The following is a 144,179-nucleotide window of genomic DNA, read 5'->3' as shown; positions in this document are numbered from 1 at the left end:
CATTGTTTCCAGACAGTCCGTCCTTGCAAGGTACCCACAATCGTTCAGCTGGCAATTACTTCACCCCTGCGTACGTGCGAGCCCAAGGCCCCTTGTTAGCCAGTTTTAATGTCAAGTATCCCGACAGTCTTTGCAAAGTCTTTAGTACTGGAATTCTCCTTAACAATCCCTCCTTTTGGTCCTGGATCACGATCTTCTTGTTCCAGCTGACCATCAATCTTCTTCCTTCACAGTGTTGTTCTTACAACCACTGACTTATCCTGGGGAAGTCAGTCGGCTCAGGTTCGTCCTCCTTGTCCTCTTCCATAAGCGATAGTTCATCTGCCTGAATCACACTGACTGGCATTACCGGTGTCATTGCCATTTTGCAACAAGCTTTTACAATGGTTAACAAGCAGCATATAGCATAGATACATAGATACATAGAAGATAGGAGCAGGAGTAGGCCATTCGGCCCTTCGTGCCTGCTCCGCCATTCGATGAGATCATGGCTGATCCTTTAATTCAGTATCCCGTCCCCGCCTTCTCTCCGTAACCCTTAACCCCTTTTGCCCGTAGAAATATATCTAATTCCCTCTTAAATATATTTAATGAGCTGGCGTACACTGCCCTCTGTGGCAATGAGTTCCACAGGTTCACCACTCTCTGAGTGAAGAAATTCCCCCTCATCTCTGTCCTAAATGGTTTAGCCCTTATCCTTAAATTATGTCCTCTAGTTCTGTTCTCACCCGCCAAGGGAAACATTCCTTCTGCATCCAGTCTGTCTAGACCTGTCAGAATTTTATACACTTCTATGAGGTCCCCTCTCAATCTTCTAAACTCCAGTGTGTACATCCCTAAACTACATAGTCTCTCCTCATAGGTCATTCCCGCCATTCCTGGTATCAGCCTGGTGAATCGCCGCTGCACCCCCTCCATGGCAAGAACATCCTTCCTCAGATGAGGCGACCAAAACTGTACACAGTACTCGAGGTGTGGTCTCACCAGTGCCCTGTACAGCTGCAGCAAGGTATCCCTGTTCCTGTATTCTAACCCTTTTGCTATGAAGGCCAGCATACCGTTTGCCTTCTTGACCGCCTGTTGCACCTGCATGCTCGCCTTCAGTGACTGGTGTACAAGAACACCCAGGTCTCTCTGTACTTCCCCCTCTCCCAATCTATTGCCATTTAAATAATAATTTGCCCTCCCGTTCCTGCACCCAAGGTGGATAACTTCGCACTTGTCCACATTATAGTGCATCTGCCATTTATCCGCCCAATCGCCCAGTCTGTCCAAATCGCTCTGGAGCTTCCTGGTCTCTTCCTCTGAGCCCACCCCCCCTCCTAGTTTAGTGTCGTCTGCAAATTTGGAAATGCTGCATCCGACTCCCTGATCCAGGTCATTAATGTAAATTGTGAACAGCTGGGGGCCCAGGACAGATCCCTGTGGTACCCCACTTGTTACTGCCTGCCATTCAGAAAATGAGCCGTTTATTCCAACTCTCTGTTTTCTATCTGACAGCCAGTTCCCTATCCACGCCAAAACTTTCCCCTTTATCCCATGAGCCTCAATTTTCCATGCTAATCTTTTATGTGGGACCTTATCGAAGGCCTTTTGGAAGTCCAGGTACACCACATCTACTGGCTCTCCCCCATCTATTCTACCAGTTACTCCCTCAAAAAATTCCAATAGATTAGTCAAGCACGATTTACCCTTTGTAAATCCATGTTGACTCTGTCCTATCCTGTCCCCATTTGCTAAGTGCTCCGCTATTTCATCCTTAATGATGGACTCCAGCATTTTGCCCACAACTGATGTAAGGCTTACAGGTCTGTAATTACCTGCTTTTTCCCTACCCCCCTTTTTGAATAGTGGGGTAACGTTAGCTACCCTCCAATCCATCGGCACTGTTCCCGAGTCTAATGAATTCTGAAAAATCATCCTTAGTGCATCCGCTATCTCTAGGGCCACCTCCTTCAGTACCCTAGGATGCATGTTATCAGGCCCTGGGGATTTGTCCACCTTCAATCCCTTTAGCTTCCTTAACACCATATCCTTAGAGATATTGATTTGCGTCAGTTCCTCCTTTGCCAATGTCCCTATTTTTCCCAATATCCCAGGGAGGTTTTTTGTGTCTTCCTTCGTAAAGACTGACCCAAAGTATGCATTTAGTTGATCTGCCATTTCCTTATTTCCCATTATATATTCCCCCGTATCTGACTGCAATGGACCAACTTTGGTTTTCACCAGTCTTTTCCTTTTGATATATTTATAAAAGCTTTTGGAGTTAGTTTTTATATTTTCCGCCAGCTTGTTTTCGTAAGCTATTTTGCCCCTCTTGATCATGCCCTTTGCCCTCCTTTGCTCTATCTTAAACTGTTCCCAATCTTCCGCTCTGGCGCTTTTTTTGGCTATTTTATACGCCCTATCTTTGGATTTTATGCTGTCTCTAATTTCCCCTGTTATCCACGGTTGAGTCACCTTTTTAGATTTCCTTTTATGCCAGATTGGTATAAACAATTTTTGCAATTTTGTCATTCTATCTTTAAATGTTTGCCATTGTTTATCTACCTCCAGTCCTCCCAGGAACGTTGTCCAATCAGACCTACTCAGTTCCCGTCTCATGGCATCATAATTCCCCTTGTTTAAATTCAGGACCTTAGTCTCTGAGTCAATTTCTTCGCTCTCCATTTCGAGTGAGAAATCGATCATGTTATGATCGCTCTGACCCAAGGGTCCCCGTACAACAAGATTACTGATTAGTCCCTTCTCATTGCACAGTACCCAGTCCAATATAGCCTGTTCCCGAGTTGGTTCCTCGACATATTGATCCAGATAACCATCCCTTAAACACTCAAGGAATTCCTCCTCCTCATTATTTTTACTGATTAGGCTAGTCCAATCTATATGTAAGTTAAAGTCACCTATGATGACAGCTGTGCTCTTATTGCACGCTTCTCTAATTTCCCTCGTGATGCCCTCCCTAACCTCTATTTTACTATTTGGAGGCCTATATACCACTCCTATTAATGTTTTTCGCCCCTCGCTATTTCTTAGCTCCACCCATATAGATTCTGTATTAACTGAGTTAATATCCTTCTTTTCAATTGCATTTATCCCCTCTTTTACTAGCAATGCTACCCCTCCTCCCTTTCTTTTTTGTCGAATATATTGCGACTATAATTACCATTGTATGCATTATCCATGGACCCCATCCTGTTAGTCCTAGCCATTCCAACCATCCTGCTCCAGGATCAGTATGGAGTTTCTTCACTTCCTCCCTCATATGGTTTACCAAGTTTGTGATATTCTCTGAACTATCTGGGATGTAAGTACAACACTCCTGCCCTATCAGGGCACATGTACCACCCCTCTCTGCTAGCAAGTAATCCACTGCCATTCGGTTCTGTAAGGCAACGGTTCGTATCGCTGTCATCTCATCACTTATAAATGCGAATGCCTCCTCAGTGTCATTAGTTACTGACTCTAACAATGACGCCACCAGCTGGATTTCCTTTATGGCTCTGCCTACCCCATAACCAGGGAATAAAATGGCGAAATACCTCTCGGTCTCTGTAATGTCACGCTTGGCTCGGTAGTGATGGTGGTCCATTAGGGAGGACAGATGGTAAACGTATGGGAGCACATACCCCAAATAACAAGATCCGGTCCAAGACCGGGGCAGCCACGGGTAGGCTTTGTGGCCACAGATAAAGTATGTACCATTGTATGCCTTTAAATTATCTAACCCAGGGCTTGGGTTACCTGGTTCCTGCTCCCAATTGTATATGCCTGGTCCCGTTACGATAACGGACTCCGTGTACCCTGGTCGGGGGGGAATCCAAATCCTGTTCGCTTGGAACGTCCCATTCGGCCCGGCGGTACAGTTAATGATCTTAGAGCAGCTACTGTTTCCTACCGGGACACCGCCTTTCTTTATGTTGCGCGTAATACATATTCCCGTATATGGGTTTCCCATTCCACTGGTATTGGTTAATACCAGATAAGGGGGGCTTACACTGTTATTATAGGATGGATAGTAGCATCCCTCAAACTCGGTCATTTCATAACCCGCCGTCCTGAGGGCGGAACAATTCATCCCAGTAAAAGGGTTCTGGCGGATCGCACCCCTGGTGGCAGTACTGTTTCCAACTGCCTCCTCACACGGTACGTTAGTCTGGTTCTGGTGGTGCATCCATGTTAGCATTTGAGTCACATTAAAGGCCACCGGACGAAGGGGTATTCCACCCCTACTATGTATCGGGATGTGGCTACAGACCCAACAGCTGGACTGCCCCCTTTTCTTAGCATACTCATAAGACATATAAACAAAGGTATTTACGTGTAGATCACGTTTACATCGCGGCCTGCCCCGGGTTACCGTAACAATGCATATTATCACAACTAAACATATTATGGTCTTCATCTTTAATTCTAAGTAAATACTGCCTGTCTGAAGCTGGCTTATTCTTTCTCTGGCCCTTCCGATAACACTCTTGTACTAACGCGTTAAGATAAAAGCAGATAAGCACAACCGATGCAATAAGCCACAAAACAAATGCCCACACAGGCAAACAGATCAAAGTATCAGGCATTAATCAGCCGTTTTTGACCTGTAACACAAATGCAAAGGTTGTGTCATTAGTAGTTTCTACGCACACCCTTCTTGAGGTAGTTTCCCTCACATGAGGTGTAATCCTTATGCTTTAACTAAACATTAGCAATTCTCAATCTGCGTTTTACGCCCCTACAGATCGAGTCCTTAACACAATAACTTAACAACTTTAATCCTAATTTTATGCTGGTTAAATTCATTTAGTCAGTCGTTTCTTTCGTGGTTACACTTTCCCCTGTAGTCTCCTTCTCAGGGGGCTCCAGGGGTGACTTGGGCTCATATATCTCTAGCTGTGTCCAATGTTTCCACACTCCCTTTCCCCGTATGTCTAGACAGGCGCAAGTATCTTCGCTAATAATAACTTCGTAAGGCCCGTTCCATTTGGGAGCAAAGCCTGATTTGATTGGTAATACCTTTAGCATTACCCTAGTTCCCGCTGTAGGGACTTCTGGTAACGGGAAGGGGAGTTCCTTCTCGTCCTGCTCCTTCTGGTGGTACCTTACTTGCTTCCGCATTTCTTTTAATTGTTTACTCATTTCTTGGACATATCGCCATAGCTTGTCCTTTAAGGGGCCTACGTCCACCCCTCCCGTAATTATGCCTTCTGGCAATTGCATTGCTCGTCCTGTCATAAGTTCATACGGGGCAAGGCCTGTAGTGCGATTACAGGTGGCCCGTAATTTCATCAGAATGATAGGTAACACTTCCACCCATGTTTTTCCCAATTCCTGCATGGCCTTAGCCAACGCATTTTTTAATGTTCGGTTCATTCTTTCTACCATTCCCGAGCTCTGGGGATGCTGGGTATATGAAACTTTTGCTTAATTCCCATTAACTGGCACATATGTTTGACCACACCTCCTGTAAAGTGGGTCCCTTGATCGGAATCTATCTGAAGCGGCATTCCCCAACGTGGGATTACCTCTTCCGCCAAGATTCGAGCGACGGTAGTGGCAGTACAATTTCTGGTGGGGAATGCCTCCACCCATCTTGTGAACTGATCAATAATCACCAGGCAGTACGTCTTGCCCTGGGATATGGGTAAGGGCCCTGTAAAATCTATTTGCAAGTGTTCCCATGGCCCTCGAGGCCTGGGTTGGTGTCCTAGTTTAATTTTAACCGGTCTTCCTGGGTTATGCTGAGCGCACACGATGCATCATTGACAATACTTAGCAATGTCCCGTCCCATACCCTTCCACCACCACTCCTTACCTAAAGTCTGTTGCATCGCCTCCTTTCCAGAGTGGCTTAATCCATGGTGTAATTCGAGTAGGGTATTCTGTATACACTCGGGGGCCATTACCTTGTTATTTACTCGCCATACTCCGTCTGCTCTTGGTCTGGCTCCTTGTGCTTTCCATCTTTGTCTTTCACTAGGTAATATATCCTCGTGTAGCTCGGCAATACTAATTTCATTTCCTGGGCTATCTACACTGGCTACAGGTTCCTCGGGTTCCCATTCTAAGGCTAATTCCGCGGATTGTTTCGCTATCTGCTTTCCCTCCTTCCGTTCCAGGTTTGCTTCCTTTCGTTCCAAGACCAGGGCTGCCTGAGCTGCCCTGTCGGCTGCCTGGTTACCCATATAACCCTGTCAGTTGGTGAACCAGCAGTACTCCTTCTTTCTTGGTCCTCTCCTTCTTTTGCGTATCCCACCATGACCGCTGTTGGTCCAAACTTTTTGATACGTCCCACCCGTCTTTCTGCATTTTCTCAATTAGGGAACATCTATCTGTCATATAAGTATCGATAAGGGAGCCCGGGGGCCCCCGCTTCAAGTCCTTACCCGACATTATGTCCCTCGGCCACTATCTCCGGTCCCCGTAAATCTGAGAACACAAATACCTTTCTCTCGGGGTCCCGTCACATGTAATGTAAAGGTTGGTCCGGCTCCTTTACCTCTCCTCCAGTTCTCCTCCTAGGCTATACCTAGGTTCCCTCGAATCACATAAATTAATGCAGTCTCACGGTTGTTAGTATCCTAGCACCATTTTACATATGCCATCTCAACTCTCTTTTGTTCTTTTTGAATCACTCGAGCGTGTGTCCGCTTGATCAGGGCGGCCAGTCACTCGGTGACCCTGCTCGCAGCGCCAATTTGTTGTAGCTAATTTAGGGCACAGCGGGCCAGGTGGTATACGAGGTCGACACGCTACCCAACAGAAGCTTTCTGAGTTAATAAAACTCCGACTATGAGTTGAATGGCAAAGTAAAAGAATGCTTTATTGCAGAGCTCTGGGAGAAACTGCTACACACCAGTGTGTGATCACCAAGTTCCTCGTTTTACGCACATAAAGCCCCTACCTTTATACAGGGGTCAAAACAAATTACCTCATATTACTAATCACCGCGATATCCCGTGACATCTATAATGGTTACCTATTTTAAGCAAGCGATGGACCCTAGGTCTAAAACCTTTTTGGGACCTTTGACCGCAGACAGGATAAGCAGAAGTAAAACCATTGTTTCCAGACAGTCCGTCCTTGCAAGGTAACCACAATCATTCAGCTGGCAATTACCTCACCCCTGCGTACGTGCGAGCCCAAGGCCCCTTGTTAGCCAGTTTTAATGTCAAGTATCCCGACAGTCTTTGCAAAGTCCTTAGTACTGGAATTCTCCTTAACAATAGTTATATAAAAAGAAAAAGGGTGGCTAAAGTGAATGTTGGTCCCTTAGAGGATGAGACCGGGAAATTAATGGTGGGAAATATGGAGATGGCAAAAACACTGCCTGAATATTTTGTATCAGTCTTTACAGTAGAGGACACTAAGAATATCCCAACACTGGACAAACATGGGGCTATGGGGGGGAGGAGCTAAACATGATCAAAATCACTAAGGAAGTGGTACTCGGCAAAATAATGGGACTCAAGGCGGATAAATCACCTGGACCTGATGGCTTACATCCTAGGGTCTTGAGGGAAGTGGCGGTAGGGATTGTGGATGCATTGGTAATAATTTTCCAAAATTCGCTGGACTCAGCAAAGGTCCCGGCAGACTGGAAAACTGCTAATGTAACACCCTTATTTAAAAAGGGCAGGAGACAGAAGGCTGGAAACTATAGACCGGTTAGCCTAACATCTGTGGTAGGTAAAATTTTGGAGTCCATTATTAAGGAGACAGTAACAGGACATTTGGATAATCATAATTTAATAGGAGAAAGTCAACATGGTTTTATGAAGGGGAAGTCATGTTTGACAAATTTGCTGGAGTTCTTTGAGGAAGTAACATATAGGGTGGATAAAGGGGAACCAGTGGACGTAGTGTATTTAGACTTCCAAAAGGCATTTGACAAGGTGCCACACAAAAGATTATTGCTTAAGATAAAAAATCACGGGATTGGGGGTAATATTCTGGCATGGATAGAGGATTGGCTATCTAACAGAAGGCAGAGAGTTGGGATAAATGGTTCATTCTCAGACTGGCAGTCAGTAACTAGTGGTGTTCCGCAGGGGTCAGTGCTGGGTCCCCAACTCTTTACAATCTATATTAACGATTTGGAGGAGGGGACCGAGTGTAACATATCAAAGTTTGCAGATGATACTAAGATGGGAGGGAAAGTAGTGAGTGAGGAGGACATAAAAAACCTGCAAGGGGACATAGACAGGCTAAGTAAGTGGGCAGAGATTTGGCAGATGGAATACAATACTGGAAAGTGTGAGGTTATGCACTTTGGCAGGAAAAATCGTAGAGCAAGTTATTATCTTAATGGCAAGAAACTGGAAAGTACTGAAGTACAAAGGGATCTGGGGGTCCTGGTGCACAAAACTGAAAAGGTTAGTATGCAGGTGCAGCAAGTGATCAAGAAGGCCAATGGAATGTTGGCTTTCATTGCTAGGGGGTAGAATATAAAAATAGGGAGGTATTGCTTCAGTTGTACAAGGTATTGGTGAGACCGCACCTGGAATACTGCATACAGTTTTGGTGTCCATACTTAAGAAAAGACATACTTGCTCTCGAGTCAGTACAAAGAAGGTTCACTCGGTTAATCCCGGGTATGAGGGGATGGACATATGAGGAGAGGTTGAGTAGATTGGGACTCTACTCATTGGAGTTCAGAAGAATGAGAGGTGATCTTATTGAAACATATAAGATTGTGAAGGGATTGGATCGGGTGGATGCGGGGAGGATGTTCCCGATGATGGGTGAAACTAGAACTAGGGGGCATAGTCTTAGAATAAGGGGCTGCTCTTTCAAAACTGAGATGAGGAGGAACTACTTCACTCAGAGGGTGGTAGGTCCATGGAATATGCTGCCCCAAAAAGCTGTAGAAGCTACATCATTATATAAATTTAAAACAGAAATAGACAGTTTCCTAGAAGTAAAGGGAATTAAGGGTTACGGGGAGCGGGCAGGAATTTGGACATGAGTCTAGGTTCGGATCGGTCATGGCCCTGTGGGTAGTGGAGCGGGCCCAGGGGCCGTGTAGCCTGATCCTGCTCCTATTTCTTATGTTCTTACGTTCTTATGATTGGGCTTGTACTCGCTGGACTTTAGAAGAATGAGAGGGGATCTCATTGAAACTTATAAAATTCTAACAGGACTAGACAGACTAGATGCAGGAAGGATGTTCCTGATGGCGGGGGTGTCCAGATCCAGGGGTCACAGTCTAAGGATAAGGGATAAGCCATTTAGCACTGAGATGAGGAGGAATTTCTTCACCCAGAGAGTGGTGAACCTGTGGAATTCTCTGCCACACAAGGCAGTTGATGCCAATTCATTAAATACATTCAAGAAGGAGTTAGATATATTTCTTAAGTCTAAAGGGATCAAGGGATATGGGGAGAAGGCAGGGACAGGGTACTGAATTTGGATGATCAGCCATGATCTCATTAAATGGTGGAACAGGCTCGAGGGGCCGAATGGCCTACTCCTGCTCCTATCTTCTAGCGTCTGGGTAGTAGGGGTGAAAGAGGAGTTGGGGTGAGGGGGGTTGGAGAGTAGGGGTGAAAGAGGAGTTGGGGTGAGGGGGGTTGGAGAGTAGGGGTGAAAGAGGAGTTGGGGTGAGGGGAGGTTGGAGAGTAGGGGTGAAAGGTGTTGGGGTGAGGAGGGTTAGAGAGTAGGGGTGAAAGAGAAGTTGGGGTGAGGGGAGGTTGGAGAGTAAGGGTGAAAGAGGAGTTGGGGTGAGCGGGTTGGAGAGTAGGGGTGAAAGAGGAGTTGGGGTGAGGGAGGTTGGAGAGTAGGGGTGAAAGGTGTTGGGGTGAGGAGGGTTAGAGAGTAGGGGTGAAAGAGAAGTTGGGGTGAGGGGAGGTTGGAGAGTAGGGGTGAAAGAGAAGTTGGGGTGAGGGGGATGGAGAGTAGGGGTGAAAGAGAAGTTGGGGTGAGGGGAGGTTGGAGAGTAAGGGTGAAAGAGGAGTTGGGGTGAGCGGGTTGGAGAGTAGGGGTGAAAGAGGAGTTGGGGTGAGGGCGTTGGAGAGTAGGGGTGAAAGAGGAGTTGGGGTGAGGGGTGTTGGAGAGTAGGGGTGAAAGAGGAGTTGGGGTGAGGGGGTTGGAGAGTAGGGGTGAAAGAGGAGTTGAGGTGAGGGGGGTTGGAGAGTAGGGGTGAAAGAGGAGTTGAGGTGAGGGGGTTGGAGAGTAGGGGTGAAAGAGGAGTTGGGGTGAGGGGGGTTGGAGAGTAGGGGTGAAAGAGGAGTTGGGGTGAGGGGTGTTGGAGAGTAGGGGTGAAAGAGGAGTTGGGGTGAGGGGGTTGGAGAGTAGGGGTAAAAGAGGAGTTGGGGTGAGGGGGTTGGAGAGTAGGGGTGAAAGAGGAGTTGGGGTGAGGGAGTTGGAGAGTAGGGGTGAAAGAGGAGTTGGGGTGAGGGGTGTTGGAGAGTAGGGGTGAAAGAGGAGTTGGTGTGAGGGGGTTGGAGAGTAGGGGTGAAAGAGGAGTTGGGGTGAGGGGGGTTGGAGAGTAGGGGCGAAAGAGGAGTTGAGGTGAGGGGGTTGGAGAGTAGGGGTGAAAGAGGAGTTGGGGTGAGGGGGGTTGGAGAGTAGGGGTAAAAGAGGAGTTGGGGTGAGGAGGGTTGGAGAGTAGGGGTGAAAGAGGAGTTGGGGTGAGGGGGTTGAAGAGTAGGGGTGAAAGAGGAGTTGGGGTGAGGGGGTTGGAGAGTAGGGGTGAAAGAGGAGTTGGGGTGAGGGGTGTTGGAGAGTAGGGGTGAAAGAGGAGTTGGTGTGAGGGGGTTGGAGAGTAGGGGTGAAAGAGGAGTTGGGGTGAGGGGGGTTGGAGAGTAGGGGTGAAAGAGGAGTTGGGGTGAGGGGGGTTGGAGAGTAGGGGTGAAAGAGGAGTTGGGGTGAGGGGGGTTGGAGAGTAGGGGTGAAAGAGGAGTTGGGGTGAGGAGGGTTGGAGAGTAGGGGTGAAAGAGGAGTTGGGGTGAGGAGGGTTGGAGAGTAGGGGTGAAAGAGGAGTTGGGGTGAGGGGGTTGAAGAGTAGGGGTGAAAGAGGAGTTGGGGTGAGGGGGTTGAAGAGTAGGGGTGAAAGAGGAGTTGGGGTGAGGGGTGTTGGAGAGTAGGGGTGAAAGAGGAGTTGGGGTGAGGGGGGGTTGGAGATTAGGGGTGAAAGAGGAGTTGGGGTGAGGGGGGTTGGAGAGTAGGGGTGAAAGAGGAGTTGGGGTGAGGTGGTTGGAGAGTAGGGGTGAAAGAGGAGTTGGGGTGAGGGGGGTTGGAGAATGGGGGTGAAAGAGGAGTTGGGGTGAGGGGGTTTGGAGAGTAGGGGTGAAAGAGGAGTTGGGGTGAGGGGGGTTGGAGAGCAACAACAACAATTTGCATTTAGATAGCCCCTTTAACGTAGTAAAACATCCCAAGGTGCTTCACTGTAACGTTATCAAACTAAATTTGACTCTGAGCCACATGAGGAGATATTCGGGCAGATGATCAAAAGCTTGTTCAAAGAGGTAGGTTTTAAGGAATGTCTTAAAGGAGGAACGAGAGGTCGAGAGGTTTAGGGAGGGAATTCCAGAGCTTGGGGCCTCGACAGCTGAAGGCACGGCCGCCAATGGTGGAGCGATTAAAATCGGGGATGTGCAAGAGGCCAGAATTGGTGGAGTGCAGAGATCTCCGAGGTTGTGGGGCTGGAGGAGTTTACAGAGATAAGGAGAGGGGAGGCCATGGAGGATTCCTCTGGTGCTGGAATCAAGAACAAGAGGCCAGAATCTTAAAATTAGAGCTCAGCCATTCAGGTGTGAAATCAGGCAGCACTTTTTCACACACAGGGTAGTAGAAATGTGGAACTCTCTCCCCCAAAAGGCTGTGGATGCTGGGGATCGATTGGAGCTTTCAAGACTGAGATGATCGATTTCTGTGAGGTAATTGTTCCAAGGGATGTGGAATAAAGGCGGGTAAATGGAGTTAAGATACGGATCAGCCTGATCTAATTGAATGGTGGAGCAGGCTCGAGTGGCTGAATGGCCTCCTCCTGTTCCTAATGTTCCTGTGACAGACTCAGAAATGCCCCGGAGCAGTGAAATCCCACTGGGCCCCAGCACATGCTCAACGGAAAGCCCAGGTCAAGGGCAAACCCAGCGTGCCCTCTCTGAACCCGGTTTGCTGCTCCCTCTGTGCCCAGCACTACCTGCACCCCCGGCACACGGCAGTGGAATTTCAGCCTCAGTGTTACAAGTTTCATCGGTTACAGGCTGGAGAGAGGAATCATTCAATCTGTCACCGAGCCGTGTGATTGGTTCAGTCTCGACTAATATTAACTGTCAGAAATACCCAAGAAGCAGTTTTTGACTAATATCGGCTCCCACAGGGATGAGGAATTCACAGAGTTACAGAGAGTCTGCAGCACGGAAACAGGCCATTCGGCCCAACTGGTCCGTGCCGGTGTTTCTGCTCCACACGAGCCTCCTCCTGCTCCTCTTCATCCAAACCTCTCAGCAGATCCTTCTATTCCTTTCTCCCTCGTGTACTTATCGAGCTTCCCCTGAAATGTATCCGTGCTATTCACCTCAACCACTCCATGTGGTAGTGAGTCCCACATTCTCACCACTCTCTGGGTAAAGAATTCCACATTGGATTTATTGGTGACTGTCTGATATTTATGGCCCCCAGTTTTGGATTCCCCACAGGAGGAAACATTTTCTCTACGTTCACCCTATGAAACCTCTTCACAGTTTTAAAGACCTCTATCATAAGAAACATAAGAATTAGGAGCATTCAGTAAGATCATGGCTGATCATCGACCTCAACTCCACTTTCCCGCCCGCTCTCCATATCCCATGATTCCACTAGCGTCCAAAAATCTATCGATCTCAGCCTTGAATATACTCAAAGACTCAGCATTCACAGCCCTCTGGGGCAGAGAATTCCAAAGATTCACAACCCTCTGAGTGAAGAAATTCCCCCTCATCTCAGTCTTAAATGGCCGACCCCTTATCCTGAGACTCTGCTCCCCAGTTCTGGACACTCCAGCCAGGGGAAACAACCTCTCAGCTTCTACCCTGTCAATCCCCCTCAGAATCTTGAATGTTTCAATGAGATCACCTCTCATTCTTCTAAACTCCAGAGTATCGGCCCATTCTACACAATCTCTCATCACAGGACAGCCCTCTCGTCCCAGGAATCAATCTAGTGAACCTTCATTTCACCGCCTCCAAGGCAAGTATATCCTTCCTTAGATAAGGAGACCAACACTGTGCACAGTACTCCAGGTGTGGTCTCACCAAGGCCCTGTACAATTGGAGCAAGACTTCCTTACTCTTATACTCCAACCCCCTTGCAATAAAGGCCAACATGCCATTTGCCTTCCTTATTGCTTGCTGTACCTGCATGCTAGCTTTCTGTGTTTCTTGCATGAGGACACCCAAATCTCTCTGAATACCAAACATTTGAAAGTTTCTCACCATTTAAAACGTATTCTGTTTTTCTATTCTTCCTACCAAAGTGAATAACCTCACATTTCCCTACATTATACTCCATCTGCCACCTTACTGCCCACTCACTAGTCTATCTATCTCCCTTTGCAGACTCTGTGTTCTCCTCACAGCTCACTGTCCCACCTAGCTTTGTATCATCAGCAATCTTGGATACATTACACCCGGTCCCTTCATCTAGGTCATTAATATAGACTGTAAATAGCTGAGGCCCCAACACTGATCCTTGCGGCACCCCACTAGTTACAGCCTGCCAACCTGAAAAAGATCCGTTTATCCTGACTCTCTGTTTTCTGTCCGTTAACCAATCCTCTATCCAGGCTACTCAGGTCTCGAGAAAACAGCCCCAGATTGTTCAGTTTTTCCTGATCAGTATATCCCCTCAGTTCTGGCATCATCCTTGTGAATCTTTTTTGCACCCTATCCAATGCCTCTGTATCCTTTGGTAACATGGAGACTAGAATTGTGCAGTGTGCTGCAAGTGTGGTCTAACCAAGGTTCGAAACAAGTTTAACAGAACTTCTCCACTGTTCAATTCTATCCCTCTAGAAATTAACCCCAGCGCTTGGATTGTTTTTTTAACGGCCTTATTAACCTGCTCAATCAGAAATCTCAGGGTAAACGTCTCTGAAAACGGTGTGCTGCTCATCGGAAAACCCCGGGTAAGGTACACCCAGCGAGCCCACTCTGAACCCGGTTTGTTCATCGGAAAACCCCGGGTAAGGTACACCCAGCGAGCCCACTCTGAACCCGGTTTGCTGCTCATCGGAAAACCCCGGGTAAGGTACACCCAGCGAGCCCACTCTGAACCCGGTTTGCTCATCGGAAAACCCCGGGTAAGGTACACCCAGCGAGCCCACTCTGAACCCGGTTTACTGCTCATCGGAAAACCCCGGGTAAGGTACACCCAGCGAGCCCACTCTGAACCCGGTTTACTGCTCATCGGAAAACCCCGGGTAAGGTACACCCAGCGAGCCTGTGGTGCATGTGCCTTTAAGAGCAATTATGGTGTATGTGCCTTTAAGAGCCCCAGGTGTGCGTAATGCCAGTAATTGCCACTTGGGCTATATAAGCCTGTGTATTGTGTATATCCTTTAGAAACCCCCCCCCCCAGACTTGCTTAGTAAATACCTATGAACCAACTCCTGTCTTCAGTGTCTTTATCTACACACGGACACTACGGTGGCGACGAAGTGGAAATGGACTTACCTGCAATTCGGCAGCACCTCAAGGACATCGATTCCTCCAGCGTCCAGAAGACTCAAGGAAGTAAGAGAAACTGTGGTTTCACCAGCTGGCCAAGCTGGTGACAGGTACTGCGCTAATCCTTCCTGGGCGTCAGGCTGGAGCTCCAGCGGCGGGCTCTACAGCTGAGACAGGCAGCAAAATCGGAGGCAAGCAATGACGGACTGGGAGGGTGCACTCGATAGACGGCCGGTGCGGCAAGCAGGTCAGCGTTTAGACCTCCGTCGGGAACGAGTCTCCAACAGTGAATAAACGGAAACCACAGTAAAACAGTGTTGTTATCGGTAGCAGCGGCAGGAAAGCGCGGGAAGCGCCATATCGTTGCTACAGAGAGAAAAAAAAAGCGCGGGAAGCACCATATCTTTTCTGAAATGCCTAAATCTGGTAATATTGAGGCTTTTGATGGCGAAATAGAAGATTGGACCACATACGTGGAAAGAGTAGAGGTTTATTGCACTGAAAATGGAATAACAGATGAAAAAAAAGCTTCAGTACTTCTGAACTTAATGGGCGCGAAGACATACGGGCTGTTACGAAATTTAATCACTCCAGCCAAACCAAAGGACAAGACTTTTAAAGAAATTGTTGATACCCTGCAGGAGCATTTAAACCCAACACCGCTGCTGATAGCGGAACGATTCAAGTTCTTCAAGAGAAATCAACACAAGAATGAAAGTAACGCTGATTACCTAACCGAATTAAGAAAGCTATCAAAGTACTGCCAATTCGGAGCAGGACTATCGGATTATCTTCGAGACAAATTTGTTTGCGGTCTCTTAAGTGAAGGAACACAAAAAGACTGCTTTCTGAAAAAGATTTAACATTGGACAAAGCTTTCAGTATGGCTGTATCATACGAAGCAGCAGCAAAAGGAGCTGCAGAGATACAACAAGAGACACAGGACTTCGGCACCCATAAAATGACACAGGAGTTCGGAAGATGTTATCGCTGCGGCAGATCCACCCATAACCAGAGGGACTGCTGGTTCAAGGGCAAAGCATGCAGGCAATGTGGTAAGATTGGACGCATTGCACGGGTATGCCAATCTGGACAAAATAAATCCACTGACAGAAAACAAAAAATCAATAAAGAAAAGTACAGGAAGGTACAAATGATGACGGACAATAGCTCCGAAGACCAGAATAGCGATAGCGACTCCGGAAACAAGAGACTAAGCTGTCTCAAATTACATAATGTACTTGCCAAAGAGGATTACCAAACCATTTGGGTTACCCTCACAATAGCAGGGTCCCCAGTTAAAATGGAGCTAGATACAGGATCAGCTCTAACCGTAATAAATCGACGAGATTACGAGAGGCTATTTTCGCATATACCTCTAAAAGACACATCCATTATCTTAAAAACATATACGGGGCAGAAAGTCTACCCCAAAGGAAAAATAAGGGTGCCTGTGGTATACAACGGCAAAGAAATACAAAAGTTGTATTTATACATTCTACAAGATGGTGGTCCACCGTTGTTGGGACGTGAATGGATAAGGAAGATACGTTTAGACTGGCACTCCATTCAGGCACTGACAGTGACCAGTAAGGAAAAAAACAATGATGACATCATACCTGAACGATTAAAAGACATCTTGGCCAACGCCAAAGAAGTGTTTCAAGAGAAACTAGGAACCTTGAAAGGCATCACCGCCTCAATAAAAGTGGAAGATACAGCAATTCCAAATTTTTTTAAGGCAAGACCGGTGCCATACGCAATACGTCCGGCAGTCGAAGCAGAGCTGAAGAATTTGGAAAAGGCAGGCGTATTATCCAAAATAGATTGGAGCGAATGGGCAACACCCATCGTTCCAGTCATGAAAAAAACATTGAAAAATAACTCTGAGGAACAGAAAAAAATTCGCATCTGTGGGGACTTTAAGGTGACTGTAAACCCGGTCCTTCACACGGTACAGTATCCTCTTCCGAGGATAGAAGATATTTTCGCCTCACTATCCGGAGGGAAACGTTTCACAAAAATTGACTTGGCACAGGCATATCTACAGATGGAGGTTGAGGAGACCTCTAAAAAGTATCTCACAATAAACACACACAAAGGCCTGTACCAGTACAATCGACTGGTTTTTGGAATAGCATCAGCTCCAGCTATCTGGCAAAGAGCTATGGAGCAAGTCCTGCAAGGGATTCCGGGGACTCAATGCTACCTAGACGACATCCTTATAACAGGAGAAAACGACAACGAGCACCTTGCCAATTTGGAGCAGGTGCTCACTAGGCTGAAAGAACGGGGCCTACGAGCAAATCGCCCCAAGTGCGAATTTTTCCAAAATCAGATATCATATTGTGGCCACATAATTAATAAGGAAGGGTTGCATAAGTCACCTGAAAAAATTGAAGCAGTTATAAAAGCCCCAGCACCTGAAAATGTTTCACAATTAAGGTCATTCCTGGGATTAATAAATTACTATCATAAATTTTTACCGAACTTATCAACTATTCTACACCCTCTTAATGATCTTCTACAGACAGGAGTGATTTGGAAATGGAACGAAGACTGTAAACGTGCCTTCCATAAATGTAAAGACTTAAACACATCCGAGAAAATTTTGGCTCATTACAACCCATCACTACCAATCAGACTGGCATGCGATGCATCCCCTTACGGCATAGGAGCGGTATTGTCCCATAGATTCCCTGATGGCTCGGAACGGCCGATAGCTTTTGCGTCACGCTCATTGAACTCAGCTGTGCGTAACTATGCCCAGATAGACAGGGAAGCACTCAGCCTGGTATGGGGAGTGAAGAAATTCAACCATTACCTACACGGACAAAAATTTACCTTGCTGACTGACCATCAACCCCTCATCTCCATATTCAACCCTAAAAAAGGTGTCCCCATTATGACGGCACAAAGACTACAGAGGTGGTCCCTTTTTCTAGGGGCACACCAATACAACATTGAATACAAAGGGTCAAAACAGCATGGGAATGCTGACGGTTTATCACGCCTACCGTTGCCAACGATAGAAGAGGCACCTTTTAGAGATATTCCACTCTACCATAGTGGAATGTCTACCGGTGACAAATTCTGCCATTGAAAGGGAGACAAGAAATGACCCTACTCTCTCACGGGTCTACGATTTAACAGTGAAGGGATGGCCAGCACATGGCGAACCACTGTTGCCAGCATTCTTGCAAAGAAGAGAACAGCTGTCAGTGTGCCGAGGAACCTTGATGTGTGGATCCAGAGTGGTGATTCCACCCAAACTCCAGGATAAAGTGCTAAAGGAGCTTCACGAGGGGCATCTGGGTGGAGTGAAAATGAAGAACCTAGCTAGGGCATTTGTATGGTGGCCAGGTATCGATGGAGACATCGAAGACATGACCAAGAGCTGCCTAGGATGCCAGAAGGTCCAAAATGCTCTGCCACAGGCCCCTCTACATCCATGGGAGTGGCCCTCATCTCCCTGGCAAAGGGTGCACATCGACTTTGCTGGTCCATTTATGGACTCAATGTTCTTAATCGCAGTTGATGCACACTCCAAGTGGCCGGAGGTAATAAAGATGTCCTCCACCACCACGGAAAAAACCATCACAGTATTAAGGACCATATTTGCCAGGAATGGGCTGCCGGAGCAGATATGTTCTGATAATGGACCGCAATTTGTGTCCGAAGAATTCAGGAAGTTCTTAAAGAACAATGGGGTTAAGCACTACACGTCCGCCCCATACCATCCCGCCACCAATGGATTGGCTGAAAGGTTTGTCCAGACCTTCAAGAAGGCCATCAAGGCCATGGGTAATGAAGACATAAAACTTCAGCACAAGGTAGATAACTTCTTATTTGCATATAGGAATGCAACGCATATGGTTACTAACCAAACTCCCGCCATGATGTTCTACAATAGAAACCTAAGATGCCGGCTGGATTTGGTCAAGCCCAACATCCGAAGGGACGTGGAGAACCGGCAGTTTCAGGGCATGAATGAAAGGCCAACTAGGGCCTTCCAGATAGGCCAACCGGTTTTGGCCCGGGACTACCGTACCGAGAAATGGCAGCCTGGAACTATCTGCACACGATTAGGACCACTGATGTATACCGTGGACATCGGAGACAGCATAATAAGGCGCCATGCTGACCAAATCATCAAGCCATCCGAAAAGGGACAACCTAAACCACCACTCTATACATCTAACGATGAAGTAGAGATACCCATATCTACCTCCGATCCGGTGATACTGGAGCCCGATGAACCCGACACTGGCCTTCAAGCCGAATCAGCCTTGCCAGAAGAACCTACTACACCACCAGAAACTACTACACCCCCGAGGCGTTATCCGGACCGAGTCAGGAAGCCTCCTGAGAGACTAACTTATAATTAAATAATACAGCAATGTATATTATTTTGAATATAACATGTAATTAATAATTACTTAAAATAGGATGTACTAGTTAGCTAGAAGGGGAGGAATTGTGGTGTATGTGCCTTTAAGAGCCCCAGGTGTGCGTAATGCCGGTAATTGCCACTTGGGTTATATAAGCCTGTGTATTGTGTATATCATTTAGAAACCCCCCGCCCCAGACTTGCTTAGTAAATACCTATGAACCAACTCCTGTCTTCAGTGACTTTATCTACACACGGACACTACAGAGCCCACTCTGAACCCGGTTTGCTCATCGGAAAACCCCGGGTAAGGTGCACCCAGCGAGCCCAATCTGAACCCGGTTTGTTGCTCATCGGAAAACCCCGGGTAAGGTACACCCAGCGAGCCCACTCTGAACCCGGTTTACTGCTCATCGGAAAACCCCGGGTAAGGTACACCCAGCGAGCCCACTCTGAACCCGGTTTACTGCTCATCGGAAAACCCCGGGTAAGGTACACCCAGCGAGCCCACTCTGAACCCGGTTTGCTCATCGGAAAACCCCGGGTAAGGTACACCCAGCGAGCCCACTCTGAACACGGTTTGCTGCTCATCGGAAAACCTCGGGTAAGGTGCACACAGCGAGCCCACTCTGAACCCGGTTTGATGCTCATCGGAAAACCCCGGGTAAGGTACACCCAGCAAGCCCACTCTGAACACGGTTTGCTGCTCATCGGAAAACCTCGGGTAAGGTACACACAGCGAGCCCACTCTGAACCCGTTTTGCTCATCGGAAAACCCCGGGTAAGGTACACCCAGCGAGCCCACTCTGAACCCGGTTTACTGCTCATCGGAAAACCCCGGGTAAGGTACACCCAGCGAGCCCACTCTGAACCCGTTTTGCTCATCGGAAAACCCCGGGTAAGGTACACCCAGCGAGCCCACTCTGAACCCGGTTTGCTCATCGGAAAACCCCGGGTAAGGTACACCCAGCGAGCCCACTCAGAAACCGGTTTACTGCTCATTGAAAAACCCCGGGTAAAGTACACCCAGCGAGGCCACTCAGAACCCGGTTTACTGCTCATTGGAAAACCCCGGGTAAGGTGCACCCAGCGAGCCCACTCTGAACCCGGTCTGCTGCTCATCGGAAAACCCCGGGTAAGGTACACCCAGCGAGCCCACTCTGAACCCGGTCTGCTGCTCATTGGAAAACCCCGGGTAAGGTGCACCCAGCGAGCCCACTCTGAACCCGGTCTGCTGCTCATCGGAAAACCCCGGGTAAGGTACACCCAGTGTGCCCACTCTGAACCCGGTTTGCTCATCGGAAAACCCCGGGTAAGGTACACCCAGTGTGCCCACTCTGAACCCGGTTTGCTGCTCATCGGAAAACCCCGGGTAAGGTACACCCAGCGAGCCCACTCTGAACCCGGTTTACTGCTCATCGGAAAACCCCGGGTAAGGTGCACCCAGCGAGCCCACTCAGAACCCGGTTTACTGCTCATTGGAAAACCCCGGGTAAAGTACACCCAGCGAGACCACTCTGAACCTGGTTTGCTGCTCATCGGAAAACCCCGGGTAAGGTACACCCTGCGAGCCCACTCTGAACCCGGTTTGCTCATCGGAAAACCCCGGGTAAGGTGCACCCAGCGAGCCCACTCTGAACCCGGTTTGCTGCTCATCGGAAAACCCCGGGTAAGGTGCACGCAGCGAGTCCACTCTGAACCCGGTTTACTGCTCATCGGAAAACCCCGGGTAAGGTGCACCCAGCGAGCCCACTCAGAACCCGGTTTACTGCTCATTGGAAAACCCCGGGTAAGGTGCACCCAGCGAGCCCACTCTGAACCCGGTCTGCTGCTCATCGGAAAACCCCGGGTAAGGTACACCCAGCGAGCCCACTCTGAACCCGGTTTGCTCATCGGAAAACCCCGGGTAAGGTACACCCAGCGAGCCCACTCTGAACCCGGTTTACTGCTCATCGGAAAACCCCGGGTAAGGTACACCCAGCGAGCCCACTCTGAACCCGGTTTGCTGCTCATCGGAAAACCCCGGGTAAGGTACACCCAGCGAGCCCACACTGAACCCGGTTTGTTGCTCATCGGAAAACCCCGGGTAAGGTACACCCAGTGAGCCCACTCTGAACCCGGTTTACTGCTCATCGGAAAACTCCGGGTAAGGTACACCCAGTGAGCCCACTCTGAACCCGGTTTACTGCTCATCGGAAAACCCCGGGTAAGGTGCACCCAGCGAGCCCACTCTGAACCCGGTTTACTGCTCATCGGAAAACCCCGGGTAAGGTATACCCAGCGAGCTCACTCTGAACCCGGTTTGCTCATCGGAAAACCCCGGGTAAGGTACACCCAGCGAGCCCACTCTGAACCCAGTTTACTGCTCATCAGAAAACCCCGGGTAAGGTACACCCAGCGAGCCCACTCTGAACCCGGTTTGCTGCTCATCGGAAAACCCCGGGTAAGGTACACCCAGCGAGCCCACTCTGAACCCGGTTTACTGCTCATCGGAAAACCCCGGGTAAGGTACACCCAGTGAGCCCACTCTGAACCCGGTTTACTGCTCATCGGATAACCCCGGGTAAGGTACACCCAGCGAGCCCACTCTGAACCCGGTTTGCTGCTCATCGGAAAACCCCGGGTAAGGTGCACCCAGCGAGCCCACTCTGAACCCGGTTTACTGCTCATCGGAAAACCCCGGGTAAGGTACACCCAGCGAGCCCACTCTGAACCCGGTTTGCTGCTCATCGGAAAACCCCGGGTAAGGTACACCCAGCGAGCCCACTCTGAACCCGATTTGCTGCTCATCGGAAAACCCCAGGTAAGGTGCACCCAGCGAGCCCACTCTGAACCCGGTTTGCTCATCGGAAAACCCCGGGTAAGGTACACCCAGCGAGCCCACTCTGAACCCGGTTTGCTCATCGGAAAACCCCAGGTAAGGTACACCCAGCGAGCCCACTCTGAACCCGGTTTACTGCTCATCTGAAAACCCCGGGTAAGGTACACCCAGCGAGCCCACTCTGAACCCGGTTTACTGCTAATCGGAAAACCCCGGGTAAGGTACACCCAGCGAGCCCACTCTGAACCCGGTTTGCTGCTCATCGGAAAACCCCGGGTAAGGTACACCCAGCGAGCCCACTCTGAAACCGGTTTGCTGCTCATCGGAAAACCCCGGGTGAGGTGCACCCAGCGAGCCCAGTCTGAACCCGGTTTGCTGCTCATCGGAAAACCCCGGGTAAGGTACACCCAGCGAGCCCACTCTGAACCCGGTTTACTGCTCATCGGAAAACCCCGGGTAAGGTGCACCCAGCGAGCCCACTCTGAACCCAGTTTGTTGCTCATCGGAAAACCCCGGGTAAGGTACACCCAGCGAACCCACTCTGAACCCGGTTTACTGCTCATCGGAAAACCCCGGGTAAGGTACACCCAGCGAGTCCACTCTGAACCCGGTTTCCTCATCGGAAAACCCCGGGTAAGGTGCACCCAGCGAGCCCACTCTGAACCCGGTTTGCTGCTCATCGGAAAACCCCGGGTAAGGTACACCCAGCGAGCCCACTCTGAACCCGGTTTGTTCATCGGAAAACCCCGGGTAAGGTACACCCAGCGAGCCCACTCTGAACCCAGTTTACTGCTCATCGGAAAACCCCGGGTAAGGTACACCCAGCGAGCCCACTCTGAACCCGGTTTACTCCTCATCGGGAAACCCCGGGTAAGGTACACCCAGCGAGCCCACTCTGAACCCGGTTTGCTCATCGGAAAACCCTGGGTAAGGTACACCCAGCGAGCCCACTCTGAACCCGGTTTGCTGCTCATCGGAAAACCCCGGGTAAGGTACACCCAGCGAGCCCACTCTGAACCCGGTTTGCTGCTCATCGGAAAACCCCGGGTAAGGTACACCCAGCGAGCCCACTCTGAACCCGGTTTGCTCATCGGAAAACCCCGGGTAAGGTACACCCAGCGAGCCCACCCTGAACCCGGTTTACTGCTCATCGGAAAACCCCGGGTAAGGTACACCCAGCGAGCCCACTCTGAACCCGGTTTGCTGCTCATCGGAAAACCCCGGGTAAGGTGCACCCAGCGAGCCCACTCTGAACCCGGTTTGCTCATCGGAAAACCCCGGGTAAGGTACACCCAGCGAGCCCACCCTGAACCCAGTTTACTGCTCATCGGAAAACCCCGGGTAAGGTACACCCAGCGAGCCCACTCTGAACCCGGTTTGCTGCTCATCGGAAAACTCCGGGTAAGGTACACCCAGCGAGCCCACTCTGAACCCGGTTTACTCATCGGAAAACCCCGGGTATGGTACACCCAGCGAGCCCAACCTGAACCCGGTTTACTGCTCATCGGAAAACCCCGGGTAAGGTACACCCAGCGAGCCCACTCTGAACCCGGTTTGCTGCTCATCGGAAAACACCGGGTAAGGTACACCCAGCGAGCCCACTCTGAACCCGGTTTACTGCTCATCGGAAAACCTCGGGTAAGGTGCACCCAGCGAGCCCACTCTGAACCCGGTTTACTGCTCATCGGAAAACCCCGGGTAAGGTACACCCTGCGAGCCCACTCTGAACCCGGTTTACTGCTCATCGGAAAACCCCGGGTATGGTACACCCAGCGAGCCCACTCTGAACCCGGTTTGCTGCTCATCGGAAAACCCCGGGTAAGGTACACCCAGCGAGCCCACTCTGAACCCGGTTTACTGCTCATCAGAAAACCCCGGGTAAGGTACACCCAGCGAGCCCACTCTGAACCCGGTTTGCTGCTCATCGGAAAACCCCGCGTAAGGTAGACCCAGCGAGCCCACTCTGAACCCGGTTTACTGCTCATCGGAAAACCCCGGGTAAGGTACACCCAGCGAGCCCACTCTGAACCTGGTTTATTGCTCATCGGAAAACCCCGGGTAAGGTACACCCAGCGAGCCCACTCTGAACCCAGTTTGCTCATCGGAAAACCCCGGGTAAGGTACACCCAGCGAGCCCACTCTGAACCCGGTTTACTGCTCATCGGAAAACCCCGGGTAAGGTACACCCAGCGAGCCCACTCTGAACCCGGTTTGCTGCTCATCGGAAAACCCCGGGTAAGGTACACCCAGCGAGCCCACTCTGAACCCGGTTTGCTGCTCATCAGAAAACCCCAGGTAAGGTGCACCCAGCGAGCCCACTCTGAACCCGGTTTACTGCTCATCGGAAAACCCCGGGTAAGGTACACACCGCGAGCCCACTCTGAACCCGGTTTGCTCATCGGAAAACCTCGGGTAAGGTACACTCAGCGAGCCCACTCTGAACCCGGTTTACTGCTCATCGGAAAACCCCGGGTAAGGTACACCCAGCGAGCCCACTCTGAACCCGGTTTACTGCTCATCGGAAAACCCCAGGTAAGGTACACCCAGCGAGCCCACTCTGAACCCGGTTTGCTGCTCATCGGAAAACCCCGGTAAGTTACACCCAGCGAGCCCACTCTGAACCCGATTTGCTGCTCATCGGAAAACCCCGGGTAAGGTACACTCAGCGAGCCCACTCTGAACCCGGTTTACTCATCGGAAAACCCCGGGTAAGGTACACCCAGCGAGCCCACTCTGAACCCGGTTTGCTCATCGGAAAACCCCGGGTTAGGTACACCCAGCGAGCCCACTCTGAACCCGGTTTACTGCTCATCGGAAAACCCCGGGTAAGGTACACCCAGCGAGCCCACGCTGTACCCGGTTTGCTCATCGGAAAACCCCGGGTAAGGTACACCCAGCGAGCCCACTCTGAACTCGGTTTGCTGCTCATCGGAAAACCCCGGGTAAGGTACACCCAGCGAGCCCACTCTGAACCCGGTTTGCTGCTCATCGGAAAACCCCGGGTAAGGTACACCCAGCGAGCCCACTCTGCACCCGGTTTGCTGCTCATCGGAAAACCCCGGGTAAGGTACACCCAGCGAGCCCACTCTGAACCCGGTTTGCTCATCGGAAAACCCCGGGTAAGGTACACCCAGCGACCCCACTCTGAACCTGGTTTACTGCTCATCGGAAAACCCCGGGTAAGGTACACCCAGCGAGCCCACTCTGAACCCGGTTTACTGCTTATCGGAAAACCCCAGGTAAGGTACACCCAGCGAGCCCACTCTGAACCCGGTTTGCTGCTCATCGCAAAACCCCGGGTAAGGTGCACCCAGCGAGCCCACTCTGAACCCGGTTTGCTGCTCATCGGAAAACCCCGGGTAAGGTACACCCAGCGAGCCCACTCTGAACCCGGTTTGCTGCTCATCGGAAAACCCCGGGTAAGGTACACCCAGCGAGCCCACTCTGAACCCGGTTTGCTGCTCATCGGAAAACCCCGGGTAAGGTACACCCAGCGAGCCCACTCTGAACCCGGTTTGCTCATCGGAAAACCCCGGGTAAGGTACACCCAGCGAGCCCACTCTGAACCCGGTTTGCTGCTCATCGGAAAACCCCGGGTAAGGTGCACCCAGCGAGCCCACTCTGAACCCGGTTTGCTCATCAGAAAACCCCAGGTAAGGTACACCCAGCAAGCCCACTCTGAACCCGGTTTACTGCTCATCTGAAAACCCCGGGTAAGGTACACCCAGCGAGCCCACTCTGAACCCGGTTTGCTGCTCCCTCTGTGCCCAGCACTGCCTGCACCCCCGGCGCACGGCAGTGGAATTTCAAAAGGAGGAATCTGTCAGCATTTGAAAGGTATTTACAAAGAATTCAGAGAGTTCCCAGAGAGTTGGGATCTTTCTCTGTTCTCAGGGAGTTCGATATCAGCCTTTCTCCTGTGAATATTGAGCTGCCTTATAGGGCCATGATCATCTTTGAAAGAGCTGCCAATTAATCCCACTCCCCGGCCCTTTCTGCACAGCCATGCAAACTTTTCCTTTAAGTAGATCCAATTCCCTTTTGAAAATTACTGCTGAATCTGCGTCCACCCCCTTTCAGACAGTGCATTTCAGATCACCACAACTCACTGAGTGAAAAATGTCTCATCTCCCCTCTAGCTTTTTGTCCATTATTTGATGAGACGTGTTTACTTGTGAAATATATATTTTCTGAGTGGAATTAAATTTAAAACCAGGTTCTGAGGTGTGATGCTCTATTCACACATCGAAGGTGAGAGATGCTGTGGGTCACACGCTAAGTCCAGTCGCTGAAAGTGATTCACAGACTTGGTTTTGTGTTTAGTGATCCCGGGCGTGTTACCGATACCTTCCCTGGATACCAAGGCTGGGAGAGGCACTCTGGAATGTATGACGAGCTGGGACTTGTCCATGAGAGTAACCGAAGGTATGAGAACTGAAATAATCTAGAGTTAGAAAGGAGAAAAGGCCCAAAATGGAGCAGTCAGTAACAGGACATCAATTAGTCTCCTCTTACCTTGGAGAAATCAAGGACTCGACACACTGTGTGTTTGATACAAAGGTGATTTATTTGACATATCAAAATATTAAACTCCAGCCCAGTTGTAGGGGTTATTAACATCAGCAGAAACAAACCCGAACTGCCAGAATGAACATGGTTCAGTCCTGGATGTGATTAACAGCAGCAATAACAGCAGAATCCAACCCCTGCAGTCGATCATGAACTCGCTGTTGTGTCAGCAGGTTGGATGACTGAGTGAATCCCTTCCCACACACGGAGCAGGTGAATGGCCTCTCCCCAGTGTGAACTCGCTGGTGTCTCAGATGGTGAAATGATTTAATGAATCCCTTCCCACACACGGAGCAGGTGAATGGCCTCTCCCCAGTGTGACTGCGTCGATGAGTTTCCAGTTGGGACGGATAATTGAATCCCTTCCTACAGTCCCCACATTTCCACAGTTTCTCCGTTGTGCAGGTGTCCTTGTGTCTCTCCAGGTTGGACGATCGGTTAAAGCCTTGTCCACACACAGAACACGTGTACGGTTTCTCCCCGCTGTGAATGGTGTGATGTTTTTTCAGGCTGTGTAACTGGTTAAAGCTCTTTCCACAGTCAGTGCACTAGAACACTCTCACTCGGGTGTGGGTGTCTCGGTGCTTTTCCAGTCACACTGATGTTTGAAATCTTTTCCAAGATAGAACAGACAGAAATTCCTCCTTCCACATTCAAAGGTCGATGATATTCAGGTCCTGATGAATGGAATGTCTCTGTCAGATATTGGGGTGATGTTTGGTTCAAGTTTCCCGTTTGCAAATCCTCCCCTTCTAAAACTCTGTAAAAGGAGTTTACAAAAGTCATCACTGTAAGTACAGGATAGAAATTCAGAACAGACAATTCTAGTTTCTATGGAACATTCTTTCCTCTCTTGTTCCCCCAATGCTGTAAATCCCCATCCCACACACTCTCCCTCCTCCCTGTGCTGAAATCCAAACCCATCGCACCATCTCCAACATTTCTTTCCTCCACTCCCAGTTTTCCCCCTCTCTCTACTCTGGTTGGGTTCAGTTCTACACCCGCTGTGTGCAGAGTGAGAATAAAATCAATGAGTCAATGATTGTCCCTCCTGGTCACTGGGACCCTGAAGCCCCGCCCACTTTTTTTCCTGTACAAAGATGGCCGCGCATGCGCCGTGCTGGAGGTGGAACTGGTCTGTCTTTCCTCTACGAAGATGGCAGCACGTAACCCGGCCCTATCACCAAGAAAAAGCCTCGCCGCTGCCGTCCGGTGGAACACTGACCGGGCCGCTGGATCTCATTCTGGCCTGAGGCCATTCTCCAACTTTATAAACCCTGCGGCGCGGTCTACCCGCAGTTTATTAATCACCCGACCCCACTCCTGCCGACCTGCAGCTCCGCCCGGCGAACACGCAGAGCCTGTCCCGCGCCTGCACACTGGGCTTCTGACATCCTTCCCAGAAAACCTGAAAGAGGAATCTGGATTGTCCCCGTCACTCATTCTTAAAGGGACAGCATCCTGTGTCTGGGCAGCTGCCGTTAAAGGCACAGACACAGCTTCACCTTTCTCCATTATAAATAAAAACAGGAAATACTCAGCAGGTCAGGCAGCATCTATGGAGAGATGTGAGAAGTCACACAACACCAGGTTATAGTCCAACAGCTTTATTTGAAATAACAAGCTTTTGGAGCGCTGCTCCTTCATCAGGTAAAGTGAAGAGATGCATATAGGCACAGCATATATAGTCAGAGAACACTGCCAGATGATTACAGGTAATCTTTCTAACTGCCCTTTATCACACCTCGGCAGAGAGATAATCACAGAAATCAAAGGTGTGAATGGTGTCCAAACAGTCAGGTCAGTCAGACCAACACCGGCATCTCCACATCTGTGGAGAGAGAATCAGCGTTAATAGATAGATCTTCCCTAACCAACTTCTTAGGCTTTTTTGAAAGAGATGACATCCCGAATTAAATGGGGCGTATCCCAAATTAAATGGTGTAGTTTACCTGGACATCAAAAAGGCCTTTGACAAAGCATAGCATGAGAGACTTCTTTACAAACTAAGGTCCGTAGGTTTCAAGGTGAAACATGCATATTGATTAATTACTGTCGAGGTGAAGCTGGGTTGCAAAGGGAGGATACTGAGTGGGTTACCCCAGGGGTCCATGCTGGGAATCCCTCCTGGTCTTGGTCTACAAAGGTGACCTAGAATCATAATCATAATATAAAACAGTTACATTTGGAGATGACACCAAGCTAGGAAAGAATGTGAATTCAGAAGAGGCAACTAGGATCTTATAAAGGGAGCTTTCAGAGAATGACCATTGGCAGATGAAACTCAATATAGAAAAAGGCAAGATACTGCTTATTATGGAAAAATGGAAATGGGTGGGATAGAACTTGTCAAGCAGGAAGTAGAGACAAACCTTAGGGTGTTAGATGAGTCACCACTAATCATTCCTAAAAGATGTGGCCCATTAATAAACAAATGAAATAGCATGCTGGATCATATTGTCAAATCAGTTCAGTTCAAATACCTAGAGCTAATGTCGAAGCTGCCCTGGGCACATTACACTTGGTATGCTGCATATAGTCCTGGTCACCGTGATATTATGGGAGCCATCCAGGTCTTACTGGCAATCCAGAAGAAAGCAACAAGCCCTGATCCATGGTGTTAGAGGGAAGAGTTATGGGCCTAGAAATTCGGTTGTGGGTTCGCCAGGGCTTTAGCGCCGGAAATTTAGCGCCGGCGCTAAGTCCCCCTGCGCGCGCCAAAAATTCAGTAGCGCCGCGCCCAAACGGCTGCCGGCGCTACTAGAGGGTGTCAGCGCCTCGAAATGGGCGCTGAGTGCCGCATTGCGGCGCAATTCCGGCGCTGCGGCACCCGATGCGGTGCGGCAGGCTGGGGAAGTGCAGGCCTCCTCCTTCAGTTAAGGAGGAGCTGCCTGCACCCGCCCGCTGGCCGTTCAAATGTTCAGAAAAATGAGCCCGGCACCTCGGACAAGTGCCGGGCTTGCAGGCCAGACGCATCTGTTCCGCCGGGGGGGGGGTGGAGGAGTCCGGGGAGGGAGGTGCGGGCAGGCGGCTGGCGGGAAAGCGGCCAGCCGCCGCGCGACCTTAATGCGCCGGCGCTAACTCCTGCAAGACTCGGTTGCCAAAGTCTTAGTTGCAGCTGCCACGGGCGAGGCGGCCGCAACTCAATTTCGGCGCTGGGGCCCGTCACCACGGCAACCGGGACGCTGCGCACACCGATGACGTCATCGGTGCCGGCGCAGCGCAACCGGTGTAACGCCGACGGAAGGGCCCCACTGAATTTGCCAACTGGCCATAACTCCGGCGCTAGGCCCTCCAGCGCCCCAAATGGGGCGCTAAGCCTACTGAATTTCTAGGCCATGATGTACAACTTGATCAGCAAGTCCTCTTCTTCAACAAGTCTTAGAAGCAACATTAATAGAGGTATATAACATAGAAACATAGAAGATAGGAGCAGGAGTCGGCCATTTGGCACCTCGAGCCTGCTCCACCATTCAATGAGATCATGGCTGATCATCCAAACTCAGTACCCGGTCCCTGCCTTCTCCCCATATCCCTTGATTCCTTTAGCCTTAAGAAATATATCTAATTCCTTCTTGAATATATTTAATGAATTGGCCTCTACTGCCTTCTGTGGTAGAGAATTCCACAGGTTCACCACTCTCTGGGTGAAGAAATTCCTCCTCATTTCTGTCCTAAATGGCCTACCCCTTATCCTTAGACTGTGACCCTTGGTTCTGGATTCCCCTGACATCGGGAACATCCTTCCTGCATCTAGTCTGTCTAGTCCTGTTAGAATTTTATAGGTTTCAATGAGATCCCCTCTCATTCTTCTAAACTCCAGCGAGCATAAGCCCAATCAACCCAATCTCTCCTCGTACGTCATTCCTGCCATCCCAGGTATCAGTCTGGTGAATCTTCGCTGCATTCCCTCCATGGCAAGAATATCCTTCCTCAGATAAGGCGACCAAAACTGCACACAATACTGAAGGTGTGGTCTCACCAAGGCCCTGTACAACTGCAGCAAGACATCCTTGTTCATGTACTCGAACCCTCTCGCTACGAAGGCCAACATTCCATTTGCCTTCTTAACCGCCTACTGCACCTGCATGCTTACCTTCAGCGACTGGTGCACAAGGACACCCAGGTCTCGTTTCACTTCCCCTTCTCCCAATCTATTGCCCATCAGATAATAATTTGCCTTCCTGTTTTTGCCACTGAAGTGGATAACCTCGCACTTATCCAAATTATATTGCATCTGCCATGCATTTGCCCAATCACCCAACCTGTCCAAATCATACTGGAGTTTCTTGGCATCCTCCTCACAGCACACACGCCCACCCAGCTTTGTGTTGTCTGCAAACTTGGAGATATTACATCTAGTTCCCTCATCTAGATCATTAATATATATTGTGAATAGCTGGGGTCCTAGGACCGATCCCTGCGGTACCCCACTAGTCACTGCCTGCCACTCGGAAAAAGACCCGTTTATTCCAACTCTTTGCTTCCTGTCTGCCAACCAGTTCTCTATCCAAGTCAGTACCTTGCCCCCAATCCCATGTGCCTTAACATTACACACTAATCTCTTATGAGGGACCTTATTGAATGCCTTCTGAAAGTCCAAATACACCACATCCACTGGTTCTCCCTTATCTATTCTACCAGTTACATCCTCAAAAAATTCCAGTAGATTAGTCAAGCACGATTTACCTTTTGTAAATCCATGTTGACTTTGTCACTTGCCTGGATAGAGAAAGTAAATCTGGAACAATACTTTCAGATATGTCTGGGCAGCAGGACATGAGGGCACAGGGTTCATGGGTGTGAAGATCAAATTTAGGATAGATGGCAGGAAATCTTTCTTTACTCAGAGGGTGATCAACAGCTGAAATGGGTTGCCAGCAGGGTGGTTTATGCCAGGACACTGGAGTAATTAAGAAACAGATGCTGTAATGGAAAAATGGTAAGGTTGGTATTCTAGAAGGAGATTAAATGGGCTGAAGGGCCATCTTCATCCAAACCTATCCTGTGATCTTGTACAAACAAAAATTAGAATATTCCACCAGGAATTGAAAAAGATAAACTACTGTTTGCTTTAAATGCCAATAAGTCAGGCATCTTCTTAAAGCTGCTAATAGCCAATGTGTACCATCTGTCTAAATATAAGAACATTATAGCAAACGATTTTATGGTTTTCACAGGAAAAAATGGATGGATTGATGAATTCAGCCTCAAAAATTCTGGTAACATTCCCAGAATCCCATGTAGTAAAAATAGAATTTGCCTTGTTCGGTCGCCAGTAGTCAGTGGTCCTGTGGGTGTTCCCTCCTCCTTCTAGCAACATTACATTTGGTTATTAGTCTCCCACAGGGCCACGATATCTGTAGCCAAAATTCCCATGTCATCACATCATTGCCAGTCACTCTCACAGCTTGCTGTTTGAAATCATCATAACCTTGGGTTTCGTTTCCAGCCACTTTACAAGGCTGCTTATGTTGTGTCAGGGAACATGAAGGGCTGTATTTAGTGTTTTTAACTTTTGGTGTTAACATGATCATTGAACTGCTTTATGCACCTGTTCCCATTAAATAAGCAAGTGTGACATTATACACAAAATGTGGTGCAGCATCAATGATTAAATTATTTGCATTGCTTTGTGGAGGAAGGTTCCCATCCTGTCATTGTATGTCCCAAAAGTGCAGCGAGGTTATGCTAAAACTGTATACAACACTAGTTAGGACACAGCTAGAATACTGCGTGCAGTTCTGATCACCAGATTATGGGATGTGATTGCACTCGAGAGGGTACATCGGAGATTTACGAGGATGTTGCCAGGACAGGAGAATTTTAGCTTTGAGGAAAGATTGGATAAGCTGGGGATGTTTTCTTTAGAACAGAGGAGGCTGAGAGGAGATTTAATTGAGGTGTACAAAATTATGAGGGCCCTAGATACAGTGGATAGGAAGGGCGTATTCCTCTTAGCAGAGAGGTCAATAAACAGGGGGCATAGATTTAAAGTAATTGGTAGAAGGATTAGAGGGGAGGGGAGTTGAGGAGAATTTTTTTCACCCAGAGGGTGATGGGGGTCTGGAACTCACTGCCAGATTAGGCTGGGTAGCTCTTTTTCGGCCGACACAGACACAATGGGCCGAATGGCCCCCTTCTGTGCCGTAAATTTCTATGATTTCTATGATTCTATTAACGTTTCAGGTCAATTAACTTTCGTCAGAACTGCAAAAAGTTAGAGATGTAACAGGTTTTATGAAATTACAGAGACGGGGAAAGGGGGAGGGGAGGAAAGAACAAAACAGAAGGTCTGCGATAGGATGAAAGACAGGAGAGATTAAATGACAAAAGGGATGTTGGTGCAAGGCAAAAGGAGATGGTAAAGGGACAAGTGAAGAAACAAACGATGGGTCTAGAGGAGGTGTAAATGGGAATATCAGAATCATCAGCAACAACTGCCATCAGAAAAAATGGGGGCAGAGGTTATGATCTGAAATTGTTGAACTCAATGTTGAGTCTGGAAGGCTGTAGAGTGCCTAATAGAAAGATGAAGTTGAGCTTCATTGGAACAGTGTAGGAGGCAGAGGACAGAGAGTTCACCATTTTAGTGGGGTGGAGAATTAATCCTTTTCTATGTTGTGTGTTTTTTTTGGGTAAAGGTAGAGTGCCTCTGCTTGCCTGTGGGAGTGAGGTCGTTTTTTAAAGAGACAGTGTGTGGGAAGCGATTCACTCAGTCATGCACCAATGTTTGCACATTGATAGACCAGCCGGTTCACACTGGTGATAGACCTTTTAAATGTCTGGACTATGAGAAGAGCTTCAAAAGCAAAAACAATCTGCAGACACACCAAAGCACTCACACAGGGGAGAGGCCATTCACCTGCTCCGTGTGTGGGAAATAAATTACTCGTTCATCCAACCTGCTGACACACCCGCGAGTTCACATGTGATGGCAGGGGATGGCAGCTGCTGTTATTGCTGCTCTTAGTCAAATCTCGGACTGAACCGTGTTCATTCTGACAGTTGAGGTATGTTTCTGCTGATAATAATAACCCCTATAACTGGGCTGCAGCTTAATATTCTGGGTATATATCAAATTAATCAAAGGGTGAAGGGTCAGGTAAAAATTCTGCTGATTGTGTTTGCCTTCAATGGAGTTTATTTTTACTTTTTCCAAACACTTCACGTTTTAAAGGGTTTTCTTCAAATACTGACAATGACCACAATGCAGCTACTATCAGACTTACCGTTAAATGGAAAGTTTCTCCTTCTCCATGGTTTCGAACCCTGGCATAATTTTAAAGACCTCTAACAGGTCTCCTCTTAGTCTTCTCTTTACCAAAGAGAGCCTCAGCTTGCTCAATCTTGTTTGCTAGTCGCATCCTCTCTGGTGACACCTTTGTAAATCTATTCTGCACTTTCTTCAGTGCTTCAATATCCTGTTATATGGAGACCAGAACGGCCCACAGTACTTCAAGTGTGGTCTAACCAAGGTTCTATATAAATCTAACATTAACTCCCTGCATTGTTATTATATTCCTCTAGAAATGAACCACAGTATTTTCTTTCCACGCTTTATGGCTTTATCAACTTGCGTTACTACTTTTAGCAATTTATGTGTGTGTTTTTCCAGATTTCTTTGCTACTTCACTCCATTTAGTTTCTTACCTTCTTAGGAATAGGTGGCCTCCTTATTCCTCCCACCAAAATGAACCACCTCACATTTCACTATATTGAATTTCATTTCCCATTTATCTGCACAGTCTGCAAGCCTGTTTATGTATTCCTGTATTTCTGTGCAGTCAAAATTATTAGCTATATATCACTCAATTTGGCGTCATCTTCAAATTGCGACAATATACCTCCAATTTCTGAGTGCAGTTTATGGTAAACAAATATTTACAATTGGGGCTTTCCATAGTGGGGCGTTTACCCAGAATCCCCCGCGCGGCAGACTGTGCCCCATTAACGACCACAGGAGCTCAGTGCGCAGGCGCAAGACTGGGCGGTGCTCTGAGCATGCGCAGTGCCAGTGGAGGCTTTGGGCTGATGAGGAAGACATGGTTTCAGGAGGCGGTAGGAGATTGTGGGCTCGGGGTAGAATTGGACCCGCGGCTGGGCTGGAAAGCTGCATAAACACCCGGTGTAGGCCTCAGGCCCCGAATAAGAGCCCACAGGCCCCGTGTTTGCCCCGCGGTGACAGGCCCGGCCGCCCGGCTCAGCGGAGTCACTGGCCGCCATCTTGGACAGAGCGGGATCACAGCGCATGCGCGGCCATCTTGGCCAGGAACAGTGAGTGGGCGGGGCTTCAGGGTCCCAGTGACCAGCAGAGACAATCATTGACTCATTGATTTTATTCTCACTCTGCACACTGCGGGTGGAGAACTGAACCCAACCAGAGTAGAGGGAGGGGGAAATCTGGGAGTGGAGGAAAGAAATGTTGCAGATGGTGCGATGGGTTTGGATTTCAGCACAGGGAGGAGGAAGAATGTGTGGGACGGGGATTTACAGCTTTGGGGTTAAAATGTGTTATTTTGGTCATATTTCTAGATTTGCCATCTTCTGCCCACAGGTCAATCACAGTGCACTGACCGACACCTTCGCTTGTCAGAATAGGGCAGGTGGAACCGAGCCAGAGGCAGCTCTGGGACTTCATCTTCTGAGCATTGGGTTGGGAAACAAGAATTCCATTGTTTATTGGGCCCTGGCGGGCACTGCCCTCCCCCCCCACAATTTTAATATTTTGATGCATCTGTCTATTTATATACTAGGAATCTTTTAATTGCTTTCATAGCAAAATGCATTTATTATTAAACCTTCACAGAAGACAACTGTGGTAACAATTGAATAAAACTCAGAGAGCTGTCGGGATCTGGAACGCTCTATCTGGAAAGGTCATGAGCTGATTCCATCAATGATTTTAAAAGGGAGTTGGGCGGGTACTTGAGGATGAGGATCTTACAGGGTTACGGACAACAAGCAGGGATGTGGGACTAAGCACGAGTGCTCATTCTAAGAGCCAGCACAGGCACGATGGGCCAAATGGCCTCCTTCGTGCTGCACTTTTCAATGATTCTATGAAAACTAACAGAACCAAACAAAGAAATGATCTTCCTTGGTTATCGATCATTTCACTAAATTTCAACAGAGTACTCTGTACACCAATAACAATTTACATTTATATAGAGCTTTTAAAACATTTACAGTAGCGTAATAAGACAATAATCGACACATACTTTGTGGTCCAGTGCACTTACTCAAAGTTCCTTCACAACTGTAACAATTTTATTCCAGTTGCTGTGAAGGCTGTGCTCACTCTGCTCGTACACCTGGTCTCCAAAGGATGCAAAACAGGACTAATGCTGCCGAGCTCAGCTCTTTTTGATCAGAAAATATCAACTGTTTCGCCTCGCCAGGGAATGCACAAAAGAGGCAGCAGTGCTCTGGCTGCCCAGGAAAGTCCTATTTAGATTAAACTCCTCCACCCAGAGAGTGCTGAGAATGTGGAACTTGCTGCCACAGGGAGTAGTTGAGGTGAAGAGCAGGGATACAGTTAAGGGGAAGCTGGATAAACACATGGGAGAAAGGAATAGAAGGAGATGCTGATAGGGTGAGATGAAGAGAGATGGGAGGAGGCTCGTGTGGAGCATAAACACTGCATGGACCAGTTGGGCCGAATGGCCTGTTTCTGTGCTGTACAATCTATGTAATTCTATGTAATAAGAGAGGAGAGAATGTTCCATAGAAACTGGAATTATCTTCTGTATTTTTATCCTGAACTTACAGTGATGTCTTTTGTAAACTGCTTTTACAGGGAATATCACCAGCCTTTGAATGTGGAAGAAGAAATGTTTGTCCTGTGTGTGGGAAAAGATTTCAAACATCAGTGTGACTGGAAAAGCACCGAGACACACACACCCGAGTGAGAGTGTTCCAGTGCACTGACTGTGGAAAGAGCTTTAACCAGTTACACAGCCTGAAAAAACATCGCACTGTTCACAGCGGGGAAACCATACGCGTGTTCTGTGTATGGACGAGGCTTCAACCGATCGTCCAACCTGGAGAGACACAAGGACACCCGCACCACGGAGAAACCGTGGAAATGTGGGGACTGTGGGAAGGGATTCAATTACATGTCCCGGCTGGAAACTCATCGACGCAGCCACACCGGGGAGAGGCCGTTCTCCTGCTTCGAGTGTGGGAAGGGATTCACTCAATCATCCAACCTGCTGGCACACCAGCGAGTTCACACCGGGGAGAGGCCGTTCACCTGCTCCGAGTGTGGGAAGGGATTCAGTCAGTCATCCCAGCTTCTGACACACCAGCGAGTTCACACAGAGGAGAGACCGTTCAGTTGCTCTCACTGTGGGAAAAGGTTCAGGCAGTCATCTCACCTCATTGAGCACCAGTGCATTCACACTGGGGAGAGACCGTTCACCTGCCCTGTGTGTGGGAAGGGATTCACTAATTCATCCGCCCTGCTGATACATCAGCACATTCACACTGTAGAGAGGCCGGTCACCTGCTCCGTGTGTGAGAAGGGATTCACTCATTCACCCGCCCTGCTGATACACCAGCACATTCACACTGCAGAGAGGCCGTTCACCTGCTCCGTGTGTGGGAAGGGATTCACTAATTCCTCTGACCTTCTGAAACACCAGCGCATTCACACTGGGGAGAGGCCGTTCACCTGCTCCGTGTGTGGGAAAGGATTCATTCGGTCATTCCACCTGCTGACACACCAGCGCATTCACACTGGGGAGATGCCATTCACCTGCTCTGTGTGTGGGAAGGGATTCACTCAGTCATCCAACCTGCTGACACACCAGCGAGTTCACACTGGGGAGAGGCCGTTCACCTGCTCAGTGTGTGAGAAGGGATTCAATCAGTCATCCAACCTGCTGAGACATCAGCGACTTCACAAGTGACTGCAGAGGTTGGATTCTGCTGTTATTGCTGCTGTTAATCACATCCAGGACTGAATCATGTTCATTCTGACAGTCAGAACTTGTTTCTGCTGATGTTAATAACCCCTATAACTGGGCTGGAGTTTAATATTCTGGATATATAGCTGATTGACCTGTCGGGGCTGCAGTGCTCGTTCAAGAACTGCTGTCTGATCTTCCCCATAATTTCTGATGAGAGTCCCTGAATTATATTACAATAAAATTATGAATGTTTACTTCAATCGTATATTAATCTTTGATACAAAATCTACAATTCAGTGTCTGAAAGGTTCCACTGATTAACATCTCCAATTAGAAAGTGCTGATTAATCCTCGCTGACAATTCTTACTGACTTGCACATTACACACAGTGGCACCTCCATTATCCACCAGAAAGAAGGGGAATGGGAATTGGTGGAGAATCGAGAATCCCCAAATGTTGCCCCTCCCGTCTGGTACAGCAATCCCCTCGGCACGGGAATGGAGACATAGAGTCACAGAGTTATACAGCACAGAAAAAGCCCTTCGGCCTATCGTGTCCGTGCCGGCCATCAAACCCTGTCTATTCTAATCGCATTTTCCAGCACTTGGTCCGTAGCCTTGTATGCTATGGTGTTTCAAGTGCTCATCTAAATGCTTCTTGAATGTTGTGAGGGTTCCTGCCTCTACCACCCTTTCAGGCAGTGAGTTCCAGATTCCAACCACCCTCTGGGTGAAAAACTTTTTCCTCAAATCCCCTCTAAACCTCCTGCCCCTTACCTTGAAACTATGCCCCCTGGTTATTGACCCCTCTACTAAGGGGAAAAGTTCCTTTCTATCTACCCTATCTATGCACCTCATAAATTTGTACACCTCAATCAGGTGCCCTTCAGCCTTCTTTGCTCTAAGGAAAACAACCCCAGCCTGTCCAGTCTCTTCATAGCTGAAACACTCCAGCCCAGGTAACATCCTGGTGAATCTCCTCTGCAGCCGCTCCAATGCAATCACATCCTTCCTATAGTGTGGCGACCAGAACTGCACACAGTATTCCAGCTGTGGCCTAACTAGCGTTTTGTACAGCTCCATCATAACCTCCCTGCTCTTATATTCTACCACCTTATCTACCTGTCCTGCTGCCTTCAGTGATCTATGCACATGCACACCAAGGTCCCTCTGATCCCCTGTCCTTCCTAGGGTCCTACCATTCATTGTGTATTCCCTTGCCTTGTTAGTCCTCCCAAAATGCATCACCTCACACTTTTCAGGGTTAAATTCCATTTGCCACTGTTCTGCCCATCTAACCAACCCATCTATATCGTCCTGTAGCCTGAGGCTTCCCTCCTCTATTTACCATGCCACCAATTTTCGTGTCATCTGCGAACTTACTGATCATACCTCCTACATTCATATCTAAATCATTAATGTACACTACAAACAGCAAAGGTCCCAGCACTGATTCCTGCAGTACACCACTGGACACAAGCTTCCAGTCACAAAAACAACCTTCGACCATCACCCTCTGCCTCTTGCCACTAAGCCAATTTTGGATCCAATGTGCAAAATTGCCCTGGATCCCATGGGCTCTTACCTTCTTGACCAGTCTCCCACACGGGACTTTGTCAAAAGCCTTACTGAAGTCCATGTAGACTACATCAACTGCACTACCCTCATCCACACACCTAGTCACCCCCTCGAAAAATTCAATCAAATTGGTTAGACATGATCTCCCCCTGACAAAGCCATGCTGACTATTCTTGATTAATCCTTGCCTCTCCAAGTGGAGACTAATTCTGTCCCTCAGAATTATTTCCAATAATTTCCCTACCACTGATGTTAGGCTCACTGGCCTGTAATTCCCTGGTTTATCCCTACTACCCTTCTTGAATAATGGTATTACGTTAGCTGTCCTCCAGTCCTGTGGCACCTCCCCTGTGGCCAGAGGGGTTCTGAAAATTTGTGTCTGAGCCCCTGCAATCTACTCCCTTGCCTCACACAGCAGCCTAGGATACATCTCATCTGGGCCTGGGGATTTATCCACTTTTAAAACCGCTTGCCTCCTCCCTCTCAATACTAATTTGTTAAAGTATATCACAATCCCCCTGCCTGATTTCTATGCCTACATCGTCCTTCTCCATAGTGATCACAGATGCAAAATATTCATTTAAAACCTCACCCACATCTTCCGGCTCTACACACAGATTGCCACTTTGGTCCCTAATGGGTCCTACTCTTTCCCTGGTTATCCTCTTGCCCTTAATATACTTATAAAACACCTTGGGATTTTCCTTTATTTTGCCCACCAGTGTTTTTTCATGTCCCCTCTTCGCTTTCCTAATTTCTTTTTTAATTACCCCCTGCACTTTCTATACTCCTCTAGGGCTTCCACTGTTTTTAATCCTTTGTATCTGCCAAAAGCATCCCCTTTTTTCCTAATCCATTCTTGTATATCCCTTGACATCCAGGGTTCCCTGGGCTTGTTGGTCCCACCCTTGACCTTTACAGGAACATGTTGGTGTACTCTCTCTATTTCCTTTCTGAAAGACTCCCGCTGCTCTGATGTGGATTTTCCTACAAGTAGCTGATCCCAGTTCACTTTGGCTAGATCCTGCCTTATCATATTAAAATCGGCCTTTCCCCAATTTAGTACCTTTATTTCTGGTTCATCTTTGTCCTTTTCCATGACTACCTTAAATCTCACCGAATTATGGTCACTGTCACCAAAATGCTCTCCTACTGACACTTCTACCACTTGCCCGGCTACATTCCCTAGAATTAGGTCCAGTACCGCCCCCTCTCTTGTAGGACTTTCTACATGCTAGCTCAAAAAACTCTCCTGGATGCACTTTAAGAATTCCGCACCCTCTAAGTCTTTCACACTCTGACTATCGCAGTTAATATTGGGGAAGTTGAAATCCCCTACTATTATTATCCTATTATTTCTACACTTCTCTGAGATTTGCCTACATATCTGTTCCTCTATCTCCCCCTGAATGTTTGGGGGCCTATAGTACACTCCCAACAAAGTGCTTGCCCCCTTTTTTTTTAAAGTTCTACCCATATGGCCTCATTAGAGGCACCTGCTAAGATATCATCCCTCCTTACTGCAGTAATTGACTCCTTGATTAATATTGCGACACCCCCTCCTCTTTTACACCCCCTCTGTCTCGCCTGAAGATTCTATACCCTGGAATATTGAGCTGCCAGTCCTGCCCCTCCCTCAACCATGTCTCCGTGATAGCAACAATATCATACTCCCATGTGTTCATCAACACCTTCAATTCATCTGCCTTACTCGCAAGACTCCTTGCATTATAATAAATGCCATCCAGCCTTGCCCTACTCCCTTGTGCTGTTACATATTTGCTCTGCCTTCCAGGCTGACTTGCTTTTTCCTCTATATTTGGCTGTGCATCACCCCCTATTATAGCTCCAGTCTGTATCCCATCCCCCTGCCAAGTTAGTTTAAGCCACCCCCCCAACAGTTCTAGCAAACCTCCCCACAAGGATATTTGTCCCATTCTGGTTCAGATGCAACCTGTCCGACTTGTACAAGTCCCACCTTCCCCAGAAGCAGACCCAGTGATCCAGGAAACTAAAGCCCTCCCTCCTGCACCATCCCTTTAGCCATGCATTCATCTGCTCTATCCTCCTATTCCTATACTCACTAGCACGTGGCACCAGGAGTAAGCCAGAGATTACAACCTTTGAGGTCCTTTTTAATCTGCTACTTGGCTCCCTAAATTCTTGTTGCAAGACCTCATCCCTCTTTCTACCCATGTCATTGGTACCAATGTGAACCACGACCTCTGACAGTTTGCCCTCCCCCTTCAGAATGCCCTGCAGCCATTCAGTGACATCCTTGACCCTGGCACCAGGGAGGCAACATACCATCCTGGAGTCACATCTGCGACCACAGAAACATCTATCTGTTCCCCTTATGATAGAATCCCCTATCACTATTGCTCTCCCACTCTTTTTCCTCCCCTCTTGTGCAGCTGAGCCACTCGTAGTGTCACGGACTTGGCTCTTGCTGCATTCCCCTGAGAAACCATCTCCCCCATCAGTATCTGAAACGGAAAATCTGTCGGAGAGGGAGATGGACTCAGGGGACTCCTGCACTACCCTCCTAGTTCTTTTATTCTGTCTGGCGGTCCCTCATTTCCTGTCTGCCTGTGCACTCTTTACCTGCGGTGTGACCACCTCATTAAACATGCTATCCACGAAGATGTCAGCTTCATGGATGCTCCACAGTGACTCCAGCCGCAGCTCCATCTCCGAAATGCGGATTTCGAGCAGTTGTAGCTGGAGACACTTCCTGCACATGTGTTCGCCCTGGACACCGAAAGTGTCCCTGACTTCCCACATAGCACAGGAGGAGCACTCCACAGTGCTGAGCTGCCCTGCCATGTCCTACCCTTAATTTACTCCCTTTACTTCCTTTAAATTAAAGAATATTAAATACACTTGGGACCTTACTTCCCTTTAAACACTACTTACTCTAAACTAGAGGCCTTACTTTCACTTTAATGACTGGACTGTAGAAATACTCACCAGGTCCTACTTACCAATCAGCTCCTTCCCTGGTTGTGACGTCATGTTAGCAGTTTCACAGTTGTTGTTGTATGACTGCTCCCACTCTCGGACTCTTTCCTTGGTGTAAAGTAAGAACCAATTACTACAGGGTGAAAAGTTAGGGAAAACAAAGGCGAGACAAGTCCAGTTATAGTAACGGGATGAGTTAAAGGTATTTACTCAGACGGGCGGAAGGTAGGAAGTGGTGTTCCACGGGGATCGGTGCTGGGACCACTGTTGTTCACCATTTACATGAATGATTTGGACTTGGGAATCAGAAGTACAATTTCAAAATTTGCTGATGACACTAAATTGGGGGGTGTCTGAGGAAGACTGCGATAGCATCCTTGTAGAATTATTCAGTTGTGTTCAGTAAATAGCAGCATCTTTTAATTTGCTTTGACTGATCACATCACTATATAGTTATGTGAAAAACAGAAATCATTAACAGCTCCCAATTTCAGAATTGTCAGATTCAAACTCAATTTCTTCCAAGTACAATCTAACATTTCAAAAATTGTAATGGATGCAGACGAGATATTAGGACTGTTGTCTAACACAATCCAAACACAGTGACACACAGACAGATGGGCAGGTGTAGCTTCACAGCGAATCCTTTCCATGTGCAAAGTTAAAACACATGGGATTGGGGGTATGTTACTGACTTGGATAGAGAACTGGTTGGCAGACAGGAAGCAAAGAGTTGGAATAAACGGGTCTTTTTCCAAGTGGCAGGCAGTGACTAGTGGGGTACCGCAGGGATCGGTGCTAGGACCCCAGCTATTCACAATATATATAAATGATCTAGACGAGGGAACTAGATGTAATATCTCCAAGTTTGCAGACGACACAAAGCTGGGTGGGCATGTGCACTGTGAGGAGGATTCCGAGAAACTCCAGTATGATTGGACAGATGCATGGCAAATGCAGTATAATGTGGATAAATGCGAGGTTATCCACTTCAGTGGCAAAAACAGGAAGGCAGGTTATTATCTGAACGGCAATAGATTGGGAAAAGGGGAAGTCCAACGAGACAAGGGTGTCCTTGTGCACCAGTCGCTGAAGGTAAGCATGCAGGGGCAGCAGGTGGTTAAGAAGGCAAATGGTATGTTGGCCTTCATAGCGAGAGGATTCGAGTACAGGAGTAAGGATGTCTTGCTGCAGTTGTACAGGGCCTTGGTGAGACCACACCTTCAGTATTGTGTGCAGTTTTGGTCACCTTATCTGAGGAAGGATGTTCTTGCCATGGAGGGAGTGCAGCAAAGATTCACCAGACTGATACCTGGGATGGCAGGAATAACGTATGAGGAGAGATTGGGTCAATTGAGCTTATGCTCGCTGGAGTTTAGAAGAATGAGAGGGGCTCTCATTGAAGCTTATAAAATTCTAACAGGACTAGACAGACCAGATGCAGGACGGATGTTCCTGATGGCAGGGGAGTCCAGAACCAGGGGTCACAGTCTAAGGATAAGGGGTAAGCCATTTAGGACAGGGATGTGGAGGAATTTCTTCACCCAGAGAGTGGTGAACCTGTGGAATTCTCTACCACAGAAGGCAGTTGAGGCCAATTCATTAAATATATTCAAGAAGGAGTTAGATATATTTCTTAAGGCTGAAGGGATCAAGGGATATGGGGAGAAAGCAGGGGCAGGGTACTGAATTTGGATGATCAGCCATGATCTCATTAAATGGCGGAGCAGGCTCGAGGGGCCGAATGGACTACTCCTGCTCCTATCTTCTATGTTTCCTTTCAAACCTCACTAAAAAGTGGCAGACTGGCAATCCATTGTTCACTAATGGAGTTGTGATCTTTGTAAATTAAGAAAGGAAATGCATGGAAATGTGTCAAAGAGTTGATTAACAGAGTGGGGCATCATCTCCCTTTGATTTCTATTTCTGACAGCAGGCAACAGAAAAAGCTCATTACAACACGACATAAACAGACTCTTCAGGTGTGAGACATCAGACTTCAGAACAACACGTCTGCCAGCTCTGGCCACAAACCTCAGTACAGTCAACCTTTCAACAGCTGCAGCCCTGATTAAATAACTAGTAGTTTAACATGTCTAGTAGAGCTTTTGTATCAAAATAGAAGAAATGTATTTGTGACACACACACAATTAATAATTAAATCACAATGTGATTGTGAGGATCGATTATCGCCTCTTGATACCTTCCGTGCCCACCGGTCGAGGAAGGTATCAAGTGAACCGGTGGACACCGCCTGCTCCCTCTCCAGGGCCACCCAGGCAGGGACAAGACCACGGGAGAGAGGCAGGCAGCCAGAGTGACCCCCCCATGAGCCCCACCCATCCTGGGCCTACAAATTGCTGTTTTCACCAGGCCCAAGAGTAGGTCCAGGAGAAGATCCTCTGACTTACCCACCCCTCTCCACACCGGGCGGGCAAAGATTAGGAGCGTGGGGCTAAAGTGTAACCAAGAGTTGAGGAGCAGCTCCTTCAGGTAACTATACAGGGGCTGCAACCTCTCACACTGAATATATACACGGCCCATGGACTCCTCTAGGCCGCAAAAAACACATCTGGCCTTGGAGTCTGGAAAGTGTAATGATATCAGCAAATAGTGATGGTATTTGCCTGTTTGATTATCATGCCTTACCAGCATATTTGCCTGTTTGATTATTTATGCCTGACCAGCAGAGGGCATGTGAGAGAGGCAGTTGAGTTTAGTTTTGGTTTCGTTTTAGAGGGATCTCTAAGATGGTGTCTCCTGTAATGCTGTTAACTGAGTTGAACAAACTTTAGATTAAAAGACATTCTCTTTCATAAATGTCTCATCATTGAACCCACAAAGAAATCAATACATGGTGTCAGAAGTGATTGAAAGAGATGAAGAGGAAAAATCTGAAGTTAAATCAGCTCTCCACATATTAGCAAGCCAAAAGAGAACATCGTTACTTACCTTTGAAGAATAGCTAACAAAGTGAAAAAATGGTAGGTTTACACCCACCGGTGAAGCTTCAGTTGACAGGTAATGTGGCTGAAAATTGGAGAAGGTTCAAACAACGTTTGGAGTTGTATTTATCAGCAATCAGAGCTGACGAGAAAAGTGATAAAATGAAAGCGTCAGTGTTTTTACATGTCGTGGGTGATGAAGCGCTGGAGGTGTATAATAACTTCACATTCGCTGCTGATGGAGACAAAATGAAGCTGGATAAAATAATGGAACAGTTTGAGGCCTACTGCATACCTAAACATAACGTGACGTTTGAGAGGCACAGATTTTTCACATGTGTACAGAAAACGGGTGAGACTATTGATCAGTATGTGACTGAACTGAGAAACAGAAGCAAAACGTGTGAATTTGGGGGACTGACAGACTCACTGATAAAAGACAGACTGGTGTGTGGTATTCCAGATAATGGTCTAAGAGAAAGACTGCTAAGAGAGCAAAATCTAGACCTGGGAAAAGCCATAGCACTGTGTAGGGCTACAGACACTGTGAAGTCGCAGGCAAAGGAGCTGTTCAGTGACAGTAGCTGCAACGTGGATGCAGTGAGAAAGAACGGACACAAACCGTTTAACAAAAAGAGCGCCAATGTGAAAAAAGAGGCGTGGCCAGCGAACAAAAATGAAAGGGACAATCGAAAGTCATGTAGTCGATGCGGTACACAGCATACACCAAAAAAGTGTCCAGCATATGATAAAACATGCAATAGTTGCAACAAAAACAACCATTATGCCCGTTGCTGTAAGAACCAAGCGCAACAAAGCAAGGTCCATGCAGTAGATGAAAGTGAGATAGAGGAGTTCTATGTGGATGTTGTGTCTGAAAACAAAAAAGAAAAAAGAGACTGGATGTTGACACTAAAAGTGAATGACATACACATTCCATTTAAATTGGATACTGGAGCACAAGTTAATGTGATATCAGAGACTGATTTTAAGAAAATTAGACCCAGACCAAAGATACATGGAATAAAAGTGAAAGTGACAGGATACTCAGGTACTGATATACCAGTGAAAGGAAAATGCATTGTCAAAGTGACACACAAGGACAGAGAGCACACGCTAGCATTAATCATGGTGCCAAAGGATGTGCAAGCCATACTAGGTTTAATAGCCTGTGAGAGACTGAACCTGGTAAAGAGAGTCCTCGTTGTGGAAAGCAAAGGAGAGACAGTCTATGATGAACTCATGAAAGAGTACAACGACCTATTTCAGTGTCTAGGCTGCCTTCCAGGAGAACACACGATCAGAGTAGATAAAAGTATGCCAACGGTCATACATCCATGCAGAAAAGTTCCGTTTGCTCTTCAAAAGCAACTGAAGGCAGAGTTGGACAGGATGGAAAGCCTGAACGTGATTCAGAAGATAGATGAGCCAACTGAGTGGGTGAGTTCCCTCGTCGTTGTGGACAAAAAGAATGGAAAGCTCAGAATTTGCCTGGATCCAAGAGATCTAAACAGAGCAATAAAGAGAGAGCACTTCAAGCTTCCGACACGTGAGGAAATCATGTCACAGTTTGCAAATGCAAAGTATTTCAGCAAGTTAGATGCATCATCAGGATTTTGGCAGATGAAACTGGACGAAGCAAGTTCAAGACTGTGCACGTTCAACAGTCCATTTGGCAGATACAGATTCCTAAGGTTACCATTTGGCATTGCCTCAGCTCCTGAAGTGTATCACAAAACTATCCATATGATCTATGAGCACCTGGAGGGAGTTGATACATCAATGGATGACATCATAGTATGGGGAACCACGAGAACTGAGCATGACGAGAGACTGAAAAAAGTGCTGGAAGCAACAAGGAAAACAAACCTGAAGCTGAATAGAGAGAAATGCCAGCTCGGAGTGACAGAACTGACATTCGTGGGAGATATCCTTAGCGGTGAGGGCATCAGACCAGATCCCAGAAAGGTGTCCGCCATTGAGAATATGCCAAAGCCACAATGCAAAAAGGACGTGCAGAGGTTTAATGGAATGATCAATTACATGGGTAAATTCATATCCAACCTCTCAGAAAAGATGGCGCCACTGAGACGACTAACTGAAAAGAACATAGAATGGGAATGGAATCATGAGCATGAGAAGTCATGGAGCGATCTAAAGAAACTGCTCACAGAGGAACCAGTTCTGAGGTTTTATGACCCAGCGAGACCCATCAAGATATCATCAGATGCATCACAGAGTGGGCTCGGTGCCATTCTTCTGCAAAAATATGACTACTGGCAACCTATTGCATATGCATCGCGCTCAATGACAGATGCAGAGACGCGATATGCTCAAATAGAAAAGGAGCTGCTCAGCATCACATACGCCTGTGAAAGATTTCACCAGTTTGTGTCAGGACAAGCAATCAGTGTAGAGACTGACCATAAGCCCTTGATTGCATTGTTCCAAAAGCCACTAAATGGATGTCCGCTTAGAATACAAAGAATGATGATCAGGCTGCAATGCTATACACTGAATGTTGCGTACACGCCGGGTAAGCTGATGTATACAGCAGACACGTTGTCCAGAGCTGTTGACCCAAGTGAGCCTGCAAACACCAAAATGGATGAAAAAGTGAACGCCTACGTGGACATGATCACAAGTGCACTACCCATAGCAGATGCAAAAATGGAGCTCATAAAGACTGAGACAAACAAAGATGAAACAATGAGACGACTGAGGAAAAGCATCTTGGATGGATGGCCCAACATGAAGCAAGACTGCTCACCTGACATGGCAGAGTACTGGAACTGCAGGGCGGAACTATCAGTGGTCGAAGACATCATCTATAAAGGAAGTAAAATAGTTATCCCAAAGAGTCTGAGAAAAGAGATGCTAAAACGGATCCATGGAGGACATCTGGGAATCGAAAAGTGTAAGAAAAGAGCACGAGAGGTGATGTACTGGCCATGAATCAACCAAGATGTGACAAATGAGGTGTCAAACTGCACAATATGCCTGAAATATCGAGCAAGCAATCCGGTAGAACCACTAAAGCCACACCCAGCGCCAGACAGACCTTACCAGAAGGTAGGCGCTGACCTATTCGTATGTCAAGGGAAGGACTATCTTGTAGTCACAGACTATTACTCCCTGCATCCAGAGGTTTGTAGACTGTACACCACCACTGCAGATGCTGTGATAACATGTATGAAAGCCATATTCTCCAGACATGGCGTGGCAAGCGAGGTCTTCACAGACAACGGACCCCAGTTTTACAATGCAAGTTTCCGACACTTTGCCAAAGAGTGGGACTTTGTCCACACAACGTCAAGTCCTCACTTTCCACAGCCCAGTGGACTAGTGGAAAAATCGGTCCACAGAATCACAGAATCACAGAAACGCCACAGTGCAGATAGAGGCCATTTCGGCCCATTGAGCCCGCACCGACACATATCCCACCCTATCCCTGTAACCCCACGTATTTAATCCCCCTAACACTAAGGATCAATTTATCATAGCCAATCAACCTAACCCGCACATCTTTTGGACTGTGGGAGGAAACCGGAGCACCCAGAGGAAACCCGCGCAAACACGGGGAGAATGTGCAAACTCCACACAGACAGTCACCCGAGGCCGGATTCGAACCCGGGTCCCTGGTGCTGTGAGGCAACAGTGCTAACCATTATGCCACCGTGCTGATGTACAAGGCAAAAAACAGTGGAACTGACTTCTACCAGAGCATGCTTGTATACCGCACAACGCCGCTCGAGTGTGGTATGTCACCAGCCCAACTCCTTATGGGACGTCGGCTAAGGTCAAACCTACCCATCCCGGAGAACCTCCTGAAAACAAAAGAGGGGGAGAAAGTGAGGAAGTTCAAAGAACAACAGAAAGAAAAGCAAAAGTACTACTATGACAGAGGAACACAAAACCTACCTGAACTCCACACTGGTGACCAAGTAAGGTTCAAAGACAAAACAAACATATGGACTCAGAAGGGAACTGTCCTGAGTGAAGTTCAACCAAGATCATACACCATTCAGACAGATGAGGGTGCTGTTCTGCGAAGAAATCGTCGAGATCTTCTCATGGGACCAGCCACAGCAGGTCAAAAGACTGATACTGTTGAACAACCTGATCACACAGCAGGTCAAAAGACTGATACTGTTGAACAACCTGATCACGCAGCTGAGAAACCATCATCTGAGGCAACAACTCAGATTCAAGGACAATCAATCAGAAAATCCTCAAGACACGTGAAGCCTCCTGAGAGACTCATTGAGCAAGTTTAAGGACTCTTGTTATAGAAGGAAGTAATGTTATCTTATTCTTTCTTCAAGTTCTAGGTATTTACGTATTTCATGTGAACACACAAAACAAGGTTAAAAAACCTTGATAATGATAATGATAATGTGAGTTCATTAAGTGTTACAGTTAAAATGTAGAGTAATACAAAGAAAACATGTTGTTAGATAAAAGTAAACTACTTTTGTTTTAAGAAAGGGAGATGTAATGATATCAGCAAATAGTGATGGTATTTGCCTGTTTGATTATCACGCCTTACCAGCATATTTGCCTGTTTGATTATTTATGCCTGACCAGCAGAGGGCATGTGAGAGAGGTAGTTGAGTTTAGTTTTGGTTTCATTTTAGAGGGATCTCTAAGATGGTGTCTCCTGTAATGCTGTTAACTGAGTTGAACAAACTTTAGATTAAAAGACATTCTCTTTCATAAATGTCTCGTCATTGAACCCACAAAGAAATCAATACAGAAAGGAACTTAAAAACTGTTGCACACGACAGCTCCTCGTAACAGTCTCCACCCCAGATCCCCAATGGGGCAGGGAAGGACCCCCGCATAGAGAGCCCTCCATTGGGGAACCTCACCTCCGCCAGACAGCAAGATGACCTGTCAGTCTGATTGTGATTGGGCAATAAACAAATGAATCAATAAATGATACAGAAACCCGAGTCCCCGGGTCCTCAGCCCTGGTGTGAAGTACGCTGGCCACCAATTTTCCGTTACTAACTCGCACCTCAGGCCCCGCCCAGTCTGGTTTAATTACTAAATGTTTTCTAACTCGGGTTCAGGCCTGTCATTCTGAGGGAAACTTATGAGGCCTCATTTTTTAGTGTGACCTACCTGAGAGGCTTTAATAAACTGGCAATAAGATTTTTATTTTAAAAAGAGGAAAGAGGTGAAAAACACCACCAGCGATGCCTCAAAACTCGCGGACAGAGAAATCCACTTCATCAGTGCCCCTGCCACAGGACTCAATATCCACCCCCCCCCCCCACCACTGGTGCACTGTGTCTGCAGTATGTACGGTCTACAAGATGACCACAGTCAGGCCGTGTGGAGTCAAGGGCCAGGCAGCAGAATGGATGGAAAGATCGCAACAAACTTCCCTTAACTCCAACCCTCTGATTTCTGTTTTGTAGCCAGCTTTCCATCCATTCTGCTGCCTGGCCCTTCACTCCACACGGCCTGACCTTGGTCATCTTGTCGATCTTACAAACTGTTTATGGATAGCAAGCTGGTTACAAAACAGAAAACAGAGAGTAGGGGTTCGGAGTAGCTACTCAGACTGACAAAAGGTGGGAAGTGGTGTTCCACAGGGATCAGTGCTGGGATCACTGTTGTTCACCATTTACATAAACGATTTGGTCTCGGGAATCAGAGGTACAATTTCAAATTTTGTCGATAACACCAAATTGGGAGGTAGAGTTAATACTGAGGAAGACAAAATGCAAGAAGACATTAATAAATATCAGAATGGACGTGTAATTGGCAAATGAATGTCACTATAGATCAGTGTGAGGTGGTGTGTTTTGGTGGGAAGAATAAGGAGGCCACACACTACTTGGACAACAAGGGGGTGAAATTGGGTTGCTTTGTGCCTCCCGCGATATTCAGCAGGAGGTTAGCGGCTGCGGTAGCCGGTAGCGCCCCACGGCACTGCACCCCTGGCAATGACGTCATCGCCGTGCACAGCGCCCCGGCTGCAACCTTGGATTGCGACCGCTGACCTATCGCCGGACGATATGTCCGACAGGGTCAGGGGTCGTTCCTGCAGCTGTGGCAACGCCACTTAAAGGGCAGGTGTCGGGCAGCAACTTTTTATTTTGGCCGACTGCCAGCACCTGCCCCCTTCCCCTTTCTTCTTCAGGGTGCCAGCCGCGATCGCTCAGCCTGGCGCTCCTCTTGATCCGACACCCCGCTCTCCGGTGGTCCAGCAGGGCCCCAGTGTGCGCAGTGCTAGGCGCCTCCTCTTTAATCAGGGAGGGTGGCCTGCTATGACACGGTGCTATGTGCCGACGGGCGTGGCCCTGTTACACAAAGTGCCGTGAAATTCACTGGTAGCGCCTCAAGAGGGAGGGGAGCGCTTCCAGTAGCACCCCGCCTCCTGCCTGGGGCGCTACCACTGAATTTAATGCACAGGGGCGCTAACTTTTTCAGGGCGCTAAAATTAGCCCCGGCGACGTTAGCGACCCAAAGGGGGCGCCACCGAATTTCCCCCCTAAGAGTCTAAATGGGCTGGAGGAGCAGAGGGATCCGGGGATACAGATACACAAATCACTAAAAGTAACGACACAGGTTAATAAGGCCATTTAAAAAAAGCACTGGGGTACATTCCTAAAGGAGCCTTCTGTTCCGTGGCTAGGAAATCTGAACCATGGCAGAGAGCGGCTGGGACACATTTCTCACACGCCTCGAGATTAACCCACACGGAGCCTTTGCTGTCAGTGAAGAGAGACGATAGAGACCAAAGTGCCATTTGCCCCTCTCAGTGTGGCCCTGAAGGACTGTGTCCAGGCTGAAGTTCTGTTCCCGGCGTACGATCTTCCCCCAGATTGTCCTTTCTGAGCTCCAGCCAGGTGATGCTAAACACTCAGGTGGGAAAGACAAAAATCTACAACAATGTGTTTAAAACAAAGCTGGTTGATTTGACATATATCGAGGATATTAAATTCCAGCCCAGTTACAAGAGTTATCAACATCAGCAGAAACAAACCCCAACTGTCAAAATGAACATGGTTCAGTCCTGGATGTGATTAACAGCAGCAATAACAGCAGAATTCAACCCGGGCAGTCACTTGTGAACTCGCTGGTGTGTCAGCAGGTTGGATGAACGAGTGAATCATTCCCACACTCAGAGCAGGTGAACGGCCTCTCCCCACTGTGAACTCGCTGGTGTTTCAGCAGGGTGGATGACTGAGCGAATCCCTTCCCACATACGGAGCAGGTGAACGGCCTCTCCCCAGTGTGAGTACGCTGGTGGACAGTGAGTTCAGATGATTGCCTGAACCCAGTCCCGCAGTGAGAGCACCTGAACGGCCTCTCGTCAGTGTGAACACGTTGATGTTACGTCAGATCCCCAGAACTTTAATAGCACTTCCCACAGTTGGGGCATTTAAAAGGTCTCTCATCAGTGTGAACTCGCTGGTGACTCAATAGGTGAGATGAATGAGTGAATCCCTTCCCACGCTCAGAGCAGGTGAACAGCCTCTCCCCAGTGTGAACTCGCTGGTGTCTCAGCAGCGGAGATGAATTAGTGAATCCCTTCCCACACTCAGAGCAGGTGAACGGCCTCTCCCCGGTGTGACTGCGCTTGTGTGTCGATAGGCCAGAGGATTGGCTGAAGCCTTGTCCACACACAGAACACGTGTACGGTTTCTCCCCGCTGTGAACGGTGCTCTCTGCTTCCATGTTCAGAGGCCGATGATATTCAGATCCGATGAGTCGAGTGACTCTGTCAGGTCTTGACCTGATGTTTGGTTTAAGCTTACTGTCTGTAAATCCTCCCCTTCTAATACATAGAAACATAGAAACATAGAAGATAGGAGCAGGAGTAGGCCATTCGGCCCTTCGAGCCTGCTCCGCCATTCAATGTGATCATGGCTGATCATCCAAATTCAGTACCCTGTCCCTGCCTTTTCCCCATATCCCTTGATCCCTTTAGCCTCAAGAAATATATCCAACTCTTTCTTGAATATATTTAATGAACTAGCCTCCACCGCCCTCTGTGGCAGAGAATTCCACAGGTTCACCACTCTCTGGGTGAAGAAATTCCTCCTCGTTTCAGTCCTAAATGGCTTACCCCTTATCCTTAGACTATGACCCCTGGTTCTGGACTCCCCGGCCATCAGAAACATCCTTCCTGCATCTAGTCTGTCCAGACCTGACAGAATTTTATAGGTTTCGATGAGATCCCCTCTCAATCTTCTAAACTCCAGTGAGTATAAGCCCAATCGACACAATCTCTCCTCATACGTCAATCCTGCCATCCCAGGTATCAGCCTGGTGAATCTTCGCTGCACTCCTTCCATGGCAAGAACGTCCTTCCTCAGGTAAGGTGACCAAAACTGCACACAATACTCAAGGTGCGGTCTCACCAAGGCCCTGTACAACTGTAGCAAGACATCCTTGTTCCTGTACTCGAACCCTCTTGCTACGAAGGCCAACATACCATTTGTCTTCTTAACCGCCTGCTGCACCTGCATGCTTACCTTCAGCGCCTGGTGCACAAGGACACCCAGGTCTCTTTGCACTTCCCCTTCTCCCAATCTATTGCCATTCAAATAATAATCTGCCTTCCTGTTTTTGCCACCAAAGTGGATAACCTCACATTTATCCACATTATAGTGCATTTGCCATGTTTCTGCCCAATCACCCAACCGGTCCAAATCGTACTGGAGTTTCCCGACATCCTCCTCGCAGCTTACCCTCCCGCCCAGCTTTGTGTCGTCTGCAAATTTGGAGATATTACATCCAATTCCCTCGTCCAGATCATTAATATATATTGTGAACAGCTGGGGTCCTAGGACCGATCCTTGCGGTACCCAACTAGTCACTGCCTGCCACTCGGAAAATGACCCGTTTATTCCAACTCTTTGCTTTCTGTCCGCCAACCAGTTCTCTATCCAAGTCAATACCTTGCCCCCAATCCCATGTGCCTTAATTTTGCACGCTAATCTCTTCTGTGGGGCCTTATCGAAAGACTTCTGAAAGTCCAAATACACCACACCCACTGGTTCTCCCTTATCTATTTTAATTACTGTAAAATTAATATAAAACAGGGAGCGTGAGAGAGAACCCACAAGAAACTTTAAAAGGAGGGGCGAGGCGAGACCCGACCACAGTGGCTGACCTGGGATTGGAGTGAGCAGCGACACCCGACCATAGCGGACCTGCGTGAGGTACAAGCAGCGCGGCAACTTTAAAAGGAGGGGCGAGGCGAGGCCCGACCACAGCGGCTGACCTGGGAGTGGAGTGAGTAGCGACACCCGACCATAGCGGACCTGCGTGAGGTACAAGCAGTGCGGCAACTTTAAAAGGAGGGGCGAGGCGAGACCCGACCACAGCGGCTGACCTGGGACTGGAGTGAGCAGTGACGCCCGACCAGAGCGGACCTGCGTGAGGTAAAAGCAGCGCGGCAGCTTTAAAAGGAGGGGCGAGGCGAGGCCCGACCACAGCGGCTGACCTGGGATTGGAGTGAGCAGTGACGCCCGACCAGAGCGGACCTGCGTGAGGTAAAAGCAGCGCGGCAACTTTAAAAGGAGGGGCGAGGCGAGACCTGACCACAGCGGCTGACCTGGGAGTGGAGTGAGCAGCGACGCCCGACCAGAGCGGACCTGCGTTAGGTACAAGCAGCGCGGCAACTTTAAAAGGAGGGGCGAGGCGAGACCCGACCACAGCGGCTGACCTGGGACTGGAGTGAGCAGTGACGCCCGACCAGAGCGGACCTGCGTGAGGTAAAAGCAGCGCGGCAACTTTAAAAGGAGGGGCGAGGCGAGGCCCGACCACAGCGGCTGACCTGGGACTGGAGTGAGCAGCGACGCCCGACCAGAGCGGACCTGCGTTAGGTACAAGCAGCGCGGCAACTTTAAAAGGAGGGGCGAGGCGAGGCCCGACCACAGCGGCTGACCTGGGAGTGGAGTGAGCAGCGACGCCCGACCAGAGCGGACCTGCGTTAGGTACAAGCAGTGCGGCAACTTTAAAAGGAGGGGCGAGGCAAGGCCCGACCACAGCGGCTGACCTGGGAGTGGAGTGAGCAGCGACGCCCGACCAGAGCGGACCTGCGTTAGGTACAAGCAGCGTGGCAACTTTAAAAGGAGGGGCGAGGCGAGGCCCGACCACAGCGGCTGACCTGGGAGTGGAGTGAGCAGCGACGCCCGACCAGAGCGGACCTGCGTGAGGTACAAGCAGCGCGGCAACTTTAAAAGGAGGGGCGAGGCGAGGCCCGACCACAGCGGCTGACCTGGGAGTGCAGTGAGCAGCGACGCCCGACCAGAGCGGACCTGCGTGAGGTACAAGCAGCGCGGCAACTTTAAAAGGAGGGGCGAGGCGAGGCCCGACCACAGCGGCTGACCTGGGAGTGGAATGAGCAGCGACGCCCGACCAGAGCGTACCTGCGTTAGGTACAAGCAGCGCGGCAACTTTAAAAGGAGATGCGAGGCGAGGCCCGACCACAGCGGCTGACCTGGGAGTGGAATGAGCAGCGACGCCCGACCAGAGCGTACCTGCGTTAGGTACAAGCAGCACGGCAACTTTAAAAGGAGGGGTGAGGCGAGGCCCGACCAATTCAACAGCAGGGGAGAGAGGTAAAAAGTAATCAAAGTGTGACATCACCAGGAAGCAGGTAAGTGATTGGTTCGTGAGTATTTCTCTCTTTTTTTCAACTTTAACTCTGGTTTATAGTTTCTAAGGCCTCTCTAGTGTAGCAGGGACTGTTGGAAACCATTTAACTGTAGTGTAATTAGTGGGATTGATTGATTTAATTTAAATTCAATTAATTAAAGGGTAAGTCATGGCAGGACAGCTGGGCCCCGTGATCTGCTCCTCCTGAGAAATGTGGGAACTCAGGGACACTTCCTATGTCCCTGACAACTACATGTGCAGGAAGTGCATCCAGCTGCAGCTACTGACAGACCGCATTGCGGCACTGGAGCTGCGATTGAATGCATACTGGAGCGTTCACGATGCTCAGGACATCGTGAATAGCACATTTACGGAGTTGGACACACCGCAGGTAGAGATTGGACAGGAAGAAAGGGAACGGGTGACGAACAGGCAGAGTACTAGGCGCAGGCAAGTAGTGCAGGGGTCCCCTGTGGCCATCCCCCTCTCCAACAGATACACCACTTTGAGTACTGTTGGGGGGGATGGCTTATCAGAGGAAGGCAGCAGCAGCCAACTTCCTGGCATCAGGGGTGGCTCTGCTGCACAGAATGGGAGGAAAAAGAGGGGTAGAGCTACAGTAATAGGGGATTCAATTGTAAGGGGAATAGATAGGCATTTCTGCGGCCGCAAACGAGACTCCAGGATGGTGTGTTGCCTCCCTGGTGCAAGGGTCAAGGATGTCTCCGAGCGGCTGCAGAACATCTTGGAAGGGGAGGGTGAACAGCCAGTTGTCGTGGTGCATATAGGCACCAACGATATAGGTAAAAAGCGGGATGAGGTCCTAAAAGCGGAATATAGGGAGTTAGGAGATAAATTAAAAAACAGGACCTCAAAGGTAGTAATCTCAGGATTGCTACCAATGCCACGTGCTAGTCAGAGTAGAAACAGAAGGATACTTCAGATGAATACGTGGCTAGAGGAATGGTGCCAGGGGGAGGGATTCAAGTTCCTGGGATATTGGAACCGGTTCTGGGGGAGGTGGGACCAGTTCAAACCGGACGGTTTGCACCTGGGCAGGGCTGGAACCGATGTCCTAGGGGGAGTGTTTGCTAGTGCTGTGGGGGAGGGTTTAAACTAAAATGGCAGGGGGTTGGGAAACTGAGCAGGGAGACAGAGGAAAGGGAAACAAGGATAAAAGCAAAAGATAGGAAGGAGAAAAACAAAAGTGGCAGTCAGAGAAATCAACGGTTTACATCAAACATGGCCACAGTAAATAATAATTCTAATAGGTCTAAGAGCGTTAAAAAAACAAGCCTGAAGGCTTTGTGTCTTAATGCGAGGAGCATTTGTAATAAGGTGGATGAATTGGCTGCGCAAATAGAGGTAAACGAATATGATTTGGTTGGGATTACGGAAACGTGGCTCAAGGAAGGCCAGGACTGGGAACTCAACATCCAGGGGTATTCGATATTCAGGAAAGATAGGCAAAAAGGAAAGGGAGGTGGGGTAGCATTGCTGGTTAAAGAAGGGATTAACACAATTGTAATGAAGGATATTAGCTCTGATGAGGTGGAATCTGTATGGGTAGAATTGAGAAATACTAAGGGGAAAAAACGTTAGTGGGAGTGGTTTATAGACCTCCAAACAGTAAGGCAGAGGTTGGGGATGGCATTAAAAGGGAAATTAAAGAAGCGTGCAATAAGGGCACAGCAGTCATCATGGGTGACTTTAATCTATATATAGATTGGGCCAACCAAATTAGTAACAATACTGTGGAGGAGGAATTCCTGGAGTGTTTACGGGATGGTTTCCTGGACCAATAAGTCGAGGAACCAACCAGAGATCAGGCCATCTTAGACTGGGTATTATGCAACGGGAAAGGATTAATTAGCAATCTTGTTGTACGAGGCCCCTTGGGTTGGAGCGATCATAATGTGATCGAATTCTTCATTAAGATGGAGAATGAAGTAGTTGACTCGGAGACTAGGGTCCTCAATTTAAATAAAGGAAACTACGACGGCCTGAGGAGCGCGTTGGGTAGGATTGATTGGGGAATGGCACTCAAAGGGTTGACGGTGGATAGGCAATGGCAAACATTCAAAGACCGAATGGATGAACTACAGAATTTGTTCATCCCAGTTTGGCATAAAAATAAAACAAAAAAGGTGACCCAACCGTGGCTAACAAGGGAAATTAGGGATAGCATAAGGTCCAAGGAGAGGGCATATAAATTGGCCAGAAAAAGCAATAATCCTGAGGATTGGGAGCAGTTTAGGATTCAACAAAGGAGGACAAAGGGATTAATTAAGAAAGGGAAAATAGAATATGAGAGTAAGCTTCCAGGGAACATAAAAACTGACTGTAAAAGCTTTTATAGATATGCGAAGAGAAAAAGATTGGTGAAGTCAAGCGTAGGTCCCTTGCAGTCAGAATCGGCGGAATTTATAATGGGGAACAAAGAAATGGCAGACCAACTAAATACATATTTTGGTTCTGTCTTCACAAAGGAGGACACAAATAACATCCCAGAGATGCTGGGGAACATAGGGTCTGATGAAAGGGTGGAACTGAAAGAAATCAGTATTTGTAGGGAAATGGTGTTAGGAAAATTGATGGGACTGAAGGCCAATAAATCCCCAGGGCCTGATAATCTACATCCCAGGGTACTTAAGGAAGTGGCCCTAGAAGTAGTGGATGCATTGCTGGTCATCTTCCAGAACTCGATAGACTCTGGAACGGTACCCATGGATTGGCAGGTAGCTAATGTTACCCCACCATTCAAAAAAGGTGGTAGAGAAAAGGCGGGGAATTATAGACCGGTAAGCTTGACATCAGTAGTGGGGAAAATGCTAGAGTCCATTATAAAAGATGTAATAGCAGAACACTTGGAAAGCAGTGACTGGATCGGACAAAGTCAGCATGGATTTACAAAAGGTAAATCATGCTTGACTAATCTACTGGAATTTTTTGAGGATGTAACTGGTAAAATCGATAAGGGAGAACCAGTGGATGTGGTGTATTTGGACTTTCAGAAGGCTTTCGATAAGGTCCCGCATAAGAGATTAGCATGCAAAATTAAGGCACATGGAATTGGGGGCAAGGTATTGAATTGGATAGAGAACTGGTTGGCGGACAGAAGGCAAAGAGTTGGAATAAACGGGTCATTTTCCGAGTGGCAGGCAGTGACTAGTGAGGTATCGCAAGGATCGGTCCTAGGACCCCAGCTGTTCACAATATATATTAATGATCTGGACGAGGGAATTGGATGTAATATCTCCAAATTTGCAGACGACACAAAGCTGGGTGGGAGGGTATGCTGTGAGGAGGATGTCGTGAAACTCCAGTACGATTTGGACAGGTTGGGTGATTGGGCAGAAACATGGCAAATGCACTATAATGTGGATAAATGTGAGGTTATCCACTTTGGTGGCAAAAACAGGAAGGCAGATTATTATTTGAATGGCAATAGATTGGGAGAAGGGGAAGTGCAAAGAGACCTGGGTGTTCTTGTGCACCAGTCGCTGAAGGTAAGATTGCAGGTGCAGCAGGCGGTTAACAAGGCAAATGGTATGTTGGCCTTCGTAGCGAGAGGGTTCGAGTACAAGAGCAAGGATGTCTTGCTGCAGTTGTACAGGGCCTTGGTGAGACCGCACCTTGCGTATTGTGTGCAGTTTTGGTCACCTTACCTGAGGAAGGACGTTCTTGCCATGGAAGGAGTGCAGCGAAGATTCACCAGGCTGATACCTGGGATGGCAGGATTGACGTATGAGGAGAGATTGTGTCGATTGGGCTTATACTTGCTGGAGTTTAGATGATTGAGAGGGGATCTCATCGAAACCTATAAAATTCTGTCAGGCCTGGACAGACTAGATGCAGGAAGGATGTTTCTGATGGCCAGGGAGTCCAGAACCAGGGGTCATAGTCTAAGGATAAGGGGTAAGCCATTTAGGACTGAAATGAGGAGGAATTTCTTCACCCAGAGAGTGGTGAACCTGTGGAATTCTCTGCCACAGAGGGCGGTGGAGGCCAGTTCATTAAATATATTCAAGAAAGAGTTGGATATATTTCTTAAGGCTAACGGGATCAAGGGATATGGGGAGAAGACAGGGACAGGGTACTGAATTTGGATGATCAGCCATGATCTCATCGAATGGCGGAGCAGGCTCGAAGGGCCGAATGGCCTACTCCTGCTCCTATCTTCTATGTTGCTATGTTTCTATGAAAACAAAGGCAGGATGTGAAATTGAGCTCAATGAATCTGGTCATCTGTGGGGCCGGCACTGGAAAAAAGTGACCATGAAAGCTGCTGGATTATCATAGAAACCCAACTGGTTCACCAATGTCCCTCAGGGAAGGGAATCTGCCACCTGGTCTGGGCGTACACACGACTCTGGCCTCTATGGGAGGAGAGAGAGAGGAGGGGCAATGGGGAGGGGCAGGGGGCGAAGGAAAGGAACTTTATACATCTGCAACTCGACCAGAACTTTGACAGAACCTCTAAAACCCACAACATCCACCACCTAGAAGGACGAGGGCAGCTGTTACATGGGAGCACCATCATCTCCAAGTTCCCCTCCAAGTCACACACCATCCTGACTTAGACATATTCATCATTACTGGGTCAAAATCCTGGAACTCCCTACCGAACAACATTGTGGGAGTACCTTCACCACACGGACTGCAGCAGTTCAGGAAGGTGACTCACCACCCCCTTCTCAATGGGCAACTGGGGATTGGCCGTAGCTTCTCCTCCACCTCCACTCCAGCTCAAACTGAAGCAACAAAAAGACCTACACAGGCGGCCAGGGACTTACCTTCCGTCAGCCTGCAATAAAACTCTTCCCCACAGCCGCTGACTAATAGCGGCCGCAGCACTCACAATTCCCCACGCCCCAGAAACCGCTCTATCCAAAGCACTGATTTACCCGCTGAGAGTGCGCATGCTCCCTGGGGCTGTGGGCCATTCTGGGAGCCTGGCTCCTGTCCTTTTCCCGAGTCGGACTTGGTGGAACCGGCTGAAGAAACCGGGAAGCGGTGGCTCGGATGGGGGAGGCACTGCACCCTGGGTTCCCTGGTGTCGGGATTCTAGCCGTATGTCCACCGGGCCCGGCTGCTCTGATTCTGATTGAGGTTTTTGATGAGGCAACAGAGAGGGTTGATGAGGGCAATGTGGTTAACGTGGTGTACATGGATTTCCAAAAGGCGTTCGACAAGTGCCACATAAGAGGCTTGCCAGCAAAGATGAAGCCCATGGAATAAAAGGGACAGTGGCAGCATGGATATGAAATTGGCTAAGTGACAGAAAACAGAGAATAGTGGTGAACGGTTGTTTTTCGGACTGGAGGAAGGTACACTGTGGTGTTCCCCAGGGGTCGGTACTAGGACCACTGCTTTACTTGATATATATTAATGACTTAGACTTGGGTGTACAGGGCACAATTTCAAAATATGCAGATGACACAAAACTTGGAAGTATAGTGAACAGTGAGGAGAATAGTGTAAAGTCTGTGGGTTGTTTAGTTAATTAATACACAGACTACCAGAGTAACTTAAAACAGGACTTTACTATTCGAAGGTCAGGGCGAATCTGCCCAATAAATCCTGACACAACACTTATATACTGGTGTGGTCACCGTCGGTATTACAGTATACAGAAGCCAAACAAAGTAGTGCCACACCTAAAATAGTTCTCTTAAAGGTGAACGGTTACATACAATAGTTCTCTTAAAGGTAGACGGGTACATACACTATAATCCTCCCTTTTTAGCTTACAACATACTTATTCCCCATTAAACATAACATATAATCAACTTCATGTAAAACAATTCACAGATATAGTCTCTGCGGGAAACAGTTCACAGATTCAGTCTCTGCGGGAACAATTCACAGATTCAGTCTCTGGTCTTGACTCGGTCCGAACAACATCTCTGTGGTGTAGCCGGTTCACATTTCTAGCGTGACTCATCCAATAGTCTTTCCCTTGGCTTAACAGCTTGAACTTCCGTCCTGCTGAACCAGCAGTGCTGACTTTTACAAACAGCTGGACTGCCTTGGTAATTTTTCCTACTTTCCAACTGATTTGGCCCCCTTCGTAGGGCCCACGTGCATGATCTGATAGAAGTGATAATGATTTAGATGGTTATCGTCTTCTGCTTCGTCTTTTTCTTTTCTGCTTCTTGGAGACTCTCGGGGCTCCCTTATCCGCTGCCAGCTGTAGCGCCACCATCTCCCTATGTTCCTTAGACTTTAAGTGCTTCATCCTGATTTCTGCACTTTGGGAGTTTTCATCACAAGCTGGGCAGACCAAGTCATCGTAATATTCCGTGTCACTCAACAGGTCATGGTAATATTCGGTGTCATCCTGAGCTAGTCTAGCGAGAGGGCCTGCTACTTCTTCCTTACCCAACTGGACGTTAGCCGACTGTTGTTCCCTCCCTAGACATCTTTCCTGAAGAGGCTACTTCATGCGTTCATATTCATCCCGCTCTTCCTGGGTTTCCTGCCAATCCTTCACTAATGACCTCATTTGTGATTCCAATACTTCCCCTTCCATCAGGGATTGATTGATCGGGCTATTCAATCCTTCTACTGGAGCAGCTGTTTCAACATTCTATAGTTCACATTGACGTGATTCAGCGTACTTTCGGCAGCCCCGTAAAATCTGTGTTGCAACCTCAACTATTCCCCAAACTTTTGAGAGCTCCGTACCCCTTCCCTTTGAAGATTGAAGCTCGTGTTCAAATGGTTCCCATTGCAGAGTCTTGTCTCTCAGCATATGAAGGAGTTGGCTGACCGTTAACTCTTCCACGGGGACCCTGTGGATCAGAGTCTTCTCCATTTCATCCACCTTTTCCTCCAATGCTTTCACCTTTTTTTCCTCTTGTACTTTGGCTTTAAGCGCTCGGAGAAGTTGCGCCTTGATGCTCTCTAGCTCATGTTCAGGGGCCATTCTTACAGCCTCTGTGTTTCTTACAGTTGCCTTTTCTTTCACTGAAAGAATTCCCAGTTGAATCTGTTCTTCAAGTTGTTGAACCTCGGTCATTGCCGCCTCATATTTGTCTTGGGTTTCCTTCAATATTTTTATGAGTTCTTGGACATCTTGACTTTCATGTTCTGCCATGTCTTTCACCTCTAATTTCTCATCTATGGATGGAACTTCTACCGATGAGTCTGTCTTGGCCTTGAGCTCATCAAGAATTTCCTGCAGCCTTTGGACTTCTTGCTCATGTTCAACCAAGCTCATAAGCTTCCACTGAAACTAGCTTTTCGGAGGTTGCCGAGTTAACCCCCTCCAGGATTGTAGCCTGGGCCTGTTCATACTGTTCCTTCAACTTCTCAAACTCTGCTTGTAAGGAGTCGTAGAGAAGAACTGGAATAAAATCCTGGCTTCCTGAAGATTCCTCTTCATTTGCTTCTTTCTGCAAATATTCTAACTCCTGAACATCATAAGGGAGATGTGATCGGTGATTGGTCACGATGGCTCTATGGTCGCTCTCTGCTTGAGCTAGCTGCTTCTGTTGTCTTTCCAGATTCTCCCATTCGGTGTCATAGAACTTTTTCATTGTTTTCATCTCTTGTACGAGACGGTAACTCAATTGTTCTAATTGTTGTCGTAATTTGAAATAAAGTTGAGTCCGAGCTCGGTGTTCTTCCGTCATGGATATGTCCTTAAACTGAACAGACTCAGAATTCTCTGTCAAACTATGTTGTCGTTGTTCGGTGGAGATCTGTTCTGAAACTTTGTTCTTCTCTGGAGCATAAGCCTTTCTGCATGCCTTCGTTTTTCCAACCTTAGTCGGCAAGTCCATTTTAGCCTTGTCTTTCACATTTGGGTTGGTCTTATCGTCATCCGATTCAGAATCTGAGCTGATTGTCTGCACCGAGTCCTCACTCGTTATGGCTTTTAGATAGTGCCATTCCATGTCTATTTTCTTGATCCACTCCCATCCTAGAAGTGGTGGTCCTCCCTCAGGTAGTACGTATAAGTTCATTCTTGGGTGTTCTTTACCCCTATCTCTCACCTTGACTCTTATCTTTCCCATGGGGTATACTTTATGCCCCGTGTATGTCTGCAATACGAACTTGGTATCTCTTAAGGGTATATGTGAGAATAGCTGGTGGTAATCCCTTCGATTTATGACTGATAGAGCTGATCCAGTGTCCAACTCCATTTTCACTTGGACTCCAGCTATTTTTAGCATGACCCAGATAGTTTGTAGGTCAGCTTCCTTACTCACATTGTGAATTCTCAGACTACCCAGCTCCTGGCCGTTTGGGTCTGAGTCCGAATTCTGTTCGTCTGAACTCTTCTCAGCCACCTTGTGTACCTTGTTGTACTTTTCCTGTGATGGCTTCCTTTGGTTGTTGGTCCTTTGGTTGTTGGTCTTCTTCCCTGACCGGCATACCTTAGCTATGTAACCCAGTTTGCCACATTTCCTACATTCCTGGTTCTTAAACCAGCATTGGTTCTGGTCGTGTGTTGTCTTCCCACAACGATAACATTTTGTTGTTGTCGAGGTAATTTGATCCACACTGAGTGCCGTTGTCTTTAGCTGCATTTCCGCAGTTCCCTTCGCTGCGGCTTCGTGCGATGCTGCAATAAGGACAGCCCCGTCAAGTGTAAGGTCGTTCTCTTCGAGTAGTCGCTTTTGCGTTCCTTCCTTTGCCAATCCGCACACGAACTTGTCTCGCAATGCCTCTGTCAGATTCCCTCCAAACTGGCAGTATTTCGCTAGTCTACGCAGTTCGATCAAGTATCTGCGTTGCTTTCGTCTTTCCGTTGCGTTCTCGCATAGAATTTGAATCGTTCCGCCAACATCAACGGTGTGGGGTTCAAGTGATCCTTCAGAACAGCCACAATATCATCGAAAGTCAGATCCGTCGGTTTAGCTGGTGATAGTAGATGCTTCAAGAGCCCGTGTGTCTTCGCGCCCATCGAGTTTAGCAAGGTTATAGCTTTGTCATCTTCTTCTATTTTATTGGCCTCACAATAGATCTCAATGCGTTCCACATACGTGGCCCAGTCTTCTACCTCGGAATTAAAATCGTTGATGTTACCATGCTTAGGCATCTTCCTCTCTTCCTGATAAACACCACGAATTATTTCTTTAAAATTTTTTTTTTTTTTTTCAAGATGGCGGTTCCCGCGAAAATGGCGGTTTCCCGCGCTTATCTTCTCTCCCCGCCCACTTCAATGGCGGTTTCCCGCTTCTGTCTTCTTCCCCGCCTAATGGCGGCTTCCCGCGTTTCTTCCCTGGCAGGAGGGGTACACTTTCCCCACGGGCGACGGCCGCTGGCTTTCAGGTTCACAGCCTGCGCGTCGGCTTCAGTGCTTTCCCTTTTCTCGGCAGGGCAACCGGCGCTGGGTACACCCCGTTGACGGCGAACAGTTTCAGCCGCTAGGCTGGCTCTCGCTCAGTTCCCCTTGCTCGGGCTCTGTCTCTCTCCCGCTCGCTCGGCTCTACCGGCGCTGGGTACACCCCGTTGACGGAGAACAGTTTCAGCCGCTGGACTGGCTCTCGCTCAGTCTCCCTTGCTCGGGCTCTGTCTCTCTCCCGCTCGCTCGGCTCTACCGGCGCTGGGTACACCCCGTTGATGGAGAACAGTTTCAGCCGCTGGACTAGCTCTCGCTCAGTCTCCCTTGGTCGGCTCTGCCTCTCCCGCTCGCTCGGCTCCCAACCGCGCCTCCCAGCCCTCTCGCAGTCCGGTGCTTCCCTCCCCGGCTGCGGCTGAGTTTATCTCTTCCCGCGCCTACGTTCCCGGTCACAGCGCTTCGTGGCCTCGGTCGCTGCCCGGCCTTTTTCGCCGGTCGCGGTCTAGCTGTCTCACGACGCCGTTGCGTCCCCCAGCCTGTCTGTACCGCGGCTTCCTTGCTCCACGCTGCCCCAGTCTCAGCGCCTCTGGACCCGACTTCTGTCCGGCTCCTTTCCCCCTCGACCGTGGTCGAGTGCACCGCCCTTATCCTCCGGTTATTCTTTTTACTTTCCCTTACTCACAGTCCCCGTGGCCGCCTTGCTTCTCGTGCTGATCGGCTCACTCCTCACCGTGGCAGAAGGGACAGTCAGTGCCTGTTGCTGATGGAAGTCTTTGTCTCTAAATTCTTCCTCCTTTCTAGTTCTGCAGCCTCGAGTTTTCTCCCAGCAGAATGACGAGGGCGGTTGCCTCTTCTCGACGCTCGTTAACTGCTTCGGAAGTATTGTTGCCGCAGGGTACGATCGGACTCGTCGCCACTGTAAAGTCTGTGGGTTGTTTAGTTAATTAATACACAGACTATCAGAGTAACTTAAAACAGGACTTTACTATTCGAAGGTCAGGGCGAATCTGCCCAATAAATCCTGACACAACACTTATATACTGGTGTGGTCACCGTCGGTATTACAGTATACAGAAGCCAAACAAAGTAGTGCCACACCTAAAATAGTTCTCTTAAAGGTGAACGGTTACATACAATAGTTCTCTTAAAGGTAGACGGGTACATACACTACAAATAGTGATAGACTTCAAGAGGACATAGACAGGCTGGTGGAATGGGCGGACATGTGGCAGATGAAATTTATCGCAAAAAAGTGTAAAGTGATACATTTTAGTAGGAAGAACGAGAAGAGGCAATATAAACGAAAGGGTACAATTCTAAAGTGTGTGCATGAACAACAGAGCGACCTGGGGGTATGTGTGCACAAATCGTTGAAGGTGGCAGGGCAGGTTGAGAAAGTGGTTAAAAAAGCATACGGGATCCTGGGCTTTATAAATAGAGGCATAGAGTCCAAAAGCAAGGAAGTTATGATGAACCTTTATAAAACACTGGTTCGGCCTCTGCTGGAGTATTGTGTCCAATCCTGGGCACCGCACTTTATGAAGGATGACAAGGCCTTAGAGATGGTGCAGAATAGATTTACAAGAATGGTTCCAGGGATAAGGGATGAGGGACTTCAGTTACGTGGATAGACTGGAGAAGCTGGGGTCATTCTCCTTAGAGCAGAGAAGGTTGAGAGGAGATTTGATAGAGGTGTTCAAAATCATGAGGGTTCTGGACAGAGTAGATAGAGAGAAACTGTTCCCATTGGCAGAAGGCTCGAGAACCAGAGGACACAGATTTAAGGTGATTGGCAGAAGAACCAAAGGCGACATGAGGAAAAACTTTTTTATGCAGCGAGTGGTTAGGATCTGGAATGCACTGCCTGAAAGGGTGGTGGAGGCAGATTCAATCACGGCTTTCAAAAGGAATTGGATAAGTACCTGAAGTAAAAAAAATGTGCAGTGTTACGGGGAAAGGGCGGGGGAGTGGGACTAGCTGAAGTGATCTTGCAGAGAGCCGGCACGGGCTCGATGGGCCGATTGGCCTCAATGCTTCAATGAGATCCCCTCTCATTCTTCTGAATTCAAGAGAATACAGGCCTATTTTACTCAACCTCTTCTCATACGACAGTCCCGCCATCCCAGGAATCAATCTCGTGAACTTTCGCTGCACTCCCTCTATGGCAAGTATATCCTTCCTTAGGTAAGGAGACCAAAATTGTACACAGTACTCCAGGTGTGGTCTCACCAAGACCCTATATAATTGGAGACTTTTTTACTCCTGTACACAAATCCTCTTGTAATGTCAATCAACCATCAGCTAGAATAGGTCGCTGGTGAGACCAGTGAAGAAAGAAAGACTTGCATTTATATAGCGCCTTTCACCACCACCGGACATCCCAAAGCGTTTTACAGCCAATGAAGTACTTTTGAAGTGTAGTCACTGTTGTAATGTCGGAAACGCAGCAGTCAATTAGCGCACAGCAAGCTCCCACAAACAGCAATGTGATAATGACCAGATAATCTATCTTTTTCTGTTGATTGAGAGATAAACATTGGCTCGGAGACTGGGGATAACTGCTCTGCTCTTTCCCACATTACAACAGTGACTACTTCATTGTAGTACTTCATTGGCTGTAAAGCACTTCAAGACATCTGCTGGTCATGAAAGCACTGTATAAATGCAAGTCTTTCTTTCTTGAAATAATGCCATGGGATCTTTTACATCCACCTGAGAGAGCAGACAGGGCCTCAGTTTAACGTCTCATCCGAAAGACGGCACCTCCGACAGTGCAGCTCTCCCTCAGCACTGCACTGGAGTGTCAGCCTAGATTTTTGTGCTCAAGTCTCTGGAGTGGGACTTGAACCCACAATGCCTTGTGCCTCAGAGGTGAGAGTGCTACCCACTGATTCACAGCAGCTACTAAAGAACAAGCAGTTCTGACGAAGGGTCATCGACCTGAAACATTAACTCTGTTTCTCTCTCCACAAATGCTGCCTGACCTGCTGAGTATTTCCAGCATTTTCTGTTTTTATTAAAGAAACGAGGGAGTGATTGCTAACAGGAAGAATGTTGGGTCATCCTGCGTATGCGCACCTCCCTGGTGGCTGAGGCGAAACATCGACTCGCCCCCACCTGAGCCGCGCACACGTACCAGATGTTGCAGCTCCGCATGCACGCCCGATGTTCCAACTGCGGGGTTTTGTGTGCTGAGCATGCGCGTTGTGGACTGATTGGGATGGGCAATTGTAGAGCAGGAGGGAGAGCGCGGGGGCCATGAGCACAGGCGCGGGACTCAGCATCAACAGAGCACTTTCTGGAGCGCTGGGGCTTGTGGGTATTACAGCCGCCATTACTGCCGATCCTTTCAACCAACCTGTGCAGCAGCTGGGGCCTGAAAATCAGCTTCACTGCCCCTAGGGTCGGAAAGGGGAAAATTAAACAACAGTTTGCCACTGATCCTTTTCTGATCTCAATTTACAGGGTTATAGAAGTGGACAGTTACAGGCGGGAAGCTCAGACCAAACATCACATCAAGATCTGACAGAGTCGCTCGATTAATCAGGACCTGAACATCATCGGCTTTTGCACATGGAAGGAGAAAGCAGCGATCGCAGCGATGACAAACTGCACACGTGTTCGGTGTGTGGATGCGGATTCAGCCGATCGCCTGACCTGGTGAGACACATGCACATCACACTGGGGAGAAACCGGGTAAAGGTGGGGATGGCGGGAAGGGATTCAGTTCCCCGCCTGGATTGGATGTTCATCGGCGCAGTCGCACCAGGGACAGTCCGTTCACCTGCTCCGTGTGTGGAAAGGGATTTGTTTGTTCATCCCACCTGCAAACACACCAGCGAGTTCACACTGACGAGAGACCATTTCAGTGTTCTGACTGTGGGAAGAGCTTTAAAAGCCCCGGGGAACTGAAGAAACACCAGCTTGTTCAAACTGATGAGAGACCATTTCAATGTTCTGAGTGTGGGAAGTGTTGAGTCTGTGCTTTCAAATGTAGTTATGCTGAATAACTGGACACAGACTACAGAAATACTTAAACAGGTCTTTAGTAACTGAGGGTCAGGGCTGAACTGGAATACACTTTGCTCCACAGGGTTTATATACCGGTGTGGTCACCACCGGTACTACAATGTACAGGAGCCATCAAAAAGTAGTCCATCACCTTAAGGTATCCTCTTAAGGTGGTACAGGTTACATACACTACAATTCCTCCCCTTTTAGCTTAACAGTGTACACCCCAATTTAAACATTACATGGATAACATATATACAACTTTCACACAAAACTGTTCAAAGATTCAGTCTCTGAGGAGGCCTCCTGATCCGGGCCGGATAACGCCTTTCAGGGGTCTCTGGTTCTCGTTGCTGGGATGACTCATCCATTTGATCTCCTATGGATTGAACATCATCATTTACGTTCGAGTCTGAGGTAGATGCTACAGGCTCAATAACTTCTTCAACTGGTGTCTCTGCCGTAGACATGGGGTCGACCCTTGTTCTCGATTCCACAAGTTGGTCAGCATGACGTCATATTACGTTCTCTCCAACGTCTACCGTGTACATCAAGGGTCCTTGTCGGGCACGAATTGTTCCGGATTGCCATTTATCATTCCTATAGTCCCTCGCCAACACTGGTTGTCCTATTTCGAAACTCCGAGTGGCCTTGTTATTTACGTGCTGGAATTGCTTGTTTTTGACTTCCCTACGCACATTGGGTTTTAACAAATCCAACTGGGACCGCAACCTCCTGTTATAGAACATTATGGCAGGGCTTTGATTTGTCACTGCATGCATGGCGTTTCGATATGCCATCAGGAAATTGTCCACCTTGTGTTGTAGTGGAATATGGTCTTCGCTCATGGCCTTTATCGCCTTTTTGAACGTTTGTACAAATCTCTCGGCCAACCCATTGGTAGCCGGATGATATGGGGCAGATGTATAGTGTTTCACCCCATTCTTTTTCATGAATTTCTGGAATTCTTCTGACACGAACTGTGGTCCGTTGTCTGAACATATTTGTTCTGGCAACCCATTCCTTGCAAATATGGTTCTTAGAACTGTGATCGTCTTTTCAGAGGTAGTGGTCGACATCTTAATCACTTCTGGCCATTTAGAATGTGCGTCTACCGCTATCAAAAACATGGAATCCATGAATGGACCTGCAAAGTCGATATGCACACGTTGCCATGGGGTTGAAGGCCATTCCCACGGATGCAGCGGTGCAATTGGAGGTGCGTTTTGAACTTTTTGGCACCCTGAGCAGCTTTTAGTCAGATCCTCTATTTGTTTGTCGATACCTGGCCACCACACATAAGCCCTAGCAAGGCTTTTCATCTTGACTCCCCCCAGATGACCTTCATGCAGTTCCTTCAGAACTCTCTCCCTTAATTTAGGAGGAATAATCACCCTTGTTCCATACATCAATGTTCCTTGACAGACGGACAGCTGTTCTCGTCTGGCTGAGAATGCTGGTAACAGTGGGTCGCCATGTGCTGGCCATCCCTTCACTGTCAAATCGTAGACCCGAGACAGTGTCGGGTCATTTCGGGTCTCTCTCTCAATACTCGCATTGGTGACTGGTAAGCATTCAATGATGGCCGAGTGAAATATCTCGACAGGGTCAACTGCCAGTGCCTCTTCCGCTGTAGGTAGTGGCAGGCATGACAGCCCATCAGCATTACCATGTTGCTTTGTACCTTTGAATTCGATATCATATTGATGTGCCCCTAGGAAAAGGGACCATCTCTGAAGCCTCTGCGCCGTCATAACCGGAACACCCTTCTTAGGGTTAAAAATGGAAACCAACGGCTGGTGATCTGTCAGCAACGTAAACTTTTGGCCTTGCAGGTAATGGTTAAATTTCTTAACTCCCCACACGAGGCTGAGAGCCTCCCTATCTATCTGAGCATAGTTGCGCTCTGCGGAGGTCAATGATCTAGATGCGAACGTGACTGGCCTTTCCAAGCCATTTGGCAACTTATGTGAGAGCACTGCCCCGATACCATATGGAGAAGCATCACAAGCTAAGCGAATAGGCAGCGTTGGGTTAAAGTGAGCCAACACTTCCTTAGAGGTGATCAGTGCCTTGCTTTTTTGAAAAGCCCGCTTACAATCCTCGCTCCACTTCCATGGTACTCCCATTTGCAAAAGAGTGTTCAGCGGGTGTAACACCGTGGATAAATTTGGAAGAAACTTGTGGTAATAGTTAACCAACCCAAGGAACAACCTCAACTGGGATACATTTTCCGGAGCGGGAGCTTTCACAACAGCTTCGATCTTGTCAGGTGACTTATGGAGCCCCTCCTGGTCAATGACGTGGCCGCAGTACGAGATTCGCTTTTGAAAGAACTCACATTTCTGGCGATTAACTCTGAGTCCATATTCTTTCAATCTGGTGAGCACCTGCTCCAAATTCGCGAGGTGCTCCTTATCATCATCTCCTGTAATCAGAATGTCATCCAGGTAGCATTGTGTGCCTGGAATTCCCTGCAATACCTGCTCCATGGCCCTTTGCCAAATTGCTGGAGCCGATGCCACTCCAAAAACCAGTCTATTATACCGATATAAGCCCTTATGTGTGTTGATCGTGAGATACTGGCGTGACGCTTCATCAACTTCCATCTGTAGGTATGCCTGCGCCAGGTCTATCTTGGTGAAATGTTTCCCACCAGACAGTGAAGCGAAGATATCTTCAATCCGCGGAAGCGGATATTGCACCGTGTGAAGAACCGGATTAACAGTGATCTTGAAATCGCCACAGATGCGAACCTTCCCAGGTTCCCCCGGCTTGTTGCTCAACGAACGCTTCATGACGGGAACAATGGGTGTGGCCCATTCGCTCCAGTCCACCTTTGACAGTACTCCTGAATGTTCTAGCCCTTCCAGCTCTGCTTCCACAGCAGGTCGTATCGCATAAGGTACCGGTCTGGCTTTGAAAAATTTTGGGTTTGCATGTTCTTCAACCTTGATGTTTGCCGTAATTCCTTTCAGTGTTCCCAGTCCCTGTTGGAACACCTCCTTAGCATCGTCCAATATTTTGGACAGTCGTTTAGGTTTGATGTCGTCCTCTTTACAGGAATCTACAGTTAGTGCTTGTATGGAATGCCAGTCCACATTTATTCTCCGGATCCATTCCCGTCCCAGTAGTGGCGGACCTCCCTCAGGTAACACATACAAGTCCATTTCCTGACTTTCTTTACCATTGTAGACCACATTTACCTTTATCTTTCCGATGGGGTATACTCTTTGCCCCGTGTATGTTTTCAATACAATCTCCGTATCCCTCAGGGGAATGTGTGAGAATAACCTTTTGTAATCTTGCTTATTCATGACCGTCAATGCCGATCCAGTGTCCAATTCCATCTTCACTTGGACTCCTGCTATCCAAAGCATGACCCAGATAGTTTGGTGGTCTGCTGTGTTACCCACATTATGTATTTTTAGACAACCCAGTTCCTTACTGCTGGAGTCTGAATCCGTCTTCTGTTCATCCGAACTGTTCTGTCACCTTGTGTACTTTTTTGTACTTCTCCTGCGGCGACTTTTTGCTGCTGGTCTTCTTTCCTGACCGGCATACTCTCGCTATGTGACCAAGTTTGCCACATTGCCTGCATTCTTTATCTTTGAACCAGCACTGGTTCTGGTCATGCGTTGTCCTTCCGCAACGATAGCACTTTACTGCGCCCAATGCCATTTCATTGGTGTTGAATTCCAATGGCCTTTGCTGCATTTCTGCAGTGCCTCGTGCTGCTGCCTCGTGCGATGCTGCAATGCTGAAAGCTTTGTCCAGCGTAAGATCCTTTTCCTCTAGCAGTCGCTTCTGGGTTCCTTCCCTTAGTAGCCCACACACAAACTTATCTCTCAGTGCGTCTGCTAGTCCTGTACCGAACTGACAGTACTTTGATAACTTGCGCAGGTCGATTAAGAATTCAGCGTTGCTTTCCTCTTTAAGTTGAATTCTTTTGTCGAATTTAAATCGTTCCGCTATCAGCAGCGGCATGGGGTTTACATGCTCTTGCAGGATAGTAACAATATCCGCGAAATTCTTTCCTACCGGTTTATCTGGTGTTACAAGGTTCCTTAATAACCCGTACGTCTTCACACCCATCGAGTTTAATAGGGTTAGTGCTTTCTTATCCACTGGTACCTCATTCGCTGTACAGTAAACTTCAACGCGTTCCACATAAGTGGCCCAATCTTCCACATCGCTATCAAAAGCAGTGATGTTACCCGTTTTTGGCATCCTTGTTGAGTTTCCTTTCCTTCGGATTATGATTATTATTTTATTTTATTTTTCAAAATGGCGGCTTCCCGCGCTTGGCGGCTTTTCCCGCGCTTGTCTTCTTCCCCCGCCGACTAAAAATGGCGATTACTGCGCTGTTGCTGTTCTCGCCTCCCAGCGGTCCTTTATTTTCCCCGACGCTGCTGCTCTTGTTCCCCGCCGCTCCCGCGGTCCTTGTGGACATAAACGCTTTTCTGGCTGCTGCGCGTCTCTGCCCCGATTGCAGTCCAGCCCCTGACACTGGCTGCGGTCGTGTTCTCTGCCCTTTTCGTCGTTTCCCTCCCCTTCTCTTACTGACAACTCGGCCGACTTCCCCCCCGTGCCGCTCGATCGGCTTACCCGCCGCTGTCGTCGAAGGGATGTTCACTGATGTTAGACTTCGTGGCCAGAACCCAACCCGGGTTCCCGATTGCCTCCCGTGCTATGCAGTGCCCAGCAGGATGTTGAGGGTGGATGTCCTTGTTCGACGCCCGTTTCAGAGGCGAAGCTTCCTTTGATGCAACTGCCGCTAGGTAAGATCAGACTCGTCGCCACTGTTGAGTCTATGCTTTCAAATGTAGTTATGCTGAATAACTGGACACAGACTACAGAAATACTTAAACAGGTCTTTAGTAACTGAGGGTCAGGGCTGAACTGGAATACACTTTGCTCCACAGGGTTTATATACCGGTGTGGTCACCACTGGTACTACAATGTACAGGAGCCATCAAAAAGTAGTCCATCACCTTAAGCTATCCTCTTAAGGTGGTACAGGTTACATACACTGCAGGAAGAGCTTTAAAAGTGCTGGGGATCTCATAGAGTCATAGAGTTATACAGCACGGATAGAGGCCCTTCGGCCCATTGTGTCCGTGCTGGCCATCAAGCCCTGTCTAATCTAGTCCCATATTCCAGCATTTGGTCCGTAGCCTTGTATATTATGGCATTTCAAGTGCTCATCCAAATGCTTCTTCAATGTTGTGAGGGTTCCTGCCTCCACAACGCTTTCAGGCAGTGAGTTCCAGACTCCAACCACCCTCTGGGTGAAAAAGTTCTTTCTCAAATCCCCTCTAAACCTCCCGCCCTTTACCTTGAATCTATGCCCCCTAGTTATTGACCCTTCTACTAAGGGAAAAAGCTCCTCAGTATCCATCCTATCTATGCCCCTCATAATTTTGTACACCTCAATCATGTCCCCCCTCAGCCTCCTCTGCTCCAAGGAAAACAAACCCAATCTGCCCAGTCTTTCTTCATAGCTGAAGCGCTCCAGCCCTGGTAACATCCTGGTGAATCTCCTCTGCACCCTCTCCAAAGCGATCACATCCTTCCTGTTGTGTGGCGACCAGAACTGCACACAATATTCCAGCTGTGGCCTAACCAGTGTTTTATACAGCTCCATCATAACCTCCTTGCTCTTATATTCTATGCCTCAGCTAATGAAGCCAAGTATCCCATATGCCTTTTTTACCACCTTATCCACCTGTTCCGCCGCCTTCAGGGATCTGTGTACTTGCACCATCTGAAGGGACACCAGCTTGTTCACACTGATGAGAGACCATTTCAGTGTTCTGACTGTGGGAAGAGCTTTAAAAGCCCCGGGGATCTGAAGCAGCACCAGCGAGCTCACACTGATGAGAGGCCGTTTAAATGTTCTGTGGGATGAGCTTTAAAAGCTCCGGGGATCTGAAGCAACACCAGCGAGCTCACACTGATGAGAGGCCGTTTAAATGTTCTGTGGGATGAGCTTTAAAAGCTCCAGGGATCTGAAGCAACACCAGCGAGTTCACACTAATGAAAGACCCTTTAAATGTTCTGAGTATGCGAAGAGCTTTAAGAGCCCCTGGGAGATCAAGCAACACCAGCGCCTCCACACTGGGGAGAGGAAATTCATCTGCTCTGAATGTGGGAAGGGATTCACTCGGTCCTCCAACCTGCTGGCACATCAGCTTGTTCACACTGACGAGAGACCCTTTAAATGTTCTGACTGTGGGAAGAGCTTCAAAAGCACCGGGGAGCTGAAGAGACACCAGCGAGTTCACACTGATGTGAGGACGTTCACCTGCTTCATGTGTGGGAATGGATTCACTGAGTCATCCCACCTGCTGGCACACCAGCTTGTTCACACTGGAGAGAATCCCTTTAAATGTTCTGACTGTGGGAAGAGCTTTAAAAGCGCCGGGGATCTGATGGGACATCAGCTTGTTCACACTGTTGAGAGACCGTTTAACTGTTCTGACTGTGAAAAGATCTTTAAAAGCTGCAGGGATCTAAAGCGACACCAGCTTGTTCACACTGATGAGAGACCATTTCAGTGTCCTAACTGTGGGAAGAGCGTTAAAAGCCCCAGGGAACTGAAGGAACACCAGCGAGCTCACACTGATGAGAGACCCTTTCAATGTTCTGACTGTGGGAAGAGCTTTAAAAGCTCCGGGGAGCTGAAGAGACACCGGCTCCTCCACACTGGTGAGAGTCCGTTCACCTGCTCCGTGTGTGGGAAGGGATTCACTCAGTCATCCACCCTGCTGAGACACAAGCTTGTTCACACTGACGAGAGACCGTTTAAATGTTCTGACTGTGGGAAGAGCTTTAAAAGCTCTAAGAACCTTAAGAGACACCAGCGTCTTCACACTGATCATCGAATCTAACAGCACAGAAGGAGGTGATTCGGCCCATCGTGTCTGTGCCGGCTCTTTGAAAGAGCTGTCCAATTTAGTCCCAAACCCCAGCTTTATCCCCAGAACTCTGCAAATTAGTCCTCTTCAAGGACATGTCCAATTACCATTTGAAAGTTCCTGTGGAACCTGATTCCAGCATCGTTCCAGATGGTGCGTTCCAGATCTTAACAACCCTCTGTGTGAAAACAATTCTCCTCATTCCCCTCTAGTTCTTTGAGCAACTATTTTAAATCTGTGACCTTTTGTTACCGACCCACTTGCCAGAGTGAACAGTTTCTCCCTACTTGCTCGATCAAAACTCCTCATCATTTTGAACACCTCTATTAGGTCTCCTCTTAACCTTCTCTGCTCTAAGGGGAACAATCTCAGCTTCTCCAATCTCACCACTTAACTGAAGTCCCTCATCCATGGTACCATCCTGGTCAACCTCCTCTGTACCCTCTCCAAGGCCTTGACATCCTTCCTAAAGTGTGGTGCCCAGAACTGTACACAAGACTGCAGCTGAGGCCAAAACCCTGCAGCTGTACAAAACCCTGGTTAGACCACACCTGGAGTACTGTGAGCAGTTCTGGGCACCACACCTTAGGAAGGATATATTGGCCTTGGAGGGAGTGCAGCGTAGGTTTACCAGAATGATACCCGGACTTCAAGGGTTAAGTTACGAGGAGAGATTACACAAATTAGGGTTGTATTCCCTGGAATTTAGAAGGTTAAGGGGTAATCTGATCGAAGTTTTCAGGATATTAAGGGGAACAGATAGGGTAGATAGAGAGAAACTATTTCCGCTGGTTGGGGATTCTAGGACTGGGGGCATAGTCTAAAAATTAGAGCCAGACCTTTCAGGAGTGAAATTAGGAAACACTTCTACACACAAAGGGTGGTAGAAGTTTGGAACTCTCTTCCGCAAACAGCAATTGATGCGAGATCAATTGTTAATTTTAAATCTGAGATTGATAGGTTTTTGTTACCCAAAGGTATTAAGGGATATGGGCCAAAGGCAGGTGTATGGAGTTAGGTCGCAGATCAGACATGATCTCATTGAATGGCGGAACAGGCTCGAGGGGCTGAATGGCCTCCTCGTGTCCTATGTTCCTAACTAGTGATTTGTAAATGTTTAGTGTAACTTCCTTGTTATTGTATTGAATGGCCCTATTTGCAAAGCCAAGTATCCCATACGCTTTCTGAACCACCTCACCAACTTGCCGTGGCACTTTCATAGATTTGTGAATATGGACCCCCAGGTCCCTCTGCTCTTGCACCCCCTCGAAATAGTCCCATTTAGATTATACGGCCTCTCCCTGTTGTTTCTCCCAAAGTGCATCACTTCACACTTATCCTCATTTAATTTCATCTGCCTTGTGTCTGCTCATTTCACAGTCTGTCTCTGTCCTTCTGAAGCCTGCTACTACTATGTTCACTATTTACTACGTTGCCAAGTTTTGTATCATCTGTAAACTTCAAACTTGTACACCTATACCCAAGTCCAGGTCAGTTATATATAACAAGAAAAGTAATGGTCCTAATCCCGACCCCTGGGGGAACCCACTGCATACTTCCCTCCAGTCAGAAAAACATCCCTCAGCGCTGCTCACTGTCTCCTCCCCCTCAGCCAATTATGCACCCAAATTACCATCAGCCCTTTAATTCCCTGTGCTTCTATTTTCCGAGTAAGTCTCTTGTGTGGTACTTTATCAAATGCCTTTTGAAAGTCTATATTAACAACATCTGCTGCACTACCTTCATCAACCCTCTGTTACTTCAAAGAACTCAATCAGGTTAGTCCCATATCCAAGGAGGATTGAAAGATTGTGGTCGGAGCTTCTGCTATCTCCACCCTAGCTTCTCTCAGCAACCTAGGATGCATCGCATCTGGACTGCGTGACTTGTTAACTTTGAGTGGTGACAACCTATTTAGCACCTCCTTTCTATCCATTTTTATCCTATCCAATTTCTCTACTCCCCCCTCCACTATTGCGACATTAACTTCATCCTCTTCTTTTGTGAAGACAGATGCTCAGTATACATTCAGTACCTCAGTGATGTAAGCTACAGGCAGACCAAGTGATATACAAGGTCGACGCTGAGCTATAGTACAGATGACAGGCTTCGATCGGAGGTTCAAAACGGTCTTTATTCACAGGCCTGGGGAGAACCTTCTGAGACCTCTCTCAGATCCGGCTCCACCGAAAGATTAGTGAGTTACATTCTTATACATAATCTTATCAGTCACATCCTGCCCTAGGGGCGGGTACAAATCTATCAATCATAGTCTCTGGTATTCCATTATATCCACTGCTTCTACTGCATGACATTTTTACGCTTCTCCGCATATCCCGCAGTTAATCATGTTTTTTGCTTGTTTGACTTATTCCAACTCATCTATCACCGTGGCCTTCTTCTTATCTACCCTTGTAGCCTGGAGCCACAGTCGTCCATTGTCTCATAGAAATGTAGAAGATAGGAGCAGGAGTGGCCATTCGGCCCCTCGAGACCGCTCCGCCATTCAATGCGATCATGGCTGATCATCCAAATTCAGTACCCTGTCCCTGCCTTCTCCCCATACCCCTTGATCCCTTTAGCCTTAAGAAATATATTCAATTCCTTCTTGAATATATTTAATGAATTGGCCTCAGCTGCCTTCTGTGGCAGAGAATTCGACAGGTTCACCACTCTCTGGGTGAAGAAATTCCTCCTCATTTCTGTCCTAAATGGCGTACCACTTATCCTTAGACTGTGACCCCTGGTTCAGGACTCCCCGATCATCGGGAACATCCTTCCTGAATCTAGTCTGCCCAGTCCTGTCAGAATTTTATAAGTTTCAATGAGATCCTCTCTCATTCTTCTAAACTCCAACGAGTACAAGCCCAATCGACCCAATCTCTCCTCATACATCATTCCTGCCATCCCAGGTATCAGCCTGGGGAATCTTCGCTGAACTCCTTCCATGGCAAGAACATCCTTCCTCAGATAAGGCGACCAAAACTGCACACAATACTCAAAATGTGGTCTCGCAAGACATCCTTGTTCCTGTACTCAAACCCTCTCGCTACGAAGGCCAACATACCATTTGCCTTCTTAAACACCTGCTGCACCTGCATGCTTACCTTCAGCGACTGGTGCACAAGGACACCCAGGTCTCGTTGCACTTCCCCTTCTCCCAATCTATTGCCATTCAGATAATAATCTGCCTTCCTGTTTTTGCCACCAAAGTGGATAACCTCACATTTATCCACATTATATTGCACCTGCCATGCTTTTACCCAATCACCCAACCTGTCCAAATCATACTGGAGTTTCTCAGCATCCTCTTCACAGCACACACGCCCACCGAGCTTTGTGTCATCTGCAAATTTGGAGATATTACATCTAGTTCCCTTGTCTAGATCATTAATATATATTGTGAATAGCTGGGGTCCTTGGACCGATCCCTGCGGTACCCCACTAGTCACTGCCTGCCACTCAGAAAAAGACCTGTTTATTCCAACTCTTTGCTTTCTGTCTGCCAACCAGTTCTCTATCTAAGTCAATACCTTGCCTCCAATCCCATGTGCCTTAACTTTACATGCTAATCTCTTATGTGGGACCTTATCGAAAGCCTTCTGAACGTCCAAATACACCACATACACTGGTTCTCCCTTATCTATTTTACTAGTTACATCCTCAAAAAATTCCAGTAGATTAGTCAAGCACGATTTACCTTTCGTAAATCCATGTTGACTTTGTCCAATCCTGTCACAGTTTTCCAAGTGCTCTGCTATTACATTTTTATAATGGACTCTAGCATTTTCCCCACTACCGATGTCAGGCTTACCGGTCTGTAATTCCCCGTTTTCTCCCTACCACCTTTTTTAATAGTGGGGTAACATTAGCTACCCGCCAATCCATGGGTACTGTTCCACATTCCATCGAATGTTGGAAGATGATCAGCAATGCATCTACTATTTCTAGGGCCACTTCCTTAAGTACCCTGGGATGTAGATTATCAGGCCCTGGGGATTTATCAGCCTTCAATCCCTTCAGTCTCTGCCAGATGGTCCGGCTCAGTAACATGTTTTCACAAGATAACAGTTCTTGTTCAATCGGCCTACTGGTCCAAACCATCTCTGCAAAGCACAGATTCTGACCTTGTAACCTACTCATGTTACTTCTGCAAGGCAAGCATATTTGTAATTAGTTAAATAGAAACATAGAAGATAGGAGCAGGAGTAGGCCATTCAGCCCCTCAAGCCTGCTCCGCCATTCAATGAGATCATGGCTGATCATCCAAACTCAGTACCCTGTCCCTGCCTTCTCCTCATATCCCTTGATCCCTTTATCCTTAAGAAATATATCTAACTCCTTCTTGAATATATTTAATGAATTGGCCTCAACTGCCTTCTTTGGTAGAGAATTCCACAGGTTCACCACTCTCTGGGTGAAGAAATTCCTCCTCATCTCTGTCCTAAATGGCTTACCCCTTATCCTTAGACTGTGACCCCTGGTTCTGGACTCCCCGACCATCGGGAACATCCTTCCTGCATCTAGTCTGTCTAGTCCTGTTAGAATTTTATAAGTTTCAATAATTCTCCCCATATCCCGCAGTTTATCATGTTTTTTGCTTGTTTGACTTATTCCAACTCCTCTATCACCGTGGTCTTCTTCTTATCTATTCTTGTCGCCTGGAGCCACAGTCGTCCATTGTCTCTGCCAGATGATCCAGCTCAGTAACATGTTTTCACAAGATAACAGTTCTTGTTCAATCGGCCTACTGGTCCGAACCATCTCTGCAAAGCACAGATTCTGACCTTGTAACCTGCTCATGTTACTTCTGCAAGGCAAGCATATTTGTAATTCGCTCCACCAGACTTTGATGTAAGCCATTTTGTCTTTTAGACAACCATGTTGTAGCTTCACAAACAAGCGAAGGCCGCCTTGTTACTCAATTCTTATGTATATTATCTTGTATACGTGCTGCCTTGTCTGGCTGAACAGGCATCTTCCCCAATCTTCCCATGAGCTTCTTAGTCAATTAATCCTGTTTTTAGAGCTTAGCTGGATAAATACAATAAATACAGACCTATATACCGTTTAACTCAGGGTATGAATTAATTCACTACCCCCACCCTGTACATTGGTGCTACATTGTACATATTCTAACATAAACTAAAGTATAATATTAATTTGGTTACTGCAGTCCCCCCTTATGGCCCATTGGTCACCTTGACCCAATATGGCCAATATGCTACAGTTTAAGATTGTTTGCTATGAGTTCCCGTCGCCCTGGTGGTACCAGCCCAGGGTGTCTAGTACTCATACTTCCACAATCCTAAACACAGTTTTCATCATAATTCTTCTCACGCCCTACCCCTTGTTTGTTAGTGGTTAGCAACAGTCTTTCTTTCTCTCCTTCCTTCTTTATTTGTTTGGTCACAGCTTGTGCTAGGTTTTGGTTCTTCTGCCAAAGACAATATTCACAAAGTAAGAACAAAAGGATCATCAATACGGCGCCTTGCACAACTACCAACACGTGTGATATGATTCTTATCCAGGGGAGTATATCGACATTTAGCCCCCAGTTCCAGATCTTATTGTACCAAGGAGTTTCTGCTAATGTTGTACGAATGTCTTTTTGTTGTTTCTTTAAGTCTTCTTCTATTTTATGATAATACTTTAAAATTTCCTTCGTTTCCTGCTGTAATTTCTTCCAAGCTTTTTCTTCCTCTAAATTAGGAATTGCCTTGGGCTCCGGTATGACATAAGTTTCAACCTCTTTATTAAGTCCCATATTATGAAGTGACCAGGTTTTCCCTTCCTGTGGTCTTGGTGGGTGTATATATTGGTGTCCTATCTGTGTAGATATCTTTGGATCAAAACAAAAGTTTGGTTGGGGAATGGGACAAATCAGATCTTGATATTCATATTTCTGTTCAGTTGTGACACAAAATGTCCCGTTGTTCCTCGGTGCTACCCTTGTTCGGTGTATCCCCCTTGGGTGTACCTCAAGGGTGCAATTGGTGGTTTTTGTGAATCCACACTCGGCTGTGTCTCCCTCGTGGGGGGGGGGGTGTGCATGCCCATGTCCCTTCCTTGTGGTGGCACTCATCCACTACCACTCCCCTTAAAGTTCCATTCTTCTGGTTATTATCTTCATCCCTTTCCCAAATTGCCTTGGTAGGGACATCATGATTTTTAACCCAATTCTCCCTTTGTACCTCTCCTATATTAATCACATCATATAGGGGCTGTCCCTCTTCTGGGAGTTGTGAGATGGCCAGTACAAAGCCAATCACGTTAGTCCAAGGGGTCAGACAATTGCCTGCCCGGTATACTTGTCCCATTTTACGCCCCTTACATAGGCTTTTATTTGTGTCAATCCAAGGTTCCAAATCCTCATTAGTAATCCAATCAGGGATCTGTCCATTATTTATTTGCCTCATGTTATGTTGAACATTCAACAATAGCCATGAGCCATACATGGCACATACTAATTCCTTATGGATTTGGCGAGAAGCATTGTTAAGTCGATCAATAATTGTATTGATTGTTTCTGCATGGGGGGCTACTATCTCTTCCACCCCCAACAATTGCATTATTGTTTGTTTTCCTGCCAGTGCCAATTGCTGGCTATTTCCAGTGGCTTGTTTTAGTAACTTCTCTATTTTTGCTTGTAGTTCTTCTACTCCTTCGTTTACTCCTTCTATGTCCAGGTTATTAACTGTTGCTAACCCGGCCGCATACCCTGCTCCAGTCGTTTCCAATACTCCCCGTTTCTTACGTCTTTGTAAGATAGATTTTCCCTGTGGACCCTCTAATTGTTTTACCCACAGGGAGTTCCATAATTGTTTTGTATGATTGTTACACATCGCGGGCATCTCAAAAGTACTCCTATTAATGGCGAGCTCACTAACTCTGTGTTAGACTAAAACACACCTCATCTTGTGTTTGTCTTGTTATTAAACCCCCTCGTGCTCCTTTTCCCATTGACGGGCACGTTAGTGGGTTGTGGTAATTTTATGTTTGTCGCTTTTCCTTTGTAACCTTATCTCCTCTGTTCTTCCCCTGATTTCCATCTGTAGTATTTGTCCTTGCCTGGGTCTCTCTTTGTGTTCCGCATTAAAACATCCTATCATTCCCCTGTGTCTTTTACCTATTTTGGGCCAATTCAGTGTATCCGAACTCTGCCCCAGATATGGGATCCCGATATAATTTGGTGTAATCTCAACTGCTTTGTCAAATCCGAACCCTAGATCTACAAATTTTCCTTTTCCTAATTGAAACTTTGGGGTTATTTGAACATTGTCTTTAGTACATAGACACTCTATTTTAATCCCTTCACCCTCTCTGGCCCGGATATACAAAGTCCCATTAGCCGTATTCTCGTGTTCACAATAATCATAGTACACAGTCATATCGCATCCGTCTCCTGGAGACGCTCCCCATTCTAACGACGGCATATCGTTGGTTGGCATCTTGATTCCATTCTGGATGATAACGTTTGAAGTCTGGTCAATACCAACGAGCATCAGAAGTCCCACTACAGACTCAGGGCGTATACTTAACCACAAAATCCCGAGTTGCTCGCGCCTCCCATTAGACTCAGTGCTTATACTTAGCCATAGAATCCCGATGAGAGCGTGAACGATGCTCCACTTCATCTTCCTACGAGTTTATCGTTCCTGTAAAGATAGACAAAGGGGCCAGTCATCACCAGCCGATTAGAATTATTCTATTCTTATTTGTTCTATCAGTTCGAGATGTTGTACATCTTGTTCATTTCTTGGTCTGTGGCTCTGTTTCCAGATATACTTGAAGATGCAGACCACGGTGTATAATATTAACATCACGCACAGCCCTATCATTAATATATGTAGAAACTCCCCTTCCCATTCCTTATACCTTCTAGCATACTCCTCACTCTCCTCAAAAAGCACCATCTCTGGCTTACTCATTGTCCTTGTTCAATATATTTAACTGAGTCCAGTGCTTCCACCTTCCTTTACCCGTTCCGGACTCATCTATACAAGCGCATGTGTCACTGTTCATTAATACCTCTAATGGTCCTGACCATCTGGGTGCTAGCCCTGGTTTGGCTGGTATTATTTTTGCCATCACCTTGCTACCTATTGCTGGGACCTCCTTCTGGTCATCCCGTGTATCCTGTTCTAGATCCCGTAAAATCTGTTGGTCTTTGGCCTCATGTCTGAGAGCGTGTAATTGCGTACACAATTGTTTAATGAATCTCCTAATTCTATCCTTCAGGGGCCCGACATCCTCACCCCCGGTAGTGACTCCTTCCGGCAGTGTCATTGCTCGTCCAGTCATTAGTTCAAAAGGTGTCGGCCCCGTAGTTCTATTCGGGGTCGCTCTAAGTCTCATCAATATACTCGGGAGTAACTCTGCCCATCCCTTCCCCGTGTCTTCTATTGCTTTAGCTAAGGATAATTTCATCCTTTCCACCACCCCTGAACTCTGAGGGTGGTATGGTATGTGGAACCTTTGTCTGATACCTAATAATGTGCATGTTTCCTTTATAACCTTCCCTGTAAAGTGTGTTCCCTGGTCTGAATCAATCTGCAGCGGGACCCCCCATCGTGGTACTACCTCCTCTGCCATTATTCGTGCTACTGTTGTTGCCGTACAATCTCTAGTGGCGAATGCTTCAACCCATCTAGTAAATTGATCTATTATTACCAAACAGTACATTTTTCCCTTTGATTTTGGTGGAGGTCCAGTAAAGTCTATCTGCAACTTCTCCCATGGGCCTCTTGGTCTCGGCTGATGTCCCCACTTTACCTTGACAGGATTCCCTATGTTATACTGCGCACATATGGGGCAGTGTCTACAGAATCTGTCCACAGCTTGTTTCATTCTGGGCCACCACCAGCATCGCTGGAGGTTGTTCAACATATTGGATATACCTGTGTGTTGTCTACCATGGTACATTTTCATTAATTCTTGTTGTATACAGCTTGGTGTACATATTTGCTGCTCTTTCCTCCATATTCCCCCCGCCCTTTCTCTTGCACCTCTTCGTTCCCATAGCTGCTTCTCCTCCTGGGAGACTTCCTCATGTAATTTGGATATGTCTCTATCCTCTGGTAATGCAGTTATAGCGGCTGTGTCTATCTGCGTTTCTGGTTCTGTGTTGCTCTTGTTTACCGCTGCAATCTGTTGCTCTACCACCTTTCTGGCTGCACGATCCGTGGCTCTATTTCCCTTTTCTGTGGGGGAATTCCCTCACTGATGGGCTTTTACCTTTATTACCGCTGTTTCAGTGGGTAACCCTGAGGCAGCTACCAATTTCTTTACTAAGTCCTCATGCTGTATAGGTTTGCCCCCCGAGGCGATGTACCCCCTTCTACTCCAGGCTGCCATATAATCATGCACTATGCCAAAAGCATAGCGGCTCTCGGTATAGATATTCACCCGTTTTCCTTCTGACAATTTTAATGCCTCTGTCAATGCCGTTTGCTGGACAACTTGTGCTGAACTACCCCCTGGTAATCTTCCTTCCCTCTGGATGGTGCCGTCTCCCGTCACCACAACCCAACCTGTTCATGGTGTTCCGTTAACATATTTACGGGACCCGTCCACATATAGCTCTAGGTCTGCCTCTGTCAAAGATAATTCCCTGATCCTGTCTACATACTCTAATTCCTCTTCGCTGGTGCAACAGTGTTCCTCTCCTTCCATTCCCATCATAGATGCGGGGTTCTGGCTCATGTCTCTAACTATCTGTATACATTTATCTTTGGGAATGGCCTCCCAAGCAGCCTTCCGGCCATTTGAGATGGTCTTTAATCGTCCGGTGTTTAACAATTCCACTAAGGTGTGTTGTGTATGTAACACTATCTCCCCCGTCATTACTACAGGTTCACTCACTTTGACTGACCACCATGCACAATCAATCGTGGCAACACATCTTGGCATACCGGCCACTATTGGGGATCTCCGTGTCGAATAGCAGGCTACGGGTCTCATGTAATCCCCATGCTTTTGTGCTACTACTGCACTATAATGTCCCCCGTGATTGTGACAGAAGATATGATATGGCCTCCCCATATCGGGTAACCCTAAGGCTGGTGTGGCAGTCAGTGCTTGTTTTAGTTTAGTAAAGGCTTCCGCCTGTAACTCTGTCCATTCAATGGGTTCCTCTGCAGCTTTTCCCCCTTTGGTCAATTCATACAAAGGTGCAGCTAGTTGTGAGAATCCTTTAATAAAATTTCTGCTGTAATTAAATAGTCCCAGGACTTGTCGCACTCCCCTCACAGTTACAGGTTTGGGCATATCGTTTATGGCCCACTTCCGATCCTCTGGCATGGCTCTGTTGCCCATGCTGATATTATAGCCCAGATCGGTTACCTCTGATTTCCCTACTTGAGCTTTGGTGGGGTTTAATTTAAATCCTGCATCCCGGAGTGCTTTCAGAATTTTGGACAATGCTTTAACATGCCCCTGGAAGCTATCAGTAAATTGTCGACATACTGCAACACCGTCCTGCCGTCCTCCTCTAACTCTACTTCCTCCAGGGCCTTGACCATGTGTCGGTGGAATATAGCTGGACTATTATGGGACTCTTGAGGGACCCTCGTCCAAGTATATTGTTTCCCATCTAGTGTGAAGGCAAATTTCTCTTGCGATTCGTTGTCCAATGGTATGGACCAGAATCCGTTTGCAATATCTAGTACTGTAAAAATGTTGTGTTCTGGTTTTAGCCCATTAAAAATTGTAGCAGGGCTTGTCACTATCGGGTATTCCTTTGGGGTCACCTTATTTAGTGCCGTATAATCTATTGTCAGTCGATGTGATGCATCTGGTTTCCTTACTGGTCATTCCGGGGAATTAGTTTCAGATACAGTTTCTAGTAAGATTCCCTGTTTGGTTAATTCCAACACTGTGTCCCGTACTGCTGCTTTGTCTTCCTCCTTTAAAGGATATTGTTTATGTGGGCGATGCATTGGTCCCGGTATTTTTACCGGGGGGGTTTGAACTAATCCACAATCTTGTTTATGTGTTGCCCACACCCCAATATACTCTCTACATGGGATCGCCCATAGTCCCTTCTTATCCCATTCCAGGTCTATAATCTTAATTGCTCCTACCCGATCTGTTTTGTTTCCCGGGACCGTTTGTTTGTTCGACTTATGATCTGGTGGCCAGATCACTTTATTCGCTTTAGGGTCGATTAAAGCTCCTACTTCCCGCAGTAAGTCTATCCCTAGGATTGTTCCTTCAGTATTCTCGCATACCCACAAATGTGTAGGTATTATTATACATCCAGTTTCTAATAGAATTGGTTCGCTCTTATAAGCCTTAAGTCTTCTTCCCCCTATTCCCGCCACATTAATCGAAAGTTTAGTTCGGGGTAAGGGTAAATCTGTCAGTGAGATTGAGGCTCCTGTGTCTATTAACATTTTGCACTGCCAGCCCCCTACCAATGTGTTAACAAACATCCTTGGATCCTCCTCACCATTCTCCCCGAGGGCCGCTATCTTTCATTTAGTATTCAACTTCTTCATCATGTCTCTCATCTGCCTCATGGTACATACATCGCCTTCTTCCCCGTCCTCTGAATCATACCCATATCGCCCCTCACCTCGGGAATTTTTCCAGTTACTATATTCCCTATACTCCCTCTGGTATTGCCTCTCTCTATCTCTATCCTCCTGCTCTCCTTTCTCTTCCCTCATCCATCTTTTGAAGTTCCCCTTCCCCCCATTTCCTCCTGGCTGTCCTCTGTGGGGACCCCCCTTTTGTCTCGGCCCCTGACCTTCTCTCCCTCCTCCTTTATTCCAACAGTCTGCTTTCTTATGTCCTGGCTTGTTACAATTGTGGCAGGTTGGTCTTGGATCCGATGCTGGTCGTACATCCCCTCCCTGCTTCTGTTTGCATTCTTTAGCGAAATGTCCCTCTCCACCGCAAGCATAGCAGCTTGCTATCCTTACTGCTTCCTCCTGTCCTTCCAACTCTTCGGCTGCAGCTACCTTAGCCTTTTGCATGTTATCTACTTCGGTCGCCCACCTAATTAAATCATCATAGGTGTTCATTGTAACGATTCCTAATCGTACAGCTGCTTGATGTGCGGGACCTCATCTGGCCTTAAATGATTGTAGAAAACACTGATTATCCCTTGTGGGGTTAATAATGCTGGAGCATCCCACGAATCTTCCCCATTTCCGTTTGCTATAGTCTACAGCAGATTCTCCCTTGTCTTGAGTTATATTGGTTATAGTTGCCCAATCTACTGGAGCTTGCCCCATCACTCCCTCCACTGCAAGTTTAAAGGGGTCAGAGTCAATTTGCGACTGGTTGTGTGTCATATTCAACGTTCGACACCAGGTTCCGTCTTTAAAATTCTGACCTAATTGTTCCCAGTGATCGTTCGGAATTTTTGCTCGTACTAACTGATCCACATCTTTATTGTGCAGATTGTGACTTATTCTTAATTCCCTCATTTTTTGCCAAAACGGGTAGTTATTTTCTCGTACCTGTAATTGGGGTAATTTATCCACCAACATTTGTCTCTCTAAGGGTTTAAAAGGTTGATACGTAGTTCGAATTACTTGGGGCCCTTGCGGAATCGCTGGAACTGCCGGAACTGCCGCTAGTTGTCCGCCAGGCCCTGCTGGGATCGCTGGAACTGCCGGGACTGCGGGTGTTACTTCAGTCTTTATTGGGGCCACTTTCACTTTGCGGTGTGCCGGATTGTAAGGTGGTGAGAGATTATTTTCTTTTGGCCCGGGCGGTGGCTCCAGCCAGTCCCTCTCCAGTGTATTTTGCTGTTTCCTTTTCTAACCCACCCCCATCTATATTACCATCTCCTGATAATTTTGGGTATACGGGCGTACTGCTGGAGTTGGCTGCCGCCACCGGGTGCCCCTTCCCTCTTTGTTTGGGAGTTGCTACTTCTTTCTCTTCCCTTTCTTCCTCTTCCTTCTGTTTCAACTCCTTACATTGTTTCTGGTAACAAGCTAAGATTACCATTTCCCCTTTTCTCTCTTTATCTTTGGTTTGTCCCCTCCACCAAGCCCTTTGGCGCTCTGCACTGTCTTCGGGATCCCATCCTTTCTTTTTCATAGTTTCAATGAGTTTCTGATTTTTGTCTGCTAAATAGCGGGTGACGGAGTCGGGATATCCCCAGTCCCACCACCTTACAATCCGGCACACCGTGAAGTGAAAGCAGCCCCAATAAAGACTAAAGGATGGTCCCTCCTCCTTTGTGTTTGAGCCTTTCTTTGACATTCTGGGTTTCTACCTTCTGTGGGTAGTTTCCCTTCTGCCCGTTTTTCTAAGAATTCTTATTTTTACTTTGCGCGTATTTAGAGGATTTTGCCACCTTCCCGGCTAACTGGACCGCACCCCTTTCTCGAGTCTGTCTCTTTTTAGTTCTTTTAATCACAGCCTTACCCGATCTCACAGTATGTTCTGAGCTTTCTAATTTATGGGTGGTAATTTAAAAGGTACTCACCCTCTCTAGCTCAATGTTCCCGTGGACTGGCAAGGGTCTGTGATTCTGCCGACTACGCCAATTGATGTAAGTCAAAAGTGGACCAAGTGATATACAAGGTCGACGCTTAGTTGGGTACAGATGACAGACTTCGAGTGATGGTTCAAAATGATCCTTTAATTTTCACAGGCCTGGGGAGAACCTTCTGAGGCCCTTCTCAGATTCGACTCCACCGATACCCGAGCGACATTCACAATTATACACAAAAATCATACCCCTGCCCTAGGGGCGGGTGCAAAGCTATCAACGTCTGAATGGCAAATATAAAGCATGACATTAATCACATTTCTGTTATCAGTTGGTTCCGGGACCTTCTGTGACTGCGGCCTTGGCTTAGTCTTATTGCTGCAACAACCGCCCTTTGTCTCTGGCCAGAAGATTTGTTCAGTAACATGTTTTCTTAAGATAACAGTTTCTGTTTTCGTAACAAGCTCAAGTTGCTTTGAATGCATCCTTAACAAGCTCAACTTACTTTGAATACATATTTTTCCTTAACAAGCTCAAGTTACTTCTGCAAAGCAAGCAGATTGTGATTACTGACTGTGAGACTTTCCCAACAGTTTTTAGCTGTCAGCCATTTTACGATTCACACATTACTTACTTTACTTACTGAATACATATTTTTCCTCTACCTAGGTCCTATGTCTAACACTTAATGATATTAATTATAAATTTTAATTACTTCACTCAGTAATGGATTCCAGCATTTTTCCGATGACTGATGTCAGGCTTACTGGCCTGTAGTTCCCTGTTTTCACTCTCCCTCCTTTCTTGAATAGAATGCTTGGGCTGATGGGCTCTCCCCAGAGGAGGATTAATGCTCGTGCCTATGGGGCCCTCCCCTATGGATGGATGAATGCTGCTGATGGCCCACAGTGCCTTATGGGTACCCAGTTTTGAACTGCTAAGTCTGTTCAAATTCTATCACACTTAGCACAATGGATCGTTTGCACAGTGTGAAGGCACTTGGTGTAATCTGTAAATTCCAGTTTCTGAGTCCAAATGATAGTGAACACCAGTGGTCCCAGCACGGATCCGTGTGGGGCACCACTTCTCACTTTCTGCCAGTCCGAGAAGTTCCTCTTAACTTCCACCCTCTGATTTCTGTTTTGTCGCCATCTTTCCACCCATTCTGCTACCTGGACCTTGACTCCACATGGCCTGACCTTGGTCATCCTGTAGATCGTACTTACTGTGGACACAGTACACCAATGGTGGAGGGGGTGGATATTGAGTCCTGTGCCAGGGCGCTGATGAAGTGAACTTCTCTGTCTTTGTGTTTTGAGGCAATGCTGGTGGCGTTTTTCACCTCCTTCCACCTTTATAAGAAACTTGTTGCCAACTTATTAAACCCTTTTACAGCCTCACGAGCAGGACACGCAATCAACGAGGCCTCGTAAGTTTCCCTCAAAATTGCAGTCCTGAACACGAGTGAGAAAACATAGTTGGAAAAGATTTAGCGATTAAACCAGCATGGGCGGGGCCTGGGGTGCGAAAGCAAATGTGGCGGCTAGCAGACTTCGCATCATGAAGGAGGACCCAGGCACTCGGATTCCTGTATAATTTATTTCTATATTTTGTGTGTTGCCCTCTGGCCCCAATCTGGATTGTGATGTCAAACCATTATTGTCCGTTCACCAATGGGGGCTTTTACCTGGCATCCCACGCGCGGCAGAAAGTGCCTATCAATGACCACAGGAGCCCAGTGCTCAGGCGCAGCACGGGGCAGTGTTCTGAGCATGCGCAGTACTTATCCGCGAGATGGAGTGAAGCGGAAGAGACGGTATCGGGAGGTGGTAGCAGATTGTGGACCTGGGGAGGAATTGGACCCACGGGTGGGCTGGGAAGCTTCATAAACACCCGGTGTAGGCCTCAGGCCCTGAATAAGAGCCCACAGGCCCCGTGTTTGCCCCGCGGCGACAGGCCTGGCCGCCCGGGTCAGCGGGGTCACTGGCCGCCATCTTGGACAGGGCGGGGTCACGGCGCATGCGCAGCCATCTTGGGCAGTAACAGAGAATGGGCGGGGCTTCAGGGTCCCAGTGACCAGGAGAGACAATCATTGACTCATTGATTTTATGCTCACTCTGCACACTGTGGGTGGAGAACTGAACCCAACCAGAGTAGAGGGAGGGGGAAAACTGGGAGTGCAGGAAAGAAATGTTGGAGATGTTGCGATGGGTTTGGATTTCAGCACAGGGAGGAGGGAGAGTGTGTGGGATGGGGATTTACAGCTGTGGGGGAACAAGAGATTAAAGAATGTTCCATAGAAACTAGAATTGTCTGTTCTGAACTTCTATCCTGCACTTACAGTGATGACTTTATTAAACTCCTTTTACAGGGTATTAGAAGGGGAGGATTTGCAGACGGAAAACTCAAACCAAACATCACGTCAAGATCTGACAGAGTCACATGATTCATCAGGACCTGAATATCATCGGCCTTTGAATGTGGAAGGAGAAATGTTTGTCTCTTCTGTCTGTGGGAAAAGATTTCAAACATCAGTGTGACTGGAAAAGCACCGAGACACACACACCCGAGTGAGAGTGTTCCAGTGCACTGACTGTGAAAAGAGCTTTAACCAGTTACACAGCCTGAAAAAACATTGCACCGTTCACAGCGGGGAGAAACCGTACACGTGTTGTGTGCGGACGAGGCTTCAACTGATCGTCCAACCTGGAGAGACACAAGGACACCCGCACCATGGAGAAACCGTGGAAATGTGGGGACTGTGGGAAGGGATTCATTTCCCCATCACAGCTGGAAATTCATCGGCGCAGTCACACTGGGGAGAGGCCGTTTACCTGCTCCGTGTGTGGGAAGTGATTTGCTCAGTCATCCGACCGGCTGAGGCACCAGCGAGTTCACACTGGGGCGAGGCCATTCACCTGCTCCATGTGTGAGAAGGGATTCACTTGGTCATCCCACCTTGTAACTCACCAGCGAGTTCACACTGGAGAGAGCCCGTTCACCTGCTCAGTGTGTGGGAAGGAATTCACTTGTTCATCCAACCTGCTGACACACCAACGAGTTCACACTGGGGAGAGGCCATTCACCTGCTCTGAGTGTGGGAAGGGATTCGCTCAGTCATCCAACCTGCTGAAACACCAGCGAGTTAACACTGGGGTGAGGCCGTTCACCTGCTCTGAGTGTGGGAAGAATTTCCCTCAGTCATCCGACCTGCTAAGACACCAGCGAGTTCACATGTTACTGCCTAAGTTGGATTCTGCTGTTACTGCTGCTGTTAATCACAGCCAGGACTGAACCATGTTCATTCTGACAGTTGGAGCTAGTTTTTGCTGATGTTAATAACTCCTATAACTGGGTTGGAGTTTAATATTTTGATGTTTCAAATAACACAGTGTGTCAATATTTGATGTCTCCTGTCTGATATAAACCAAACCCACAGTCACTGACACCAATATCCTCCCGTCTGATATAAACCAACCCCACAGTCACTGACAACAATCTCCTATCTGATATAAACTAGCCCCACAGTCACTGACACCAATCTCCTGTCTGATATAAACCAGCCCCACGGTCACTGACACCAATCTCCTCCTGTCTGAAATAAACCAGCTCCACAGTCACTGACACCAATCTCCTCCTGTCTGATATAAACCAACCCCACAGTCACTGAGACCAATCTCCTCCTGTCTGATATAAACCAACCCCACAGTCACTGACACCAATCTCCTCCTGTCTGACATAAACCAACCCCAGTCACTGACACCAATCTCCTCCTGTCTGATATAAACCAACCCCAGAGTCCCTGACACCAATCTCCTCCTGTCTGATATAAATCAACCCCACAGTCACTGACACCAATCTCCTCCTGTCTGATATAAACGAACCCCAGTCAGACATCAATCTCCTCCTGTCTGATATAAACCAACCCCACAGTTACTGACACCAATCTCCTCCTGTCTGATATAAACCAGCCCCACAATCACTGACACCAATCTCCTCCTGTCTGATATAAACCAGCCCCACAGTCACTGACACCAATCTCCTCCTGTCTGATATAAACCAACCACAGTCACTGACACCAATCTCCTCCTGTCTGATATAAACTAACCCATCAGACACCAATCTCCTCCTGTCTGATATAAGCCAACCCCACAGTCACTGACACCAATCTCTTCCTGTCTGATATAAACCAACCCCAGTCACTTGCACCAACCTCCTCCTGTCTGATATAAACCAACCCCACAGTCACTGACACCAATCTCCTCCTGTCTGATATAAACCAACCCCACAGTCACTGACACCAATCTCCTCCTGTCTGATATAAACCAACCCAACAGTCACTGACACCAATCTCCTCCTGTCTGATATAAACCAACCCCACAGCCTCTGACACCAATCTCCTCCTGTCTGATATAAATCAACCCCAGTCACTGACACCAATCTCCTCCAGTCTGATATAAACTAACCCCACAGTCACTGACACCAATCTCCTCCTGTCTGATATAAACCAACCCCACAGTCACTGACACCAATCTCCTCCTGTCTGATATAAACCAACCCCACAGTCACTGACACCAATCTCCTCCTGTCTGATATAAACCAACCCCACAGTCACTGACACCAATCTCCTCCTGTCTGATATAAACCAACCACAGTCACTGACACCAATCTCCTCCTGTCTGATATAAACCAACCCGTCAGACATCAATCTCCTCCTGTCTGATATAAACCAACCCCACAGTCACTGACACCAATCTCCTCCTGTCTGATATAAACCAACCCCACAGTCACTGACACCAATTTCCTCCTGTCTGATAAAAACCGACCCCACAGTCACTGACACCAATCTCCTCCTGTCTGATATAAACCAACCCCACAGTCACTGACACCAATCTCCTACTGTCTGATATAAACCAACCCCACAGTCACTGACACCAATCCCCTCCTGTCTGATATAAACCAGCCCCACAGTCTCTGACACCAATCTCCTCCTGTCTGATATAAATCAACCCCAGTCACTGACACCAATCTCCTCCTGTCTGATCTAAACCAACCCCAGTCACCAATCTCCTCCTGTCTAATATAAACCAACCCCAGTCACTGACACCAATCTCCTCCAGTCTGATATAACCTAACCCCAATCAGACATCAATCTCCTCCTGTCTGATATAAACCAACCCCAGTCACTGACACCAATCACCTCCTGTCTGATATAAACCAACCCCACAGTCACTGACACCAATCTCCTCCTGTCTGATATAAACCAACCCCACAGTCACAGACACCAATCTCCTCCTGACTGATATAAACCAAACCAATAAGGGGAAGCTGGACAAACACATGGGAGAAAGGAATAGAAGGAGATGCTGATAGGGTGAGATGAAGAGAGATGGGAGGAGGCTCGTGTGGAGCATAAACACCGCATGGACCAGTTGGGCCGAATGGCCTGTTTCTGTGCTGTACAATCTATGTAATTCTATGTAATAAGAGAGGAAAGAATGTTCCATAGAAACTAGAATTATCTGTTCTGCATTTTTATCCTGCACTTACAGTGATGTCCTTTGTAAACTGCTTTTACAGGGAATATCATCGGCCTTTGAATGTGGAAGGAGAAATGTTTGCCTGTTCTGTCTGTGGGAAAAGATTTCAAACATCAGTGTGACTGGAAAAGCACCGAGACACACACACCCGAGTGAGAGTGTTCCAGTGCATTGATTGTGGAAAGAGCTTTAACCAGTTACACAGCCTAAAAAAACATTGCACCGTTCACAGCGGGGAGAAACCGTACACGTGTTGTGTGTGTGGACGAGGCTTCAACTGATCGTCCAACCTGGAGAGACACAAGGACACCCGCACCACGGAGAAACCGTGGAAATGTGGAGACTGTGGGAAGGGATTCAATTACCCATCTGAGCTGGAAACTCATCGACGCAGTCACACTGGGGAGAGGCCATTCATCTGCTCCATGTGTGGGACGGGATTCACTCAGTCATCCAAACTGCTGAGACACCAGCGAGTTAACACTGGGGAGAGGCCATTCACCTGTTCCGAGTGTGGGAAGGGATTCACTCAGTCATCCCAACTGCTAACACACCAGCGAGTTCACACTGATGAGAGACCGTTCACTTGCCCCGTGTGTGGGAAGGGATTCACTTGTTCATCCAGCTTTATTGAACACCAACTTGTGCACTCTGATAAGAGACCGTTTAAATGTTCCGACTGTGAGAAGAGCTTTAAATGCACAAAAGATCTGTTGAGACACCAACGCACTCACACTGGGGAGAGGCCATTCGCCTGTTCCGTCTGTGGGAAGGGATTCACTTATTCATCGAACTTAATTGAACATCAACTGACAAGAGACCATTTAAATGATTTGACTGGGAGAAGAGCTTTAAGCGCACAACTGCTAACACACCAGCAGGGGGCTCTAGGGGGGAGGAGCTAAGTACGATTAAAATCACTAAGGAAGTGGTACTTGGTAAAATAATGGGACTCAAGGCGGATAAATCCCCTGGACCTGATGGCTTACATCCTAGGGTCTTGAGGGAAGTGGCGGTAGGGATTGTGGATGCATTGGTAATAATTTTCCAAAACTCCCTGGACTCAGCAAGGGTCCCGGCAGACTGGAAAACTGCTAATGTAACACCCTTATTTAAAAAGGGTAGTAGGCAGAAGGCTGGAAACTATAGACCTGTTAGCCTAACATCTGTGATTGGTAAAATTTTAGAGTCCATTATTAAGGAGACAGTAACGGGACATTTGGATAAACATAATTTAATAGGACAAAGTCAGCATGGTTTTATGAAGGGGAAGTCATGTTTGACAAATTTGCTTGAGTTCTTTGAGGAAGTAACATACAGGGTGGATAAAGGAGAACCAGTGGACGTAGTGTATTTAGACTTCCAAAAGGCATTTGACAAGGTGCCACACAAAAGAGTATTGCTCAAGATAAAAAATCATGGGATTGGGGGTAATATTCTGGCATGGGTGGAGGATTGGCTATCTAACAGAAAGCAGAGAGTTGGGATAAATGGTTCATTCTCAGACTGGCAATCAGTAACTAGTGGTGTTCTGCAGGGGTCAGTGCTGGGTCCCCAACTCTTTACAATCTATATTAATGATTTGGAGGAGGGGACCGAGTGTAACATATCAAAGTTTGCAGATGATACAAAGATGGGAAGGAAAGTAGTGAGTGAGGAGGACATTAAAAACCTGCAAAGGGACATAGACAGGCTAAGTAAGTGGGCAGAGATTTGGTAGATGGAATAGAATACTGGAAAGTGTGAGGTTATGCACTTTGGCAGGAAAAATCATAGAGCAAGTTATTATCTTAATGGCAAGAAACTGGAAAGTACTGTAGTACAAAGGGATCTGGGGGTCCTGGTGCACGAAACTCAAAAAGTTAGTATGCAGGTGCAGCAAGTGATCAAGAAGGCCAATGGAATGTTGGCTTTTATTGCTAGGGGGATAGAATATAAAAACAGGGAGGTATTGTTGCAGTTGTACAAGGTATTGGTGAGACCGCACCTGGAATACTGCATACAGTTTTGGTGTCCATACTTAAGAAAAGGCATACTTGCTCTCGAGTCAGTACAAAGAAGGTTCAATCGGTTAATCCCAGGGATGAGGGGGTGGACATATGAGGAGAGGTTGAGTAGATTGGGGCTCAACTCATTGGAGTTCAGAAGAATGAGAGGCGATCTTATTGAAACATATAAGATTGTGAAGGGGCTTGATCGGGTGGATGTGGTGAGGATGTTCCCAATGATGGGTGAAACTAGAACTAGGGGGCATAATCTTAGAATAAGGGGCTGCTCTTTCAAAACTGAGATGAGGAGAAACTTCTTCACTCAGAGGGTAGTAGGTCTGTGGAATTTGCTGCCCCAGAAAGCTGTGGAAGCTACATCATTAAATAAATTTAAAACAGAAATAGACAGTTTCTTAGAAGTAAAGGGAATTAGGGGTTACGGGGAGCGGGCAGGAAATTGGACATGAGTCTATGTTCGGAACGGTCATGGCCCTGTGGGTAATGGAGCGGGCCCAGGGGCCGTGTAGCCTGGTTCTGCTCCTACTTCTTGTGTTCTAATTATGTGTTAGATTTCAGGAGATGGTTCTATTCCTGTTCCTGGCTGGGGTGGAGATCGCCTTTACAGAAGGTAAGTACTGTAGAAAATATAGGGACAGTGATCTCCTGGACGAGTTTAGATCGCCTAGATATGTCGGAGAGGAATTTCCCAGATTTTTTTTCTCCCAAATTGGCCATTGGGTTTTTTATCTGGTTTTTCGCCTTTCCCAGGAGATCACATGGGTTCGGGAGGGATGGAGAGTGATAGAAGATTTGAGGTTAGGATCAGATCAGCCATGATCTTATTGAATGGTGGAGCAGGCTCGAGGGGCCGATTGGCCTACTCCTGCTCCTATTTCTTATGTTCTTATGTAAATGACCTGCTAAAACACCAACGTACTCATACTGGGGAGAGGCCATTCACCTACTCCGTCTGTGAGAAGGGATTCACTAACTCCTCCAGCCTCATTGAACACCAACTTGTTCACTCTGATAAGAGACCGTTTAAATGTTCTGACTGTGAGAAGAGCTTTAAAAGCACAAAGGATCTGTTCAGATGCCAACGCACTCTCAGTGGGGAGAGACCGTTCACCTGCTCCGTCTGTGGGAAGGGATTCACTGATTCATCCAACCTGCTGATACACCAGCCTGTTCACACTGGGGAGAAGCCTTTCACCTGCTCCGTGTGTGGGAAGGGATTCACTCATTCATGCAACTTGCTGACACACCAGCGAGTTCACACTGGGGAGAGGCCATTCACTTGCTCTGAGTGTGGGAAGGGATTCAGTCAGTCATCCACCCTACTGAGGCACCAGCGAGTTCACAAGTGACTGCAGGGGTTGGATTCTGCTTTTATTGCTGCTGTTAATCACATCCAGGACTGAACCATGTTCATTCTATCAGTTGGGGTTTGTTTCTGCTGATGTTAATAACCCTATAACTGGGCTGGAGTTTAATATTCTGTATAAATGTCAAATAAATCAGCTTTGTTTCAAACACACTTTGTGTCGAGTCTGTGATGTCTCCATGATACGAGGAGACTAATTGATGTCCTGTTACTGACTGCTCCAATTTTGGGCCATTTCTCCTTTCTTACTCTGGATTATTTCGGTTCTGATCTAATTGGTCTTCTACCATCCTGGGAGTCCCATGATACAACGATAATGGAGTTGTTGACTAATCACAGCGATCAATCTCTATCAATGAGTCTACAACAGACCCAGACATGAGGTGAGGAAAACCCCATTGGTGGAGAGCTTTAGGAGCCATCGGACCAAAGTCACCTCTTCCTCCCGAGCATTCTACACTTACCACACATCATGTCACAAATTACTCACACACTGTGTCCCAAAATCTTATTCTATGAATGAAATCGGTCCAATTTACATTTGAATGAATCAACACTAACTGCTTCCACCGTCTCCCTAGGGAGCCTGTCCCATAGATTGACAACTCACTCACTGAAATATTGTTTCCACAGATTGGATTTGAATTTACCCCCTTCAAGCGCAGGCCGTGTCCTCTGGTTCTACTGTTCTGGACAGGGTGAAATAAATTGTCGTGCTCTACATTATCCAGTCCCTTTAGAATACTAAAAACAGCAATCCTATCACCTCTCCACCTTCTCTTTCCAGTGTGAGCAGGCCCAGTTTACATAACCTGGACATGTTGGCTCGATACTCAGTTAAATTCTGACACAAACCCTTTGATGCTTCTTAAATTGCATTAACTGACACTTCACAGAATCCTAGAATGATACAGCACAGAAGGAGGCCATTCGGCACATCGTGCCTGTGCGGCTCTCTGAAAGATCCATCCAATTACAAAAGCAAAATACTGCGGATGCTGGAAATCTGAAATAACGAGAGAAAATGCTGGAAATCCTCAGCAGGTCAGGCAGCGTCTGCGGAGAGAGAAACAGAGTTAACGGTTCAGGTCACTGACCTTCCGTCAGGCCCTTTCATCACACATTATAATCTAATGTATTACTCACTCTGGTTTAAGCTTATATTGTGGTTAATAACGGCAAACTCTGTTGTTTCTCCAGATCTGATTACAGTTTCCAACCAGTCGATTCAGTGAAATGTCTTATCAGTGTTGCCATGGCGACCTGTCTGCAGTGAAACGCCTGTTTGAGTTTCTAACTCAGACTAAACTTCTCTTTCCCATAATACACATTGTATCAGACACTTTATGACAATTAATTTTAGCCATGTTATGTTAATATCTCTAAAACCTACAAGAAAGAAAGACTTGCATTTATATAGCACCTTTCACCACCTCAGGACGTCGCAATGTGCTTCACAGCCAATGAAATACTTTGGAAGTGTAGTCACTGACGGTGCTGTATTGTAGGAAACAAGCGACTCAGATACACAAACCTTTAAAAGTGGGAGGACAAGTTGATAAAGTAGTTTAAAAAAGCACGAGGGATCCTCGGTTTTATAAATAGGGGTGTAGAGTACAAAAGGGCAGAGGTCATGTAAACCTGGACAAATCATTGGTGAGGCTGCAGTTAGAATATTGTGTCAAGTTTTGGGGCATCTTAGACCAGGAAGGATGTCAAGGCCATGGAGAGGGTGCAGAGAGATTCACTGAGATGGTAGCAGGGAAGAGAGCCTTTAGTTATCAGGAGAGATTAGAGAAACATAGAAACATAGAAGATAGGAGCCATTCGGCCCCTCGAGCCCGCTCCGCCATTTAATGAGATCATGGCTGATCATCCAAACTTAGTACCCTGTCCCTGCTTTCTCCCCATATCCCTTGATCCCTTTAGCCTCAAGAAATATATCCAACTCCTTCTTGAATATATTTAATGAATTGGCCTCAACTGCCTTCTGTGGTAGAGAATCCCACAGGTTCACCACTCTCTGGGTGAAGAAATTCCTCCTCATCTCTGTCCTAAATGGCCTACCCCTTATCCTTAGACTGTGACCCCTGGTTCTGGACTCCCCGCCATCGGGAACATCCTTCCTGCATCTAGTCTGTCCAGTCCTGTTCGAATTTTATAAGTTTCAATGAGATCCCCTCTCATTCTTCTAAACTCTATAGAAACTGGGGCTCTTTTCATTCGAACAAAGGGTAATTGGGGATCTGAGGGAGGTGTTCAGAATTTGATCAGGTAAATGAGGAAAAACTATTTCCACCAGTCAGTGAGTCAGGAACTAGAGGGCATCAAATTCAAATCATCACCAAAAGGCTCAGACCCAGGGAGGAACTATCGAGCTCACTGTACAAAAATGTTCAGGACATTCACTGTCCCTCCGGATCTGTGTCTGGGGAGAAACTGATGGGTTTCTCTTATATTTGGGTTAAATGTTCTCATCGAGCTGATGGATGTCAGTGCTGGGGAATGGGGTGTTCTGAGCACTGAGTGTCTGCCTGAAGCACTCTCCAGTCAGGTACAGCATGGGTTAGAGACAGAGTAAAGCTCCCTCTACACTGTCCCATCAAACACTCCCAGGGCAGGTACAGCACGGCTTAGATACAGAGTAAAGCTCCCTCTACACTGTCCCATCAAACAGTCCCACGGCAGGTACAGCATGGGTTAGATACAGAGTAAAGCTCCCTCTACACTGCCCCATCAAACACTCCCAGGGCAGGTACAGCATGGGTTAGAGACAGAGTAAAGCTCCCTCTACACTGTCCCATCAAACACTCCCAGGGCAGGTACAGCATGGGTTAGAGACAGAGTAAAGCTCCCTCTACACTGTCCCATCAAACACTCCCAGGGCAGGTACAGCACGGGTTAGATACAGAGTAAAGCTCCCTCTACACTGTCCCATCAAACACTCCCAGGGCAGGTACAGCATGTGTTAGATAAAGAGTAAATCTCCCTCTACACTGTCCCATCAAACACTCCCAGGGCAGGAACAGCACGGGTTAGATACAGAGTAAAGCTCCCTCTACACTGTCCCATCAAACACTCCCAGGGCAGGTACAGCACGGGTTAGATACAGAGTAAAGCTCCCTCTACACTGTCCCATGAAACACTCTCTAGTCAGGTACAGCACGGGTTAGATACAGAGTAAAGCTCCCTCTACACTGTCCCATCAAACACTCCCAGGGCAGGTACAGCATGGGGTAGATACAGAGTAAAGCTCCCTCTACACTGTCCCATCAATCACTCCTAGGTATCAGTAACATATCCAGGTACCTGCCTGGGAGTGTTTGATGGGGCTGTGTAGAGGGAGCTTTACTCTGTATCTAACCCGTGCTGTACCTGTCCTGGGAGTGTTTGATGGGACCGTGTAGAGGGAGCTTTGCTCTGCATCTAACCCGTGCTGTACCTATCCTGGGAGTGTTTGATGGGACAGTGTAGAGGGAGCTTTACTCTGTATCTGACCCGTGCTGTACCTGCCCTGGGAATGTTTGATGGGACATGTAGTGTCCGTGTGTTGATAGAGACACTGAAGACAGGAGTTGGTTCATAGGTGTTTACTAAGCAAAGTCTGGAGGGGTACTAACGGATATAACACAATATACAGGCTTATATAGCCCGAGTGGCCATTACCGGCATTACAGCACATATGGGGCTCTTAAAGGCACATACACTACAGGACAGTGTAGAGGGAGCTTTATACTGCATCTAACCTGTGCTGTACCTGTCCTGGGACTGTTTGCTGGGACAGTGTATAGGGGGCTTTACTCTGTATCTAACCCGTGCTATACCTTTTTCTTTTATATGTTCGTGGGATGTGGGCGTCGCTGGATGGCCCAGCATTTATTGCCCATCCCTAATTGCCCTTGAGAAGGTGGTGGTGAGTCGCCTTCTTGAACCGCTGCAGTCCGTGTGGTGAAGGTACTCCCACAGTGCTGTTAGGTAGGGAGTTCCAGGATTTTGACCCAGCGACGATGAAGGAACAGCGATATATTTCTAAATCAGGATGGTGTGTGACTTGGAGGGGAACTTGGAGTGTTCCCATGTGCCTACTGCCCTTGCTCTTCTAGGTGGAATAGGTCGTGGGTTTGGGAGGTGCTGCCGAAGAAGCCTAGGTGAGTTGCTGCAGTGCATCATGTAGATGGTACACACTGCAGCCACAGTAGGCCGGTGGTGGAGGGAGTAAATGTTTAAGGTAGTGGATTGGGTACCAATCAAGCGAGCTGCTTTGTCCTGGATGGTGACGAGCTTCTTGAGTGTTGTTGGAGCTGCACTCATCCAGGCAAGTGGAGAGTATTCCTTCACACTTCTTACTTGTGCCTTGTAGATGGTAGAAAGGCTTTGGGGAGTCAGGAGGTGAGACACTTGCCACAGAATACCCAGCCTCTGACCTGCTCTTGTTGCCACAGTATTTATGTGGCTGGTCCAGTTAAGTTTCTGGTCAATGGTGACCCCCAGGATGTTGATGTTGGAGGATTCGGCGATGGTAATGCCGTTGAATGTCAACGGGCGGTGGTTAGACTCTCGCTTGTTGGAGATAGTCATTGCCTGGCACTTGTGTGGCGCGAATGTTACCTGCCACTTATCAGCCCAAGCCTGAATGTCGTCCAGGTCTTGCTGCATGCGGGCATGGACTGCTTCATTATCTGAGGAGTTGTGAATGGAACTGAACACTGTGCAGTCATCAGCGAACATCCCCATTTTTGACCTTATGTTGGAGGGAAGGTCATTGATGAAGCAACTGAAGATGGTTGGGCCTAGGACACTGCCCTGAGGAACTGCAGCAGCGATGTCCTGGGGCTGTGACGATTGACCACCAACCACCACAACCATCTTCCTTTGTGCTAGGTATGACTTCTGCCCTGGGAGTGTTTAATGGGACAGTGTAGACGGAGCTTTACTCTGTATCTCACCCGTGTTGTACCTGCCCTGGGAGTGTTTGATGGGACAGTGTAGAGGGAGCTTTACTCTGTATTTCACCCATGTTGTACCTGCCCTGGGAGTGTTTGATGGGACAGTGTAGAGGGAGATTTACTCTGTATCTAACCCGTGCTGTACCTGCCCTGGGAGTGTTTGATGGGACAGTGTAGAGGGAGCTTTACTCTGTATTTCACCCATGTTGTACCTGCCCTGGGAGTGTTTGATGGGACAGTGTAGAGGGAGATTTACTCTGTATCTAACCCGTGTTGTACCTGCCCTGGGAGTGTTTGATGAGACAGTTTAGAGGGAGCTTTACTCTGTATCTAACCCATGCTGTACCAGGCTAGGAGAAGCACTTTGGCAGGTATGGGGAGCTGTGGCTTGTCCATGAGAGTATCTGTAGGTATCAGACCTGAAATAATCGAGAGCAATGATTGGGCATCAGCTGTGGCTCAGTGGGTAGGCACACTTGCCTCTGAGTCAAGAAGGTTGTCAGTTCAAGTCCCACTCCAGGGACTTGAGCACATAAAGCTAGGCTGACACTCCAATGCAGTGCTGAGAGAGTGCGGCACTGTCGGAAGTGCTGTCTTTTGGATGAGTTGTTGAACTGAGGCCCCATCAGCCCTCAACCAACGTCACTAAAACAGATTGTCTGGCCATTATCACATTGCTGTTCATGGCAGCTTGCTGTGTGCAAATTGGCTGCTGCATTTCCTACAACAGTGAATGTTCTTCAAATGTACTTTGATGTTGTTGTACTTCATTGGCTGTGAAGCACTTTGGGCCGTCCTGAGGTTGAGTGAGGTGCTACATAAATACAAGTCTTTAATTAACAAAGGAGAAATGGCCCAAAAATGGAACAGTCGGTAACAGGACAACAATTAGTCTCCTCTTATTGTGAGAAATCAAGGTCTCGACACACTGTGGGGTTGATTTTAACTCAGCCGTGAGGCGGGCTTTGAGGTGTGTGGGGGGTTAAAATCGCAAAACCTGGGGGTCGGGACCACCGCCCCCCCCCCCCCCGGGGCCTGGTTCCCGACCCCGAGCCATTTTAACCCAGGCGTGTCTGATGGTCCCGAATCAGTCCCGCCTCCAACAGGCGGGACTGGTCTTTAAGGCCCTTAATCAGCAATAATTGGCCTTTATAATCCCATTTCAACAGGCCCTTGCATTTTGAACCCCTTTGCCAAGTAAAACACGCCTGGTGGGGATCACGCCTGTGAAACCTGGCGTGAGCACCATTGGCTTGCTGACTATCTGCTGCAGGTCAACCATTAAAGAGATTTGATCAGTCATCATTTGCAGGTGGCAGGACTTTGTTGTTTCAGGCCTGGGGCAACTTTTACCAGGCTTAACCACACCTGTGGAAGGTTGGAGCCTCTCACACATCTCCAGTGTGACCTCCTGGGAAACCCCGCTCGCCCACTTCACTCAGCGCTTCCTCAACGGAGGCATATACCAGAAGCATGGGAGCCATTTATTTCCTTCCCTTCTGGGCATTAGATGAGCTCGAACACAAGCCACGGCACCAGCAGAACCAGGAAGAACAGCAGCAGCAACAGGAGCGCCAGGCTGCTGCTCACCCACCTGAAGCTGCACAGGCCAGAAGGGGCCAGTGCTTGGAAGTGGCTTGAGAGCACCTTGCTGCACATCAGGGGGCCATGGGGACCCGTATCTGCACTGGCAGTCCTACTCAGAAGGACTTCCATGAAGGTCTGGTTTCTCTGTTCAATAGATGCCCATCGCTCCTCAAGAGATGTCATTCTATTATGAACACGCACCATGTTTTCCATACCCTGGTGACTTATCTCCTCCATGGAGGTTGCCATCCTTTCCATGGTGATGCGTTCATGCGCTAATGACTCCACAAAGGCTCTGCTCATGTTTGCTATGGACTTCTCCATTCGCTCCACACTCGCAGCGACCCTGGAGACAAAACCTGCCAGAGACTCCTGCATCTGTTCCTGGAGTTCCAGCCCCGCTGATCTTATGGATGGACCCAGAGGCAGAGGGTCGACATGCAGCTGAGCCGAGCTGGCAGAGTCCTGCGCCCTCTGACTAGCACTCTCCACTGCTGTCCCTGTCTCCACAATCTGCTGATGCTCACTTGTGAGCTGTGATACACCAGGTGACAACACTACTCTATGTCCCGAAGGTCCCACCGAGGTGTGAGTGTCTGCGCTGGTGCTGGGTGCGCTGCATTCTGCTGATGCTGCACCCTCAGAGATTGCAGCTTCCTCTGAGGAGTCTGGATGCTCAGGCTGTTCCTCCTGGCTAGTGGGGACGGCTTGCGATGGTCCTGTGGGGAAGTAAAGGAAAGAGTCAGAGATGTGATGCCAAGGTTACATGCACATTGCATATTGCAGATGATCATAAGTCCATCTGTTAGAAGTTCAGAATCATTATCAGCGACTCATGCAATGCCAATGAGAGAGATGGAAAACTATTCTGTCACCAGCTTGCTGTGAGGCACCCGTCTGTCCATCCCCCACTTGCGCATCTTCCTCCAGTCCTATGATCTCCAGGACCGCCTCCTCCCAGGGGGTGAGGTGGGCTACTGAGGGTGGCCCTCCTCCTGTCCTGGCTTGCTCTCTCCTGTTGTGAGCTCTCTTTTCCTGCAATGAGGGAGACAAGTGGAGTTTGAGTGAGAATGAAGGAGTGAGTGTAGAGATTCCATAGCATAGATACTTAGAAGGAAACAAAGATGGAGTGAGGTTGCAAGACCAAGGGCCCTCTCTGTGTGTTGTCAGTTGTTTTCATAGCATCAGAGTGATAGGGAGTGTGAGGGCTGCATAGCCGAATAGTGATGTGAATGTGACCATAGAAAGAGAGGGAATGGATAAGGGTGCATGGATGTCAGTGTCAAGTGGGATGTGGAGGAAGAGATTGCTAAAGCTGAGTGCTGGTGAGGAAAGGCAATGGGGTGCAGATTGAGGGTGATGGCAAAGTCATACTCACTTTTCCAGTGCGGAGAAGGTTATGAAATCTCTTCCTGCGCTGAATCCAGGTTCTGCGGGTTACTGATAATGAGTTGACCTCCACAGCCACCTGGATCCACACAGCCTTGGTCTACTGGGGAGGCTTCTTCCTCCCTGAAGAAGGGAAGAGCACCTCTTTATGAGCTCCTGCTCCCTCAACTAGAGCTTGCAGGGCAACGTCATCAAACCTGGGAGCAGACCTCGGTCTCTCGATGGCCATTCTGCCTCCAGGTCCCTCCAGCATGAACGGGCAGAAGGTTGGCAGTCTGCAGAAGAAGCAAGGCTTGTTGCAGACCTTAAATGCAGCAGCAATAAAGACGTCATCGGAGGGGACTTTCAGTCATGAAAAATCCCTTTGTAAAGGCTTCCCACATGTTGGAAATCAATTGGCCAATTGAGTTAAAATTGCATCAATCTCCCACATCCATTTAGATTCGTGTGGGAAACACGAAATTCGTTAACACGACACCATCCCGCACCTGAGCTAAAATCACCCACATAGAGTCCAAAAGCGAGGAAGTTATGATGAACCTTTATAAAACACTGGTTCGGCCTCAACTGGAGTATTGTGTCCAATTCTGGGCACCGCACTTTAGGAAGGATGTGAAGGCCTTAGAGATGGTGCAGAAAAGATTTACAACAATGGTTCTAGGGATAAGGGATGAGGGACTTCAGTTATGTGGCTAGACTGGAGAAGCTGGGGTTGTTCTCCTTAGAGCAGAGAAGGTTGAGAGGAGATTTGATAGAGGTGTTCAAAATCATGAGGGTTCTGGACAGAGTAGATAGTTCATAGAAACATAGAAGATAGGAGCAGGAGTAGGCCATTCGGCCCCTCGAGCCTGCTCCGCCATTCAATGAGATCATGGCTGATCAACCAAATTCAGCACCCTGTCCCTGCCTTCTCCCCATATCCCCTGATCCCCTTAGCCTTAAGAAATATATCTAACTCCTTCATGAATATATTTAATGAATTGGCCTCCACTGCCTTCTGTGGTAGAGAATTCCACAGGTTCACCACTCTCTGGGTGAAGAAATTCCTCCTCATCTCTGTCCTAAATGGCTTACCCCTTATCCTTAGACTATGACCTCTGGTTCTGGACTCCCCGGCCATCGGGAACATCCTTCCTGCATCTAGTCTGTCTAGTCCTGTTAGAATTGTATAAGTTTCAATGAGATCCCCTCTCATTCTTCTAAACTCTAGCAAGTATAAGCCCAATCGACTCAATCTGTCCTCATACATCATACCTGCCATTCCAAGTAACAGTCTGGTGAATCTTCGCTGCACCCCCTCCATGGCAAGAACATCCTTCCTCAGATAAGGCGACCAAAACTGCACACAATACTCAAGGTGTGGTCTCACCAAGGCCCTGTACAACTGCAGCAAGACATCCTTGTTCCTGTACTTGAACACTTTCACTACGAAGGCCAACATACCATTTGCCTTCTTAACCGCCTGCTGCACCTGCATGCTTACCTTCAGCGACTGGTGCACAAGGACACCCAGGCCTCGTTGCACTTCCCCTTTTCCCAATCTATTGCCGTTCAGATAGTAATCTGCCTTCCTGTTTTTTACCACCAAAGTGGATAACCTCGCATTTATCCACATCATACTGCATCTGCCCAATCACCCAACCTGTCCAAATCATACTGGAGTTTCTCGGCATCCTCCTCACAGCACACATGCCCACCCAGCTTTGTGTCGTCTGCAAACTTGGAAATATTACATCTAGTTCCCTCGTCTAGATCATTAATATATATTGTGAATAGCTGGGGTCCTAGCACCGATCCCTGCAGTACCCCACTAGTCACTGCCTGCCACTTGGAAAAAGACCCGTTTAGTCCAACTCTTTGCTTCCTGTCTGCCAACCAGTTCTCTATCCAAGTCAGTACCTTGCCCCCAATCCCATGTGCCTTAACTTTGCACGCTAATCTCTTATGCGGGACCTTATCGAAAGCCTTCTGAAAGTCCAAATACACCACATCCACTGGTTCTCCCTTAGCTATTGTACCACTTACATCCTCAACAAATTCCAGTAGTCAAGCACGATTTACCTTTTGTAAATTCATGTTTACTTTGTCCAATCCTGTCACTGTTTTCCAAGTGCTCTGCTATTACATCTTTTATAATAGAAACTGTTCCCATTGGCGGAAGGGTCGAGAACCAGAGGACACAGATTTAAGGTGATTGACAGAAGAACCAAAGGCGACATGAGGAAAAACTTTTTTATGCAGCGAGTGGTTAGGATCTGGAATGCACTGCCTGAAAGGGTGGTGGAGGCAGATTCAATCACGGCTTTCAAAAGGGAATTGGATGAGTACCTGAAGGAAAAAGAATTACAGGGTTACGGGGAAAGGGCGGGGAGTGGGACTCGCTGAAGTGATCTTGCAGCGAGCCGGCACGGGCTCGATGGGCCGATTGGCCTCCTTCTGTGCTGTAACCATTCTATGATTCTATAAAATATTAGAAAGTTTGTGCCACAGAAGCACGAGGTTTATCTGCTTTTTTTGATGAATTTAAAAAGTCTCTATTAAAACCTGAGCCAGTGTGTTGTGAGACAAAGAGCCTTGTGTCCAATAAGGGGAATAAAGGCCCACAGCCTCCCCTGGCCCCAGGCCCTGAACAAGGGACTGGAGAAACTCGCTGGCCTGCGGATCAGACAATCAGCCGGCGCTACTCCCGCCCCTCGGGCTTCCCGATTGGTTGGAGGACCCGCCGCCGGCTCGCTCCGCCAGCCCCGCCCCGCGCGCTCCCTATTGGTCGAAAGCTCCCGTCAATCAGGCCGTGGGCCCGGATCACGTGTACCCGAGGAGATCACGTGCTCAGTCCAACTGACGCCGTTCGGTCCGGGGCCTCGCGGGCTCTCAGGTTTTTCTATTTCTCTTTATTCTCTCCCGATCCACCCCTCCCCCCCACCCCGCGCGATTCTCCACCCAATCGGAGCGGAGAAAACTCACTTTGCGTCACCGATCGCGACTCTGTAACCAACACCAAGGCTTTTCCCCGAATGCCCCGCGCCGACTCCGTCCGACAGCATCCCAGTGCGCAGGCGCAGCTCCGTGTGGGGGCGGGAGGTTGGTCTTTGGGCATGCGGAGTTATTACCCTTGGTGACCGGGAGGGGTCGCTGTGCCGGACTCGGCCCAAACCGCCGCACTCGGCCCAAACCGCCGCTCCGCGTGCGCATGCGCGGACTATCGTCTGTCAATCAACCATGAGCCAGAAGAGGGAGCTGGTGAGACCAGTGAAGAAAGAAAGACTTGCATTTCTATAGCGCCTTTCACCACCAACAGATGTCCCAAACTGCTTTACAGTCAATGAAGTGTAGTCACTGTTATAATGTAAACATAGAAGATAGGAGCAGCAGTAGGCCATTCGGCCCCTCGAGCCTGCTCCACCATTCAATGAGATCATGGCTGATCATCCAAACTCAGTACCCTGTCCCTTGCCTTCTCCCCATATCTCTTGATCCCTTTAGCCTTAAGAAATATATCCAACTCCTTCTGGAATATATTTAATGAATTGGCCTCAGCTGCCTTCTGTGGTAGAGAATTCCACAGGTTCACCACTCTCTGGGTGAAGAAATTCCTCCTCATCTCTGCCCTAAATGGCTTACCCCTTATCCTTAGACTGTGACTCCTGGTTCTGGACTCCCCCGCCATCGGGAACATCCTTCCTGCATCTAGTCTGTCTAGTCCTGTTAGAATTTTATAAGTTTCAATGAGATCCCCTCTCATTCTTCTAAACTCCAGCGAGTATAAGCCCAATCGACCCAATCTCTCCTCATACGTCATTCCTGCCATCCCAGGTATCAGTCTGGTGAATCTTCGCTGCATCCCCTCCATGGCAAGAACATCCTTCCTCAGATAAGGTGACCAAAACTGCATACAATACTCAAGGTGTGGTCTCACCAAGGCCCTGTACAACTGCAGCAAGATGTCCTTGTTCCTGTACTCAAACCCTCTCGCTACGAAGGCCAACATACCATTTGCCTTCTTAACCGCCTGCTGCACCTGCCTGCTTACCTTCAGCGACTGGTGCACAAGGACACCCAGGTCTCATTGCACTTTCCCTTCTCCCAATCTATTGCCGTTCAGATAATAATCTGCCTTCCTGTTTTTGCCACCAAAGTGGATAACGTCACATTTATCCACATTATACTGTATCTGCCATGCATCTCCCAATCACCCAACCTGTCCAAATCATCCTGGAGTTTCTTGGCATCCCCCTCACAGCACCCAACTTTGTGTCATCTGCAAACTTAGAGATATTACACCTGGTTCCCTCGTCTAGATCATTTATATATATTGTGAATAGCTGGGGTCCTAGGACCGATCCCTGCGGTACCCCAGTAGTCACTGTCTGCCACTCGGAAAAAGACCCGTTTATTCCAACTCTTTGCTTCCTGTCTGCCAACCAGTTCTCTATCCAAGTCAGTACCTTGCCCCCAATGCCATGTGCCTTAACTTTACATGCTAATCTCTTATGCGGGACCTTATCAAAAGCCTTCTGAAAGTCCAAATACACCACATCCGCTGGTTCTCCCTTATCTATTCTACCAGTTACATCCTCAAAAAATTCCAGTAGATTAGTCAAGCACGATTTACCTTTTGTAAATCCACATTGACTTTGTCCGATCCTGTCACTGTTTTCCAAGTGTTCTGCTATTACACCTTTTATAATGGACTCTAGCATTTTCCCCACTACCGATGTCAGGCTTACCGGTCTGTAATTCCCTGTTTTCTCTCTACCACCTGACAGTCCCGCCATCCCAGGAATTGATCTTGTTGAACCTTTGTTGCACTCCCTCTATGGTAAGTATATCCTTCCTTAGGTAAGGAGACCAAAATTGTAGACAGCACTCCAGGTGTGGTCTCACCAAGGCCCTATATAATTGGAGTAAGACTTCTTTAGTCCTGTACTCAAACCCTCTTGTAATGTCAATCAACCATCAGCTAGAAGAGGTCGCTGGTGAGACCAGTGAAGAAAGAAAGACTTCCATTTATATAGCGCCTTTCACCACCACTGTTGTGTCTGTACCTTTAAGGGAAGAACTGGTTTTAGACTGCAGTACCGGCAGTGACCACCCCTGTATAAAAGGCCCTAGCAGGCTTCTGTATTTCAGTCTGGCGTTGCCCTCCTGTTCAGTAAAGTACCTGTTAAACTGTTCTCCCGAAATCCGTGTATTATTGAGGCGCGGACTTTACAGTGGCGACGAGTAAGTTCGAACTCACCTGCAGTGTTGCATCATCTCACGGGGATCTCACCCTGAGAGGAGGTTTCTTGGAGGTCGTAGTCTGAGCAACGGGCGTCGACCGCGGGCAACCGCCCAAAGGATTCATCACTGTTCGGAGAATTGCGGGAGAGGCTGTGGAGAGCTGTGCTTGGCTCCCCAGTTAAGGTGTTCCAGCAAATCGTGCTGGTAGCAGGTAGTGCGCTGACCCTTCTGGACTGCGGCGGGCTCAAGCTCGATCGAGCGGCTCTACAAAATGGGCCGCGCAACGTCGCCGGGAAAAGAAAACAAGAGAGAGAGGGTGGAGCGCACAGGGCGCGGTCGGTGCTCAAGAACCGGGCAGCGGAGAGAAAATAAACGGGGGGAAGGAAAGCGAGACGTGCCGAAGCCGCGGGTCGCCGCCATTACCCTGTAGAACGCTAGGAGCAGTGTAGCAGCAAGGGGATGAAGGAAAAGCATGGGAGGCGCCATTTTATCCCATTGGGGAAGAAGGAAAAGCGCGGGAGGTGCCATTTTATTCCATTGAGGAAGAAGAAAAAGCGCGGGAGGCGCCATTTTAAATCACCCAAGATGCCAAAAAGTGGCAGTATCACTGCTTTCGACAACGAGGTAGAAGACTGGACCACGTATGTGGAAAGAATTGAAGTGTACTGCAAGGCAAATGAGGTGGCCGATGGAAAGAGGGTGTCGGTATTATTGAATTTGATGGGCGCGAGTACGTACGGCCTATTGCGGAATTTAATTACCCCAGCTAAACCAATGGAGAAAAGTTTTGAGGAGATTGTTAATATCTTACAGGAACACCTAAACCCTACACCGCTGCTGATAGCAGAAAGATTCAAGTTCCATAAAAGAAACCAGCACAAAGATGAGAGCAATGCTGACTATCTTACGGAATTACGCAAGTTATCGAAGCACTGCCAGTTCGGAGCAGGACTGGCAGACACCTTACGGGATAAGTTTGTCTGCGGGCTCCAGAGTGAAGGAACCCAGAGACGACTACTTTCGAAAAAGGACCTGACGCTAGAACAGGCTTTCAGCGTGGCAGTATCCTACGAAGCAGCAGCACGGGGAGCTGCGGAAATACAACAGAAACCACAAGAATACAGCGCTAACGAAATGGCGTATGGAGCAGAAAAGTGCTTTCGCTGCGGCAGAACAACCCATGATCAGAAGGACTGCTGGTTTAAGGACAAAGTATGCAGGCAATGCGGAAAAATGGGACATATAGCAAGAGTCTGCAGGTCGGGAAAGAAAACCAACACGACAAGAACTACTAAGGAACAGTACAGGAAAGTAAAGAAACTGACAGACAGTAGTTTGGAAGATCAGGAGAGTGATAAGGACTCCGGGAGCAGGACACTAAGTTGTCTAAAGTTACACAACATGATCGCAAAGGAGGATCACCGAACCATTTGGGTCACCCTCATGATAGCAGGGTCCCCAGTAAAGATGGAATTGGACACAGGATCAGCCCTAACTGTCATGAATCGACGAGACTATGAGCAGCTATTCTCACACATACCCTTAAAGGACACGTCCATTGTATTGAAGACATACACGGGGCAAAAGGTCTACCCCAGAGGAAAAATAAGGGTGCCAGTTAAATATAACGGCAAGGAAACACAGAAACTATATATGTATATACTACGAGACGGAGGACCACCATTATTGGGATGTGAATGGATCCGGAAAATACAATTGGATTGGCATTCCATTCAGGCGCTAACTGTGACTGACAAAAAGGATGATGACGTCGCACCTGGACGTCTGTCACAAATTCTATCTGACACGGAAGAGGTGTTCCAACAAGGACTTGGGACTCTAAAAGGAGTAACGGCAACCATAAAGATTGAAGATAACGCAAACCCAAAATTTTTTAAGGCCAGACCGGTGCCATACGCGATCTGCCCAGCCATTGAAGCTGAACTGGAGAGTCTGGAGCATTCGGGTGTGCTGTCAAAAGTGGACTGGAGCGAGTGGGCCACACCCATCGTTCCTGTAATGAAGAAAGCATTGAGCAGCTCGCCTGGGGAGCCAAAGAAGGTTCGCATCTGTGGGGACTTCAAGGTGACTGTGAATCCAGTCCTGCACACAATACAGTATCCACTTCCGCGGATAGAAGATATTTTCGCCTCACTATCTGGAGGGAAACGTTTTACAAAAATTGAACTGGCCCAAGCGTATCTACAAATGGAGGTGGAAGAAGCATCTAGAAAGTACCTCACGATAAACACTCACAAAGGCCTTTACCAGTACAATCGACTGGTATTCGGGGTAGCATCAGCCCCGGCTATTTGGCAGAGGGCGATGGAACAAGTCCTGCAAGGGATCCCGGGGACCCAGTGTTATTTGGACGACATCCTGGTTACGGGCGAAAATGACAGTGAACACCTTGCCAACCTGGAGCAGGTGCTCACGAGATTACAGGAATATGGGCTACGAGCCAACCACCCCAAATGTGAGTTCTTCAGGAGACAAATCTCGTATTGTGGCCACATGATTGATGAGGAAGGGTTGCATAAGTCGCCGGACAAGATTGAGGCTGTAGTCAAGGCTCCAGCACCGGAAAATGTGTCGCAACTGAGGTCGTTCCTCGGGTTGGTGAGTTACTACCATAAGTTCTTGCCGAATTTATCTACAATTCTGCACCCACTGAACGCCCTGCTGCAAACTGGAGTAACATGGAAATGGAGTGATGAGTGTAAGCATGCCTTTCAGGAATGTAAATGCCTAATCACTTCAAAAGAAGTATTGGCCCACTACAACCCAACACTACCGATTCGGTTGGCATGTGATGCGTCACCCTACGGCATTGGAGCGGTGCTGTCACACAAATTCCTTGACGGTTCAGAGAGGCCAATAGCCTTTGCGTCGCGCTCGCTAACTTCAGCCGAGCGTAACTATGCCCAGATTGACAGGGAGGCCCTCAGCCTGGTGTGGGGGGTGAAGAAGTTCAATCACTATCTGCACGGGCAGAAATTCACCCTACTGACTGATCATCAGCCCCTGGTCGCCATTTTTAACCCAAAGAAGGGCGTTCCGGTGATGACGGCGCAACGGCTGCAAAGATGGTCACTTTTTCTAGGGACACATCAGTACGACATAGAGTACAAGGGTACGAAACAGCATGGAAACGCTGATGGGCTGTCGCGCCTGCCATTGCCTACGGTAGAAGAAGCACCTGCAGTGGACCCTGTTGAGATATTCCATGCGACCATAGTCGAATGTTTGCCTGTTACAAACTCAAGTATAGAGAAGGAAACCCAAAATGACCCGACACTCTCTCGGGTCTATGATTTGACGGTGAAGGGATGGCCAGCATATGGCGACTCACTGTTGCCAGCATTCTCGCCAAGGAGAGAACAGCTGTCAGTGTGCCGGGGAACCTTGATGTGTGGATCCCGAGTGGTAATTCCACCTAAGTTGAGAGATAGAGTGCTCAATGAGCTTCATGAGGGTCATCTGGGAGGGGTAAAAATGAAGAGCCTAGCCAGGGCGTTTGTGTGGTGGCTGGGAATCGATAAAGAAATTGAGGATATGACCAAGAGATGCACAGGATGCCAGAAGGTCCAAAACGCTCCACCACAGGCCCCGCTACATCCATGGGAGTGGCTCTCATCTCCATGGCAATGGGTACACATTGATTTTGCTGGTCCATTTATGGACTCAATGTTTCTAATCGCTGTGGACGCCCATTCGAAATGGCCAGAGGTCATTAAAATGTCCTCCACCATCACGGAGAAAACTATTGCAGTCCTAAGGACCATCTTCGCCAGGAATGGCTTGCCAGAACAGATTTGCTCCGACAATGGGCCACAGTTTGTGTCTGAGGATTTCCGGAGGTTTCTGAGGAATAATGGGGCGAAACATTACACATCTGCCCCATATCATCCAGCCACAAATGGATTGGCTGAGAGGTTTGTTCAGACCTTTAAAAAGGCCATAAAGGCAATGTATAATGATGACATACCACTACAACACAAGGTGGATAATTTCTTGTTTGCTTACTGGAATGCGACACATGCAGTCACCAACCAAGCTCCAGCCGTACTGTTCCTCAACCGAAGGCTAAGATGCCGCCTGGATTTGCTCAAACCAAACATAAGACGAGATGTTGAGGATAAGCAATTCCAGCACATAAATGAGAAGCCAACCAGGAGCTTCAAGATAGGGCAACCAGTCTTGGCCCGCGACGACCGAACAGAAAAATGGCAACCAGGAATGATATGCACACAGCAGGGACCACTAATGTACACAGTGGACGTTGGAGAGAGCATCGTGAGACGCCATGCTGACCAGATTCTGGAGTCACAGGAACAAGCCAAATCCATACCACGAGAAAGTGCACCTGGTGATGAACCCGAAGTACAGATTGCGTCTACCTCAGAAGCAGTGGTATTGGAAGCTGACGAACCAACCAATGACAATGAACCAGAATCAACTCCGCCGCAAGAACAGGATACTCGAGAAAGGCGCTATCCAGTCAGGATCAGGAAGCCTCCTCAAAGACTGAACTTATAAATGATTATTTCAGTTGCTGTATATAGTATCCAGAAAATTGTAATTAGTTATTATTTAGTTGTTAAATGAATGTTATGTACTGTTTATCTAAAAGGGGAGGATTTGTTGTGTATGTACCTTTAAGGGAAGAACTGGTTTTAGACTGCAGTACCAGCAGTGACCACCCCTGTATAAAAGGCCCTAGCAGGCTTCTGTATTTCAGTCTGACGTTGCCGTCCTGTTCAGTAAAGTACCTGTTAAACTGTTCTCCCGAAGTCCGTGTATTATTGAGGCGCGGACTTTACAACCACCGGACGACCCAAAGCGCATTACAGCCAATGAAGTACTTTTGAAGTGTAGTCACTGTTGTAATGTAAGAAACACGGCAGTCAATTAGCGCACAGCAAGCTCCCACAAACAGCAATGTGATAATGACCAGATAATCTATCTTTTTATGTAGATTGAGAGATAAACATTGGCTCGGAGACTGGGGATAACTGCCCTGCTCTTTCCTACATTACAACAGTGACTACTTCATTGTAGTATTTCATTGGCTGTAAAGCACTTCAAGACATCTGCTGGTCATGAAAGCACTATATAAATGCAAGTCTTTCTTTCTTGAAATAATGCCGTGGGATCTTTTACATCCACCTGAGAGAGCAGACAGGGCCTCAGTTTAACGTCTCATCCGATAGACGGCACCTCCGACAGTGCAGCACTCCCTCAGCACTGCACTGGAGTGTCAGCCTAGATTTTTGTGCTCAAGTCTCTGGAGTGGGACTAGAACCCACAACTTTCTGACTCAGAGGCGAGAGTGCTACCAACTGAGTCACAGCTGACACTAAAGAACAAGCAGTTCTGACGAAAGGTCATCGACCTGAAACGTTAACTCTGTTTCTGTCTCCGCAGATGCTGCCTGACCTGCTGAGTATTTCCGGCATTTTCTGCTTTTATTAAAGAAACAAGGGAGTGATTGCTGACAGGAAGAATGTTGGGTCGTCCTGCGCATGCGCACCTCCCTGGTGTCTGAGGCGAAACATCGACTCGCCCCCACCTGAGCCGCGCACACGTACCAGATATTGTGGCTCCACATGCGCGCCCGATGTTCCAACCGCGGGGTTTTGTGCACTGAGCATGCGCGTTGCGGACCAATTGGGACGGGCGATTGTGGAGCAGGAGAGAGAGCGCGAGGGCCATGAGGCGCGTGCCCGGGACTCAGCGTCAACAGAGCGCTTTCTGGAGCGCCGGGGCTTGTGGGTATTACAGCCGCCATTACTGCTGATCCTTTCAACCAACCTGTGCAGCAGCTGGGGCCTGAAAATCAGCTTCACTGCCCCTAGGTTCGGAAAGGGGAAAATTAAACAACAGTTTGTCTCTGATCCTTTTCTGATCACAATTTACAGGGTTATAGAAGTGGAGCAGTTACAGGCGGGAAGCTCAGACCAAACATCACGTCAAGATCTGACAGAGTCGCTCGATTCATCAGGACCTGAATATCATCGGCCTTTGCACATGGAAGGAGAAAGCAGCGATCGCAGCGATGACAAACCGCACACGTGTTCGGTGTGTGGACGCGGATTCAGCCGATTGCCTGACCTGGCAAGACACATGCACCGTCACACCGGGGAGAAACCGGGTAAAGGTGGGAACGGTGGGAAGGGAGTCAGTTCCCTATCTGCAATAGAAGTTCAACGACGCAGTCACACCAGGGACAGTCCGTTCACCTGCTCCATGTGTGGAAAGGGATTTGTTTGTTCATCCCACCTGCAAACACACCAGCGAGTTCACACTGACGAGAGACCATTTCAGTGTTCTGACTGTGGGAAGAGCTTTAAAAGCTCCGGGGAGCTGAAGCATCACCAGCGAGCTCACACTGATGAGAGGCCGTTTCAATGTTCTGAGTGTGGGAAGAGCTTTAAAAGCACCAGGGATCTGAAGGGACACCAGCTTGTTCACAATGACGAGAGACCATTTCAGTGTCCTAACTGTGGGAAGAGCTTTAAAAGTGCCAGGGATCTGAAGGAACACCAGCGAGTTCACACTGATGAGAGACCATTTCAGTGTTCTGACTGTGGGAAGAGCTTTAAAATCTCTGGGGAACTGAAGCGACACCAGCTTGTTCACACTGACGAGAGACCATTTCAGTGTCCTAACTGTGGGAAGAGCTTTAAAAGCACCCAGGAACTGAAGGGACACCAGCGAGTTCACACTGATGAGAGACCATTTCAGTGTTCTGACTGTGAGAAGTGCTTTAAAAGCCCCGGGCATCTGAAGCGACACCAGCGAGCTCACACTGATGAGAGACCATTTCAGTGTTCTGACTGTGGGAAGAGCTTTAAAAGCCCCGGGGAACTGAAGGAACACCAGCTTGTTCACACTGATGAGAGACCATTTCAATGTTCTGACTGTGGGAAGAGCTTTAAAAGCCCCCAGGATCTGAAGGGACACCAGCTTGTTCACACTGGGGAGAGACCATTTCAATGTTCTGACTGTGGGAAGAGCTTTAAAAGCCCTGGGCATCTGAAGCAACACCAGCTTGTTCACACTGGGGAAAGACCATTTCAGTGTTCTAACTGTGGGAAGAGCTTTAAAAGCCCCGGGGAACTGAAGGTACATCAGCTTGTTCACACTGATGAGAGACCATTTCAATGTTCTGACTGTGGGAAGAGCTTTAAAAGCCCCGGGAAACTGAAGGAACACCAGCTTGTTCACATTGATGAGAGACCATTTCAGTGTCCTGACTGTGGGAAGAGCTTTAAAAGCCCCGGGGAACTGAAGGGACACCTGCTTGTTCACACTGGGGAGAGACCATTTCAGTGTTCTGACTGTGGGAACAGCTTTAAAAGCCCCTGGGGTCTGAAGCAACACCAACTTGTTCACACTAACGAGAGACCATTTAAATGTTCTGAGTGTGGGAAGAGCTTTAAATGCCCCCAGGAACTGAAGGTACACCAGCGAGTTCACACTGGGGAGAGACCATTTAAATGTTCTGACTGTGGGAAGAGCTTTAAAAGCCCCCAGGAACTGAAGGGACACCAGCTTGTTCACACTGGGGAGAGACCCTTTCAATGTTCTGACTGTGGGAAGAGCTTTAAAAGCCCCCAGTATCTGAAGCAACACCAGCGAGCTCACACTGATGAGAGACCCTTTAAATGTTCTGACTGTGGGAAGAGCTTTAAAAGCTCGAAGAACCTTAAGAGTCACCAGCGTCTTCACACTGATCATCGAATCTAACAGCACAGAAGGAAGTGATTCGGCCCATCGTGTCTGTGCCGGCTCTTTGAAAGAGCTGTCCAATTTAGTCCCAAACCCCAGCTTTACCCTAGAACTCTGCAAACTAGTCCTCTTCAAGTACATGTCCAATTACTGTTTGAAAGTTCCTGTGGAACCTGATTCCAGCATCCTTTCAGATGGTGCGTTCCAGATCTTGCAACCCTCTGTGTGTAAAAAATTCTCCTCATTTCCCTCTAGTTCTTTTAGCAACTATTTTAAATCTGTGACCTTTGGTTACCAACCCACTTACCAGAGTGAAGTTTCTCCCTACTTGCTCGATCAAAACCGCTCATCATTTACACGCCGCCATCTTGGTGGAGCGAAGACAGACCAGTTCCACCTGCGGCACGGCGCATGCGCGGCCATCTTGGTACAGGAACAGAGAGTGGGCGGGGCTTCGGGTCCCAGTGACCAGGAGAGACAATCATTGACTCATTGATTTTATTCTCACTCTGCACACAGCGGGTGTAGAACTGAACCCAACCAGAGGAGAGGGAGGGGGAAAACTGGAAGTGGAGGAACGAAATGTTGGAGATGGTGCGATGGGTTTGGATTTCAGCACAGGGAGGAGGGAGAGTGTGTGGGACGGGGATTTACAGCTGTGGGGGAACAAGAGAGGAAAGAATGTTCCATAGAAATTAGAATTGTCTGTTCTGAATTTCTATCCTGTACTTCCAGTGATGGCTTTTGTAAACTCCTTTTACAGGGTATTAGAAGGGGAGGATTTACAGAGGGGAATCTCAAACCAAACATCACATCAAGATCTGACAGTCACTCCATTCATCAGGACCTGAATATCATCGGCCTTTGAATGTGGAAGGAGGAATGTTTGTCTGTTCTGTCTGTGGGAAAAGATTTCAAACATCAGTGTGACTGGAAAAGCACCGAGACACCCACTCCCAAGTGAGAGTGTTCCAGAGCACTGACTGTGGAAAAAGCTTTAACCAGTTACACAACCTGAAAAAACATCGCACCATTCACAGCGGGGAGAATCCGTACACATGTTCTGTGTGTGGACGAGGCTTCAACCGATCGTCCAACCTGGAGAGACACAAGGACACCCGCACCACGGAGAAACAGTGGAAATGTGGGGACTGTGGGAAGGGATTCAATTATCCATCCAAGCTGGAAACTCATCGGCGCACTCACTCCGGGGAGAGGTCGTTCACCTGCTCCGTGTGTGGGAAGGGATTCGCAGAGTTATCCAAGCTCCAGATACACCAGCGAGTTCACACTGGGGAGAGGTCGTTCACATGTATTGAATGTGGGAAGGGATTCACTCAGTCATCCAGCCTCCATAGACACCAGCGAGTTCACACTGGGGAGAAACCGTTCTCCTGCTCCGTGTGTGGGAAGGGATTTGCAGAGTTATCCAAGCTCCAGATACACCAGAGAGTTCATACTGGCAAGAGGCTGTTCACGTGTATTGAATGTGGGAAGGGATTCACTCAGTTATACCATCTTCAGATACACCAGCAAGTTCACACTGGGGAGAGGCCGTTCACCTGCTCTGTGTGTGGGAAGGGATTCACTCAGTCATCCCATCTTCTGACTCACCAACTTGTTCGCACTGTTAAGAGACCATTTAGATGTTCTGACTGTGAGAAGAGCTTTAAAAACACAAGCGACCTGCTGACCCACCAACGCACTCACACTGAGGAGAGACCATTCACCTGCTCTGTGTGTAGGAAGGGATTCACTCAGTCATGCACTCTGCTGAGACACCAGCGAGTTCACACTGAGGAGCGATCTTTCACCTGCTCTTATTGTGGGAAGGTTTTCACTTGGAAGTCTAACCTGCTTAATCACCAGCAAGTTCACACTGGGGAGAGGCTGTTCACCTGCTCTGTGTGTGGGAAGGGATTCACTCAGTCATGCGCTCTGCTGAGACACCAGCGAGTTCACCAGCGATTGCAGAGGTTGGATTCTGCTGTTATTGCTGCTGTTAATCACATCCAGGACTGAACCATGTTCACTCTGGCAATTGGGCTTTGTTTCTGCTGATGTTAATAACTAGAATAACTGGGCTTGAGATTAATATTCTGGACAAATATTAAATAAATCAGCTTTGTTTTAAATCAACAGTGTGTCTAATATTTGATTTCTACATGATAAGAGGAGACTAATTGATGTTCTGTTACTGACTCTTCCATTTTTTGGGCCTTTTCTTACTCTAGATTATTTTAGTTCTCATCTAGTTCACCTTCTACCACATCAAACCCCAAACTTGTTCCATTTGTGTACACGGCTTGTGGGCGTCATAGACTGAACTGTAGTGTCTCACTTTACACTCATCTGAAATTCCTTTGAACCACCCCTTTACAGAACTACCTTGCATAAGATTTGAAATCTGTTATTTTCTGCATCATTTAACATCTGTTGGATCCGATTTAAAAAAAAACTCCACACATACTGCATGTGACAGCCTTAGAAATGTTCTGATCTTTGTAATTGTCATTGCTGATTTTGATGGTCTCTTTGATTTAATCTCTTGTTACTAACATACCTGGCACTATTTCTTTAATCGAGATAATTGTTTCAAATACTTCCTTTATCAGCTCTTTAGCTCCTCCATTGATCCCTGTCAATAATCCTTGGTCAGGGGCTGGGGTTAAGGTGTAGGTTTAGGGGTTAGAGGTTGGGGCCAATGGTTATTGGTTAGGATTGGGGTTAGTGGTTGGGGTTAGTGGTTATTGGTTAGGATTGGAGTTAGTGGTTGGGGTTAGTGGTTATTGGTTAGGATTGGGGTTAGTGGTTATTGGTTAGGATTGGGGTTAGTGGTTGGGGCTTGTGGTTATTGGTTAGGATTGGGGTTAGCGGTTATTGGTTAGGATTGGGGTTAGTGGTTGGGGCTGGTGGTTATTGGTTAGGATTGGGGTTAGCGGTTATTGGTTAGGATTGGGGTTAGTGGTTGGGGCTAGTGGTTATTGGTTAGGATTGGAGTTAGTGGTTGGGGCCAGTGGTTATTGGTTAGGATTGGAGTTAGTGGTTGGGGCTTATGGTTATTGGTTAGGATTGGGGTTAGTGGTTGGGGCTTGTGGTTATTGGTTAGGATTGGGGTTAGTGGTTGGGGCTCGTGGTTATTGGTTAGGATTGGGGTTAGTGGTTGGGGCCAGTGGTTATTGGTTAGGATTGGGGTTAGTGGTTGGGGCTCATGGTTATTGGTTAGTATTGGGGTTAGTGGTTGGGGCTCGTGGTTATTGGTTAGGATTGGGGTTAGTGGTTGGGGCTCATGGTTATTGGTTAGTATTGGGGTTAGTGGTTGGGGCTAGTGGTTATTGGTTAGGATTGGGGTTAGTGGTTGGGGCTCGTGGTTATTGGTTAGGATTGGGGTTAGTGGTTGGGGCTCGTGGTTATTGGTTAGGATTGGGTGTTAGTGGTTGGGGCCAGTGGTTATTGGTTAGGATTGGGGTTAGTGGTTGGGGCCAGTCGTTATTGGTTTGGATTGGGGTTAGTGGTTGGGGCTCGTGGTTATTGGTTAGGATTGGAGTTAGTGGTTGGGGCTCGTGGTTATTGGTTAGGATTGGGTTAGTGGTTGGAGCTAATGGTTATTGGTTAGGATTGGGGTTAGTGGTTGGGGCTCGTGGTTATTGGTTAGGATTGGGGTTAGTGGTTGGGGTAGTGGTTATTGATTAGGATTGGGTTAGTGGTTGGGGCTCGTGGTTATTGGTTAGGATTGGGTGTTAGTGGTTGGGGTAGTGGTTATTGATTAGGATTGGGTTAGTGGTTGGGGCTCGTGGTTATTGGTTAGGATTGGGTGTTAGTGGTTGGGGTAGTGGTTATTGATTAGGATTGGGTTAGTGGTTGGGGCTCGTGGTTATTGGTTAGGATTGGGTGTTAGTGGTTGGGGTAGTGGTTATTGATTAGGATTGGGTTAGTGGTTGGGGCTCGTGGTTATTGGTTAGGATTGGGGTTAGTGGTTGGGGCTCGTGGTTATTGGTTAGGATTGGGTGTTAGTGGTTGGGGCCAGTGGTTATTGGTTAGGATTGGGTGTTAGTGGTTGGGGCTAGTGGTTATTGGTTAGGATTGGGGTTAGTGGTCAGGATTGGGGTCAGTGCTTGGGGGTAGTCGAGAGGATATTAGGCTTAGGAAATAGTGATTATGGTTAGAAACCACTATTGACAATGCCAGTGTCACTAGATGCGTCCTTTTCCATTTCATGTTTTTGAACCTCACGCAGACGAGTCACAAAACAGCCTCATGAATTGTTCATTCAAGGAACCTTCTTTCTGGCCCAAGCCTGATTTCCTCTCTTCTTTCACATCTCTACAATTCTCACAGAAATAGACATCACGGACATTAGACTTTGTGATTTTGGACAAGAACAGGCGGATCCAGGTATTGTGCAGATTACATCCAGTCATCAGCCTGCCTGAAAAGGGTTTCTGACAATAACCTGTCACCAGGCCCCACCAATCACCATCTGATTCCACCATCATATCTTCATCCATTACCCGCCTTTCACCCTCACTAGAGCTGGTTTCACCACCATGACCATTCTCCACACTGAGGCTCTCTGATTCCCATTTATAGCCTCAGTGTAAGTGGTCCCTGGATTTGGTGTCACAGTGTAAATGGTACCTCGATTTGGTGCCACAGTGTAAATGGTCCCTGGATTTGGTGCCACAGTGTAAATGGTACCTCGATTTGGTGCCACAGTGTAAATGGTACCTCGATTTGGTGCCACAGTGTAAATGGTACCTCGATTTGGTGTCAGTGTAAATGTTACCTCGATTTGGTATCAAAGTGTAAGTGGTCACAGGATTTGGTGTCACAGTGTAAATGGTACCTCGATTTGGTCTCAAAGTGTAAGTGGTTACAGACAATAACTTGCATTTATATAGTGCCTTTAACATAGTAAACATCCCATGTTGTTTCACAGGAACATTTTCAAACAAAATTTGACAGTGAGTCATATAAGGAGATATTAGGGCAGGTAACCAAAATCTTGGTCAAAGAGGTAGGTTTTAAGGAGTATCTTAAAGGAGGAAAGAGTGGTGGAGAGGCGGCAAGGTTTAGGAATGAAATTCCAGAGCTTGGCAACATAGGAACAGGAGTAGGCCATTCAGCCCCTCGAGCCTGCCCACCATTCAATGAGATTTTACTCCATATACCCGCCTTTACCCCATAGTCCTTAATACCTTTGGTTAACACAAATCTATCAATCCCAGATTTAAATTAACAATTGACCGAGCATCCACTGCTGTTTGTGGAAGAGTGTTCCAAACTTCTAACACACTTTGTGTGTCGAAGTATTTCCTAACTTCACTCCTGAAAGGTCTGGCTCTAATTTTTACACTCTGCCCCCTAGTCCCAGACTCCCCAACGAGCAGAAATAGTTTCTATCAGTTCCCCTTAATATCTTGAAAACTTCAATCAAATCAGCTCTTAACCTTCTAAATTCCAGGAAATACAACCCGAATTTGTTTAATCTCTCCTTGTAATTTAACCCCTGAAGTCCTGGTATCATTCTGGTAAACCTACGCTGCACTCCTCCCAAGGCCAACATATCCTTCCCAAGGTGTGGTGCCCAGAACTGCTCTCAGTACTCCAGGTGTGGTCTAACCAGGGCTTTGTATAGCTGTAGTGTAACTTCTACCCACTTGTATTCTAGTCCTCGAGATATAAAGGCCAGCATTCCATTAGCCTTTTTGATTATTTTCTGTACCTGTTCATGACATTTTAATGATCTATGTACCTGGATCCCCAAGTCTCTTTGGACCTCCACTGTTTCTAGCTTTTCACCATTTAGAAAGTACTCTGTTCTATCCTTTTTAGGTCCAAAGTGGATGACCTCACATTTGCCGACATTGAAATCCATTTGCCACAGTTTTACCCATTCACTTAATGTATTAATATCTCTCTAATTTTATGCTTCCATCTACACTGCTTACAATGCCACCTATCTTTGTGTCATCGGCAACTTGCATATGTGGCTTTCTATCCCATCATCTAAGTCATTAATAAATGTGGTGAATAGTTGAGGCCCCAACACAGATCCTTGCTGGACAGCGTTAGTCACATCCTGCCAATTAGAGTCCCTGCCCATTATCCCCACTCTCTGTCTCCCGCTACTCAGCCAATTACATGGGCTTCAACTTTAGCTAACAGACTCTTATAAGGGACTTTATTAAATGTCTTCTGGAAGTCCATATAAATAACATCCATAGACATTCCCCTGTCTACTTCAATCACCTCTTCAAAATATTCAATCAGGTTCAGCAGGCATGACCGACCTTTCACAAATCCATGCTGGCTCTCTCTAATCTGCTGAAAATGTTCAAGGTGTTCAGTCACCCTGTCCTTAATTATAGACTCTAGTAATTTCCCAACAACAGATGTTAGGCTAACTGGTCTCTAATTCCCTGGTTTCCCTCTCTCACCATTCTGAAATAGCGGAGTGACATGTGCAATTTTCAAACCTGATGAAATGGTTACCAAATCGAGGGAACTTTGGAAGATTATAGTTTGGGCATCTGCAATGTTCTCACCTACTTCCTTTAAAACCCTGGCTTGGAAACCATCTGGTCCTGGGGATTTGTTACTCTTTAGTGACATTATTTTCTTCATCACTGTTATTTTGGTGAGTCCCCGTCCCTGATTCAATATTAGTTTCCTTGGGATGTCCGGCCTGCTATCCTCTTCCACTCTGTCAATACTGACACAAAATAATTATTCAACATGTCCACCTTTTTATTATCATTTACAATGTCACCATTATCAGTTTTCAAGGGGCCCACATTGCTCCTGACCCTCTTTTCCTTAGATAATTGTAATAAAAATTGTGTTGATTTTGATAATCCTTACAAATTTCTTTTCATACTCCCTTTTTGTAGCTCTTACTGTCTGTTTTGTCACCCTTTGTTGTTCTTTGTATTTCTCCCAATCACCATGATTTGTGCTATTTATTGTATTTCTGTGTACTTGTTCTTTTAGTTTGATGTTGTCCCTTCTCTCTTTAGTCGTCCATGGCTGGGGTTTTTTGGTAAGTAGAGCTCTTGCCCCTCGGGGGTAGAAGCTGCTTCTGTATCACCGTAAATTATTTTTTGAACATCTCCCTCTGATCATCTGTTGTTTTACCCATTAACAGATTTCCCCAGTTTACTGTGGACAGTCTCTGTCTCATCCTGTTGAAGTTGCCCTGAACTAACACTAGAATCTTAGTAGCTGTTTTGCATTTCTCCCTTTCAAACATAATGTGGAACTCGATCACGTTATGATCGCTGTTAGATAAATGTTCACTCACAGTGAGGCTCTTCACTAAATCTGGCTCATTCCTAAATCTAACATGGCCTGCCCCCTTGTTGGTCCTAGAACATATTGTTGCAGAAAATTATCCTGAACACACGTGAGAAATTCACCCGAGAAGACGATAGAGACCAAAGTGCCGTTTGCCCCTCTCAGTGTGGCCCTGAAGGACTGTGTCCAGGCTGGAGTTCTGTTCCCGCCGTACGATCCTCCCCCAGATTGTCCTTTCTGAGCTCCAGCCAGGTGATGCTAAACACTCAGGTGGGAAAGAGAAAAATCTACAACAAAGCTGATCTATTTAACATATAGCCAGAATATTAAGCTCCAGCCCAGTTATAGGGGTTATTGACATCAGCAGAAACAAACCCCAACTGTCAGAATAAACATGGTTCAGTCCTGGATGTGATTAACAGCAGCAACAACAGCAGAATCCAACCCCTGCAGTCACTTGTGAACTCGCTGGTGTGCCAGTAGGTGGGATTACTGAGTGAATCCCTTCCCACACACGGAGCAGGTGAACGGCCTCTCCCCAGTGTGACTGCTTCGATGAGTTTCCAGTTGGGACGGGTAATTGAATCCCTTCTCACAGTCCCCACATTTCCACGGTTTCACCGTGGTGCGGGTGTCCTTGTGTCTCTCTATGTTGGATGATCGGTTGAAGCCTCGTTCACACACAGAACACGTGTACGGTTTCTCCCCGCTGTGAACAGTGTGATGTTTTTTCAGGCTGTGAAACTGGTTAAAACATTTCTCATTTTATGTTCAAAGGCCAGTGTTATTCAGGTCCTGTGAACCGAGTGACTCTGTCAGATCTTGAAGTGATGTTTGGTTTGAGTTTCCTGTCTACAAATCCTCCCCTTCCAACAGCCTGTAAAAGGAGTTTATAAAGGCAGCATTGTAAGTACAGGATAGAAATTCAGAAGAGACTATTTTAGTTTCTGTGGAACATTGTTTGTTCTTACTCCTAAAGCTGTAAATCCCGGTCCCACACACTCTCCCTCCTCCCTCTCCTGAAAACAAACCCCATAGTATTTTCCTCCAATCCCAGTTTTTTCACTCACCTGACTCTGTCACAAAACCATGGCTTCAGAAGAGAGATTGAAGAAACTATTTAAAAGAAGGTATGGTGGTGAAATGTTGGGCGGGTGCTCAGCATCCCACACATTGTGTAAGATTAACATTGCACATGTCTGAACCTTTCATTCCGTCCCTGATTTGGGAATCTCTTGAGCTGGCACTTCTTGTCCCATTATACCGAGTTGGTGCAACAGGAGAGCCAGGGATCAGGGGGATATTGGACAGGAAGCACACAGCATGGACATTACACTGCAGGTGGGATATGTGAGAGTGTTACAGTGAGGGCTTCGGGCACTTTATTAAACACACAGACAGCAGAAGCACATTAATCTGATGGGAGATCACTGACACACGAGCAGTCAGCGGTGTGGAGCCTCCTGAGAGTCCGGCCCCTTTCCAGCCTGTATTTACAGGAGCTGGGGCACGGAAAGAGTCTCAGTAAAATCACTGATATATTTGTTCACACAAACCAACCCCCAAAAAATGCTGAATGATTTCTCCCTGACCAGTCTCCATTTCTCCTCCATTTACAGTCGCTCCTTGACCAGTCTCCATTTCTCCTCCATTTACAGACGCTCCCTGACCAGTCACCATTTCTCCTCCATTTACAGATGCTCCCTGACCAGTCACCATTTCTCCTCCATTTACAGACGCTCCCTGACCAGTCTCCATTTCTCCTCCATTTACAGACGCTCCCTGACCAATCACCATTTCTCCTCCATTTACAGATGCTCCCTGACCAGTCTCCATTTCTCCTCCACTTACAGATGCTCCTTCACCAATCACCATTTCTCCTCCATTTACAGACGTTCCCTGACCAGTCACCAGTTCTCCTCCATTTACAGACATTCCCTGACCAATCACCATTTCTCCTCCATTTACAGACGCTCCCTGACCAGTCACCATTTCTCCTTCATTTACAGACGCTCCCTGGCCAGTCACCATTTCTCCTCCATTTACACACACTCCCTGACCAATCATTGTTTCTTCTCCATTTACAGACGCTCCCTGACCAGTCTCCATTTCTGCTTCATTTACAGACGCTCCCTGACTCACTTCCTGTCTGTCCCGGAGTTTGGCGCTTTGTTGAGATTCAGGCCGGAGCGAAACGGGAACCCGCAGGTGGAGGCGGATAATGTTCACCGCTCTTATAATCGGGCCTGGGGCCGCACTCGGGGTGTGTGAAGCCCGCGTCCCCCCGGGGTTTTTTTTTTTAACATTCAAGTACAACAGTACTTATACAACTCATCAATTACACAGTAAATCCATTACATTCACTGACTACAATTAAAAGGATAAAGCCTCAAAACAGCTTCATGGTCAACAATATAAATACAATAATACATTTTTCAGGTAAATCAATAATGTTTACATTACAAATTGCCACGATTTAATAAACCAAGAAAAGAAAGAACCCGTATACGCCAGTCCTACTGGCATCGCTCAATCATTCGGTCATTCATTCCTCCGTTCGTTCGTTCGTTCGCTCAAGCATAACTTCCATTGTGCATGTCTGCGTGCATGCGTGTCATTTGTCTACCTGCGTGCGTGCGTGCGTTTGCTCATCCATCCAGACAGGCCTCACGCTCACCCAAGAGGATGCCCACTTTCATCCTGGGGAGCGAGGGCCCTTCATTCGGTCGAACGTAAGTTCCATTGTGTATGCGTGTGTATCATTTGTGTCCGCATGCGTGCATTCACTTGAGCGTTCATTCGTTCATTCGATTGTTCGTACATTAAGGAAGGCTTTAACACTAAATAACACCACAATATACAAAGTCCCACAACCATATCAGAAATCAATTAAAACTTCAAGTAAACTACTTTTAACCAGAAACCCGAAACTTCTACAACAAAACAAGTAATACCAGTTCTACGCCAGTCCTATTGGCACTCTAATAACTCCTCGTTTTCACTTGATGTTATCTAACCTTATAATGTCATGATCCTTGTCCACAGTTTTCAACTTTTCCACAGAAAAGAAGCCGACCACTTTCTCAAATCCCAGGACCCAGCCATCAAGACATTCATTATTCCTTGCCGATATTACTTTGTTTTGCCTTTTATCTTCCTTTTTCACTTTTATTCCATTCTCTATTCCCATCTTATGGCCACTCAAGCACCATACTCTACATCTGAGGAAGGATGTTCTTGCCATGTAGGGAGTGCAGCAAAGATTCACCAGACTGATACCTGGGATGGCAGGAATGACATATGAGGAGAGATTGGGTCGATTGGGCTTATATTCGCTGGAGTTTAGAAGAATGAGAGGGGATCTCATTGAAACTTATAAAATTCTAACAGGACTAGACAGACTAGATGCAGGAAGGACGTTCCCGATGGCGGGGAGCCCAGAACCAGGGGTCACAGTCTAAGGATAAGGGGTGAGCCATTTAGGACAGAGATGAGGAGGAATTTCTTCACCCAGAGAGTGGTGAACCTGTGGAATTCTCTACCACAGAAGGCAGTGGAGGCCAATTCATTAAATATATTCAAGAAAGAGTTGGATGTATTTCTTAAGGCTAAAGGGATCAAGGGGTATGGGGAGAAGGCAGGGACAGGGTACTGAATTTGGATGATAAGCCATGATCTCATTGAATGGCGGAGCAGGCTCGAGGGGCCGAATGGCCTACTCCTGCTCCTATCTTCTATATTTCTATGACACACGAGTAACCCGCGGTGTGGAGCCTCCTGAGAGTCCGGCTCCATGGCTCGCTGGGGATTTCCCAGCACTTCCTGGTTGTTCCGGAGTTTGTGTCTTAAACTGGCAGGTAGTTGTGGGGAGGCGGATAATGTTGAGTGTTTTAATAATGGGGCCTGGGGCGCACTCGGTGTGTGAGCAGCCCGCGTCCCCCTGGGGTTCATTTTTTTTAAATGTCACAGAAATGTGATTTATTGTTGTTATTTTACAATTTACAAATATACACACAATTTGTGTCACTGAATTATAAACAAAAAGCAGGAAAAGCCATAACTTAACAGAAATAAGCATTTGTCTTTCTTCCTGGACAGCAAAACCAGTCAGACTGACTTGGAAATGTTCACTCATATGTTGACGTAAAGATTTATAATTTAAGCCGCTCCCTGAGCTCTCTCACCTGATGTGTCAGCGGCTGCTGCCAAGGTCCGCGCATGCTCAGCTCACACTGCCCGGGTGATTGACGGGACCTCCAGACCATTAGGAATAGGGGCGGGGCTGGAGGACCGAGCGGGTGGCGGGTCCTCCAACCAATCGGAGTGTGTGAGGGGCGGGGCTTGACCTTTAATCCTGAACAACAGAAGGTGAGCTGAGCATGCGTGGACCTTGGCAGCAGCCGCTGACACATCAGGTGAGAGCTCAGGGAGCGGGTTCATGAACCCCGGGGGGACGCGGGCTGCTCACACCCCGAGCTCAGGGAGCGGGTTCATGAACCCCGGGGGGACGCGGGCTGCTCACACCCCGAGCTCAGGGAGCGGGTTCATGAACCCCGAGTGGACGCGGGCCGCTCACACCCCGAGCTCAGGGAGCGGGTTCATGAACCCCGGGGGGACGCGGGCCGCTCACACCCCGAGCTCAGGGAGCGGGTTCATGAACCCCGGGGGGACACGGGCCGGTCACACCCCGAGCTCAGGGAGCGGGTTCATGAACCCCGGGGGGACGCGGGCCGCTCACACCCCGAGCTCAGGGAGCAGGTTCATGAACCCCGGGGGGACGCGGGCTATTCACACCCCGAGCTCAGGGAGCGGGTTCATGAACCCCGGGGGGGACGTGGGCTGCTCACACCCCGAGTGCGGCCCCAGGCCCCATTATTAAAACACTCAACATTATCTGCTTCACACACACCTGGGGTGTGCCTCAGGCCCCGAACAAGAGCCTCCGGGCCAGGCGTTTGCCCCGAGCGGGGCGGCAGCTGCTGGGCTTTCTCCCGGTGACAGGCCCGGGGTAACGGCTGCCATCTTGAGAGGCTCAGGGGCAGCAGGGCACATGCGCAGCCCCCTTGGCCAGGAACCAGGAGGAGAGAATCTTGTCACTTTCTATCCTGGACTCACAGTGATGGCTTTTGTAAACTCCTTTTACAGGCTGTGAGAAGGGCAGCATTTACACACCGCAAACTCAAACCAAACATCACATCAAGATCTGACAGAGTCACTCCATTCATCAGGATCCGAATATCATCGGCCTTTGAATGTGGAAGGAGAAATGTTTGTCTGTGGGAAAAGATTTCAAATATCAGTGTGACTGGAAAAGCACCGAGACACACACACCCGAGTGAGAGTGTTCCAGTGCACTGACTGTAGAAAGAGCTTTAACCAGATATACAGCCTGAAAAAACATCGCACCATTCACAGCGGGGAAAAACCGTACACATATTGTGTGTGAGGACGAGGCTTCAACCGATTGTCCAACCTGAAGAGACACAAGGACACCCGCACCATGGAGAATCCGTGGAAATGTGGGGACTGTGGGAAGGGATTCCATTACCCGTCTCAACTGGAAACTCATCAATGCAGTCACACTGGGGAGAGGCCGTTCACCTGCTCCATGTGTAAGAAGGGATTCACTCGATTGTGCATTCTCCAGACACATCAGCGAGTTCACACTGACGAGACACCATTCAGCTGCACTCACTGTGGGAAGAGGTTCAAGCAGTCATCCAACCTCATTCTGCATCAGTGAGTTCATACTGGGGAGAGGCCGTTCACCTGCTCCGTGTGTGGGAAGGGATTCATTCGGTCATCCCACCTGTTAACACACCGGCAAATTCACACTGTGGAGAGGCTATTCACCTGCTCAGTGTGTGAGAAGGGATTTAATCGATCATCTAACCTGCTGACACACCAGCGAATTCGCACTGCGGAGAGGCCGTTCACCTGCTCCGTGTGTGGGAAGGGATTTAATCAATCATCCATCCTGCTGACACACCAGCGAATTCACACTGGGGAGAGGCCGTTCACCTGCTCCGTGTGAGAGAAGGGACTTAATCGTTCATGCAACTTGCTGACACACCAGCGAGTTCACATGTGACTGAAGGGGTTGGATTCTGCTCTTAATCACATCCAGGACTGAACCATGTTCATTCTGACAGTTGGGGATTGTTTCTGCTGATATTAATAACCCCTATAACTGGGCTGGAGTTTAATATTCTGGATATATAGCTGATTGACTTGTCGGGGCTGCAGTGTTTATTTAAGAACCGCTGTCTGATCTTTCCCCTTAATTTCTGATGAGAGTCCCTGAATTATTTTACAATAAAATTCTGAACTTTTACTTCAATCCTAAATTGATCTTTGGTAAAAAATCTACAAGTCAGTGTCTGAAAAGTTCCACTGATTAACATCTCCAATTAGAAAGTGCTGATTAATCCTCGCTGACAATTCTTACTGACTTGCACATTACACACAGTGGCACCTCCATTATCCACCAGAAAGAAGGGGAATGGGAATTGGTGGAGAATCGAGAGTCCCCAAATGTTGCCCCTCCCGTCTGGTAAAGCAATCCCCTCGGCACGGGAATGGAGACAAGTCCAGTTATAGTGACGGGATGAGTTAAAGGTATTTACTCAGACGGGCGGAAGGTGGGAAGTGGTGTTCCACGGGGATCGGTGCTGGGACCACTGTTGTTCACCATTTACAAGAATGATTGGGACTCGGGAATCAGAAGTACAATTTCAAAATTTGCAGATGACACTAAATTGGGGGGTGTAGTTAATACTGAGGAAGACTGTGATAGCATCCTTGTAGAATTATTCAGTTGTATTCAGTAAATAGCAGCATCTTTTAATTTGCTTCGACTGATCACATCACTATATAGTTATGTGAAAAACAGAAATCATTAACAGCTCCCAATTTCAGAAATGTCAGATTCAAACTCAACTTCTTCCAAGTACAATCTAACATTTCAAAAATTGTAATGGATGTAGGCGAGATATTAGGACTGTTGTCTAACACAATCCAAACACAGTGACACACAGACAGATGGGCAGGTGTAGCTTCACAGCGAAGCCATTCAAGCCTCACTAAAAAGTGGCAGACTGGCAATCCATTGTTCACTAATAGAGTTGTGATCTTTGTAAATTAAGAAAGGAAATGCATGGAAATGTGTCAAAAAGTTGATTAACAGAGTGAGGCATCATCTCCCTTTGATTTCTATTTCTGACACCAGGCAACAGAAAAAGGTCATTACAACACGACATAAACAGACTCTTCAGGTGTGAGACATCAGACTTCAGAACAACACGTCTGCCAGCTCTGGCCACAAACCTCAGTACAGTCAACCTTTCAGCAGCTGCAGCCCGGATTAAATAACTAGTAGTTTAACATGTCTAGTAGAGCTTTTGTATCAAAATAGAAGGAATGTATTTGTGACACACACACATTTAATAATTAAATCACAAATGTGATTGTGAGGATCGATTATCGCCTCTTGATACCTTCTGTGCCCACCGGTCGAGAAAGGTATCAAGTGAACCAGTGGACACCGCCTGCTCCCTCTCCAGGGCCATCCGGGCAGGGACAAGACCACGGGAGAGAGGCAGGCAGCCAGCCAGAGTGACCCCGCCATGAGCCCCGCCCATCCTGGACCTACAAATTGCTGTTTTCGCCAGGCCCAAGAGCAGGTCCAGGAGAAGATCCTCCGACTTACCCACCCCCCTCCGCACCGGGCGGGCAAAGATTAGGAGCGTGAGGCTAAAGTGTAACCAAGAGTTGAGGAGCAGCCCCTTCAGGTAACTATACAGGGGCTGCAACCTCTCACACTGAATATATACATGGCCCATGGACTGCTCCAGGCTGCAAAATCCACATCTGGCCTTGGAGTCCGGAAAGGAGTTTAAAAACTGTTGCACACGACAGCTCCTCGTAACAGTCTCCACCCCAGATCCCCAATGGTGCAGGGAAGGACCCCCACTTAGAGAGCCCTCCACTGGGGAACCTCGCATCCGCCGGACAGCAAGATGACCCGCCAGTCTGATTGAGATTGGGCAATAGACTAAATTAATCAATAAATGATACAGAAATCTGAGTCCCCGGGTCCTCAGCCCTGGTGTGAAGTACGCTGGCCACCAATTTTCCGTTACTGACTCACACCTCAGGCCCCGCCCAGTCTGGTTTAATTACTAAATGTTTTCTAACTCGGGTTCAGGCCTGTCATTGTGAGGTAAACAAGGCCTCAGTTATTGGTATGTCCCACCCGAGCGGCTGTTAATGGCTTTAATAAACTGGCAGCAAGGTTTTTTTTAAAGGTGGAAAGTGGTGAAAAACGCCACTAGCGATGCCTCAAAACTCACAGACAGAGAAATCCACTTCATCAGCACCCCTGCCACAGGACTCAATATCCACCCCCTCCACCACTGGTGCACTGTGTCTGCAGTATGTACGGTCTACAAGATGACCACGGTCAGGCCCTGTGGAGTCAAAGGTCAGGCAGCAGAATGGATGGATAGATTGCAACAAACTTCCCTTAACGCCAACCCTCTGATTTCTGTTTTGTAGCCAGCTTTCCATCCATTCTGCTGCCTGGCCCTTCACTCCACACGGCCTGACCTTGGTCATCTTGTAGACCGTACATATTGTTTATGGATAGCAAGCTGGTTACAAAACAGGTAACAGAGAGTAGGGGTTGGGAGTAGCTACTCAGACTGGCAAAAGGTGGGACGTGGTGTTCCACAGGGATCGATGCTGGGACCACTGTTATTCACCATTTTCAGAAACGGTTTGGACTCGGGAATCAGAGGTACAATTCCAAAATTTGTCAATGACACCAAATTGGGAGGTAGAGTTAATACTGAGGAAGACTGTGACAAAATCATGGGTTAAACTCTCTCTCTAACAGCACTGTGGGAGCAACTTCACCACACGGACTGCAACGGTTCAAGAAGGCGGCTCACCACCAACTTCACAAGGGCAACTAGGGATGGGCAATAAATGCCGGCCTTACCAGCGACGCCCACATCCCATCAACAAATATTTAAAAAACGCAAGACTTCCAGAATGGGAGGGTAATTAGCAAATTAATTTTAAGAAAGGTGGTGCATTTTGGTAGGAATAATAAAGAGGCCACAAACTACTTGGAAAATAAGAGTCTAAATGGGGTAGAGGAGCAAAGGGATCTCGGGGTCCAGATACACAAATCACTAAAAGTAGCGACGCAGGTTAATGAGGCCATAACAGGAGCAAACAATGGACTGGGGATCATTTCTAGAGGGATAGAATTAAAAAGCAGAAAAGTTATGTTAAACTTGTATCGAACCTTTGTTAGACCACACTTGGCGTACAGTGCACAGTTCTGGTCACCATATTATAAAAAGGATATAGAGACACTGGAGAAGGTGGAAAAAGGCTTTGCAAGGATGATCCCAGAACTGAGAGGATATACTTATCAGGAAAGGCTGAACAGGCTGGGGCTCTTTTCTCCAGAATAAAGAGAAGGCCGATGGGTGACCTGATCGAGGTCTTTAAGATGATGAAAAGGTTATATCGGGTGGACCTGGAGAAAATGTTTCCACTTGTGGGGGAGTCCAAAACTACAGGTCATAAATATAACACAGTCTCTAATAAATCCAATGGGGAATTCAGGAGAAACTTCTTTACCCAAAGAGAGGTCAGAATGTGGAACGTGCTACCACAAGGAGTAGTTGAGGTGAATAGCACAGATACATTCATGGGGAAGGTAGATAAGCACATGAGGGAGAAAGGAATAGAAGGATATGCTAATAGGGTTAGATGAAGAGTGGTGGGAGGAGACTCGTGTGGAGCAGAAACACCAGCATTGACCAGTTGGGCCGAATGGCCTGTTCCTGTGCTGTAGACTCTGTAATTCTATGTAACTCTGTGTAACTATGTCTTCTGACTCCTGACGTAGCTGGAAAAGATTTTACTATTATTACCACAATTGTACATCATCTTCCAAAAGATCTCTTAGCCTCTCTAATGGCTGCTTTTGACTCCCTCAATTGTGGGTGATATTTGTCCCTATTCTCCTATAAACTGAACTCACCTTGATCTGAACTGGGTTCAAAGTAAGACAGTTCGGGGAGTCAGGAGTCATTCACCCGAAGACCTACGCTGGCCGATAAAACCCCAGACAGTTCCTCAGTAAGGTTTCCTCTGGTTCCTCACCATGCATTTGTCAGGATACTGAAGCCCAGCTTCCTTACACGTCACTCCCGGAGGCCCCACTCCCTGAGCCTACAACCTTCAGCAGGGTCAGTGTTGGAGTTCCACAGCGGGAGTGATGCCAGAGTAACTGTTGGGATCGCACCCCCATGGATGTTCCGGATCGTGTATTTTTAGTTATCCTGGTGACTAACCCACACACATCAATAAAACAGGGAATTCCTGGAAACACGCTGCAGGTCCTTCTTTATCTGGAGATCAAATGTCTGTTGTATAATTGTACCAGCAGTTAACAGGCTCTTGTGAACTCCTCCATCTGCTTTTTAATGCAGACTTTAACCAATTTATTTTAACCTGCCTTAAAATGGTAGATTCAGGACTGTCCCACAAACATGTTAAACCTTCATAGAATAATTACCACAGTCATTTTTAAACCTGCTGTTTCACTTTCAGTCAGGAACAGATCGCAGTTTGACACCAATCTCTGATTTGACAGCACATTTCCAGCATTCACCGTTGTTCTTCCTGACTCTAAACACAGTTGTAAAGGAGCCTTCTGTTCCGTGCCTCAGAGCTCTGAACCATGGCAGAGAGCGGCTGGGACACGTTTTTCACACGCCTCAAGATTAACCCACACGGAGCCTTTGCTGTCAGTGAAGAGAGACGAGAAAGGCCAAAGTGCTGTTTGTCCCTCTCAGTGTGGCCCTGAAGGACTGTGTCCAGGCTGAAGTTCTGCTCCCCCCGTACGATCCTCCCCCAGATTGTCCTTTCTGAGCTCCAGCCAGGTGATGCTAAACACTCAGGTGGGAAAGACAAAAATCTGCAACAATGTGTTTAAAACAAAGCTGATTTATTTGACATCTAACCAGAATATTAAACTCCAGCCCAGTTATAGGGGTTATTAACATCAGCAGAAACAAACCCCAACTGTCAGAATGATCATGGTTCAGTCCTGGATGTGATTAACAGCAGCAATAACAGCAGAATTCAACCCCTGCAGTGAATTGTGAACTCGCTGGTGTCTCAGCAGGTGGGATGAACGACTGAATCCCTTCCCACAGTCAGAGCAGGTGAACGGCCTCTCCCCAGTGTGAACTCGCTGGTGTGTCAGGAGGTCGGATGACTGAGTAAATCCCTTCCCACACACAGAGCAGGTGAATGGCCACTCCCCAGTGTGAACTCGCTGGTGTGTCAGTAGGTGGGAAGACTGAGTGAATCCCTTCCCACACAACAAGCAGGTGAACGGCCTCTCCCCAGTGTGAACTTGCTGATGTGTCAGGAGGTTGGATGACTGAATGAATCCCTTCCCACACACGGAACAGGTGAATGGCCTCTCCCCAGTGTGAACTCACTGGTGTGTCAGTAGGTGGGAAGACTGAATGAATCCCTTCCCACACAACAAGCAGGTGAACTGCCTCTCCCCAGTGTGAACTTGCTGGTGTCTCAGCAAGTACAATGAACAAGTGAATCCCTTCCCACACACAGAGCAGGTGAATAGAATCTCCCCAGTGTGTGTGCGTTGGTGTGTCAGCAGAGTGCATGACTGAGTGAATCCCTGTCCACACACGAAGCAGGTGAACGCCCTCTCCCCAGTGTGAACTCGCTGGTGTCTCAGCAGATCCTTTTTGCTTTTAAAGCTCTTCTCACAGTCAGAACATGTGAAGGGTCTCATATCAGTGTGAACATGCTGGTGTGTCTGCAGGTTGGATGAACAAGTGAACCTCTTCTCACACACAGGGCAGGTGAACGGTTTCTCTCCAGTGTGAACTCGCTGGTGTCTCAGTAGGTGAGATGAATTAGTGAATCCCTTCCCACACTCAGAGCAGGTGAACGGCTTCTCCCCGGTGTGAACGCGCTTGTGTCTCGATAGGCCGGAGTATCGTCTGAAGCCTCGTCCACACACAGAACACGTGTACGGTTTCTCCCCGCTGTGAACGGTGCTTTTTGCTTCCATGTGCAAAGGCCGATGATATTCAGGTCCTGATGAAGCAAGTTACTCTTGACGTGATGTTTAGTTTGAGCTTCCTGTCTGCAAATCCTCCCCTTCTAATACCCTGTAAAATGAATTCAAAACAGGAAAAAGGAAGCGTGAGAGAGAACCCACAAAAAAGGAAAGGCAGTTTGTGAAATTGTGCTCAATGAATCTGGTCATTTGTGGGGCCAGCACCAGAAACAAGTGACCATGAAAGCTGTCGGATTATCATAAAAATCCAACTGGTTCACTAATAAGAACATAAGAAATAGGAGCAGGAGTCGGCCACTTGGCCCCTCGAGCCTGCTCCGCCATTTAATGAGATCATGGCTGATCTGATCTTGGGCTCAGCTCCATTTCCCCGCCCGCTCCCTATAACCCTTCACTCCCTTATTGTTCAAAAATCTGTCTCTCTCCAACTTAAATGTATTTAATGACCCAGCCTCCACAGCTCTCTGGGGCAGAGAACTCCACAGATTTACGACCCTCTCAGAGAAGAAATTCCTCCTCATCTCAGTTCTAAAAGGACGACCCTTTATTCTGAAACTGTGCCCCCGAGTTCTAGATTCCCCCAAGAGGAGAAACATCCTCTCTGCATCCACCTTGTCGAGCCCCCTCAGTATCTTATATGTTTCAATAAGATCACCTCTCATTCTTCTAAACTCTGTTGTGTATGTACCTTTAAGAGAAGAACTGATTCTATACTGCAGTACCGGCAGTGACCACCCCTGTATATAAAGCCATAGCAGGCTTCTGTACATCAGTCTTAAGTTACCCTCTGTTCAGTAAATACCTGTTTTATTGTTCTCCTGCAGTCCGTGTATTATTAAGGCACGGACACTACAGTGGCGACGAGCAGGTTCGAACTCACCTGCAGTACTGCATCACCTCACGGGGATCTTTCCCTGAGAAGAAGCTTCTTGGAGGTCAAAGTCAGAACAACAGGCGTCGATCGCGGGCAACCGCCCAAGGATCCATCGGAGTTCGGAGAGTTTCAGGAGAGGCTGTGGAGAGCTGGGCTTGGCTCCCCAGTCAAGGTGTTCCAGCAAATCGTGCTGGTAGCAGGTAGTGCGCTGACCCTTCCGGACTGCGGCGGGCTCGAGCTCGATTGAGCGGCTCTGCAAAGGGGCTGCGCAACGTCGTCGGGAGGAAAAGAGAGAGAGAGAGGGTGGAGCACACAGGGCACGGTCGGTGCTCAAGAACTGGGCAGCGTAGCGAAAATAAAACAAGGGGAAGGAAAAGTGAGATGCGCCAAAGCCGCGGGTCGCCGCCATTACCCTGTAGAACGCTAGGAGCAGCGTGGCAGCAAGGGGAAGAAGGAAAAGTGCGGGAGGCGCCATTTTTTTCCATTGGGGAAGAAGGAAAAGCACGGGAGGTGCCATTTTAATCCATTGGTGAAGAAGAAAAAGCGTGGGAGGCACCATTTTAAATCACCCAAGATGCCAAAAAGTGGCAGTATCACTGCTTTCGACAACGAGGTAGAAGACTGGACCACGTATGTGAAAAGAATTGAAGTGTACTGCAAGGCAAATGAGGTGGCCGATGGAAAGAAGGCGTCGGTATTATTAAATTTGATGGGCGCGAGAACGTACGGCCTATTGCGGAATTTAATTACCCCAGCTAAACCAATGGAGAAAAGTTTTGAAGAGATTGTTAATACCTTACAGGAATGCCTAAACCCTACACCGCTGCTGATAGCAGAAAGATTCAAGTTCCATAAAAGAAACCAGCACAAAGATGAGAGCAATGCTGACTATCTTACGGAACTACGCAAGTTATCGAAGCACTGCCAGTTCAGAGCAGGACTGGCAGACACCTTACGGGATAAGTTTGTCTGCGGGCTCCAGAGTGAAGGAACCCAGAAACGACTACTTTCGGAAAAGGACCTGATGCTAGAACAGGCTTTCAGCGTGGCAGTATCCTACGAAGCAGCAGCACGGGGAGCTGCGGAAATACAACAGAAACCACAAGAATACAGCGTTAACGAAATGGCGTATGGAGCAGAAAAGTGCTATCGCTGCGGCAGAACAACCCATGATCAGCAGGACTGCTGGTTTAAGGACAAAGTATGCAGGCAATGTGGGAAAATGGGACACATAGCAAGAGTCTGCAGGTCGGGAAAGAAAACCAACACTACAAGAACTACTAAGGAAAAGTACAAGAAAGTAAAGAAATTGACAGACAGTAGTTCGGAAGATCAGGAGAGTGATAAGGACTCCCTCCGGGAGCAGGAGACTAAGTTGTCTAAAGTTACACAACGTGATCGCAAAGGAGGATCACCGAACCATTTGGGTCACCCTCATGATAGCAGGGTCCCCAGTAAAGATGGAATTGGACACAGGATCAGCCCTAACTGTCATGAATCGATGAGACTATGAGCGGCTATTCCCACACATACCCTTGAAGGACACGTCCATTGCATTGAAGACATACACGGGGCAAAAAGTCTACCCCAGAGGAAAAATAAGGGTGCCAGTTGAATACAACGGCAAGGAAACACAGAAACTGTATCTATATATACTACCAGATGGAGGACCACCATTATTGGGACGTGAATGGATCCGAAAAATACAATTGGATTGGCATTCCATTCAGGCGCTAACTGTGACTGATAAAAAGGATGATGACGTCACACCTGGACGACTGTCAAAGATTCTAACTGACGCAAAAGAGGTGTTCCAACAAGGACTTGGGACTCTAAAAGGAGTAACGGCAATGATAAAAATCGAAGATAACGCAAACCCAAAATTTTTTAAGGCCAGACCTTACGCGATCCGCCCAGCCGTTGAAGCAGAGCTGGAGAGTCTGGAGCGTTCAGGTGTGCTGTCCAAGGTGGACTGGAGCGAGTGGGCCACACCCATCATTCCTGTAATGAAGAAATCATTGAGCAGCACGCCTGGGGAACCGAAGAAGGTTCGCATCTGTGGGCACTTCAAGGTAACTGTGAACCCAGTCCTGCACACAGTACAATATCCACTTCCACAGATAGAAGATATTTTCGCCTCACTATCTGGAGGGAAACACTTTACAAAGATTGATCTGGCCCAAGAGTATCTACAAATGGAGGTGGAAGAAGCATCTAGGAAATACCTCACGATAAACACTCACAAAGGCCTTTACCAGTACAATCGACTGGTATTCGGGGTAGCATCAGCCCCGGCTATTTGGCAGAGGGCGATGGAACAAGTCCTGCAAGGGATCCCGGGGACCCAGTGTTATTTGGACGACATCCTGGTTACGGGCGAAAATGACAGTGAACACCTTGCCAACCTGGAGCAGGTGCTCACGAGATTACAGGAATATGGGCTACGAGCCAACCGCCCCAAATGCGAGTTCTTCAGGAGACAAATCTCGTATTGTGGCCACATGATTAATGAGGAAGGGTTGCATAAGTCACCGGACAAGATTGAGGCTGTAGTCAAGGCTCCAGCACCGGAAAATGTGTCGCAACTGAGGTCGTTCCTCGGGTTGGTGAACAACTACCATAAGTTCTTGCTGAATTTATCTACAATTCTGCACCCACTGAATGCCCTGCTGCAAACTGGAGTAACATGGAAATGGAGTGATGAGTGTAAGCGTGCCTTTCAGAAATGTAAATGCCTAATCACTTCAAAAGACGTATTGGCCCACTACAATCCAACACTACCGATTCGGTTAGCATGTGATGCGTCTCCCTATGGCATCGGAGCGGTGCTGTCACACAAATTCCTTGACGGTTCAGAGAGGCCAATAGCCTTTGCGTCACGCTCGATAACCTCAGCCGAGCGTAACTACGCCCAGATTGACAGGGAGGCCCTCAGCCTGGTGTGGGGGGTGAAGAAGTTCAATCACTATCTGCACGGGCAGAAATTCACCCTACTGACTGATCATCAGCCCCTGGTCTCCATTTTTAACCCAAAGAAGGGCGTTCTGGTGATGACTGCGCAACGGCTGCAAAGATGGTCACTTTTTCTAGGGGCACATCAGTACGACATAGAGTACAAGGGTACGAAACAGCATGGAAACGCTGACGGGCTGTCGCGCCTACCGTTGCCTACGGTAGAGGAAGCACCTGCAGTGGACCCTGTTGAGATATTCCATGCGACCATAGTTGAATGTCTACCTGTTACAAACTCAAGTATAGAGAAGGAAACCCGAAATGACCCGACACTCTCTTGGGTCTATGATTTGACGGTGAAGGGATGGCCAACACATGGCGACTCACTGTTGCCAGCATTCTCACCAAGGAGAGAACAGCTGTCAGTGTGCCGGGGGACCTTGATGTGTGGATCCCGAGTGGTAATTCCACCCAAGTTGAGAGATAGAGTGCTCAATGAGCTTCATGAGGGTCATCTGGGAGGGGTAAAAATGAAGAGCCTAGCCAGGGCGCTTGTGTGGTGGCCGGGAATTGATAAAGAAATCGAGGATATGACCAAGAGGTGCACAGGATGCCAGAAGGTCCAAAACGCTCCACCACAGGCCCTGCTTCATCCATGGTAGTGGTCCTCATCTCCATGGCAACGGGTACACATTGATTTTGCTGGTCCATTTATGGACTCAATGTTCCTAATCGCTGTGGACGCCCATTCGAAGTGGCCAGAGGTCATCAAAATGTCCTCCACCATCACGGAGAAAACTATTGCAGTCCTACGGACCATCTTCACCAGGAATGGCTTGCCAGAACAGATTTGCTCCGACAATGGGCCACAGTTTGTGTCAGAGGATTTCCGGAGGTTTCTGAGGAATAATGGGGTGAAGCATTACACATCTGCCCCATATCATCCAGCCACAAATGGATTGGCTGAGAGGTTTGTTCAGACCTTTAAAAAGACAATAAAGGCAATGCATAATGACGACATACCACTACAACACAAGGTGGATAATTTCTTGTTTGCTTACCGGAATGCGACACATGCAGTCACCAACCAAGCTCCAGCCATAATGTTCTTCAACCGAAGGCTAAGATGTCGCCTGGATTTGCTCAAACCAAACATAAGACGAGATGTTGAGGATAAGCAATTCCAGCACATAAATGAGAAGCCAACCAGGAGCTTCAAGATAGGGCAACCAGTCTTGGCCTGCGACTACCGAACAGAAAAATGGCAGCTAGGAACGATATGCACACAGCAGGGACCACTAATGTACACAGTGGACGTTGGAGAGAGCATCGTGAGACGCCATGCTGACCAGATTCTAGAGTCACAGGAACAAGCCAAACCCATACCACGAGCAGGTGCACCTGGTAATCAACCCGAAGTGCAGATTGCATCTACCTCAGAAGCAGTGGTATTGGAAGCTGACGAACCAACCAATGACAATGAACCAGAATCAACTCCGCCGCAAGAACAAGATACTCAAGAAAGGCGCTATCCAGTCAGGATCAGGAAGCCTCCTCAAAGACTGAACTTATGAATGATTATTTCAGTTGATGTATATAGTACAGAGAAAATTGTAATTGTAATTAGTTATTATTTAGTTGTTAAATGAATGTTATGTACTGTTTATCTAAAAGGGGAGGAATTGTTGTGTATGTACCTTTAAGAGGAGAACTGATTCTATACTGCAGTACCGGCAGTGACCACCCCTGTATATAAAGCCATAGCAGGCTTCTGTACTTCAGTCTTAAGTTACCCTCTGTTCCAGCATTTCCTGCCTGTGCAGCTGCCTCAGCCAGCAGGAGGAGAAGGAGCAGACAAACCAGGAGAGTGGAGAGTGTAAAGTGGTAGTCTCCTGACCAGGTAGAGGAGGATATCGATAGACCACCACCACCTCCACCTCCACCATCATCACAGCAACTGAGGTGCCTGGAGAGAGAGGACAGAGGAGGAGAAGGAG

General features: G+C 47.8%; 2 protein-coding genes across 3 annotated transcripts; both read left to right on the top strand.

Moving 5' to 3' along the window:
- The first annotated feature begins 34,420 nt into the window (after positions 1 to 34,420).
- On the top strand, positions 34,421 to 98,047 carry LOC147119319 (uncharacterized). Of its 2 annotated transcripts, XM_085984967.1 has the most exons (4): positions 34,421 to 34,483; positions 36,222 to 37,256; positions 92,037 to 92,363; positions 97,767 to 98,047. In XM_085984967.1, exons 2-4 carry the CDS (start codon positions 36,541 to 36,543, stop codon positions 98,020 to 98,022), a joined length of 1,299 nt encoding a protein of 432 aa, XP_085841093.1. In that variant the 5' UTR covers positions 34,421 to 34,483; positions 36,222 to 36,540; the 3' UTR covers positions 98,023 to 98,047. The 2 variants fall into 2 exon arrangements, with proteins under 2 accessions (XP_085841093.1, XP_085841092.1); XM_085984966.1 differs by lacking the exons at positions 34,421 to 34,483; positions 36,222 to 37,256 and adding an exon at positions 95,066 to 95,311 and having other exon boundaries at positions 91,840 to 92,361; positions 97,840 to 98,047.
- Positions 98,048 to 109,180: 11,133 nt separating this feature from the next.
- Positions 109,181 to 121,051, top strand: LOC147119318 (uncharacterized). Its single transcript, XM_085984071.1, has 2 exons — positions 109,181 to 109,201; positions 119,858 to 121,051. The coding sequence occupies exons 1-2, from the start codon at positions 109,181 to 109,183 to the stop codon at positions 120,938 to 120,940; spliced, it is 1,104 nt and encodes a 367-aa protein (XP_085840197.1). The 3' UTR covers positions 120,941 to 121,051.
- Positions 121,052 to 144,179: the final 23,128 nt, after the last annotated feature.

The sequence above is a fragment of the Somniosus microcephalus genome, chromosome 4 (genome assembly GCF_052327205.1).
Source record: "Somniosus microcephalus isolate GS21.2 chromosome 4, FLI_Smic_1.0, whole genome shotgun sequence".
NCBI classification, from domain to species: domain Eukaryota; kingdom Metazoa; phylum Chordata; class Chondrichthyes; order Squaliformes; family Somniosidae; genus Somniosus; species Somniosus microcephalus.
Note: the sequence above shows the minus strand (reverse complement) of the source record. Positions and strands in the feature narration are given on the sequence as shown.

Bases quoted from the DNA above. Each gene is read 5' to 3' on its own strand.
- LOC147119318 (XM_085984071.1), top strand. From the start codon at position 109,181: ATGAGCCAGAAGAGGGAGCTG. The intron at 109,202-119,857 runs GTGAGACCAGTG...TGACTGGAAAAG, and splicing joins TGAGCCAGAAGAGGGAGCTG to CACCGAGACACCCACTCCCA.
- LOC147119319 (XM_085984967.1), top strand. From the start codon at position 36,541: ATGTCCCGGCTGGAAACTCATCGACGCAGCCACACCGGGGAGAGGCCG. The intron at 37,257-92,036 runs GCCGTTCACCTG...CACTGGGGCGAG, and splicing joins CGAGTTCACACTGGGGAGAG to GCCATTCACCTGCTCCATGT. The intron at 92,364-97,766 runs GTTACTGCCTAA...ACGCACTCTCAG, and splicing joins AGACACCAGCGAGTTCACAT to TGGGGAGAGACCGTTCACCT.